The sequence below is a fragment of the Rhinopithecus roxellana genome, chromosome 1 (genome assembly GCF_007565055.1).
Source record: "Rhinopithecus roxellana isolate Shanxi Qingling chromosome 1, ASM756505v1, whole genome shotgun sequence".
NCBI classification, from domain to species: domain Eukaryota; kingdom Metazoa; phylum Chordata; class Mammalia; order Primates; family Cercopithecidae; genus Rhinopithecus; species Rhinopithecus roxellana.
The window spans coordinates 48,662,021-48,806,199 of record NC_044549.1 but is presented as its reverse complement, the minus strand read 5'-3'; the positions used below and the strand labels follow the sequence as shown (position 1 = coordinate 48,806,199).

At 41.3% G+C, this 144,179-nt stretch overlaps 1 protein-coding gene across 1 annotated transcript; it reads right to left on the bottom strand.

The window, feature by feature from the left end:
• Positions 1–52,436: 52,436 nt before the first annotated feature.
• On the bottom strand, positions 52,437–140,889 carry KBTBD12 (kelch repeat and BTB domain containing 12). Its single transcript, XM_010356646.2, has 6 exons — positions 140,507–140,889; positions 132,355–133,536; positions 128,108–128,378; positions 125,857–126,007; positions 83,920–84,117; positions 52,437–54,881 (listed from the first exon to the last, which is right to left on the bottom strand). Exons 2-6 carry the CDS (start codon positions 133,422–133,424, stop codon positions 54,700–54,702), a joined length of 1,872 nt encoding a protein of 623 aa, XP_010354948.1. The 5' UTR covers positions 133,425–133,536; positions 140,507–140,889; the 3' UTR covers positions 52,437–54,699.
• Positions 140,890–144,179: the final 3,290 nt, after the last annotated feature.

The window sequence follows — 144,179 nt, the reverse complement described above, 5'->3', positions numbered from 1 at the left end:
GCTTCCCAGGGCTCATACCTTTTACTCTTGAAAAAACTATTTCAGAACCTATTTGCTTCATAGAGGCACAGTTGAATGTATGTATAGACTATTTTCTGAGAAATAATTTGAATACCATCAAATTCACCAAAAGTGCACAATTCAGTGGCGTTTAGTATATTCACACTTTTTTTTTTTTTTTTTTTTTTTGAGATGGAGTCTCGCTCGTCTCCCAGGCTGGAGTGCAGTGGCACGATCTTGGCTCACTGCAAGCTCCGCCTCCCGGGTTCACACCATTCTCCTGCCTCAGCCTCCCAAGTAGCTGGGACTACAGGCACCTGCCATCACGCCCGGCTAATTTTTTGTATCTTTATAGAGACGGAGTTTCACTGTGCTAGCCAGGATGGTCTCAATCTCCTGACCTTGTGATCCACCCGCCTCGGCCTCCCAAAGTGCTGGGATTACAGGCGTGAGCCACCGCTCCCGGCTATTCACACTTTTGTACAAACATCATCACTATCAAATTTCAAAATTTTTTGATCAACCCAAGGTAAACCCCATATCCATCAGCAGTCACTATCCATTCTTTCTCCTCCCATCCCAATTTTCTGGCAACCACTAATCTACATTCTCTCTATGCATTTTCATTTTCTGAACATCCCAGACAAATGGAATCATATAATATGTGGTCGTTTTTCACTTAGCATAATGTTTTCAAGGTTCATTCATGGTGTAGCATGTATCAGCATTTCACTGCTTTTTGTGGCTGCATAATATGCCATTGTATGCACTATAGAATGGCACATGGCACTTATCCTTTCAGCATTTGCTTCTACTTTTAAGGTATTATGAATAATGTCGGTATGAACGTGCACACACAAGTTTTTGTGTGAATTATTTGCTTTCAATTCTCTGATATGTGTAGGAGTGGAATTACTGGGTCATAAGGTAAATCTATGTTTGACTTTTTGAGGAACTGCCAACCGTGTTCGAAAGCAACCACACCATTTTACATTCCCACCAGCAATGTAAAAGGGTTCCAGTTTCTCCATATCCTCGACAATACTTGTCATTGTCTGTTTTTTTATTATAACCAGTTTAGTGGATGTGAAGTGGTAACTTACTGAGGTTTTGATTTGTATTTTACTAATGATGCAAAACTAATGATGTTAGACATATTTTTTATGTTTATTGGTCATTTGTATATTTTGTTTGGAGAATATTCAAATCCTTTGTTGATTTTTAAATTGAGCTATTTGTCTTTTTATGTTGAGTTGTAAGAATTCTTTATATATTCTGAATATAAAGTCCCTTAACAGATATATGATTTGTAAATATTTTCTCCCATTCTGAAGATTATCTTTTTACTTTCTTTTCTTTCTTTTTTTTTTTTTAACCATGCCCAGCTAATTTTTGTATTTTTAGTGGAGATGGGGTTTCACCATGTTGGCCAGGCTGGTCTTGAACTCTTGACCTCATGAGCCACCCGCCTTGGCCTCCCAAAGTGCTGGGATTACAGGCATGAGCCACCATGCCCAGCCGTCTTTTCACTTTCTTAAGGGTAACCTTGGAAGCACAAAAGCTTTTAATTTTGAAGAAATCCGATTTATTTTTTCTTTTGTTGCTTGTGCTTTAGGTGTCATATCTAGGCAATTATTGCCTAAGCCAAAGTTAAGATTTATACCTATGTTGTCCTCTAGAAGTTTTAAGTTTTAGCTCTTACATATAGATCTTTGATTCATTTTAATTTTTGTGTATGGTGTGAGGTGGGGGTCCATCTTCATTCTTTTACATATGAATGTCTAGCTGTCCCAGTGAGAATTGTTGAAAAAACTATTCTTTCCCTCATTGAATTGTCTTGGCACCCTTGTCTAAAATCAATTGACCATAAATGTATGGATTTATTTCTGGATTCTCACTTCTATTGACTTATACGTCTGTCTGTCTTTATGTCAGTACTACATAGTCTTGATTATTGTACCTATGCACCATGTTTTGAAATTCAAAAGTGTGAGTCTTCCAACTCTGTTCTGAGATTATTTTGGCTATTCTGGGTCCCTTGAATTCCATATGAATTTTAGGTTCAGGTTTTCAATTTCTGCAAAGAAGCCAGCTGGAATTTTTGTGGTAATTAATGAATATTGCCATTCTAACAATGTTAAGTATTCTAATCCATGAACATAGATGTCTTTCTATATTTATTTAGGTCTTCCTAATTTCTTTCAATTATGTTTTATAGTTTTCAGGGTCCAAAAGAAGTTTTATACTTCTTTTATTGCATTTATTCCTAAGTATTCTGTTTTCATGGTATTATAAATGGAATTGCTTTCTTAATTTAAATTTCAGATTGTTTATTGATGGTTTATAGAAATATAATTTATCTTTGTATATTAATCTTATATCCTGCAACCTGGCAGAACATGTTTATTAGCTCTAATTGCTTTTATGTAGATTCCTTAGAATTTTCTATGTATGAGATTATGTCTACAAATAGACAGTTCTGAGTGTTCCTTTCCAATCTGTGTGCCTCTTTGTTTTATTTGTTTTATTTCTTTTTTTTTTTTTGAGATGGAGTCTCGCTCTTGTCGCCCAGGCTGGAGTGCAGTGGCACGATCTTGGCTCACTGCAACCTCCACCTCCCAGGTTCAAGGGATTCTCCTGCCTCAGCCTTCTGAGTAGCTGGGACTACAGGCACGTGCCACCACGCCTGGCTAATTTTTGTATTTTTAATAGAGACAGGGTTTCGCTACATTGGCCAGGCTGGTCTTGAACTCCTAACCTCAGGTGATCGCCCACCTCAGCCTCCCAATCTTTCATTCTTTTTATTTATCTTTCTTGCCTAACTGTCCAGCTAGCACCACCAAGACAAACTTCCACAGACATGGTGAGAGTTAATATCCTTACGGGTTCCTTTTCTTACTGGGAAAGATTTTAGTCTTTTGCCATTAAGTATGATTTTAGCTGTAGGCTTTTCATAGATATCATTTTAAGGTTAAGGAATTCCTCTTCTAGTCCTAGGTTTTTGAGTATTTGTATCTTGAAGCGCTGTTGAATTTTGTCAACTTGTTTTTTCTGACTGTTTTGCAATGATAATGAGTTTTCTTGCTGAGGATCTTTGCATCTATATTCATTAGCAATATTGGCCTGTAGTGACTTTTTTTCTTTGGATATCAGTGTAACACTGACCTCATAAAGTGTTGAGAGTGTTTTCTTAACTTTTTTTTTTATGAAAAGTTTTTGAAGTACTGATATTAATTCTTTAAACACTTTACTGAATTCACCAATGAAGACTTTGGACCTAAATTTCCATTGGTGGGATTTTTTTTTATTACTAAATTAATCTCTTATAATACATGCCTTCGTTTTCCATTTTCTTGGGTTAGTTTTAGTAGTTTGTGTCTTTCTAGGAATTTTTCCATTTCATATAGGTTATGTAGTTTTTTGGTGTACAGTTGTTCATAGTATTAGTTTATAATATTTTTTATTTCTGTAAAGTTTGTAATTATGTCCCTGTTTCATTACTGGTTTTACCAGTTTGAGACTTTTTAGTTCTTAATCAATCTAACTAAAGATTTTCCAATCTTGTTAATCTTTTCAAAGAATAAAATTTTTGATTCTGTTGATTTTCTCTATTTTTCCATTTTTATTTTCACTCTAATATTTATTATCTCTTTCCTTCTGCTTGCCTTGAGTTTAGTTTGCTCTCACATTTCTAGTTTCTTAAGGTAGGTGAAGTTATTGACTTGAAATATTTCTTCATTTTTAATGTGGGCATTTATAGCTATAACTTTTTCTTTAAGCTCTGCTTTGATTGCACCTATACATTTTGGTATGTTGTGTTTTTGTTTTATTCATCTCAAGTTATTTTCTTATTTTCTTTTTTTTTTTTAGACAGAGTTTCACTCATGTTGTGCAGGCTGGAATGCAACAGTGCAATCTCGGCTCACTGCAACCTCCACCTCCTGAGTTCAAACGATTCTCCTGCCTCCGCCTCCCGAGTACCTGGGATGACAGGCTTATGCCACCACACCCGGCTAATTTTTGTATTTTTAGTAGAGACGAGGTTTCACCATGTTGACCAGGCTGCTCTCGAAGTCCTGACCCCAGGTGATCTGCCCACCTCGGCCTCCCAAAGTGCTGGGATTACAGGTGTGAGCCACCACGTCTGGCCCTCAAATTATTTTCGAATTTCCCCTGTGGATTCTCCTTTGACTCATTCATTTTTCTTCATTCATTTTTCTGTCTTTTTTTTCATAATGGGTACTATCAATTGGCTTATACTGAAGCCTGCCCTCCCTCCCTCCCTCCCTCCCTCCCTCCCTCCCTCCCTCCCTCCCTTCCTTCCTTCCTTCCTTCTTTCCTTCCTTCCTTCCTTCCTCTCTCTCTCTCTTTCTCTCTTTCTTTTTCTTCCTTTCTTTCTCTCTTTCACAGAGTTTCACTTTTGTTGCCCAGGCTGGAATGCAATGGTGTGATCTCGGCTCACTGCAACCTCCATCTCCCGAGTTCAAGCAATTCTCCTGCCTCAGCCTCCCAAGTAGCTGGGATTACAAGTGTGCACCACGATGCCTGGCTAATTTTGTATTTTTTTTTTAGTAGAGACAGGCTTTTACCATGTTGGTCAGGCTGGTCTTGAACTCCTGATCTCAGTGATCCACCCACCTCAGCCTCCCAAAGCGCTGGGTTACAGATATGAACCACTGCTCCTGGCCTGTTTTTCTTTCTTCTGACTGCTGAAAATATGCTGTTGAACCCCTTTAGTGATTTTTTCATTTCAGTTATTATAATTTTTTAACTCCAGAATTTCTAACAGAGTTTCTCTCTTGTTGCCCAGGCTGGAGTGCAATGGCATGATCTCAGCTCACTGCAACCTCTGCCTCCCAGGTTCAAGCGATTCTCCTGCCTCAGCCTCCCAAGTAGCTGGAATTACAGGTATGTGCCACCACACCCAGCTAATTTTGTATTTTTAGTAGAGATGGGGTTTCTCCATGTTGGTCAGGCTGGTCTCGAACTCTTGACCTCAGGTGGTTTGCCCACCTCGGCCTCCCAAAGTGCTGGGATTACAGGTGTGAGCCACTGCATCTGGCCTAATTCCAGAATTTCTGTTTTTAAAATATCTCTTTCTTGATATTCTTTATTTAATAAGATAGTGTTCTCATACTTTCCTTTAATACTTAGACATGTTTAACTTTAATGCTTTGTACATATTTAAAATTGATGATTTAAAAATCTTTTCCTAATAAATCCAGCACCTAGGTTTTCTCAGGAATAATTTCTGTTGATTCTGTTGATTTTTTCTCCTTGTGTATGGGCTGTACTTTTTTGGTTTTTATTTATTTTTTACATGTTTAATAACTTTTTGCTCAAAACTGGACATTAATAAAATAGTGTGTCAGCTTTGGAAATCAGATTTCCCCCCATCCCCAGGGTGTATTTTTGTTGCTGTTTGTTATTTGTTTGTTTGTTTAGTAACTTACCTGCACAAATTCTGTAAACTCTGTATTCTTTGTTCTGTGTGGCCACTGAAGTCTCTGTTTTAATAGCTTAATGTCAGCTAATGATTAGATAGATTTCCTGAAACACTTGAAACCAATAGGTCTCTTAATGTTTGCTGAGAGGCTCTGTGTATGTGTTCAACACTCAGCATGCAGTTGACAACTCTGCCTTAGCCTTCACTTCCTGCTGGTGTAGATCCTCCAGGTCAGCCTGATGTTAGAGTTTAGGGTGTGCTCAGGTTATCCCAACCATGTGCACAGCCATGGGCATAAATATGTGCTCTACCAGTACAAATGGCCTTCTAGATTCACAGGAATATTCTGGAGCTTTTCCAAGCCCCTGTGGATGCCCATTTCCCAGTTTAAAAAAAAAATCCTTTTGGGTAACCTATTAATGGTCCCAAACATTACTCACTGCCTCAGGCAGTTGTGAAATTAAACAATTCCCTCTCAATGTTTTTGAGAAATGTCCCCGGGAAAACGCTTTTTGTGCTGGGTGAGCTCTGAGTTTCAACTCACGTCAAATAAAGACAGCCTTGCAAGTGGGATCTTCCGGAGAACTTCCAGACAAGTCAGATAATAGGACTTCTGTTGGAATAGAGCATTGAAGAAACTCTGACCCTATTCTGCTTCCTCTAGCGACTTCCAGGCTGCTGGTATTCAAGGTAACTGCAGAACTAGGAAACAGGGAGAGGGAGAGGATAAAGCAGGACAAAGCTCACTGTTTTCATCATGGCTCAAATGTTTTTCCAGAATAAATGCTCCTAGATTGCTGCAAGCCTTTGCTTACTTTTCAGAGTTCTGAATATGTGATTTGGACCATTTTTGCTAGTCTTCATGTAGCTTTTTCTTTTCTTTTTTTTTTTTTTTTTGAGACGGAGTCTTGCCCTGTCACCCAGGCTGGAGTGTAGTGGAGCATCTCGGCTCACTGCAAGCTCCGCCTCCCGGGTTCACGCCATTCTCCTGCCTCAGCCTCCCGAGTAGCTGGGACTACAGGCACCTGCCACCACGCCTGGATAATTTGTTATATTTTTAGTAGAGACGGGGTTTCACCATGTTAGCCAGGGTGGTCTTGATCTCCTGACCTCATGATCTGCCTGCCACGGCTTCCCAAAGTGTTCATGTTGCTTTTATGGAGGAGAGAATTTTCACAGGTCCTTACTCTGCTAATTTCGCTGATGTCACTAAAGGTACAGTTTTAACTCTTGTGGGTATCTATCTTTTCAGGCAATGTCAGTTTAGTAATAGGGACAGGACGTTAGCCGAGGAAGACATTACTAGCAGTAAGAAGTGATAGCTGCCATGGGCTAATGCGGCGAATGCAGAAATAGCCTGGGCTGTTCCGTGCAGGGGTAAATGGTGGCTGTATATGAATTGCTCTTGAGTGTACTCATATTTAACCCAGGTTATATTTGTTTGCTAGGGCTGGGGTATTTTTGTACAGTTCTGGAGGCTCAAAATCTATGATCAAGGTGTCTGTGAGGCTGGTTTCCTCTGAGGCCTGTCTTTGGCTTGCAGATGACCCTCTTGCTACCTTTTCACATGGTCTTCCCTCTGTGCACATGTGCCCCTGGTGCCTCTCTGTGGTGTCGAAATTTCCCCTTCTTATAGGGACACTAGTCATATTAAATTAGGACCCACACTAATTGCCTCATTTTAACTTAATCACTCCTTTAAACCCTATCTCCAAAATACAATCACATTCTGAGGTACTAAGGGTTAAGGCTTCAACATATGAATATTATGGGGGCAAAATTCAGCCTGTAATACCAGTATACAATACTTACTCATATTGATGTCCAGGTTTCAGTTTGTTACAGCTTGAAGGGAATTGTAAGGTGTATTTTTTATGTATTTCATTCTCACTATACAAAAGTATATAATGATCATTGGGTGGACTCTGGGCTTCTAGAACAGCTAGTCTCAATAGTTTTTTCCTGCAGGGATGTCTGTTATGGGTGACAGTCATATGTACAAACAGTCCCTTGGGCCTCTGTACCAACTTCATTCCCTTTTCAGGAAACCACTTTAAAAGGACAAATGAGGGCTCAATCTGATTTCTACAAAAGAAAACCATTACTAAGAGCTTACTCACAGTGCACTTCACTATGATCTAGTCACATATATGATTTTATGTATTTTGCAACATACAGTTAAATACTATTGGTTGGCTGGGCATGGTGGCTCATGCCTGTAATCCCAGCACTTTGAGAGGCCGAGGTGGACAGACCACTTCAGCCCAAGAGTTCAAGACCAGCCTGGCCAACATGGCGAAACCCGTTTCTACTAAAAATACAAAAATTAGCTGGGCATGGTGGCATGTGCCTGTCATCCCAGCTACTTAGGAAGCTGGGGCACAAGAATCACTTGAACCCAGGAGGCGGAGGTTGCAGCGAGCTGAGATTGTACCATTGCACTCCAGCCTGGGCAATAGAGCGAGACTGTGTCTCAAAAAAAATAAAATACTGTTGGTTTAGAAATTATACATATTAGAAAATCTTGGCTGGGTGCAGTGGCTCACACCTCTAATCCCAGGACTTTGGGAGGCCAAGGCTGGTAGATTACCTGAGGTCAGGAGTTCGAGACCAGCCTGGCGAAACCTTGGCTCTACTAAAAATACAAAAATTATCCAGGCATGGTGGTGCATGCCTGTAGTCCCAGCTAGTCGGGAGGCTTGAACCTGGGAGGCAGAGGTTGTAGTGAGCTGAGATCGTGCCACTGCACTCCAGCCTTGGCGACAGAGCAAGACTCTGTATCAAACAAAAAAAAAAATAAAGAAAAAGAAAATCTTTATACTCTTATGTTGAGAGATAAAGGAAGGACTCAATGACTTGTACCACTAGAGCTGTTTTTAATGAACCATGGTGTCAACTTGTATCTGCCTTCCAGGAGTTCAGCTCAGGTGGGCAAAACCAGACAACCAACATGAACAGTGGAACAATCAGTGAATCAATGTAAGGGTTAAATAAGTTAGCAATTAAAAACTGTATCACTGGTCTAAAGATAGAAGATCAAGTAGAAACTCAGTGTAAGAGGAAAGATATATGGAAACTAATGACCTTCAAGGATTGGTTGAACAGCTGAACTGCAGGATGGATGGGAATGCTGTTGGATCCTTAGGACGTCTAGAACCAGAAACTCGGCCATTGCTGAGGTTCACTGCTTCTCATCGCTGCTTTATACACACAAACTGCATTCTCTCCCACTGTTTTGTCTTCCTTCATAAAGCAGGAAATGTAGGTGCTCATAACTTGTGAGTTTTAGTCTTACTCTAGAGTTTACAAATGCAAATGCCTCTAGGTGCCAGGAAAGTGACATAAATAAGTGAAGCAAGCTGAATGTGCCAGTTTTGAGTGGTGGGGACTCTGGCAAACTGGAAACCCCATGCCCTGTCTCCAGAGTCAGCCATGACTCACTGCCTGTCTATTGCCAGGTAGGAATGTGGGTTTAGACTTTCAGATTTTTCCAAAGAAACCTGGCATCTAGATTTTTATGTGAATATCCTGATTTCTAATGCTGGCAATGAATTCAAACTAAAAACAAACACTGTGTTGTCCAAACAAAACACATTTGTGGGTTACATTTGACCTCTTGATCATGTGTTAACTTTTGGAGTTAAATAACTCAATGTCTGAAAATTGACCACTGAGTTTGGCCACATCAAGCTTATTAATGACTTTGACAAAGCCATGATGGGGTGAAGCCTGAGTAGAGAGGGTTCAGTAGAGAACGGGATGAGGAAGCAGCTATGATCTATATGGACAGCTCTTTAAAGGATTTGGCGTAGAGAGGAGCAGAGAATTGGGGTAAGAGCTGGAGAGCATAGGAAGTTGCTAGAGGATCTTAAAAGATAGGACAAATGACAGCATGTCTGTCGATGCTGATGGAAATAATCCACTACAGGGTGAAAACTGGCACGATGAAAGAGGAGGATTATGCTAAGACATGAAGAATTCCATAGGCAGGAAGAAATGGGGACCGGTTTACAAATGGAGGGGTTGACCCTTGAAGGAGCCCTTGAAGCTCGTGTATTAGAACAGGACAGCAGAATATATGGGGTCAGATGCCTGTAGATTTAGTGGCAGCAAGATGAGGGAATTCTCTTCAGACTGCTCTAATTTCTTGTGAAAGAAGAGGCAAGATCACCATCAACTGAGGGTGAAGATGGAACGGGAAGGGACAGGAGAGGGTGTGATTCTGTCATCTTGGAGTAGGCCCACCTCTGGGGGGCTATCTTGGGGTGCTATGCCTTACTCCTCTTTTTTGAACATCGTTAAAATGTAATTTTGTATTTTTGCATTTAATGCTATCCCATAGGCCCTGAAAGATGCCTAAAAGGCAGCCTTCCCTCAGGTACCGTTGTGCTGAGGTTTGCCACCCGCATCTTCTTGAGACAGCCCCACTAAGACAATAAGAGCATGTCCTGATCCATAAATGTGCCCAGGTTCCCAAACGCCTCTGTCAGCCTGTGGTCTTGACTTTGAAGTAAAACCAGTCACCTGGTTGCTATTTCCCCAGCAACATTAACTGCTGGGGTGCAGAGTGAGGCAGGAGGAGAGTTAGACTTAGCCAGGGTTTGAGTTGTACCAGTCAGGTAGTGTAGAGGGAGGGGGACAAGTCATACTTTCCTACTTGTAGAGTAGTGTTTACTTTGCAGAGTACCTGTGAAGATTTGTAAATGCACACTTGGCTTCTGGCCTGGCACATAGGTATCCAGTCATTACTTGTTGAAGGACATGAATAATGTATGTAAAATATCTGGCCATTAGAAGAAGCTCGGAAGGGCTCACAGGATGTGTGAGAGACTGCTTCTGAGTCTTAATGGCCAGGCTTTGTGCTGAGGCTGTGGGCCATGGAGGAGCTCCCGTCTTGGCGCAGGAGAAAAAAATGTGGACACACCGCTACCGTGTAGTGTGATGATTCTAGGAATTAAGATATAGCAATGGTAATTAAATCTGAAAATAATAGTGTCTTAACAGAAATAAACCCATGCATAAATGGTCGGTTGACTTTGACAAAGTGCCAATTACACACAATGGGGAAGGACAAGGGTGCTGGCACAATTGGACATCCACATGTAGAAAAAGGAAGTTGGATCCTATCATACCACATATGAAAATCAACCCAAATGGAGTAAAGACTTAAATGTAAGACCTGAAACTATAAAACTACTGGAAGAAACATAGTAGAAATGCTTCATGATACTGGTCTAGGCAATGCTTTGTTTGGATTTGATCCCAGAAGCATAGGCAACAAAAGCAGAAATTGACAAATGGGATTATATGAAACTAATAAGCTTCTACACAGCAAAGGAGACAACAGAGTGAAAACACAGCCTATGGAATGGGAGAAAATATTTGCAAACCATGTATCTGATAAGGGTTAATATTCAAAATGTATAAGGAACTCAATAGCAAGAAAATAAATAACTCTATTAAAAATGAGCAAAGAAGGTGGCTAACACACCTGCAATCTCAGCACTTTGGGAGGCAGAGGTGGGAGGATAACCTGAGTCCAGCAGCTGGAGACAAGCCTAGGTAACATAGCGAGACTCTGTCTCGGCAAATAATAAAATGATTAGCCAGGCGTGGTGGCATGCACCTATAGTCCCAGCTACTCGGGAGGCTGAGGCTGGAGGGTTGCTTGAGGAGGTTGAGGCTGCAGTGAACCATAATTGTGCCACTCTCCTGCAGCTTGGGTGACAGAGAGAGACCCAGTCTGGAAAAAAAAAAAAAAAAAAGACACAGGACATGAATATACATTTCTCAAAAGAAGACATACAAATGGCCAACAGGTATATGAAAAAATGGTCAACATCACTAATCGTCAGGGAAACGCAAATAAAAACCACAATAGTATATTACTTCACATCTGTTCAAATGATTATTATCAAACAGACAACAAGAGAAAAGGGAACTCTTGTACATTGTTGGTGAGAATGTAAATTAGTATGACCATTACGAAGAACAATATGGCAGGCCAGGCACAGTGGCTCACGCCTATAATCTCAGCACTTTGGGAGGCCAAGGTGGGTGGATCACCTGAGGTCAGGAGTTCAAGACCAGCCTGGCCAATGTGGTGAAACCCTGTCTCTACTAAAAATACAAAAATTAGCCAGGCGTGGTGGTAGGTGCCTGTAATCCCAGCTACTCGGGAGCCTGAAGCAGGAGAATCGTTTGAACCCAGGAGGCAGGGTTGTAGTGAGCCGAGATCACACCATTGCACTCCAGCCTGGGCAACAAGAGTGAAACTCTGTCTTTAAAAAAGAAAAAAAAAGGGTCTACAGTTCTGTGGCATTAAGTGCATTCACATTGTTGTGCTGCCATCACCACCATCCATCTCCAGAACTGCAGCCTCCAACTCCTGGGCTCAAGCGATCCTCCCACCTCAGCCTCCTGAGTAGCTGGAACTACTGGCACAGGGCACTGAGTCTAGCTAATTTTATTTTTTACTTTTTGTAGAGACAGCGTCTCCCTATGTTGCCCAGGCTGGTCTCAAACTCCTGGCCTCAAGCAATCTTCCTGCCTTGGCCTCTCAAAGTCCTGGAATTGCAGGTGTGAGTGCCCAGCTGCTTGTTGTCTTACTATTGAGCTTTAAGAGTTCTTTATATATTCTGGTTACAGATTCTTTATCAGATATATATGTCATTATTTCTCTCAGTCTTGGACTTTTCTTCCATTTTCTAAACAGTGCCTTTTGAAGAGCGCAAGTTTTAACTTTTGATGTCCAATTTGTCCAATTTTTTTCTTATGTGAATTGTGCTTTTGGCATCATATCTAAGGAATCTTTGTTTAATGCAAGGTCTCAAAGACTTTTCTTCAATGTTATATTCTAGAACTTGTGTAATTTTAGCTTTCACATTTAGGTCTATGAAAAATCTTGAGTTAGTTTTGGATTATGCTATAAAGTCAGTGATTTTATATTTAATTTAGTTTAATTTTATGCAATTCATACATTTACAAGCCTTGAAAAGTCGATGTGTCCTAAAATGAAAAGCAGCAATCCTGTGCTCTAACTTTACTTCACACCCTCGCTGCTCATATGCAGTCATTATCAACTCACTTATATTTTTTCTTCTGGTATTTACCTCCAAGTAAACTACTGCTGATTGATTTCTAACTTTAGACATTATCTACTGATTTCCTACCTTTGAAGAGTAGCTTGGTTTTCTAACACCTTCCCACAGTCTCCCCAACCCTACCATGATCCCAATAGAGATAACTCACAAATCTCAGCTAATTCAGTGTTTAGTGCTTATGTTACTATGATTATGTACAGATTAGCCACAGTAAGGCAAAATAGCACATTATACTGACATTTCCTTCTTTAGACTTTTTTTTCTCCTATAGTTAATAATTCGCTTTTTAATTTGCTTGACTTTGTAAGCACCAGTCACTAAGTTATTCCCATGTTTTCTGACAAAACTCTACAGTACCTCCCAACATAGTGAAAACAATCAGGCTGTCTCTAAGTGTGTCTGTTCTTGTGTGTTTGATTTTTGGATCCTCTCTTGCTTCTTGGGTTCCTGTCTGGACTGGTGGCCTCTATGCCCACAGCCCACATGCTGTTCTGGTACTCTTTTCACCAGGGATGTTCTTTCTCCCTGTGTGTTGAATCTTGTTTCTTGGACATCATGTCTTCTTTTTTCTCGGTGGATTCCGTGTTTTGGTGGAGAACTTCCCCTATAGGACCCTAAAGCATGGTGCATGGGAGGGGAATTTTCTAAGATCTCGTTGACAGAATTGTCTTTATTTTACTTCCAACCTTGTGTGAGAGTTTGGTTGCATATAAAATCTAGGTTGGAAATCGTTCTTCTTCAGAATTTTAAGGTCATCACCCATCATCATACAGCTTTGCTCGTGCTGTTGAGATGTCTGAAGCCATTCTGATCACCAGTTCTATGCATGTGTGTCTTCTCTTTTCCTCTGTGGAATCTTCGTCTGTGAAGCTGTGGAGGGTGGTGTGCAGGCCTGGCTACCATGGTCTGGGAGTTGAGTGGGGAAAGAGTCTGGGAGTTTCTACTTTCACTCACACCCTCTCCCAAACACTGCCCTGTCTTCAGCTGGGCCTGAGTGCCCCGTACAGCGTCTCCTGGTTCATTTCTCCAGATGTAGGGTTGCCTACTGATAAAACACAGGACCCCTGGTTGAATTTGAATTTCAGATAAGTAACAAAGAAAGTTTTAGAATAAGTATGTCCCATTGCAACATTTGGGATATACTTTTACTAAACAAAAAATTGTTGTTTATCTGAAATTCAGATTTAGTTGGGCATCCTGTTTTGTTTTGTTTTTTCCCAAGACGGAGTCTTGCTCTGTTGCCCAGGCTGGAGGGCAGTGGTGCAATCTTGGCTCACTGCAAGCCCCACCTCCTGGTTCAAGCGATTCTTCTGCCTCAGCCGCCCAAGTAGCTGGGATTACAGGTGTGTGCCACCACGCCTGGCTAGTTGTTGTTTTTTTTTTTTTTTTTTTTTTAATTGAGACAGAGTCTGACTCTGTCACCCAGGCTGGAATATAGTGGCATGAGCTTGGCTCACTGCCAGCTCTGCCTCCTGGGTTCATGCCATTCTCCTGCCGCAGCCTCCCAAGTAGCTGGCACTACAGACTCCCGCCACCACACCTGGCTAATTTTTTGTATTTTTAGTAGAGACAGGGTTTCACCGTATTAGGCAGGATGGTCTCAATCTCCTGACCTTGTGATCTGCCCGCCTCGGCCTCCCAAAGTGCTGGGATTACAGGCATGAGCCACTGCGCCCTGCCGGGCATCCTGTTTTTTTCTTTTTTTTGGTGGTGGTGGTGGTTGTTTTTTTTTCTTTCTTTCTTTTTTTTAAACTGGCTAAATCTGGTAACCCTATCCAGATGGAAACCTCCCTTTTCCTGCGATAGAGGGACAGTCACCTAGCTGGGAGAGCTCGGGGAGGCATCTATGTTTAACTACCATAGTGACTTCGATTTCCAACCCAGATTTCTATACAGCAGCCAAACTCTCATGCAAGGCTGAAAGTAGAACAAAGGCATTTTGCTCAGACAAGATCTTACAGACCGACTCCTTCTGATTTTAACCTATCCCCCATACCCCTGCCTTCACAGGCATTTGACATCTTTAGTTCCTGAGCTTTCTCCTCCCTGAGCCCCACTTTTGCAAGCATCACCAAAGAGAGGAAAACTAAATCACTTCATGTTTGTCTGTTGTCCAAATTCTGAAGTTCTTGTGACATCTCACACCTGTTATTCTCTTTCCTTCTCTTTGGCTTTGTGGGTTTTTACCTTTTTGTTCTTAAATTATCATGTCAAGGGGTGTCTTGAAGGAGAAGAGAGAATTTTAGGGGCAAACTTTTGCTAAAAGGGTATCAAGAGGAAGAACATGACTAGATGCCCCAGATGGTAGTTCCAGTTACTACCCACCTCTCCAAGGATGCCTACTACCCTGCCTTCTGGAAAACTTTTTATAAGGACCAGATAGTAAATATTTCAGGTTTCCAGACCATGGGGTATGTGTTGTAGCTACTGAACTCTGCCATTTTAGTAGGAAAGCAGCCACAGATTATAGTAAATGAGTGGGTATGGATATGTTTCAATAAAACTCTATTTAGAAAGAAAGGCATGGGCAAGATTTGGTCTGCAGCAGGCCTTTATTGTTAACTTTCATCTATACCTGACCCTCTTCTCCATCTAGCTACGTGTTACAGAGACTAATTTCTAGGCAATGTGGTTGAGAAGTTAGGGACTCCCATCTTCCACCCAGATTCCATCCATAGAGCAGAGGTTCTACCTCAGGCATGGCACACTGAAAACACTGGGGTCTCTATCACCATTGCCCCAGCTTGTTCATAGGGTGGAGATTCTACACCAGGAGAGACAAGCAGAGAAGACCAGAGGCTTTGGCCCCTACACAGCATTGTGTCCTTAAAGTCAGATGTCACTCTGAGAGAGGTGGCTCACTGCTCCTGCCCTGCTTTTTGAGTGATGGCTCAGAGGATTTGCCCAGGGAGAGAGGCAGACCATAAGTTCAGAAAGCTTATAAATTCTCCCCAAAGGAACTAGCTTTATTTGCCACAAGATGTGGGGAAGTTCAAACCTAAGGGCACTCTCAAAAACAATACAGATTTTGATGGTAAACAATTAAGAGGAGACTGGTAGCTCTATGAGAGAAGTAAGATAAACCATAGACCAGCTAGTTTGCCAAAGAGAACCAGGGACAGAGACAGATAGGAAGATCTCTCCTGGGGTCAGAAGAAAACTCAAAGACTGGCCTCCAGAACGACTGCTGGAAAGTGATCCAGATTTAATTGAATTAGACTATGGAGCAATTTAGGCACCAGACCATTGTGGAAAACAACAGAGTGATCAGCTAGCGGTTAGTGGAGGCTAACATTTAGGTGCTAGGTGTGATGCCAACAGAGGCAGACAGCTCAACTGAGAGATCCGGAAAAGAAGACAGTTACAGAAAGACCTGCTGAATCTATTGTCATCCCAGGATGACTGTGGGCAAGCCAGAGGCTGCAATCTCTGCGAAGCAACATCAGAGGCTCCACACTGTGGGGAAAACAGACTTTACTAAAACAATCCAGCCAAGCCACTAAAGAAATAAGTAAACAACAAAACTCATGGGCAGGTGCAGTGGCTCACGTCTGGAATTCCCAGCATTTTGGGAGGCCAGGGTGGGAGGACTGCTTAAACCTAGGCGTTCAATACCAGAGTGGGCAACATAGTGAGACCCCCATCTCTATTTAAACAAAAAACAAACAAACAAACAAAGCCCCTGAAGAGAGGCTGGGAAATCTGTATGCAGAATTGGTGTATTATCTAAACTGTCCACTTTTCAAAAACAACTGTGAGAAATGGAAAGAAATAGGAAAGTATGACCTATACACAGGAAAAACAAAACAAAACAGACAATGGAAACTGCCTGTGAGAGGCGCCAGTGTCAGATTTTTTTTTTTTTTTTTTGAGTCAGAGTCTTGTTCTGTTGCCAGGCTGGAGTGCAATGGCGCGATCTCAGCTCACTGCAACCTCCACCTCCCGGGTTCACACCATTCTCCTGCCTCAGCCTCCCAAGTAGCTGGGACTACAGGTGCGTGCCACCACGCCCAGCTAATATATACATACATATATATATATATATATATTTTTTTTTTTTTTTTGGAGATAGAGTCTCTCTCTGTCACCCAGGCTGGAGTGCAGTGGCATGATCTTGGCTCACTGCAAGCTCCGCCTCCCGGGTTCACGCCATTCTCCTGCCTCAGCCTCCCGAGTAGCTGGGACTACAGGTGCCCGCTACCACGCTCAGCTAATTTTTTGTATTTTTAATAGAGGCGGGGTTTCACCATGCTAGCCAGGATGGTCTCGATCTCCTGACCTTGTGATCCGCCTGCCTCGGCCTCCCAAAGTGCTGGGATTACAGGCGTGAGCCACCACGCCTGGCTAATTTTTGTATTTTTAATAGAAACGGGTTTCACCATGTTGGTCAGGATGGCCTTGATCTTCTGACCTCGTGATCTGCCTGCCTCTGCCTCCCAAAGTGCTGGGATTACAGGCGTGAGCGCCTGGCACCAATGTCAGATTTAACACGCAAAGTTTTCAAAGCAGCCATTGTAAATATGGTCAAAGAACTAAAGGACACCATGCTTACAGAAGCAAAGGAAGGTATTATGATGTTGCATCAAACAGAGAATACAAATAAAGAGGTAGAAATGATAAAAATAACCAAGTGGAAATTCTGGAGTTGAAAAGTACTGGGAAAGGGGCCATGGGAGTGTTGCTGGGCAGAGTCAGCCCTCCACGATGATGGGCGAGGTATAGCAATGAGTGAGCTGGCCTTGCTCCCTGGGACTGTGCCCCTAGCCTGCCTTGATCTGACCTGCTTGTCAGTCTTTGGGGTGTGGCTGTCTCGGGTATCCAATGGGGACAATAATTCCTTACCTGCCTGAAGGCCAGGGCTGGGGTTGGATCCCCGCACTGGGTCCAAGTCTGCATTCCAAATGGCTGTTGGGCTTTCCTGCTCACGGGGTTACTCTTCATCCTTCCTAATTTGTTTGTTTGTTTGTTTTTGAGACATGGTCTCACTATGTTGCACAGGCTGGTCTCGAACTCCTGGGCCCAGGCGATCCTCCCACTTCAGGCTCCCAAAATGCTGGGATTATAGGCATGGGCCACTGTGCCTGGTCCCTTCCTAGTTTTAAATGAACCAAAGAGCAACCCTGGCAACATGACCTGTCTCCCTGAGAGCTCCTGATGTCATTAGAGTTCTTGGCTCTGGAGTTCTAACTCCCCTCGAGTCCCACATCCTGCAGGTGGCTGGCTCTCATCTGACCTGTAACTGCTGCCTGCAGAGCTGGACTGAGGCCGGCACCTGGCACAGGGTAGCCAGGCAAGTCGAAACACCAGACAGTGTGGCCTGGTTGGGAGTGGCTCTGATCAGACAGCCTGGGGTGGAGGACTGCAAACTCACCAGAAGCCAGCGAGGGCTGCTGCCAGGCCACCCCCTCACTTGGACTCCTAGGTTTTTAGGACAGAGGAGGGCTTGGCCTCGAGGCACATTTGTGTGTGAGCCCCACCCCAGTATACTTCCACTCCGGTGACCTGGGGCAGGCATCTGGTTTCTTGTCTCTAAGATGGGCGTGATCATAATAGCCTCAATGTCCTCGCAGGGCAGGGCAGGGCAGGCTGTGCCGGGCTATCCCAAGGGCGAAATGACCTCCTGGATAGGGAGTACGGGGCACAGTGCTTGGAGCTGGGCTAGTTGCGTTCACTGCCGTGATTACTAATGATATAGAGAAAATCCTCCAGCAGGCATTACAAAGGGATCCGGAATGAAGTCTTTTCTATAAGATGATACAGTCACGTGTCATATCCCCACTAAAAGAAAAACTTCAGCTGAGTTAAATTTAAAGGAGTTTAATTGAGCAATGAATGGCAAATCGGGCAGCCCCCAGAATCACAGCAGGCTCAGAGAGACTCCAGGGGTGCCTCGTGGTCAGAACAAATGTATACACAAAAAAGTAAAGTGACGTACAGAAATTGCAAGTGAGGTACAGAACAGCTGGATTGGTTATAGCTCGGTGTTTGCCTTATTTGAACACAGTTTGAACACCGAGTGGTATATGAGTGGTTAAAGTATGGCCACTGGGATTGGCTGGGACTCAGCGATTGTGACAGGCACATACTCCTAAGTTAGATTTTCAGTCTTGTCTACCTATTAAGTCAGATTGCAGTTCATCCACAAGGACTCAAATATAGAAGTATGGAGTCCTTCTCAGGCCATATTTAGTTCGCTTTAACAATTTCCCCACGTTGGTTCATTTTCTCAATTTTGCGAGATTGACCAAAATTTTAATTATTGATGTTACTATCACCATTATAAACGTACTTACTTCATTTTGAAACCCACTGGGAAACAATAGAACAGTGGGTGCTGGAAGGTGGGAAAAAAGACTGAGTAGTGGGTACCTCCTTATGCTGGAATGTCCTGTTTACAGGAGAAAAACAAAACCTGGTCTGTTCTAGGATCTATGTGTTTCCTTAAAGTCTTCATTTGATTATGTTACATTTTGCATGAGCAATGCCATTTTTGTTTGGTTTGGTCTGTTGTGGCCTACTGCATCATCTCAGTGTAAAACAATGGTCTCCCATAATTTCATTTTTAAAAATTCCCCCTTTTGGGCCAGGTTCTCACTTAGCTGAGAGTATGACCAAAACTTAGGGCCTTAGCACCACCCTCAATTATCATCATTTTGAGTTTCTGGTCTCAGCAGATCATTCATAGGTTACAGTGTCCTCTTGGTTGCACATTTCTTTCAGCTCTTGACGTTCCAGTTGAAAAGAGACCATTTGACATTCTAGAGATGGCTGCTTGCAAACATTTAAAACCTTTGAGAGAATGTAGCACACCAGGGAGACTATTATTATGACTACTGGGAAAATAATACCAAGAGTTCGGAGTATGTGCCTTATCAGGGTCCCCACAAACCAAACTACCTAAAATCAAATAGATCAAAGGATGAGTTAGAGTCTGCTCACTTAAGTAGGCAGTCTCTTCATTAATCCCCTACAACTGAATCTCTATAATACCAGATGTTTTTTCCATAGACCATAAGTGCCAGCAGCTGCACAGATACTTTTCTGTTTAGCCAATTCTATTACCTAGCATAATTTACTTTTTTTTTTTTTGAGACAGAGTCTGGCTCTGTCGCCCGGGCTGGAGTGCAGTGGCATGATCTCAGAGGCTCACTGCAACCTCCGCCTCCCGGGTTCAAGCAATTCTCCTGCCTCAGCCTCCCCAGTAGCTGGGACTACAGGTGCATGCCACCACACTCAGCTAATTTTTTGTATTTTTAGTAGAGACTGGGTTTTACCATGTTGGTCAGGCTGGTCTCGAACTCCTGACCTCATCATCCACCTGCCTTGGCCTTCCAAAGTGCTGGGATTACAAGCATGAGCCACCGCACCAGGCCCTCTAGTGTAACTTTCACAAGAGAATTTAAAGTCTGTGGTGTAACCATAGCCTTTACAGTAGAATCTGCTATAGAACCTATTATGAGGGATACATTTCTAATCATTACCTCTTTTATTCCAAACCATGGAAAAAGGACCTAACACATAATGGCCTTTTATCATAGAAGAGTGAAGGCCTCCTAGCAATGTTCTCTTTAACCCATGATGTGGGTTAAGAGGAGTGAATCAGTGTTCTGTTTCTGACTGATTATGAGGCAACGTATGTACCATTAAAATTTCTCATCTACGTTGGACCTTCATCTTTTACCTGTCAAAGTATAAGGTTATCCCTGTATAAGACTGGCTGTAAAATCCTTCACAAATAAGAGTATACCTAATAAGTGCGCACAACAGACCCCCTTTTCATTTCTATTGTTCATAAAGGCATAAACAAGAAAAAAATATTTAAAGATAAGAGTCTCATGATGCTAGAAGTCTTGATCCCTGATCTTAGGAAAAGCTGTTCACATCAAGGATGCCATCTTCTTCTGGGGAGAGACTTTCCTGGCTAGTTTTACCTTAAGGGTTCCGATGGGCATACAGTTCCGAGAGTATGGAGGCAGCCTTCTCAATTGTGAGATTATGAACCCAAAGTTCAGGGTTCCAAAGTTTTGTTGCAGTGTGGATGGCAAGGACCGTCTTTCTCTGATGTTCTCAGAAGATCCGGTCTTCAGGTTCTAGATTGTGAAGGGATTGATTGTCCTCAGTGAACATAAAAAGCTTTCTTTGTCTGGTGAAAATACACTGTAGCATAATAACTTAGTGTTATAACATCAGCCTTCTTGCATGGGAGAGCTTTTATACAACCAGAAAACATGCATTAAAAATAACAATGGATGGCTGGGCACAGTGGCTCATGCCTGTATCCCAGCACTTTGGGAAGCCTAGGCAGGTGGATCACCTGAGGTCAGGAGTTTGAGACTAGCCTGGCCAAGATGGTGAAACCTCGTCTCTACTAAAAATACAAAAATTAGCCAGGCATGGTGGCAGGAGCATGTAATCCCAGCTACTTGGGAGGCTGAGACAGGAGAATCGCTTGAACCGAGAGGCAGAGGTTGCAGTGAGCTGAGATTGTGCCACTGCACTTCAGCCTGGGTGACAGAGTGAGACTCCATCTCAAAACAAAAAAACAACAAAACAAAAACAAACAAAACAAAACAAAAAAACAATGGAATGAAATCCTTTCATAAACTTTTTAAATGGTCCATCATCAGATAACCAAATGTCCCTGAAGCTTTGATTGTTATCTCAGCAGTATGAGACCAAACATTGGTTATAAACTATCTTAGCAATTTATAAGTCACCACACCAATATATTCAACTTGGATCATTTTATCTTTTCCATGAGGAGTCATGGAATGCAGAACTTTTAATAACAAAAGCTTTAAGGACTCAGGAAGGACAAGGCAGCCATCCTGGTTATCCATGAGTCCATGCTTAATTAACGTTAGACTTATATCCTCTTGAATACCAGTTGTGTTTCCAAATTAGGTGCATAGCACTGATAACCAATGGGTTATCATAGGTAATTTGACTTAGACCATGGAGTTCTTTCAAATTGTCTGTCTAAACAATGTCAGTATTAGCTGATTTAGCATGAAAATCTGGCAAAGTATTTTCTTGGTATTTAATTAATTTTTGTTCTACTTGGGTTAGCAGTTTTATAACTCAGTCTTTTCATTAAAGTTCCAGGAATTCTTACCCAGTACAAATGATATGATTCTAAATTTATTAGAAACCTGTATGCAAGAGTGTTTTTTAGGGTTTCATGGACGTCCTAAAAGACACCACATTCTAGGATTCTGCAAGCTTGTGAAGTTTTCAGAAACTGCATCAGTATTAACATTAAGCAATTAACTGTGGAAGTGAATTTAAGTAGTTATAGTTTTTTTTTTTTTTTTTTGAGACAGAGTCTCACTCTGTTGCCTAGGCTGGAGTGCAGTGGCACGATCTTGGCTCACTGCAACCTCCGCCTCCCAGGTTCAAACAATTCTCCTGGCTCAGCCTCCTGAGTAGCTGAGATTACAGGTGCGTGACACCACCACCCACTAATTTTTGTATTTTTAGTAGAGACAGGGTTTCACCATGTTGCCCAGGCTGGTCTTGAACTCCTGACTTTAGGTGATCTGCCTGCCTCAGTCTCCCAAAATGCTGAGATTACAGGCATGAGTCACCCTGCCCAGCCAAATGGTTATAGTTAAAAACACAATTGACAAGGAAATTTGGATATTTCTGTGGCTTATAATAACTTAACATAACCATAATTATTATTGATAACATATACTAAAACATATTAGAATTTTAGAAATCCCATATAATTTTGGAACATATATTAATAACATTCACTAAAATATAAACTGAAGTAGATTAAAGATTTTTTTAAATTTTTGACAGTGTTTCCCATGTAATGAAACATGTTAAATAATCCTGTTTACCTCTGTTTTGGATGCTTCAGGGGCCCTCTATAGCCTCTTAAAGCTAGAGGTCAGAAAATACCATTTTGAAGCTGAAATTTGATTTTGGGAAGGCTATCAAATATGTTAAAGGTTTAAAACACTTGATATTATGAAATAGAATTCCAGGTTTCCGTAAGTCATTCATTTAGCCATAATGATGACTCAAATATTTTTTTAAAGGCAAAACCTTTAATCATTGATAGAGGGAAGACTTAGCTTTCCAAACAATCTGTCTCTTGTCTTTCCCTTCTTTTGTTCAGTAGTTTAAAGGCAAATGAAAAGCTTTCATTATCTGTTAATATTCATGAAAATCTTGTTCAAGAGAGAAAGCTAAACTTCACTCTTGCATTAGTGTACTATGAATGTTAACCCCATTTTTTAAATAAAACCTTATAGACAAATCTTTCCAATCGTAATCAGTTTGAGCATAAGATAAGATTATCATAAACCTTTTGTAACCCTTTACAAATTTTTGTTAAAGAGCAGATCAGGCAGGGCACTGTGGCTCACACCTATAATCCCAGCACTTTGGGAGGCTGAGGTGGGCAAATCACCTGAGGTTGGAAGTTCAAGACCAGGTTGATCAATATGGAGAAACCCCGTCACTACTAAAAATATAAAATTAGCTGGGTACGGTGGCACATGCCTGTAATCCCAGCTACTTGGGAGGCTAAGGCAGGACAATTGCTTGAACCCAGGAGGCAGAGGTTGCGGTGAGCCCAGATCTCAGCATTGCACTCCAGCCTGGGCAACAAGAGTAAAACTCCATCTCAAAAAAAAAAAAAAAAAAAAGCAGATCAGTGATTTAAGGAAACCCTGTTTATGCCTTTATTTTGATGTTCAATTTATGGAAAATACTCCTTTAAATTTAGTCAATATGTTGACTAAATTTTTTTTTAACAACATTAATTTTTACAAACCTTCCACAACTTGTTCAAACTTTTAGCTTATTCTTATCGAAAACAATCCTTTAGCTCTCTAAACTACGCAAAAATTTACATTCCCATGCCTTCTTAGAATCTTTTACCAAATACACATTTCATTCTCCTCACATACCTTGCATGTAAAACTGTTTCTTCAGGAGTCTCAATCACATGTTATAATGGTAACTCTTAGCAACTTTTACTTTTAGTGCATAAATTTCCTTTCACAAATCCTTTTTGGTGCATAAATTTCCTTTCACAAATCCTTTCACAATGTACACAAGCCATCTACAACATGTATGGACTTTCTGACTTGTCCTAAATGTCCCTCTGTTTAAACAACAAGTTATTTTACTGGTTGTCCCCAGGCCTTATTTGGAATTTTTTTTTTTTTTTTTTTTTTTTTTTTTTTTTTTTTTTTTTTTTGAGATAGTCTCATTCACTCTGTCACCCAGGCTAGAGTGCAGTGGTCTGATCTTGGCTCACTGCAACTTCTGTCTCCCAGATTCAAGTGATTTTTCTGCTTCAGTCTCCTGAGTAGCTGGGATTACAGGTACATGCCACCATACCCAGCTAATTTTTATATTTTTCATAAAGACGGGGTTTTGCCGTGTTGGCCAGGCTGGTCTTGAACTCCTGGCCTCAAGTGATCCACCTGCCTTGGCTTCCCAAAGTGCTGAGATTACAGGCATGAGCCATGCGCCTGGCCCTTCTTTAGAATCTAATGCTCCAAAGTAGCTGAATAACTTTCAAAAGCCTAAGAAGCAATTTATGACCTTAAAGCATTTAGCAAATCAAATATCTAACCTGCCTAATTTAGACCAAATGTCTTTATTTTGCCAATAATCTTTAAAGCTATTTTTATTTCCCCAAGATTACTAAAGTTATGTGAACTAAGACATTACAGTTTTTACTTTTCTGCCAAAATATTTAAGTGCTTATTTTTCTTAAAGCCAATTAATTAGAGCTCTTTTATATAAACATCACACACACAACACATATATAACTACACAGACAAAGTAGTTGTAAGATTTCTCATTTGCCAATTTTTAAGTTGTGTGTGTGTGTGTGTTTTGTCTTGAGACAGAGTCTTGCTCTGTCACCCAGCCTGGAGTGCAATGGCACAATCTTGGCTCACTGCAACCTCTGCCTCCTGGATTCAAGAGATTGTCCTGCCTCAGCCTCCTAAGTAGCTGGGATTACAGGCGTGTACCACCATGCCAGGCTCATTTTTTTGTATTTTTAGTAGAGACGGGGTTCCACCATGTTAGCCAGGCTGGTTTCAAACTCCTGACCTTGTGATCCACCTGCCTCAGCCTCCCAAAGTGCTGGGATTGCAAGCATAACCCCCCATGCCCAGCCAATTTTTAAGTTTTTTAAGTTGGATTACTGACTTTAGAGTGGAGTCCTAGGGTGGAAGAACAGGGTCAGGAAAGCCTGCAATTTCTAGGGCCTAATAAGCAGGCACAGTTGGAAGGGAAAAACAGATCCCATTTTTATACCAGATCCTGGATCCTAAAAAGAACAGAGCCTTAGATTTTGAGGGGGATCGATCCATTTCCAATTCCTGGGGTTCCATGAGGAAAACAGATTTTTTTCCAAAACGGGTCTCTGGAGCCTCCTGTTTTTCCCAAGGAGTCCCAGGCTGTTAAAGCTTTAATATCCGGTTTTAATTAAGCTGACTTTTAACTACAGTGCTCTTTTTAAAAAGTCCTTTTAAATCTTTTATTATGCAACCTTGCCTAGGCCAAATGCATAATATTTCTGTGCTCAGAGAAAGGAAAATTTAAGATCTTTCATGGAGGGGAAGAGAATCAACAAATGGCAAAGATTACACAGATATCAAACCAGAAAGTACTCATTTCCTAAGGGAATTAAACCCTGAACCTGGGCCTCCACTGCGAAAAGGGAAAGCACGGCCACATGGTATAAGGTCAGGCTCCCAAGGACGTGACTGACCGGTCTTCTGGGCCATCTTGAACAGTGGGTTTATGGGGTCCTAGACACATGCTTTATCCTAAGGTACTCCCTTTCATGACAGAACAATACAGAAAGACACATAAAGCACACCAGGTTCACTGCGGCTGAAGACCACCCTCAGAATTCTTTTTTGTATTAATCAAAACTTTAGAGAGGAGATAAACAGTGATTTTTTACCATTTATTTAACCAGTTTTCACAAAGAGAGAAAGGCCAGAGTCCGACTGGTAATAAATTCTTACCCTTTTGCTGGCATGCCAGTCCCCTGGGTTCCCTTTCCCTAAGTGACCCTAGTGATCTGCTTGCCACAGTATAGCCCTGGGGGCCAAGCCACATCATAAAGGAAAATCATCTTTTTTTTGTTTTATGGAACCACAAGCAAAAGCCTCTCAGTTTTGCAAGTTGCTGCTCAAGGGGTTGCATGGAGTAACCCAATTAACATTTTTCATTCTGGCCAGAGGAAAATATGAATCACAAAACATAGACATTAGCCACTCTGTTTAGCACCCAATATTGAACTGGCAAGGCTTGCCCTCACTTGGACCCTGTCATCTTTAATCCATTTTTAACCAAGAGGAACTTTACTGAGGGGAGACCTCTAACCCAATCCCATCCTTTACTCAAGTGAAATGTACCCCATTACTTATCTGAAGTCAGCCAGTTGGTGCTGCAGTGTTATTTCCTTTGGATCGGGATTCCTGTGCCTAATATATAAACTGGAAGGAACTCAGTTTTTCGGAAATTAAGAGTCCCGGCTGGGCATGGTGGCTCACGCCTGTAATCCCAGCACTTTGGGAGACGGAGGCGGGTGGATCACCTAAGGTCAGGAGTTCAATACCAGCCTGGCCAACATGGTCTCTACTAAAAATACAAAAATTAGCCGGGCATGGTGGTCAGCGCCTGTAATCCCAGCTACTTGGGTGACTGAGGCAGGATAATCACTTGAACCCAGGAGGTGGAGGTTCCAGTGAGCCAAGATGGTGCCGTTGCACTCTAGCGTGGGTGACAGAGTGAGACTGTCTCAAAAAAAAAAAAAAAAAATTGTAAAAAAGTACCCCTGTAAAGGGCACTCACCAGGGATGGAGGTTGTGGGACTAGAAGTTGCCCTGGTGAGTCGGTGAGTGAGTGGTAAGTGAACGTGAAGGCCTAAGGCAGTACTGTGCACTGTTGCAGACTTCATAAATATGTATACTTAGGCTACACAAATTTATAAAATATATTTTCTTTCTTCAATAACAAATTATGCTTAGCTTACTGTAACATTTTTACTTCAGAAACTTCAAATTTTTTAACTTTCAACTTTTTTTTTTTTTTTTTTTTTGAGGCGGAGTCTCGCTCTGTCACCCAGGCTAGAGTGTAGTGGCGCAATCTCGGCTCACTGCAACCTCTGCCTCCAGGGTTCAAGTAATTCTCCTGCCTCAGCCTCCTGACTAGGTGGGATTACAGGTGTGCACCACTACGCCCGGCTAAATTTTGTATTTTTAGTAGAGATGGGGTTTCACCATGTTGTCCAGGCTGGTCTTGAACTCCTGAACTTGTGATCTACCCGCCTCAGCCTCCCAAAGTGTTGGGATTACAGGCGTGAGCCAACGCGCCTGACCACTTTCAACTCTTTTGTAATAACACTTAACTTAAAACACAAACACATTGTACAATCGTACACAAGTATTTTTTCTTTATATTCTTATTTTATAAACCTTTTTCTACTAACTTTTTTTTGTTTACTTCTTAAACATTTTTGTCAAAAACTAAGACACAAACGCACTCATTAGCTGAGACCTACTACACAGGGTCAGGATCTGTGATGTCATTACCTTCCATGTCCAACTCCTGTCCCACTGGAAGGTCTTCAAGGACAGTAACGCCAATGGAGCCATCACCTCCTGTGATGACAATCCCTTCATCTGGAATCCCTTCTGAAGGACCTGCCTGAGGCTGTTTTATCGCTATTTTTTTTTTAATAAGTAGAAGGAGTATGCTCTAAAATAACGATTAAAAAGTAAAATATAGTAAATACATAAACCAGTAATGTTACTGGAAAGGGGTCATGATCCAGATGCCAAGTGAGGATTCTTGGATCTCGGGCAAGAAAGAATTCGAGGCGATTCTGTAGAGTAAGTGAAATCAAGTTTGTTGGAGAAGCAAAGACAAAGAATGGCCACTCCGTAGGCAGAGTAGCCCTAAGGGCTGCCAGTTGCCCATTTTTATGGTATTTCTTGATGATATGGTATACAAGGGATGGATTATTCTTGTCTCCCCCTTTAGACCATGTGGGATAACTTCCTGATGTTGCCATGGCATCTGTAATACTGTCATGGCGCTGGTGGGAGTGTAGCAGTGAGGACGAACAGAGGTCATTCTCATGGCCATCTTGCTTTTGGTGAGTTTTGGCCAACTTCTTTACTGCAACCGGTTTTATCAGCAAGGTTTGTATGACCTGTATCTTGTGCTGACCTCGTCATTTATCCTGTGACTTAGAATGTCTGGGAAGGCACCGCAGTAGGTCTCAGCCTTATTTTACCCAGTCCCTACTCAAGATGGAGTTGTGCTGGTTTAAATGCCTCTGACAATAACACGGTTGTTTATTAATAGGATCAAGTATTACATTGTGTACATGATCTCATGTGCTGGGCTTTCATCCTACTGGCAGTGCAGTGGGTTTGTGTACACCAGCATCGCCACACACAGAGAGGAATGCGTGTGCGATGATGTCATAGCTGATGTGACCTCACTAGGTGAGGGGGATTTTTGGGTCCTTTTTTTTTTTTTTTGAGACGGAGTCTCACTCTCTTGCCCAGGCTGGAGTGCAGTGGCACGATCTCGGTTCACTGTGACCTCCGTTTCCCGGGTTTAAGCGATTCTCCAGCCTCAGTCTCTGAGTAGCTGGGGCTATAGACGCACGCCACCACACCCAGCTAATTTTTGCATTTTCAGTAGAGACGGGGTTTTGCCATGTTGGCCAGGCTGATCTTGAACTCCTGACCTCAGGTGATTCACCCGCCTTGGCCTCCCAAAGTGCTGGGCTTACAGGAATGAGCCACCGCGTCCAATCCCATTATCATCTTATGGGACCACAGTCATAGATGCAGCTCGTTGCTGAGTAAACTGTGATGCAAGGCACATGTACGTGCTTAGTTCTGTTGCTACACAGAGTGTATAGGAAAAAACTGGTTTGTCCCTCCCATCCCCGATTCCAGCTTCAGTTCCACCAGTCCTAGGGGTGTGCACTGAACTGGCTTTTTAGGATACTCTCCCGCTCCTACCGCCGCCACAGACACATATTTTAAACACACACACATCTTTGGGGAAATGATTAAAAACAAAATCTGTCAACCCAGAAAACCTCTCCACAAAGGTAACAGGAAGTTAGTTTTGCTACAACTAGACTGCAGTGTGCATCACAGACAGTCGGCTAAGGAGATTGCAAAGAAAAAGAGCTTTCATAGCCTGGCAGATACCACCCACTCCATACATGCTAACTTACCAAACGTCTCCTGTCTTTTGACAAGAAGTTTACCTCCTGGAGCAAGCACCTGGGCCTCACACTCCTGAGGCTGGGGGAGATCCGGCACCACCTCCTGACTGTTTCCACGGCGGAGAGAAGGAGCCCGGGGATGCAAAATGGGTCAGAGGATCCCAGACTGAGGAGGACTCAGGGAGGTTTCCCACTCCTATGATTTCATCCCCAACCAATCAGCGATCTCCACACTTTGGCCCACTCCAAAACCCTTGAAAGCCCTCCCCCAATTCCTCAGCGAGATTGAGTGACAACCCCATCTCCAGGGTAGCTGGCCTCGGGTCATAAACTGTTTCTTTACTGCGATAATAATAATACAATAAAATAAGTTTACATACACCTGAAGGAGACAGAGATAGCATTTACAATTTCAGCTTTATTAAAGGAAGTACGAAGTGGGGAGGGGTGCCTTGTTCCCTTTCTTTGCAGCAGAAAAAATTCAAATGTTTTTCTCTATAGATTTGTATTTATCCTAACAACACACACACAAGCTCATATACACACATATGTACATATACCCCATTCACACACACACATATACACAATATATGCACACTCATGAACACACACACACGTATCCATGCCAGTTTGGGCCATAATCCCAAAAGACATAGTCCCAAATTCCATAATCCTGAATGCTGAAATCCTGAAAGATCAAAATCCCTGGAGTATAGAATCTTGAATATCAAAATTTCAAAAGATAAACATCCCCAAAACATAATTCTGGGAAAAATAGTTTTAGAATTCTCTAAAACACGTTTATTTACATTTTTAAAAGGGGGATTTATCTGAGCAATAAATACATGTGCCTGTTTACACCAAGAGCAGATCTTTCCCCTGATCTACTCAAACTCACACACTAGTCTTCCCTGGAAACGCCCTCACAGACACCCCAAAATAATGCTTACCAGGTTTCTCAAGTCTCCAGCAGAGCCAGGTATGTCGACTTGGCACCCAAACACATCTCCTTAAACCACACTGAATTTCCAAACAAAGATAACAAGGTAATAGTTCCACTCAACATGCAGCTAACATGATGCAGTCATCCTGCCTACAGCTGGAAATGCACTAATCCTTGTCCTAGAGTCTGATTGTCAGGATTTCAACATCTGGAGTTTTCATCTTTCAGGATTTCAACACTTGAGATCATGGCATCCAGGATTGTGTCATGGGAGGTGATGATTGTCACCAATACATACCCACAACTATACATACGCACGTATATACGCCTGCCACACACAATGCGCACCTGCCACACGCAATGTGCATCTGCCACACACAATGCGCACACACTCATCCATACAGCGCCCCCTCATACATTCACACATGGATGTGTGTGTTCAGGCCCTTGTCCACATCCCACCAGCAGAGCCAGGGTGTGAGCTGAGTTCTTCACATGCCTTTGGCACTGGGCATTGCACCATGGAGGCTGTCTCTCCTCAGTGGAGGGGAGGAGGATGGTAATGAGGCGCTTTATCTGTATTAATGCGGGGGACCCTCACGCAGCCCACAAGCACTAGCGCAGCCTCATTTTACAGATGGAGCAACAGGGCCCAAAGGAACTCAGCTAGCTTTGCTTTACTGTCTGTAGGCAGGCACGCATTCCACTGTGTGTGTGCACCAGGGCATATTTCACCAGTCCCACTCTCTGCTGTGCAAGATTCTGGCACTTACACCTGTAATCCCAGCACTTTGGGAGGCTAAGGTGGGCCGATCACTTGAGTTCAGGAGTTTGAGACCAGTCTGGTCAACATGGTGAAACCCTGTCTCTACTAAAAAATACAAAAAATTAGCCAGTGTGATGGTACACACCTGTAATCCCAGCTACTTAGAAGGCTGAAGCACAAGAACCACTTGAACCCAGGCGGCAGAGGCTGCAGTGAGCTGAGATCAAGCCACTGCACTCCAGTCTGGGTGAGGGTGACAGAGTGAACCCTGTCTCAAAACAAAAAATAAAACTAAAAAATAAAAAAAGAGAAAGATCCCGACACAGAAGGGATATCCTGAGGCCCCCAGTCCTCCTGGCCCTCTGAGCAGGCCGGAGCAAAGAGCACCAGGCCTGGAGGCAGGGTGGGTTTGCATCCGGTTCTGCTCCAGCTCCAGGCGTGGTCTTGCACAAGCCTTCTTTCTTGGGCCTATGGCATGTGAGGCTGGGCTCCAAGGGCTGCTGGCTCAGATGCCCCTGAACTGGACAGCCGTCAGCACCCAAACAGCGGGCCACCCAGCGTTGCCCTCAGTGGCTCAGGAGGCCAAGAAATGTTCCTGTCACAACTGAGGGAAGCCACTGGCCTTAGGAGCATGGAGGGCCTCTGCTTCCTGAGGATAGTTTGTTCTTGGCCCTCCCTTGTCCTGGTCCCTCTCTCCTTTTAGTTATTAATTCTGGCTCAGAGTTTATATTATCATAAACCAGTGTAAACACAAGGCACAGCTGCGCCATGTGGTAATCTGTGGTTACCTTCCCTCTCCTATGTAGCATTTTCTTTTCTCTGGTGTTAATAATCATATGATGATGATTATTTTTCCTTGCACGTCACCTCTGTGTTCCGAGAGACTCTGGATCTGTGCCTGGAATTCGGTAGATGCACAGCAAAGGTGTGTGGCAAAGAGGAGCGAGTGCTGGTGTCGGAGCCGAGCTGGGGCACGCAGGTGACTGGATGCTGCTCTCTGTGCATCTCCAAATGCATCTTCTCCACAACAGTCTGTGAGACACTCTCCTCATCCCTTTTTTGTTTTGCAGAGGAAGAAACTGAGGCACAGGGGGGACCAAGGTCACACAGTGAGTGCCTGGCAGAGCGGGTGGTACTGGGTGTGGTCCTGCCTCAGTCTCCCAAGTAGCTGGAACTACAAGCACGTGTCACCGTACTGGGCTAGTTTTTGTATTTTTGTAGAGACGAGGTTTCGCCCTTGCCCAGGCTGGTCGTGAACTCCTGGGCTCAAGTTATCTGCCCATCTTGGCTTCCCAAAGCACTGGGATTACAGGCGTGAGCCACCGCACCCAGCCTTGTTCCATTCTTTTTAACAGGTCTACAATAGTCTGTGAAATAGGGCAACGTGACTTGTTTAGCTAATTTGTTATTGATGCTCATTTAGGTTGGACAAATTCTTTCAAAGATAGCTCAGCCCAAACTCATTAGCAATTAGAGAAATGCAAGTCAAAATAACAAGGAGGTGTCATTTTACAGCCATCCTATGGACAAACATTAGAAAGGTGGGTAATGCAGAAAGTGGAAGGGTGTGGAGCCAGTGGGACCCATATGTCCTGAGGGCGAGTGTGGACAGCGCAGCCGTCCTACAGAGGGAGCTGGCAAGCCATGGCCAATTAAGTCTGAGCCAGCCACCACTGCCCTGGAGACGTACCCAGGAGAGAAACAAATTCACATCCTAGTCTTCCAGGAGGCACGTGTGAGCATGTCACTGCTGCATTGTTTAGCGGGGAATTGGGGACAATGTGAGTGTTGGTCCACAGGGGACTGAGCTCTTGAGATGTGGTTCATCTGAAATGAGATGTGCTGTGAGTGTAAAATACACACTGGATTTCAGGGACTTAGTATGAAAAAAAGAATGCATGATATCCCATCATAATTATATATTTTACGTATTTATTATATGCCTATATATTTATATTGGTTATGGGTTCAAATGATAATATTTTGGTTATATTGAGTCAGATAAAGTATATTATTTATAAGATATAAGTATGTAAATTAACTACAATTAATATAAATTAATTGCACTCATTTCGTTTTACTTTTAAAAATGTGGCTACTGCATACTTTAAAGTCGCAGACGTGGCTGGGATTCCGCTTTCCTGGACAGCACTGCCTGAGAACTCCGCCCCATAAGGAGTCCGGTGAGACTGATCATAGGATCCATGGGTGGAGCTTCGACAGGCAGGGAGCAGAGACCCAGCCAGAGGCTGGGCAGGTCTGGGCCCTCCTTCCCCAGGGAAACCGCTAGGAACAGCCTGAAATAGCTACTGGGCACTCTGGAAGGCACTCTGTATGGGCAGGGGATGGACCCTGCTATGGAGAAGAATACACCAGCGGGAGGGGGAGGACCTGCAGTGTTGAATCCTGAGCGCACCCATGGGGAATGGCCCCGAGAAGGGGGAAGGACTTGGAAGAGGTGCAGGAACTGGCGTTGGGATGTCTGGGGGAAGAAGGTTCTAGAGAAAGAACAGCTAAGCCATGCATGGCAGCGGAGGAGCAATGAGAGGAATCCAGAGAATGGGGTCAGGTTCGGCCAGAGTATTGAGGGCCTCACACACCTCCTTAGGGACCTCGGCCTCTGGGAGCCGGAGCCCTGGGACCTGCTGCACTGTCCAAGATTCCTTCTGGCTGCAGTGTGGGAAACCAGGGAAGGTGGGAGGCCCCTGCCATGGCCCAGGCAACAGACAAAGGTAGCCGGGGCCTGGCTTTGAATGGGCTTTGCGGATGCTCCACCTGGCACCCCCTTCAAGGAAGGTTTGTTGCCCTGCTGTTGGCAGGCTTCCCCTGGAGGCCAGGGCTGGTCCTGGCTCAGGACCCATCCAGAGCTCCCTGAGGGGCCACAACCCTGTTCATTCTTCCTCAGCCCCTCCCACCTCCTCCCCAGCCCTTCTGCCAGCTCCCTGCCCACCCAGCTCCATCCCAAAGAGGGCTTCCTAACCCCCTCTTCCAAGTGCCCAGGGGGCGGATGGTGGCAGAAAAGGAGGTGGAGTGCCTGGGAAGGAGGGTCAGGATGATGCCGAGACTTAGTCCTGAGCTGCCATCAGCTGAGCTGCCTGGGGGCCTCTCCTCCCGCCTGCCTCCCAGCTGGTGATGAGGTGCCCTCAGCTCCTTCTTCCACTTGTATTTATCACAGAGGCTTGATGGCCCCAAGGCTGGCATCATGTGTACAGCAAGGGCTGGGGACTGTGTCTGCCTGAGAGGAGGGCCAGGCGTAGCTGGGTTTCTCAGCAGGTGTGTAACACTCTTCAGCAGGCTGGGTTCTGTTTTGTTGTGTTAAAGGGTAAAGCCCGATGCAAAAGGCCCCAGTTCCTCTGGTCTCAGCATTTGGCCCTTGCAGCAGGCAGCAATTTGGGTGGGCTGCTTCTTGGAGGGTCGCCAGGAGGTGTCCCTCCCCTCAGTGCGCCTGGGAATCACAGTGACAGCGTCGGTCCTCTGCCCTTCAACCCCAACCCCCATTGCCAGAGGGCAGAAAGCCCAGGCTGTGCCCAGGTGTTTTCTTTTTTTCTTTTTTCTGGCATTTGTGATCCTTGTTTTCTGACCCAGTAACAGGGGATGACTCATTCCTTTCTGGGTTTGCTTAGTGTACAGAAATGCAAACAAATGGGGCGTCCTACCCCTTTTTCTGTGTCCTGCCTCCCTGGGAAGGAGCCTGCACTTCCTTCCTCTCCCTTGCTTCATCTTCCAAGGGTTGCAAACTGATGCCCCGTGGGCCAAATGTGGCAAGAGGGCTGTGTAGTATTAAATTTGTAAGAATTCATTGTTAACACTTAAAAATTGGAATGTTTGGCCAGGCGGGGTGGCTCATGCCTGTTATCCCAGCACTTTGGGAGGCTGAGGCAGGCAGATCACTTGAGATTAAGAGTTCGAGATCAGCCTGACCAACATGGTGAAACCCTGTCTCTATTAAAAATACAGAAATTAGCCAGGCATGGTGGTGGGCGCCTGTGATCCCAGCTACTCAGGAGGTTGAAGCAGGACAATCACTTGAACTCAGGAGGCGGAGGTTGCAGTGAGTGGAGATCGCACCACTGCACTCCAACCTGGGGGACAGAGTGAGACTCTGTCTAAAACAATAATAATAATAATAAATGGGAATGTTTGCCTTGGGCAATCCCATCTTGGGGTCAGAAACCTGGAAATGGGATCTCCTGGGAAAGACCCAGGCATGGTTTCCAAGGAACATATGGGCGTGGCATAGCATGGTGGGTCAGGACTCCGATCCCGGAGTTTGAATCCCGGCTACAGCAATGACTAGCTGTGCATCTTGGGCAAGCGATGTGATCTCTCTGTGCCTCCATCTCCTCACTTGTGACTTGGAACTGTTGTTAGAATGGCCTCTTAGAGTTCTGAAGATCAGATGAAACAACGCCTGCCCCGAGTGTAGCGCAATTGCCGCTGCATGAACCTCACCCGCAGGCGTGCCAAGGCCGCTCTGAGCATGCAGCACTGCCTTTTCTGCTCGGCCCCTGTGGCACCTGCGTCTCTGATCCCAGGCCTAAGTGTCTCCTAGGCCTATCTCTGTCCATCCATCACCACTGCCTGGTTTCGAGGTGGCACTGACCCCAGGAGGGGGCTGGATAGAGGGCAGGCTGGCCCTCCGGCAGCAGCCATGTGTATTCAGTCCTGGCACTCGGGCTCTGGTCCAGCACCTGTTCTTGCCTGCTGTGGGTGCCTAACTGCCCTTTGCTTGAGAAATCCAGTATTTTAGGATTTAGGCTAAGAAAAGCATCAGAATTGGAGGCAAAGCTTTAAACGTAAAGAAGTTTGCTGTGGTGTTACTTGCAAGTGCAGGAAACCAGAAACCAGCGAAACAAGCACGAGGATGACCATGACGAGGGTGATGGTGGTGACGCCGGTAGCATGCCAGCATGCACCGTCAGCTCCCCTCTCCAGGAGCCAGCCCAGGTGCTCTGGTGTAGGACCTTTTGAGTCCTCACAACAACCCTAGGAGGCAGCTCTGTGTCACAGATGAGGAAGTCGAGGCACAGAGGGTGAGTTGCCTGCCTGAGAACCTCAATCCCCAACCACCCTGCCCCACACCTCTCTGAATGTGGCCGGATTCCAAGAACCCACATGGATCCACGAGGCGGTCTATGCAGCTGTAGAGAGTGCTTATGAGGAGGGGAAGGTGCCCAATGTGATGTGGAGGTTATATTTTATGCTCCTTTTATTCTACTGAAATTTTCAAATGTACATAGAAGTAGAGGGACTGTATAATGCTTGTACCCAGCATCTGGCCCCTAAAGTCATCATCCTCGGCCAGTACTGTTTTGCCCGCACCCACCCATGTTCAAGCATTCCAGTCCATGAACATGGTGTGTCTCTCTATTTAGGCCCTTAGAAATCACTCTCAGTAATACCTTGCAGTTTTCAGTGAATAGTTCTTACTCTGTTGTTAAATTTATGCCTTATAATTTTTTGTGTTTTTGATTCCACCTAAGGGCTACAAGTTTTAAGTTCCATTTACCAATGGGTCATTTCCAGTTTACAAAAATACATTTCTTTGTAGATAGATCTTATATTTTATGATCTTTCTAAATTTATTAACTGGTTTCACTAATTTCTGACCCTTTTCTAATATAAGCATTTATTTATTTTGAGACAGAATCTTGCTCTGTTGCCCACGCTGGAGTTCAGTGTCATGATCTCAGTTCACTGCAGCCTCTGCCTCCTGGTTTCAAGTGATTCTCCTGCCTTAGCCTCCTGAGTAGCTGGGATTGCAGGCACGTGCCACCACACCTGGCTAATTTTTGTATTTTTAGTAGAGATGGGGTTTTACCATGTTGGTCAGGCTGGTCTCGAACTCCTGAACTCTTTGGCCTCCCAAAGTGCTGGGATTACAGGCGTGAGCCACCGCACCTGGCCCCCAACAAAAATTGTTAACAGTTTTACCTTCCATAGCCGATTATGTTCCAAAGAGATTCAAAATGAGAAAAAGGTTTTCATATGAATGATGCATTTTCCATTTCCCAAACTCTTCATTCTCTCCTGTAGTTCCAGGCTTTTCATCTAGTATCATTCACCTTTGGTGTGAAGAACTCCCATCAACATTTCCAGTACTGCAGGTCTGCCACTGGCAAAATCTCTAGCTTTGGTTTGTTTGGAAAAGTCTCTATTTTGTCTTCTGTGGTTGCAGGATATAGATTGGTAGATCCCCTGCTTTTTCTTGCAGGTGCTGTTTCATTGTCTCCTGGCCTGCAGAGTTTTTGAGGACGTGGCCATTCTTGCTTGTGTTTTCCTTTACCCTGCATTCTCAGCCATTTCATTAGGATGTGCCTTTGCTAGTTGTCTCGGGCTGGCTTCCCTGGAGGCAGATGGAGGAGTGGAGTCTGGGGCACTAGGTGTTTCAAACTTGTGACAGGAGGAGGCAGAAGCAGGCTTGGCAGTGGAGTTCAACCTCAGTCAGGCCTGCCCACCTCTGCCCATCTGGTGGGGGCTCCAGAGCAAGGCCTTCCATCAGCGTGTTCTGTGCTGAGCTGAAATGGCCAGATCTTTACATTCCCTGCCTGCGCAGTCATCTGATGCAGGCTGCCTGGGAAGGTGTGGCCTTTGGCCAGTGGCTCTCTCTGCAGATGAGGGACGGGGAGGAGCTGGTGGCTGAGGGCGTTCTGCAGCCTGTGCTCCCCACAGCCTCTAGGCAAGTTCTTCCGGGGGGGATGCTGAGCGGCAAAGCTTCCTGCTTCTCAGGCAGGGGTCCTTGAGCTCCCTGGAACTCTGCATCTATGATTTTCATCAAATTTAGAAGATTGTCTTCTAATATGTTTCTTGTCTCCTTCCTGGTACCCTAATGATACATGTATTGTTTGATAGTATCTCACAGATAACATTTCCAGTTCTGTTCATTTTATTTCAGCATTTTTCTCCCAGTGCTTCAGTTCAGTTTCTGTTGCATTTTTTCCCCAGTGCTTCAGTTCAGTTTCTGTTGCATTGTTTTCAGGTTCATTGACCTTTCCTTTGTCAGTGTGTGATATGCTGTTAATCTCAGTCAGTACGTTTCTCGTTGTAGGTATTGTATGTTTCACCTCTAGAAATTCCATTAGGTTCTTGATTAAATTTTCCATATTTCTCCTCATTATGTTCATGTTTTTCTTTAAATTCTTGAGCATATTGAGCATATGTATAATAGCTTCTTATTTTATTATTATTATTATTATTATTATTTTGAGACGGAGTCTCGCTCTGTTGCCCAGGCTGGAGTGCAGTGGCACAATCTTGGCTCACTGCAAGCTCCTTCTCCCAGGTTCGTGCCATTCTCCTGCCTCAGCCTTCCACGGAGGTGGGACTACAGGTGCCCGCCAACACGCCTGGCTAATTTTTTGTATTTTTTTAGTAGAGACGGGGTTTCACTGTGTTAGCCAGGATGGTCTTGATCTCCTGACCTTGTGATCCACCTGCCTCGGCCTACCAAGGTGCTGGGATTACAGGCCTGAGCCACTGCACCCAGCTATTATTAGTTTTTGAGACAAGGTATTACTCTGTCACCCAGCTTGGAATGTAGTGGCATGATCATGGCTCACTGCAGCCTCAATCTCCTGGGCTCAAGCAATCCTCCCACCTCAGATCCCCAAGGAGCTGGGACTACAACCACATGCCACCACTCCTGGCTAAATTTTTTAATTTTTTTTTTTTTTTTTTTTGAGATGGAGTCTCGCTCTATCGCCAGGCTGGAGTGCAGTGGTGAGATCTCGGCTCACTGCAACCTCCACCTCCTGGGTTCAAGCAATTCTCCTGCCTCAGCCTCCTGAGTAGTTGGGATTACAGGCACACGCCACCATGCCCAGCTAATTTTTGTATTTTTAGTAGAGATGGGGTTTCACCGTGTTGGCCAGGATGGTCTCAATCTCTTGACCTCATGATCCACCTGCATCAGCCTTTTAAAGTGCTGGGATTACAGGTGTGAGCCACTGCATCTGGCCAAGTTTTAAATTTTTTTTGTAGAGATAGAGTCTTGCTCTGTTGCCCAGGCTGTTCTCAATTAGCCTCAAGTGATCCTCCTGTTTCAGCCCTCCAAAGTGCTGGGATTACAGGTCTGAGCCATTGCACTTGGCCAACAGCTGTTCTAAGTCCTTGTTTCCTAATTCCATCATTTGTGCATTCCTGAGTCTGTTTCTATGGACTGGTTTTTCTCCTGGTAGTGGCACACACTTTCCTACTCCTTTGGACGTCTGGTTATTTTTGAATGGCCATCGTGGTGAGTGCTACATGCCCTTGTTTTTCTTTACACATGGCTGGGCTTGATTCTGGCAGGCATTACATTTCTTGTGAATCAGGTTGGCCCTTTCAAGGCTCTTTTTTTGTCTCCAATACAATGGGTTGAGAGTGGCCTTTCCTCTCTGGCTTGTCTCCTAACCCTGCATGATCCATGGGAAGTTTTCAGCTTAAGTTCCTAGCAGTTCTTTGTCCAGCTTGGCAGAATTTGCCCTATGCACACACAGCTTAGCATTCAGCAACAGACCCAGGCGGACCCCTGTACAGAATGGGCAGCTCCATGTCTGCCCATTCTGTGTCTTCTGTTCTCTGTCCTGTCTTCACCTTCCCTGGTGCCAGTCCTTGCTGTGCTTGGGCTCCTAGCACCTGCATTGAGGCAGAGAGCTGGGGCAGCCATTGGACCATTCTGTTTGCTTCCCTTCTTTCAGGGATCACAGTCCAGAGACTGTGCCTGTTGTCCAATGTCTAAAAACAATTGTTTCAAATAATTTGTACAGTTTCTAGGTGTTTACAGCAGGAGGGCAAGTCTAGTACAGATATTCTCACATGGCTGGAGGTGGAAGCCCTTTAAATATATAAGTTTTTAAAATCATCCTAAGGAAAAATCCATGTTTTTCTATTTTATTAAGAGTTTTAAAAATTGAGAATGTATGCTGAATTTCTCAAAATCTCTTTTTGCTATCTATTGAAATGATCATGTTTTTTTCAATCTGTTAATATGATGTTTTACATCATTAAGATTTCCTAAAATTTGAATATTTTACTCCCAATTGTAAGGCATTTCATATACATTTATTTATTTATTTATTTATTTATTTGAGACAAAGTCTTGCTATGTCACTCAGGCTGGAGTGCAGTGGTGCAATCTCGGCTCACTGCAACCTCTGCCTCCCAGGTTCAAGTGATTCTCCTGTCTCAGCCTCTGGAATAGCTGGGATTACAGGTGCGCGCCACCACGCCTGGCTAATTTTTATATTTTTAGAAGAGATGGGGTTTTCCCTTGTTGGCCAGGCTGGTCTTAAACTCCTGACCTCAGGTGATCTGCCTCTCTTGGCCTCCCAAAATGCTGGGATTATAGGTGTGAACCCCTGTGCCCAGTCTACATTGCTGTATTTTTTTTTGTCTACACCATAATCCTTAAAGTGGAGTCATTTTAAGGATGAGATGGGATGTTGTTTTTCTTCATTTAGAGACAAGAAAGTGGCCCAGGAAGGGCCTGCAATGAGGTGGTGGCCGGGACACGCAGACAGGTGTCACGGGCAGCCCGCCTTTAGAGCTGCACTCTCCCTCCTGGGCCCCTAGGACAGCTTCCACAGCCAACCTTAGGAATCTGGGGTCCTAGAAGGCTCTGCCAGTTCCTGCCCCAGAAGGCTTCCGTTTGGGGACAGCCCTGACTCCTGGCAGATCAATCCCTCATTCACATGGGGTTGGGTGACCTTTTCTTTGGAGCTTGTTCAAGACCCAGAGAAGGAAGCCTTCTCAGTTCAGTGGTCACCTCCAGGCTGAAACAGGGTTCAAGGACCTCTTCAGTTAGGAAGGGAGATAATGAAAACCACATTTGCAGGTTTTCTAGCCACTTTTGGCTCAGTAATGCATGTTGAGAAGACATCCAGGTGACTGGGAAGACTGGGATTGTGAAGTCACGGCTGGTGCACTTGGGCAGACAACCTCGTCCTTCTAAACCCTGGTCTCTCCATTTGTAAAATGGGAATAATTACCCCAATCTTACGTGGGCAACTGTGATGGCGGCATGAGCCCACACATGTGGTAACTCCAGAATCCTGCTTAGATAAGAGGCATTTGCCATCTACAGAACAAGGACACCAGATCTTGATCTCTGCCCTCTGCCTGGGCCTCCTCTTCCCTTCCGGATCCCCAGTGGCTGATGAGCAGAAGCTGACATGCACCGATGTGTCGGTTGCCTCTGTTAAGAGTGCTGACTCAGTTGAGTGCAGACGTAGCAAGCCCATGGGGTCAACAGGGAGCCGATGCCTGTCTGGCTCACTGGTCATGGCAGCGCTCCTGGGTGCTGAGGGACAGAATAGTGCTCAGCTCTGCAGTTGTACAGGCAGTGGCTTGTCCTCAAGAGCTGCTGCCCCTGGCTTGCTTCAGGGACAACAGAGGACTCCACTGCAAATATGTAAGTGGCCAGGTCTTAGGCCTCACGGAGGGAGCAGCGGCTTTTCTGTGGTGGAAGCTATGGGTTCCCAGAATCATGAGTCTCATGAGTCTTGGCTGTGGGGGAAGAAGGAGGCCATCCTTCTGCCATGGAGACTGGGCTGTCTCAGACGGGAGGCTTCCCTGGAGCGGAGCTCCTAGCTGGCCTCCAGAATTGCTCAGGAAATGTATCAGCGAAAGACTTTTTACTGCAGTAAAATACACAAAACATAACATTTACCGTCTTAACCATTTAAAATACATAATTCAGTGGCATTAAATACATTCACATTGTTGTGCAGCCACACCACTGTCCAGTCACAGAAGTCTTTTCATCTTGCAAACCCCGTGTCCATTAAACAACAGCTCCCCATTCCTCCTCCCCAGCCCCTGATACCTACCATTTGCTTTCTATCTCTCTGAATTTGACTACTCTGTGTACTTCATACAAGTGGAATCATATAATATCTGTCCTTTTGTATCTGGCTTAAGTTTCATCCATGCTGTAGCATGTGTCAGAATTTCATTCCCTTTGAAGTCTGAATCATATTCCATTGCATGGACAGGCGCATTTTGTTGATCCGTTCATCCGTCGGTGGAGGCTTGGTGGCTTCTCCCTTTTGACTGCTGTAAATAGTGCAGCTATGAATACTGGTGTACAAATCTGTTTGAGTCTCTGCTTTCAATTCTTTTGGGAATACACCCAAAGTGGAATTGCTGGAACATATGGTAATACTAATTTAAGTTTTTGAGGAACCGCCAAACTAGTTTCCACAGTGGCCGCAGCATTTTACATTCCTACTGGCAGTGCACAAGGGTTCCAATTTCTCCACATCCTCACCAACACATATTTTTTAAAAATTTTATGTGCACATTAAAAGGCCAGACAGTTCAAATGGATATACACTGAGAAGTAAACCACCTTCCCACCCCTGTCTGTATCTATCAGTGTCTTGTTTCTTGTGTGTTATTCTAGAAGGTTCTGTGCATACAAAAGCTCATTTGCACGTATATCTCCTACCTTTTTACACAAATGGTAGTTTCCTGTACAGACACCTCCTCATCCTGTTTACCAGACTTAACAGCTTATTCTGGAGTGAGTTCCACAGCTCTACCCATCAGCCTTGTCTGTTTTAGTTCCTGCAGGGTATGCATGGCACAGCTATGGCATCATTTGTGGATGGGCACTAAGCTTGTTTCCAGACATTGCTGGCATGTTTTGGTGATGACTTTGTGTGCCCGTGGGAGTCTGTCTGTAGGATGCTTTTACAGAAACACCTGCTGGGCAAAGGGTATGGGTGTTTAAAATGTATCCTGTTGTCAAATTGTCCCCCAGAGGTTTTGGCAATTCGTACTGCACCCATGGCGTCTGAGAGGGCCTGTCTCTCACCCCCAGCCCAGCCTCTGCCATTTCAGCCCCTGCCCTTTCAGCTCCTCTATCTCAGGGCAGATAGCAGGGCCTAAATGATCAAGACCATGCCCATTTCCCCAGCTTGGGGGCAATCCTAAGCCCCCCTGGGACCCCTGTGCCAGCCCCATGCTGAGAAGAGGCAACAAATATTGTCAAATGAACTGGCAGTGACGTTTGAAGCTATGGAGGAAAATGGCTTCTGGGGGCCAGGTCAGCTGCAGGCTTTAAATACAAGGGAATGGAGGCTTCACATCTCAGCAGAACAAATCAGGCTTTCTGGGAACAGTCAACCCCGGGGCCCCAGGACAGATGGGGGTAACTCACACCCACTCCCCGACCAAAAGTGACAGTGAATTGGCCAGGTTATGCAGGCAGCAAAGCCAGGAGAGAAGCGGTTCAAGGCTTAGGGACCAGACTCCTGCTTTCAGAGTGAATGATGGCTCAGCCTGATCTGGCTATCTGTGCTGCAGGCAGCAAGCATCTGATCAATAGGTCACTTCATGGCTAATTAATTACATTCCTCTTTCTCTGACCTTTGGTCTTCCTAGCCATGTGGGGCCATCTGAACAAACATCAGGGGTTGATCAGGACACATACTGTGGGTTCAGCAGCCATCAGCATTGCAGAGATGGGCTCCTTGTTAGCTCCAGTGGTCTCACGCCGAAGTCCCTGTCCAGTCCCCTGATGCTGGTGAGGCTGGCGACCTCCCAAGAGAACATCTTTAAGGTCCTGTCTGGCCCAGAGAATCTGTTATGCTAAGGAACCAATGAGACCCCTTTATTTTAATACATTTTAAATGTCAAACACTTAGCATTTTATAAATCAGTACATGCGTGCAAAAATTCCAAAAAGCTGATAATTACACAGGTAGCCCCTGCCCCAGCCTCTGTCCAGGCCCGTTCCTCAGAGGCAGCTGAGTGAAATGTTCAACTGGGTTTGTTGTTGTTGTTGTTGTTTGGTTAACCATGTTTCTAGACAACAGGTTTATGTTGCTGTGTCTTGGTTTGTTGATCTCGGGTATTACAGGTTGGTTGGCTGAAGATTTCTTTCTTTACACCCCTCTCCTCCTCCACCCTCCCCAAAGAGTTAATTTTTTTTAAGAGTTATATGGTGCTTAGATATTATGGCTATGTAAATATTCATTGCAGACCCAAGTGGTGCACTTCCATTTGTTTACCCCCCCGTTTTTTTTTTTTTTTTTTTTTTTTGAGACAAGCTCTCACTCTGTCACCCAGGCTGGATTGCAGTGGTGCAATCATGGCTCACTGCAGCCTTGACTTCCTGGGCTCAAGCGATTCTCCCACCTTAGCCTCCCAAGTTGCTGGCACTATGGGTGTGCACCACCATGCTCAGCTGATTTTTGTATTTTTTGTAGAGACCTGGTTTCCCCACATTGCCCAGGCTGGTCTCAAATTCCTGAGCTCAAATGATCTGCCCACTTTGGCCTCCCAAACTGCCAGGATTACAGGTGTGAGCCACTGTGCCTGACCCTACCCCGTATTTTTTTTTATTATAGTCATAATTTGCCTCATGTTTTCACTGCAGAATTCTCTCTATTTACATGCTTAAATTCCTTTCCCATTTTCTTTCATTTCATCAATAACCCGTCTAGCCTGTAACTGTTTTTGTTTTTGCTTTTGTATTGAACTCCTTCTTGGAGTTCTTTCTCTTTCTCCCACCCGGAGTGGGTGCTCTCTGGCCCACAGTGAGTTGGTCAACCTGGGACTTCCCAAGACTGTCCTAGTAGGACCCACTGTTTCCTGGTCCATGTCTTCCTTTTCCTTGGTTTACTACCTTGTTCTGCTTGAGCACATCCTCAAGGAACCTCTTAAGAAGCACATGAATGGTAGACGTGGCAGTTTTGAAACATGGCTGCACATTTGTTGGTTCTGTCATTGAGAGGTGGGTCTGTGTCCTTCCTCTTGAGTCTGAAACTTGTGACTGCTTCAACTAATAAAGTACCGTGGAAGTAACATTAAGAGACTTCTGAGGGTGGGTCATGCAAGGCCATGCTGCTTCTGCCTTTCTTGCTGGAACACTTACTCTTGGACCTGTGTATCTGCCATATTGGAGGGCCACACAGGGACCCAGTTGAGCTCACCAGGTTAAAGAGCCATGGGGTGGCAGTTAAGCCCACCATGTTGGAAAGCCAGGGGGTTCCAGCTGAGCTCACCGTGGTGGAGAGACTTTGGAGTTCCAGTTAAGCTTGTAATATTGGAGAGGCCATGGGGTCCCAGTTGAAACACCATAATGGAGAGGCCATGGGGTCCCAGCTGAGCCTGCATTGTTGAAGAGGCCGTGGAGTCCCAGTTGACCCTGCCATGTTAGAGAGGCCATGGGGTCCCAGTTGAGCCAGCCATGCAGGAGAACCATAGAGTTCTAGTTGGACCTGCCATATTAGAGAGGTCATAGTGTCCCAGCTGGGTCCAGCCTTCTAGCTATCCTCCCAACTTACCAGGCCTGTGAGGGATGCTAGGCCTGAAAGCCACCGAGGACCACCGTCAATGCCATATAGAACAGATAAATCACCAGGATGAGCCATATCAGGGTTCCTGGGCTCACAAAATCATAAGATGTGATAAAAGGGTTGCTGCTAAGTTTGGGTGTAGTTTGTTACACAACAATAGACAACTGGAACAAAATGTTTTCTAATTTTTGCATGTCTAAAAATGACTTTGCTATGCTCTCTTTCTTGAATGGTAAGACTGGGAATAAGAATATAGTTGGAAAACGAATTTCCCACAGAATTTTAAAGGTTTTGCTCCTTTAATCTCCAGGATGTGTTAGCTTTTTTTTTTTTTTTTTTTTTTTTTTTTTTTTTTTTTTTTTTAATAGAGTCAGGATCTTGCTTTTTCACCCAGGTGCCGGAGTGCAGTGGTGTGATCACAGCTCACTGCAGCCTCAAACTCCTGGGCTCAGGGGATGTTCCTACCTTAGCCTCCCAGGTAGCTGGGACTACAGGCACATGTGCCACTGTTCCTGGCTAGTTTTGTTTTCCTTTTTAGAGTTGGAGTTTTTGTCATCTTGCCCAGGCTGGTCTTGAACTCCTGGGCTCAACCATTTCTCCTGCCTCTGCCTTCCAAAGTGCTGGGAGTGTTAGCTTTTGAGCACCTGAGGCCACTCCAGTTCTCACCACTTAATTTAATTTGTTAATTAAATTAACTTTATTTTGACAAGGTCTAGGTCTGTTGTTCAGGCTGGAGTGCAGTGGCACGATCATAGTGCACTATAGTCTCAAAGTCCTGGGCTTAGGTGATCCTCCTGCCTCAGCCTCCTGAGAAGCTGGGATTGCAGACATGTGACACCACAGCTGGTTAATTTTTAATTTTTTGGTTGAGATGGGGCCTCACTATATTGCCCAGTCTTGTCTGTCTCAAACTCCTGGCCTCAAGTGATCCTCCCACATTGGCCTCCCAAGGTGCTGGGATTACAGGCATGAGTCACTGCACCATGGTCCAGTTCTCATCCCTTTAAACGTTACCCACTCCACCCACCCAACACTATTAGGGTTTTCACTTCATCTGGAAGTTCTGAAATTTCCCATGAGGAGCCTCATGTGGGCTACCGCACCCTTGCTATGAGAGGTGAGTCCTGGGGAAAGCCTGCCTTTTCCTGGGCCTTTTCCTTTCTTTTGGTCTCTGTCCTCTTTTTAGACTCCCAAGTGCTGGCTGTTGGTCTCCTGGGTTGATTCTCTAGGTCTTTTCTGTCTCTGGTCTTGTATTTTCACTTTCTGGGCCATTTTCTTGCCCTTTATTTTCCTGTTCTTCCATTGAAACTTTTATTGTGGCTCTCATGTTAAAACATTTCTAGTAGTTATTTTTCTCTATTCTTTTTCATAATTCATTTTTGTTTGTTTTAGGGAGGAAATATCTTCTTGGAGGGTAAGACTTATCTGGGGCTGCAATATTATCTCCTGTGGAGCCCCCCATTTTTGTTTCTACTTTTTCAGACCTTTGAATTATGACGGCCACTATTGTGACCTGACATTTTGGGGCACTTACTATGCTAAGCACCGTTTTAAGATGTAACATGTATTATCTCATTTAATTATCATAATAACCCTATTAGGTAGTACCATCATTATTCCCTTTTCATAGATGGGAAAAGTGAGGAGCAGGGTGTCTAAGTTCCCCAAGGTCACATGAGGAAAGAGTGGAGCCAGGTTAGGAACCCAGGGGCCCAGGCTACATGATCTTAGTTAACATGTTCCTGCCAGAATCCCGAAGGGGTCAGGGGTCTGTTTTTACTATAGTCTGTAGGTAGAAGGGGCCGGGAGCTGTTTTTACTATAGTCTGTAGGTAGAAGGGGCATCTCTCACTCTCCTTCTAAAAATTATTTTTTTTAAAAAAAAATTGAGATAGTTGTAGATTCCCATGCAGTTATAAAAAATAATACCAGAGAGATCCTAGGTAGCCTTTACCCAATTTCCCAGGAAGGGCATCTCCTAATAAGCATATTTTTTTTTCCTTCCTGTTTTCTAATGGACCACTTTCAAAGTAGCTTGTTTCTGCCCCATAGGGCCTTATTGGAGGTCCTGTGAGACAGACAATAAGGCCCCGTGAGGCAGCCTCATGCTCCAACATCAGGAGTCTTTCTCAACAGGCCCTTTTGAATGTTAAGCCTCCATCTGCAGTGGGCCTCGTCCCAGGTGCAGTGAACACAGCTCAGCCCGTGACAGCACAGTCACAGAGCCTGAATGCCAGCTTCTCAGCCTGGAGTGTGGCCTTGGGGCACCCTCCACCCTGCTCCCCGCATCCTGCCTGTAACATCCCACTTTTTGCACCATCCTCAACATATCTTGGGATGTAAGAAACAACAAACCTACGCACAAGGGAATGTGATGTGTTGGCTCGAAACCTGGGAGGGCCAGAGGTGCAGCAGGCTTTGGGCCTGCTTTCATTCAGGGGCACAGTGATATCGTCAGTGGCCTGAGTTCTTCTTGCTCTGCTATTTTCCTTCCGTGTTGTGAGCTTCATCTGCGGCTGGAAGAGGGCCGCCGCCAGCCCCAGGCCTGCGTGCTTCCTCCAGCTCCTCCACGGAGCAGAGGATCTCCCAGAACCTCTCAGCATGCCCTTGCTGGTCACGGAGGTCCCAGGGCAGTGTGCTCTAAGGACCAGGCATCTGTGTGTGTGCTCCTCTTTCCCCCCTCGCTGGGTTCCCAACCTTGGTGTGTATGTGAACTCCTATAAACGCTGCATGTACACATCTGTGATGACCGCACTTCATGGGGATTTGGGGGTTGTGGTAGGCAAAATAATGTTTCCCCTAAAAGGTCCACAGAAGCCAGAACCTCCCAAGTGGGTGGCATCACACAGCAGGAGGACTGGGGCTGCCGATCAGAGAGCATCCTGGGCTGTCCAGACAGGCCCAGTGTAACCCCAGGGTCCTGAAAAGTGGAAGAGGGGTCAGAGAAGAAGGTGTGATGAAAAAGCAAAGCTGGGTGGCTCAGCTGCTGGCCTGGAAGGTGGAGGACAGGCCACAAGCCATGAAATGGCGGCAGATTCCAGTGGTTGAAAAAGGCTTCCAAGGAAGTGGATTCTTTTTAGAGTTTCCAGAGGGAACGCAGCCCTGTGGACACCTTGATTTTGACTCACGGAGACCTATTTTGGGCTTCTGAACTACGGAACTGCAAGAACATAAATTTGTTTTAAGCCACTAAATTTGTGGTCATGTATTCTGGTGGTGGCAGGAAGCGAACACAAGTGGGGACAGTGTGGCCTTCTGCCTGCTGTGTAACCTCTGCGTCTGCACATTCCCTCTCCTCCAGGAGGCGAGCAGGCTCAGGGCAGGGCCTTGTGTCTCATCTTTCACCTCCCTGCCCAGTGCGGTGCTGGTGCTAAAAAGGGCTCAGAAAATGCTGAGTGTGTGACCAGTGCCTTGAGGTCATCGCCATGACTGTCCTCCCCCAGACCATCCTCCATGGCGGGGTGGCCTCCTGCTTTGTTCTGGGAGTCCTGATCAGCACCAGCACATGCTCCGCAGAGCTGGAGAAGGGGGAAGGAGAGGCCTGCCCCTGGAGCTGGGCCTGCTGGTTCCCAGCCTTGGGGACACTTTGCTGCCTGCCATTCCGGGGTCACCCTCATCATGGCTCAGCCCTCAGACGCTTCTCCCTGAGGATGCTGGGTGCCCTGCAGGCCAGCGGCCGAAAGAGGGCGGACACGAGGCTGCAGGGAGACTGCGGGCTGGCTGTGGGTCTTCCCTCTGCCTCCACCCATGTCTGGCCATGGAGCTGGAGGCTTCGGTTGCGTTTCGGGCTGTGAGTTTCTCCGCTCCTTCACGGCTGGTAGAGGATCATGGGCTCCTGAGTGTCTCAGTGCTGCAGGGTGAGTGTGGCTTCCAAGTTCTCCTCTCCAGGCTGGCCGTCCACTCCCTCCCTGGGCTCCTGTCTGCAGTGGAGACCAGGCTTGGTGTGAGGCTAGCCTGCCTTCTCACTTGGCTACCACCTGCCACATCTCTCAATAAGCCCAAGTGCCTCCAAGTGGCTTGAAGCCACTCACAGCACAACGGGAGCCTCCCAGGGCTGTCTCTGGTGTTCCTGAGCACCCACAGAAAACCTAAGTACACTGTAAAGGTCACCTTCTAAACAGCTGCCAACCCCTAGCAAAAGAGGGGATGGTCAGATGCCCCTACGCCTGTGGCCCACCAAAGCAACAGCTATGGGAAACAACGGGAATTTGCAGCTCTGGGTGACTTGCTAACAAAATTCTGCTACACCCGTGATGGAATACTGTGCAGGTGTTAGAAACTGGCAGATGCACACGCTCCCATATGGAGCACTGTCTTTAAGAGATATTGTTGGTGAAAGAATAAGTTAGAACCATGTCTTGTGTGTGTGTGTGTGTGTGTGTGTGTGTGTGTATGCATGTGTAATTATCATAAAGGAATATGCATATATATTCCTTTATAGTACATATATTCCCTTAGTACAGTATTTTTCTTCCATCAAAAGAAAATTTGATGGAATACACCAGCAGTTGGCAAGCTTTCCCTGCAAATGGCCATAGACAATACAGAAAGCAGCCACGGATGATGCAGAAATGAATGAGCATGGCTGCGTTCCAATAAGACGTTTACCAAAATGAGTGTTGGGTGGGACTTGTAGTAAACAAACAAATATGTTGAAGATCTGAGAGAAAAAGCAATACTGGATAAATAGCTAAGAAGTGACTCAGGTTCATAAACCATCAGCTTTCAGTAGCCCTGAAGAAGCTACCCTACTGTAGTGAATGACAACCTTGTCACCTGACATCCCAGGGACCAGGGACTGTCTGAGTCCTCCTCGTTGGCAGGGGTAACAAATGCCATCCTAAGAGAAGGTGGCATTGTGGGGGAAGGTTGGAGTACTACTTAGGAAATCCTGGGCTACAGGTAACTCCAGGTGGCCTGAACAATAAGAAACATTTATTGTAACAATTAGCACCTGGCAAAAAGCCTCCTACCTGGTTGGTTTAGTGGCTCAGTTACATCACCAAGGCCCCGGATTCTGCAGGGCCCGTCCCCCTCTGTGGATCACCTGCAGCTGTCTCCAGCCACCTCTGTTACTACTGCAGGGCGGTGGCTGCAGATGCAGGGGGCAGGCTGACTTGCTAAGCAGCAAATAGCCCATCTCTTCCTCAACATCACTTTCAAAGGTGAGAGAAACTTTCCCCAGCCCCTCTGCAAACTTGCCTTTATGTCTCTTTGGCCGGGATTGTGCCACATGGCCATGTCTAACTAACTCCTAGTAACGGAATGGGATTGTTATGTTTATTGTTATGCCTGGGTTGTGCTGGGCATATAAGTTGGGTCAGGGTCTTGTGTCTGTAAATGAGGAAGAACAGGGACACACCCAACTGTCTGCTAGGTAGGCAAAGTGGGTGACAGGACTCTACACCCCAGGGCCTCCTTTCCTGTCTCTTGGTGCCCCAGGTGGGCCAAGGGTGAACAGCCGAAGCCACTGGGTAGTGGCTCTGTTTTAGGAACACTGATGGAGAGGCAGGTCCCCTTGTCAATAGGGTACTCCCTGAAAGATTTTCTGGTCTTTGATTTTGGCTGACTGGCCATTCTTTTCTGGACAAAATTCTGGCCTTTCCCTGCTCTCTGAATCTGACAGCAAACACAGACGTCCTCCATCCTGGGCTGCACCCAACCCACACTGTTGTTCTGATCTCACTGCTCAGGTTTGCCCAGCCTCCCCCAACCTTGGCCCCCAGTACACGTCTTGCCAGGCTGCCGGGCCTGCTCCACCCTGCTCAGTGGCTCTGGGCTGTGGATGATGTTCTTAGAAGACTTCCTTGCCTGAGACCGTGTTGCCGGGGTGTAAAGACCCAACTCTCGGTGTGGCCTCCAGGTCTTTTGTGAATGGTGTCTACCTTTTTGATTTTTTTTTTTAGACGGAGTTTTCATTCCTGTTGCTGGAGTGCAATGGTGGGGTCTCAGCTCACTGCAACCTCTGCCTCCTGGGTTCAAGTGATTCTTCTGCCTCAGCCTTCCAAGTAGCTGGGATTACAGGCGTGCACCACCACACCCGGCTAATTTTTGTATTTTTACTAGAGACGGGGTTTCATCATGTTGGCCAGGCTGGTCTCGAACTCCAGACCTCAGGCGATCCATCTGCCTCAGCCTCCCAAAGTGTTGGGATTACAGGCGTGAGCCACCGTGCCCAGCCTCTCCCCAGTTTCCTGGCTGCCCTCTTGTGCAGCACCCTGGGGATGTCCCTGCTGCCCCAGCCATCTCGCAGCCCTGCCCCAGGCCTGCTGCTGCTTGTACCCTGGCTGCCACTCCCCAACTCAAGGGACCCTTAGCATCTCCTGGAACGGCAATGTGAAAAACAAAATGAAAGTGATCTTTTATTAGTAAAAATGTATTCTGTAAGTTCAGATGTGAAGCATTTGCTCATTATGAAGTCAGGGAGAACAATGCCACCATGTTGAACACACTGGGGCAGGCTGTGGTTGACAGCTGCAGGCTTCTGCCAGCCTAGCATCCAAATTACTTCCTTATTGTGTTTCCTTGCTCAGTGTCAAACAATCCTGTCACAAAGATAAGAATGAGCAGATAGTAGAAGTTTTGTAAGAGCCCATCGTGCAGTACTGCAACAGCCTTCTATTAAAGTGAAAACAGGAGTGATAGGAATATATTTCAAAGTTGAATTTCTAACAGTATCTGGCTGCAGGTGGGGAGGGTCATGTTTTTAATTGCAAATACAGAAGTCAGACAAGAAGCACCAAGAACCTAAAACAGGCACTAACCCAGGCGAGCAATCTGTTGTATGGAATCAAAGAGAAATCAAGATCAGACATCTGAAACCTGTGAAGCAACAGTTTCAACCTCAGGGATTCCTCAGAAGAAGTTTGAGAAACCCTGCCCTTGCTGCCTGCCTCCCTTCAGTGCTAAGCCAGCTCCTGGTCACTGCCATCCTGGCTCCAGCAGAGGTCATGCCCCTTCTCAGTCCTCCCTCAGCCGTCTCTGGAAATCTCCACTGGGACACTGCCCAGACCTCGCATTCGACAGGAATGATGTTTACCCATGTATCTGGCCTCCCACAGGCGGATGATGGTCTCACCCAGTGTGACCCTCAAGTGTCTCTGCTGAGCTGCCGCAGGGCTCTGAATGTGTCCGTTGAGGATATTAGGGGCCTCAGATCCGAGTAAACCCTTGCCTGACTCTCAGCCACCAAGCAACAGGGTATGGGAAATTAAGAACCATCTCAGCCAGGCACAGGGGCTCACACCTGTAATCCCAGCACTTTGGGAGGTTGAGGTGGGCAGATCACGAGGTCAAGAGATCGAGACCTTCCTGGCCAACATGGTGAAACCCTGTCTCTACTAAAAATGCAAAAATTAGCTGGGTGTGGTGGTGGGTGCCCATAGTCCCAGCTACTTTGGAGGTTGAAGCAGGAGAATCACTTGAACCAGGCGGGTGGAAGTTGCAGTGGGCCGAGATCGTGCCACTGCACTCCAGCCTGGTGACAGAGAGAGACTCCATCAAAAAGAAAAGAAAAGAAAAGAAAAGAAAGAAAAGAAAAGAAAAGAAAGAGGGAGGGAGGGAAGGAAGGAGGGAAGGAAGGAAGGAAGGAAAGAAGGAAAGAAAGGAAGGAAGGAAGGAAGGAAGGAAGGAAGGAAGGAAGGAAGGAAGGAAGGAAGGAAGGAAGGAAGGAAGGAAGGAAGCATCTGAAGCCATATGCACATCTGCCCCTAAATCCCAAGGGACTGCACCAAAGCACTGAGTCTGTTTTGGGCACCTTGCTTTGGGAAGTGCTGACTGCAATGATAATGACAGTGATGATAATAATAGCAGCTAAAATATGCTTATTATTTCAATATTTCATAGACACTTTACTCAGCACTTAATCCTCACACCAATCCTATAAAGTATGTATTAATATTTTCCTTCAACTCTGCATATGAGGGAAACGAGGCTTTAGAAAGGTCATCTTGCCCGAGTTCACATGGTTAGCTAACTAGCAGAGCTGGGGCTGGAGCCCAGATCTTGAACATCTAGGAGATGTGCCATGACATGCCAACAAGGCCTCCTTGAGCCAGGGAGATGTGGCAGCTTTCTGGACTGTTCAAGCAGGTGGAGTAGGCCCAGTGACTCTGTGAAGAGGAATGCAGGGAAGTGGAGGCCCTGCGGAGGCCATCCTCAACCCTGGTCGCCAACAGCCATCACAGCAGCTAGGAGGAACATCTTTGTATCAAGAAAAAGAACGCACAGATCAATCATGACCATCCACTGGGGAAAGAGTAAGCTCACTTTAACTCAGATTCCTGGACATGCTCGGGGCCCAGGCCCTCTGGCTGAGAAACACTGCCCCATGCTGGCCATCCAAAATGTCACCCACATGCCAGGTACTGTGAGTGCACTTGGGGCACAAGTGCGAAGAGAAAGGCAGGGCCCCCACCCTCCCAGAGTCGAGCCTACTTGGGGCCAACCTACGCTGGGTCTCCTGGTCCCTCTCCTTGGTGGCAGAAATAGGTTTCCAACAGCCTCCAGTTTTGGCAAGACCTGCTTGTCCTGCCTGGTGGGCAGCTGGAACCTGGGGGCACAGGCTAGTGGTCATCACAGTCACACAGCTCAGCACCAAACAAAGCTGTCTCTACTTAGGGTTTGTCTCCCTCTGAATTTACTGACCACTCCTGCTTCCAAAAGAGCCTTGTGCAATGTGAAACTTTTTGGAGAAGTTGCTGAAGAACAGCTATGAAGATGCACTCATTGACTCCACTGTGCTTCCAGAATTAGAGATGGGAAGTAAGATAGACGGACTTCCCATGTGTCATTTAAATGTCGTTTCTAACATATATTTTGGGAGTGACTGTCTTCTGATTATGCTCAATTGTGGGCTGAAGTGGGTGGCTCCATCTTTATTGCAAAGGCTGGGCCACGGGGGTGGCAGCAGCTGGAGGAGATGCTACTTCCTCTGTCCTCAGCCAGAGCCTCCTCTGTCCCTGGCTTGGGTGGCTTGGGCCAGTCCTGTTCAGCCAAGACTACCCTACAGAAGGTCGTATGTGTCTGAGAGGTGGGCAAAGGCAGCCTGGGTAAGGCCACTCCAGGACACCCCCTGCCAGCCCCAGAGTGGACCAGGCTCCACCTGGAGTGGACAGAAAACCCCACATTCCTGTCCCGGAGAGAGTCAGCCCAGGGCAGGATTCTCTGGCCACTGTGGTCTGGCTTGAGTGTCTCGGCTGTTAGGGGCTGGTAGCACAGCTAGCCCTGGGCTGGGTGGCGTTGCTTCAGTAGAAGGGGATTCTGAAGGAGAATGGCCGGTGTTTATAAGACTGAAGCTGGAACAGAGCACAGAGAGAAGTCTCCCTTAACTCACTATTTTGAGACAATTAATTCCCTGGCTTACAGACCAGGTCCAACTCCTCATTCTTTCAGGCACTGGTCATCTAGCTACAACCTATTTTTCCAGCCTTGACTGCAAACCCTGTGCCCCAGGCAATCTGGCCCAGCCAGGGTGCTGCAGACAGGTACGAGCTTTCCATATCTGGGCCCTTGCTCGGCTGTTGCCATGAACTCATCATCAACTGCCCCCATGGGACCGCTTCCTCCTCATCCTTTTGGGGCTCCAGTCAAAGGTCTACTCCTTGGCAATGCTGTGTGTGAGTCCCCAGCAGAGTGAGACCTTCCATCTGTTGCCCTCCTGTGGCCCTGTGCCCCTCCTGTGGCCATCATCACCTCTTCCTTGTAGTGTCTCATTTACCCTATCAGACTGGGAAGTCCCTGAAGGGAGACTCCCCATGCCCCCCGCCCAGTGCCCAGCACACACTGCTTCTTCACACACAGGCCACTACGCATGCGATGCATATGACTGGCATGAAAGAGATGCTGTGGGCCCTCTCCGTTCTGAAAGCCTTGTTTGCAGCCACAGCGGGAGGTCCTCCAGCAAGGTCACCTCAGTGCTCATTGCCTTCTTCCACCAAATCTGAAGGCGGGGGGATGAGGTCTCGGGGATTCATCCTGGCCACCAGGCAGACATCATAACTGTCATGCATGAGGACGTTGATGGCTACAACATTCCACTGGTTTTCCCATGGGTCCAGTTCCAATATTTCTTTGGAGATAACCTCATGGCGATCTGAAAAACAGCAAAGTGGGAAGACAAAAATCTTATGTGGGTATTAAATTCAGAGGCCATCAGCACCATACTGAGTAACTTCCTCCAAAAGGCAATATCTTAGTCCACTTGCTGTTACTGTAACAGAATACCTAGGACTGGGTAGTTTATCAAGAAAAGATATTTATTTGGCTCACAATTCTGGTGGCAGGAAAGTTCAAGACTGGGGATCTGCATCTGGTGGGTGCCTTGGCTGTTTCAACTCATGGCAGAAAATGGAAGGGGAGTGGGTGTTTGCAAAGAGGTCACTGGGACAGGGAAGGAGTAAAAGAGAGAAACCAAGAAAGCTAGACTGTTTTTTTTTTTTTTTTTTTGAGACGGAGTCTTGCTCTGTCACCCAGGCTAGAGTGCACTGGCACAATCTTGTTCACTGCAACCTCTGCCTCCTGGGTTCAAGCAATTCTGCTGCCTCAGCCTCCTGGGTAGCTTGGATTACAGGCACGTGCCACCATGCCTGGCCAATTTTTGTATTTTTAGTAGAGACGGGGTTTCATGATGTTGATCAGGCTGGTCTCGAACTCCTGACCTTGTGATCTGCCTGCCTTGGCCTCCCAAAGTGCTGGGATTGCAGGCGTGAGCCACGTCGCCCGGCCGCCAGACTGTTTTTAACAGCCCCCTCTCCCAGGAACTAATCCATTCTTATGAGAGCCCAAGTTCACCCCCAAGGGAGGGTATTAATCTATTAATGAGGGATCCATGACCAGACACCTCCCACCGCCACACCGGGGACCAAATTTCAACATGAGTTTCAGAGAGAACAAACTCAAATCACAGCAGGACTTAAGTACCAAAATTTAATTAACAAGTGAATAAAGATACTTTAAATGGAAGACAGTGTTCCTGACTTCTAAGAAATGAAGAAAGGCCACGTTCACAATTCAGTCAAAAAGTATTCAAGAAGTTCTAATAGGGCATGCCATTGTCTCCAGATGAAAAAGTGTTCCAATGCCATACACATGATTTAGCAATGATGCGAACAAGGGTTGAAACTGCCCTATTTCCACCCCCATAGAGGAAGGCGCGGCTGGAGTCATGTGGCCCTGGGCTAGCGCTGCCCTCTGAGCTTGTGCTTGAGATAGGGACGCTGTCAGCTGGGGTCCTGTGGAAACACAGCACACTCCACCTGGGCAACATGAACAGTTCAGTCAAGGGACCTTTAGAACACTGTGAGCAGGGCTTAGGAAGGCCCATGGGGGATGGCACGGTACCCAGGACTAATCACAGCAAGGGGCTGTCACTGTCCCTAGACCTGGAAGGTGAGGGAGGGAGGGAGCACTGGAGCTGCAACAGGGGACCTGTCTGGGGAGCAGCACCTGGCTTGGGCAGAGAAAGACGGACATAGCCATCCTCAGCAGGGAGGGCAAATACCCTGCATTTTTTTCTCTTTTTTGGGCAAGTCAGGTGCAGGCAAGGGAGAGACTCAGGAAAGCAAGGTTTCTTATCCTCACAGATCCCAGAGGCAGGAGGCAGAAGACAGGAGTGAGGGGAAGGTGAGAGTCCAGGCAGGGGAGAGTGGACACCTTAGGACTGGCTGGTTTGAATAATTTCAGTGGGTGTGGGACAGGAGTGGTCTCTAGTTGCCTGGTGCCTGGCCCTGGGATGACTAAGGCAGAGGCACACTGTCTCCCGGGGTGTCGGGGCCAGACAGAGGAGGTGTGGCTCTGGGCTGGCTCGTGTGCACAGCAAACACGTGCTCTAGGCAGAGCCGTTTCTTGTCCTTAAGGACTGTCAGGGAATCATTCCCCAACCAGAAAGGCCTCTTAAGATGTCAAAGCATCACAATCTACATAAAATTGTAAATATTTACAATATACCCTGACTCTCCTTTCTTTTCACCTGATAATTTCCTGCTCTTTCCTCCTGCTAACTGAACCAACCAGAAGCCAGAGAGGAAAGGAACCATTAATGCTGTCTATAAAGGCCATCCTGGAAGGACACAGCGAGAGGTGGGGAAGGGTAGCGGGTGAGTGTGGAGGGACAAATGGAAGATTTCCAGCTTGGATGCCTATTTAACAATTTTATGATAACTAAAGAACATCATGTGTGGAAAGTGCCCAGCCTAGTTTCAGCATGTGGAAGTCAGTTTTTGAAAATGGTCCGCGTGTGCTCGTAAAGGATGTATATCCTGTAGCTATTGGCTGTGGTGTTCCACGTGTTCATTAGGCCCTGTTATTCAACCCTTCCACATATTTGCAGGCACCTGCCACCACTCCCAGCTCATTTTTGTATTTTTATTGCAGACGGGGTTTCACCATGTTGGCCAGGATGGTCTCAATCTCCTGACCTTGTGAACCACCTGCCTCAGCCTCCCAAAGTACTGGGATGACAAGTGTGAGCCACTGTGCCTGGCCGAAAAGACAATCTTTCTCACACCTGGGTATGTATCACAAGTATGCTGGAGAAAAAGTGGGCACTTTTGAGGAAACCTGGCAGGACACTGGATTACAGAATTTGTTTCCTCCAAAACCTAATGAAATAAATCCCCAATCCCCAAATATACTTGAACCCACTAACCAATCTCAGCAACATCCAAAGTGGGATAAATGGTTTTTAGAAGTAATTCTATTTCTATCAGAATCTGTTATGTTAATAATAATGACTATTTATTGGATAGTATTAGGTGCTTTAAATGTATGATCTCATTTAGTCTTTTGAACAATCATCTGCGAAGGATTTATTATTTTCTCCATTTTGTAGAAAAGGTAACAGGTCCAGAAAAGCTAGTTAACTTGCCTCAGGATTGACAACTGATACATGGCAGAACCAGGCTCTGAAGCAGCACATGGAACAAGCTGTCTTAGATAGTCTAGAATCTGGGATGTATATCAGACAATAGTAAGGGATTATGTGCATAGGTGTGAATTTCGCACAGTAGGTATATTAAAATATCCATCCAGTTAGAGATGGATATTAGTGTATGTCTTGATAAAATGACCTGATTATTAGATTTGTTTTAAAGTACTCCAGTAAAGAAAAGTAAAAAGAAGAAAAAAAAAGTACGTTTGGAAATAAGAACAGCAAAATTGTTGAAATTGGTGTGGTCAGATTGACTTAATTGTATTATTCTTTCTAATTTGGTATATAATGTGAAATTTCTAAAAATGAAAACCAACCAAAAATCTAAAACAGAATTTGTATGATTTTGATTGGATTTTCATTAAATTTATAAATCAGATTGGGAAAGGTAACATCTTAACAGTTTTCGAATCATGCAGCATGATATATTTCTCAATTTTGGGAGTGGGAGAAATGTTTTATGTCTTTCAATGTAATTTATTTAAAATAACCCATTGGCTGACTCAGAGTACTGCATTCCTCCTGGCCACAGAGGGGTGGTTTATGGATGGAATTATAATCCAATCAAAGACAACTACACTTGGCCGGGCACGGTGGTTCACGCCTCTAATCCCAGCACTTTGGGAGGCCAAGGTGGGCGGATCACATGAGGTCAGGAGTTCGAGACCAGCCTGGCCAACATGGTGAAACCCCGTCTCTACTAAAAATACAAAAATTAGCTGGGCGTGAGGGCACCAAACTGTAGTCCCAGCTACTTGGGAGGCTGAGGCAGGAGAATTACTTGAACCCAGGAGGTAGAGGTTGCAATGAGCTGAGATTGTACCACTGCATTCCAGCCTGTGCGACAGAGCGAGACTCCATCTCAAAATAAATAAATAAATAAATAAAATAAAGTAACCCAATGATTACACTAGCAGTGCCCAAACTAGGGAATTCTGTTAGACCTCTTACCTCAAACCAAAAATTTTGAAATGTGCTAGAGACAGATTAATTTGAACCAAGCTTGTTTTATCTTCTCTTGTTCTATCTTCTTGAAATGGATACTTAGTTCCTTTTTTTCATATTTCAATGTCTTCTAACATGTGCACTTAAGGCTATACATTTCTTCCGAGTACCTCTTTTTAGATTTCTGGTGTAGTTCAAATTCCTCCATAGTTTGCAATCTCAGGCCTAAGTTCTGCTTTAACCCAAGACTTATTTAGGAAAATGTTCTAACCCCTCCAGCTGAGTGTATGTGTTAGTACACGCATGTGCACTTGACTACCCTTTCACTGAATGCTTCTAATTTAATTGCATTATGGACAGCACATATTGCTTCTATAATTTCTATTTTGGGAAATATATTGAGATTTTCCTTTGTCCTAATTTTTTGTTGTTGTTGTTCAAGACGGAGTTTGGCTCTTGTTGCCCAGGCTGGAGTACAATGGTTCGACCTCTGCCTCCCAGGTTCAAGCAATTCTCCTGCCTCAACCTCCCTAGTAGTTGGGATTACAGGCATGTGCCACCACACCTGGCTAATTTTGTATTTTTAGTAGAGACGGGGTTTCTCCATGTTGGTCAGGCTGGTCTCGAACTCCTGACCTCAGGTGATTTGCCCGCCTCAGCCACCCAAAGTGCTGGGACTACAGGCGTGAGCCCCCATGCCTGGCCTCTTTGCTGTAATTTATGGTTAGTCAATGTATGTGTTCTATAAGTGTTTAAAAGGAAGGTATAGATTTTATTTGCTTGGCATATGTTTCTATATTTCTATGACATTTAAGTTGCTAATTATGCTGTTTAAATCCTTGATACCAGTGCTGTCCAAGAGAACTCACTGTGATGAGGGAAATGTTCTGTAATCTGTGCTGTCCAAAAGAGTAACCACTGCCCGTATGTGGTGTGGAGTAATTTGAAATGTGGCTAGTGAGACTGAGGAAGTGATTTTTCCATTTTATTTAATTTGAATTAGCTTAAGTTGAAATTCAGATAGTTGTAAGTGGCTGCTGACCATTGTGCTGTGCTGGGCAGCTCAGTTCTGGATCTCTTTTTGCTTTAGCTTTAAAAAATCAATTAGATCCATGGATTTCTGAAAAAGTCCATGCAAATTTTGTGGATTTATCCATTTATGTGACTGTTTCCAATAGTTTCTGCTTTATATGTTTCAAAGTTGTGTTGTTAAATGCACAAGGGGTCATGCCTGTTATTTCGGAGTTCTTGGTAGCAACAACAGAAACCAATGTTGGCCGGCTTTAGCAGAATGGGGATTTATTGGAAAGAATGCAGTTCTCCAGACTGAGGAGAGGCCCAATCTGGCCAGAGAGCCACCACTGTTCCTTCACACTGCCTGCTGCAGCTGGTGGGCACAACTGCTGGACACACTGCTGACTCCTCTGGGTCCTGGAGTGAGAAGCTGCTTGGCACAACACTGGTACTGTCTGTCAGAGGGTAGCTGGGGAAGGCCCCGCTTCTGGCCTTCCAGTGGGAGCAGGGCACTGCATCCACTCTGAAGGGAGAGGGCTTGGACAATGGATGGCTCAAACAATGACAGGTGTCTGGTACAATTGTGACATCTTCTCAATTATCTTCCCACCCAGGTGAAGTAGGCTTTCCCATCTCATTCACTGCACATGTCTTAGAGTGCATCTTTTATCATTGCCATGGCTGGGTTTTGCTTTGTTTTGTTTTAGTTGGATGAAGGCTTTCAGTGTCCTTATTCAAATGAACGCAGGCTGGACTTTTTTTAAAATTTCAGAATAGATGTATTTTCTGCATTAATTTGTTCTTTTCATTGTTTATTAGGGAGGGTTTTTTTTTTTAAACCATGTATACATATCACATCTTTCTTAGAAATCTCTTTATTTGCAGGGATGAAAATCATCGCATTAATGCAAAGTAAAGAAGCTCATCAGAGAGTTTTCTGAACTGTGAATGAGAGTGTGCTAGTTGGCAGATCTCTCCTATGGCCCCAGAGATGAACTCTCAGGAAGAACACACATGTCACCGTTTCACCAAGAATAGCCTGAAGACTTTGTGCATCTTCTTGGGGTCATTCTTGGTGCTCTCCTAAGTTTTCACCCCAGCAGAGTTCCTGAAGCGCTGCTTTAGGAGAGGAGGCCAACTTTAGGAGAGCATACCAACTTTATCCCTGTCTTGCTTAACTTATTTTTCTGTGTTTATTTTCCCTTCATCTTGTTTCCTGATTGACTTTCATTTCTGTCTGGCTGCGTTTGATGCTATGTGTGTTGTATTTGACCTTATTGTGTTGATGATGTGATGGTCCATGATAAGCCATCTTGAATCTCATTCTGTCTTGCCTGAGTGGGTGCATGAATAAATCACTTTAGGAGAAAGCGATTGGTATTTGTAACCACCTATTTATGTGAGTTTGGGTTCTTGAGGTATCATCCACTAACAAGGAATAAGAAACAGGAGGATGAACCCGTGTTAGCGCCACTCAATTCAGTTAACTTTCCAGAAACAGGCACACTTCAAGCACTCATTAAGGCAGTCAGGAAACTCTCCTGCACCTTGCCACTCCAATAGTAAGCAACTTAAAACACTGTTTTACAGGAAAACAGGCACAGATACATTATGGAATAAATAAGAAATTGACATGTTTTCTTGAGGTAAATAATAAGGCATCATAGAAATTCCCTGTGTATGGTAGGCTGCCGTGGGCCGCACCTCGTGCTTTTTAGGGAGTGCTCTCTGTTGCTGGAGGTACTTCAGTGGGGAAGTTTGAGAAACAACCCTTTAGTTTAAATTTCATCCTTGAACTCAGACTATCAGAAAACTGAAGCCATCGGGTGCTTTTTCATCCCATGTAGATTTCCTCTGACTTGCTCTTTGGTGAAATACTAACTTGCTATTTTGTTTATTTTAGGAATATTATTGAGGACATTTCCCACTACCCTATGTGAGGCTATGGGGAGAAGTTTCTCTCATGTTTAAAAGATGTGTGTCCTCTAACAAGGGATTTGTTCTTCCCTGGAGGATACTGCAAATCTGTAACAGAACATTCTTTTCCTTTTTGCTCTGGACTCTCGTGAGATCAGAGATAAACTGGTGTTCTGTATATGGCCACTGCATAAGAGCTTTGGGGCATACTTGCATACCAACTTTACCTCTGTCTTGCTTAACTTTTTTTTCTGTCTTTATTTTCCCTTCATCATTTCTGTCTGGCTGCGTTTGATGCTATGTGTGTTGTATTTGATCTTATTGTGTTGATGATGTGATGGCCCATGATAAGCCATCTTGAATCTCATTCTGTCTTGTGTGAGTGGGTGCATGAATAAATAATAAACCATACAGTGAGTAACTGACCCCAGGCTAACTTGGCTAGCCCAGCTGGTTGGCTTGTCTTTGAGTAAGGGGTGGTACCTACCCTCCCTAGTGCTAAAGGAGCTCCCTGTCAGTGAAAGAGGCAATTTAACAGCCCCTGACTCAAACAAAAAAGGGAGCATCATTACTGTCACAAATGGGCATGACCAGCAGATGGCCCTGGCCAGTGGAGGAGGCTGATCATCCACCAAGTGGGCAAGAAAGAAACAAATGAATGTCTGTATGTATGTAGTTGCTTACCTGCAAAAGAAATGGAACAGAGGAGCACAGTTCTTTATTGTTCTCTAGCGTATACAAGCATAATTATAAAAGGCTGCATAGCAACGTTCTCTGTGTATGAATTTAATTAATCACAGATTTTATATTTCCATCAAATTAAAAAAATGGATATGTAAAGTCACTTTTTATTAAGGGATAATTGGTATTCCATGTAATAGATTATAAATGAACTCTATTCTGGGTTTATTTATAAGAATATAGAGTGTTTTATGCATCAAGTCACATGTAAGAGTTAAAACAGGAAATGGTTCTTAGACATTTTCAGAAAATGCATTAAGCTTTCTTTAAGCACAAGTGGAAGGCCTATGCGATGAAATTATCTGACAAAGGGTTAGGCCCTCGACCAGCAAGTTTGGAAGAGTGCGGTAGTCTACCAGTGTGGTTCAAAAGCTCAGCCTACACATACGTATGTAGACACAAATTCTGGAATTGCCATTCTGAGTACCTAGGAGGGTATGTCCACTCAGCTTTTTATTATTTTAAAAATTCACATACAGTAAAACTAACTTCTTGGGGAGTCTAGAGTTGCCAGAGTTTAACACGTGTATATTTCTGTAGCCACTATCATAATCAGTTTCATTCCTCCAAGAAACTCTATTCTCTGTCCCTGTAGTTTTGCCTTTTCTAGAAAGCCATATAAACAGAATACCATATGTAAACTTTTGAGCCTGGCTTCTTTGACTCAGCAGTGTCTCTGATATTCATCCACATGGTGGATGTTTTATTTGTATGTCCCTTTTTACTGCTGAGTAGTATTCCATTGTATGGTTGTACCACAGTTTTTTATCCATTTATCTGTTTAAGGACATTTGGATTGTTTTCAATATTGGCAATTATAAGTAGAGCTATCGTAAATATTCATGTATCAGTTTTCATGTTAATATAAGTTTTTTTCTTGGGTAAATACTAATACCATGTGCTGGGTCATGTGGTAAATATATTTTAACTTCATAAGAAATTGGAAACTTTTTCAGGGTGGCTGTACCATTTTGCATTCCCACTGGTAATAACTGAGAGTTTTTGTTGCTCCATGCTCTCATCAGCTCTTCATGTTGTATTAAAAACAGCCATTTGAATAGTTGTGTAGTGATATCTCATTGGATTTTAATTTGCATTTCTCTAATGACTAATGTTGTTGAACATCTTATTTCACATCTATATATCTTCTTCAGTGAACTGTCTGCTCAAATCTTTTGCCCATTTATTCATTCCTGTGTTTGTTTCCTTACTGCTGAGTTTTGAGAATTCTTTCTATGTTCTGGATAGAAGTTTGTTGGATGTGTGGTTTGCAAATAGTTTTTCAGAGTCTGCAGTTATTCTTTTCATTCTCAACTGTCTTTTGCACAGCAAAAATTTTTTATTTTGATGAAGTTCCATCTATCCATTTTCCTTTATGGATCATGCTTTCAGTGTCACATGTTAGAACAATTTGCCTAATCTAAGGTCATGAAGATTTTCTTCTGTGTTATCTTCTAGAACTTTTAAAGTTTTATGTTATATTTAGACCCATTATGAGTTAGTTTTTGTGAGGTATAGTCTATGGTTCTTTTTTTGCATGTGGAGGTCCAAATGTTTCAACATCATCTGTTCTTCATAGGTGAGTTTTGGTACTTCATGGCTTTGAGGAATTTGTCCATTTTATCTAAGCTGTGAAATTTATCTATAGAATTGTTTGTAGGATTCCCCTTATTAGCCTGCTGATGTCTGTGAGGTCTGTAATAATACTCTTTCTTTCATTCCTGATTATTGGCAATTTGTGTCTTTTCTACTTTTGTCATTTTCAGTTTGGCTAGAGGTTTATTGTGTTTTTTGTTTTTTTTTAGAAAAAACAGTTTTTGGCTCATTTACGTTCTCAATTGTTCCTTTGTTTTTAATTTCTGCTGTTATCTTTATTATTTCCTTTCTTCACTTGCTTTGGATCTTTGTTTCTCTTTTTTATCTAGTTTTTTATGGTAGAAGCTCAGATTGTTGACCTGAGACCTTTATTCTATTTTTGATTTTGCTTAGTTCAAAATATTTTCTAATTTCCCTTGAAGCTTCCTCTTTGGCACATGCATTATTGGAAATGTGTTGTTTAATTTCTGAGTATCTTCCTGTTATCATTCTGTATTTGATTTCAAGTTTAATGCCATTATGGTCAGGGGGCATTTTTTTTTGTGGTTTTAATTCTTTTAATAATTTAAGATATGGTTTATAACTAAGATATGGTCTCTCTTGATGACTGTTCTGTGTGCTGTTGAAAAGAATATGTATTCTGCTGTTGTTGGATGAAGTATTCTGTGAATGTCAATAAGATCCAGTTGGTTGGTGGTGGTGTTCAGTTCTTCTATGTCCTTGTTGGTTTTCTGAACTACTTATTCTATTGTTTAATGAAAGAAGAACATTGAAGTCTCCAACTATATATATGAGTTTGTTCATTTCTTCTCCTTTCCATTCTATCAGTTTTAGTTTCATGTATATTGAGGCTTTTGGTTAGGTGCAGATACATTTAGCATGGCTATATCTTCTAAGCAAATTAATCATTTTATCACCACGGAATGTTCCTTCTTACCCCTGGTAACTTACTTTGCCTCATATTAATACAGCCACTCCATTGTTCTTTTGATTAGTTTATGCATGGTATGTCTTTTCCCCTACTTCTACTTTTAACTTACTTATGGCATTCTATTTAAATTTGATTTCTTATAGACAGTATATAGTTGGGTCTGGTTTCTTTATCCATTGTAACAATCTTTATCTTTTAATTAATTTGTTTAGACTCCAGATGCAAGTGAATGGGTGTAGGTGTTTTCCAATAAAAGTTTATTTATAAAAATATTTATTTTTAATAATATTTTATATATTTTCATATATATTATGTATGTATATGTTATATATATTTATATATTATATATAATATATTTATATATTTTATGTTATGTATTTGTATATTATATCTTTTATATATAATATATATTTATATATTTTATTTATAAGAATTCACCTGTGAGCTATTGTTTGCCAATCCTTGGGTTAGACCATTATATTTAATAAATATTAATAAATTTGGACTTAGGTCTACTATTTGATTATTCAAAAAATTTTTCCCAGCTGGACACGGTAGTTCATGCCTGTAATCCCTGCACTTTGGGAGGCCAAGGCGGGTGGATCACGAGGTCAGAAGTTCGAGACCAGACTGGCCAACATGGTGAAACCCTGTCTCTACTAAAAATACAAAAATTAACCAGGGGTGGTGGCACGGTAATCCCAGCTACTTGGGAAGTTGAGACAGGAGAATTGCTTGAACCCGGGAGGCGGAGGTTGCAGTGAGCTGAGATTGCACCACTGCACTCCAGCTTGGATGACAGAGCAAGACTCCGTCTCAAAAAAAAAAAAAAATTTTTTTTTCCCTTTGTTTTCTCTTTCCTGCCTTCTTTTTGGATTATTTGAGTATTTTAAATATTCCATTTTAATTTGAGTTTTTGACTATACTTCCTTGTATAGTAATTGTTCAAAGCATAATATACATACTTAACTTTTAACAGACTACTTTGGTATAACGTTTTATCACTTCAAGTGGAACGTGTGACTCTTTCCACCATGTAAGTCCCTTACCCTCCCCCTCTACGTTGTCATTGTTGTCACAAACATGGTCCAAGGAAATGACCCTTGCTGTGTAACATAAACGTGCTAGAAAATGTGAATATTTTTGCTATCAACAGTTACATGTATTCTAGAGAACTGAAGACAAGAAAAATAGTCCATTATATTTACCCAGGTATTTGTCTTTTCCGTTTCTTTCCCTTGACTCCTGAGGTTCCAGGTTTCTCTATGGTATCATTTGCTTTCCATCTGAAGAATTTCTTTAGCTTTCTCTTTATGAGTAGTTCTGCTGAGAATAAATTATCTTAGTTTTTCTTCACCTAGGAATATCTTATCTTAATTTTGCCCTCATTCTGAAGGATATTTTTGCTGGATATAGAATCTAGACAGTTCTTTTAATTAATGCTTTAAAAATTCTGTTCCACAGCCTTCGGGCCTGCATGGTTTGAGAAATTCAGTCATTCTAATAATTGTTCCCTCATTGTTACCTTTTGTTTTTCTCTGGCTTCTTTCAAAAATTGTTTTCTTTATCTTTGGTTGATTATAATGTATTTGTATGTGGGTTTTTCCAAGTTTATTCTGTTTTTAGTTTTGTGGGCTTTTTAAATCTATAAATGTATGTCTTTCGTCAAATTTGGCAAGTTTCAGCCATTATTTCTTCAAATTTTTTTATGCACCCACATCCTTTCTCCTCTCCTTCTGGGATATGATGACATTAATATTAGACTTTTTGATATTGTCGCTGAGGTATGTTCACTTTTTAAATTTTTTTCTCTTTGTTATTTAGATTGGGTAATTTTCATTTGTCTGTCTTCAAATGCGCTTGCTCTTCCCTGCCATCTCCATTATGCTATTGAGTCCATTCAGCCATTTAAAAATCTCAGTTATTTTCTTTTTCAGTTCTAAAATTTCCATTTGGTTTTTTCTTTTTTAAAAACATAACTTCTATTTCCTGCTGAGACTGATTTTTCTGTTGAAACTGAGACTTTATATACCTTTTTTTTTTTTTTTTGAGATGGAGTCTTGCTCTGTCGCCCAAGCTGGAGTGCAATGGCGTGATCTCGGCTCACTGCGATCTCCACCTCCCGGGTTCAAGCGATTATCCTGCCTCAGCCTCCTGAGTAGCTGGGACTATAGGTGTGCACCACTATGCCTGGCTAATTTTTGTATTTTTAGTAGAGACGGGGTTTCACCATGTTGGCCAGGGTAGTCTCGAACTCCTGACCTCAGGTGATCTGCCTGTCTCGGCCTCCCAAAGTGCTGGGATTAGAGGCATAAGCCACCGCGCCTGGCCTATATCCCTTTCAAAAGTGGTCACTCTTAAACCTTGGAGCACTAAGTCTTAGAGACTGCTTTAAAGTCTCTGCCTAGTTATTTCAAAATCTGTGCCATCTTGGAGTTGGTATCTGTTGATTGTCTTCTCTCTTGTATGATCTGATATTTTTTTGGTTCCTGGTAAGTCAAGTAATTTTGGATTATATGCTAGGGCATTTTAATATTATACCATATGATTCTAGGTCTTGTTTAAATCCTACGGAAAATGTTGATTTTTTTGTTTATTTGTATTAGCAGAAAATCAAAAACTGACCCAGTTAGGTAGGCCACAAGTTCCTGGCTACCTTCTGTGGGCTGTGTTTCCAATGTCAGCTCAGTTTTCAAAGGCTTTGGTAGACAGTTTAGGGCCAAATCATGTGTGTGTGGCCCAGGAGCTCACATCCAACTTTATGAGATCACTTTCTTGAGCTCCCTCCTGTCTGCAATCTTCCTCACATTTTCCTGATTCCAGGAACATCCTTATGCCCCTTCCTGGCCTTTGAGCTAAAGAGCTGGAGCTTTGGATTCTTTGCTCTGCTGCACACTTTCCATGAATATGCATACCTCCAAGGTGACGTGGCCAGTGGACCAAGATGGAAAAGCAATGGGGACTCTACTCAGACTCTTGGGACCAAAGTTTCCCTGGTCAGGGAAAAGGGGCCAGCCCAGCCCCTGCTGCTGCTACCACCTAGGAATGCCTGGGGGCTTGGGAAGGGAGTGGGGTAAAGAATGCAAAAAAGAAAAAAGAAAAAAAGCTCCCCCACTCTGTCTGACCCATAGGAGCCCTCTTTCTTCCTCCTTGGAACAGAAAAGGAGGGGTTTTCTTAGAGTTTCTCTCCATACTTGGTCTGAAGTTTCAGGCTTCAGGTTGTCTTTGAGTTCAGGCCAGGAGATATCAAGGGAAAAAAAATGAGACAATGATTGTTGATTTGGTGGTATTTCAAGTTCTGACTTCCTTCCCCAATCTGCCCACTAACATTTACTTTTCAGAGTTCTCAGATTGCTGTTCGATGCATCTGGCCAGGAGGTTTAGTTGCCTTTACTGGGACAGACAGGGTGGAGTGTGCTGACTAGAACCCAGTATTCCAGTCTGTTGTTAAAATCAGGGAATGGCTTTAGTTTTTGACTCAAAGAGATGTTGGGAAGTTGTCTCAGCAAAAGGTAAAGAACAGAAGTTGTAATGGAACAGAATAGAGAACTCAGAAATAATGCTGCACACCTACAACCATCTGGTCTTCAACAAGGTTAACAAAAAGAAGCAATGGGGAGAGGACTCTCTATTCAATAAATTGTGCTGGGATAGCTGGCTAGCCATATGCAGAATATTGAAACTGGACCTCTTCCTTACAGCGTATACAAAAATCAACTCAAGATGGATTAAAGACTTAAATGTATAGCCTAAAACGATAAAAACTCTGGATGATAACCTAGGAAATACCATTCTGAACATAGACTCCAGCAAAAATTTCATGACAAAGATGCCAAAAGCAATTGCAACTAAAATAAAAATTGACAAATGGGACATAATTAAACTAAAGAGCTTCTGCACAGCAGAAGAAACTATCAACAGAGTTAACAAACAACCTACAGAATGGGAGAAAATATTTGCAAAGTAGGCATCAACAAAGGTCTAATATCCAGAATCTATAAGGAACTTAAGCAAATTAACAAGCAAATTAACAAGCAAAAACCAAAACAACCCCATTAAAAAGTGGGCAAAGGACACAAACAGACACTTTTCAAAAGAAGACATATGCACCGCCAACAAGCATATTAAAAATGCTTAATATCACTAATCATTAGAGAAAGACAAGTTAAAACCACAATGAGATACCATCCACCATCTCACACCAGTCATAATGGCTATTATTAAAAAGTGAAAAATAACAGATGCTGGCAAGGTTGCAGAGAAAAAGGAATGCTTATACACTGCCGGTGGGAATATAAACTAGTTCAGCCATTGTGGAAAGCAGTTTGGCACTTTCTCAAAGAACTTAGAACTATCATTCGACCCAGCAATCCCATTATTGGGGATATACCCAAAGGAACATAAATCGTTCTACCATAAAGACACATGCACGTATGTTCTCACTACAGAACTATTCACAGTAGCAAAGACCTGGAATCAACCTAAATGTTATCAATGGTAGACCAGATAAAGAAACTGTGGTAGACACCATGGAATACTATGCTGTCATAAGAAGGAACAACATCATGTCATTTGCAGCGACATGGTTGGAGCTGGAGGTCATTATCCTAAGTGAACTAACACAGGAACAGAGAACCAAATACTGCATATTCTCACTTATGAGTGGGAGCTAAATATTGAGTACACATGGACACAAAGAAGGGAACAACAGACACTGAGGTCTACTTAAGAGTGGAGTGTGGGAGGAGGGTGAGGAGGATGAGGATCAAGAAACTGGATGATGAAATAATCTGTACACCAAACTCCTGTGACACACAATTTACCTAGATAACGAATCTGCACATGTACCCCTGAAACTAAAAGTTAAAAAATTAAATTAATTAAAAGTGTAACAAACTAACACACACAAAAAGAACAGAGGTCCTGTGGTACATACACACAATGGAACAGCATACACCCATAAAAATGAATAAGGACAGCCTCTACTACTTAACATGGAAAAGATTTCTGGGAGACAACTTAAGTGCAGAAAGTAAACTGCATAGTTTTACGGGATCTCTTCCACATTTTCTACTATTTGCAAAGGAAAAACAGTAACTATACACTGATGAAATTAGATCATATATTGACTAGGTAATTAAAATGAACTTTGCCAGCAAGGAGCAGAAAGACACAGTCTGCCTCCAGATGTGATGTCCTGAGATGGACATGTATCAGTTAAGTAATATTCCAGCCAGGAATGTATAAACTGAATTTCATCACCAGAAACATCGGATAGACCTCAAGAGAGGAAGATTTTATTCTAAAAGGGGGAAATTGTGCTAATTAAACATGTTAATGTTGTAAAAAGCAAAAAAAAAAAAAAAAAAAAAAAAAAAAAAAAAAAAAAAAGATGTGTTAAAATGTGCCAGGTTTAAGAAAACTGAGAAGACATGTCAACAAGCACAATACTTAGACTGGCATGGAGAGAAAAGGTGCTATAAAAAGAACATTACTAGGTCAACTGAAAAAGTCAGAAGACTAAGAGTAGAATAAAGAAAAATATGGAATCAATGTTAAAATTCCTAAAATTGTTAGCTATCTGTGTTTATGTAAGAAAATATTCAGATTCTATACACTGGGTAATTAGGTGTAAATTGCATGATGTATGCAACTTACTCGCATATGGTCAGAACAAAATTATGTATCTGTCTATATGTATGGGTATTTTATGATTGAGCAAATGTTAAACAATGCAAATGAGGAAAAACTTTAGCAATAGGTGAATCTGGGTATTCATTATACCATCTTCTTTTTTGTAACTTTTCTGTAAGTTTAAAATTATTTCAAATAAAAAGTTTAAACAAGAAAAGAGTTCATCAAGATTCTGTTCTCTCATGGTCGCTGTAATGTCAATGTTGCAAATAGCAGTAACCACTGCCAGGCTTAAAGTCCAATGCTGCCTAAAGTCCAAAGCCAAGAGCAGACCTCTTTAGCCTTTTCTAGCTTGTTAGAGTTTAGAGAGAAAATTCTATCTCGTGCTAACAAATCACTGTCAATTTTTCAAATTTGCAAAAACTCATAAAACATAGAAAACTTTAGGGATCTACAGATCTGAATGTCAGCTTAGCACAGAGCACACAGACTGAGTTCCTATTCTTGGATGCATTCTAGGAAAAGGAGAACCAATGACTACATGGTAAGAAGAAGCTGGTGCAAGGTGATACAGTGACAGCCTGCTATCACTGCAAGCTGAAGTTGTCTTTGCTGACCCATACAGTGCTCCTGATGTCATGTGTATCTTCTTGGTTAAAAGCAATAAGCCTTCTTTGTTTAAAGGTGGGTGGTTAGGATGCCATAGAAGAGACTGTCAGAAGTATCAGCTGACATACCAGATGTCAGCCGTATCTCCTCTGTGATCCCTGTTCCAGAACAGGCTGACTTACATCCATCTGCTACTCTTTGCCTGAGGATTTTCTCTTAGCTCCAGGGGATCAGACAGGAAGTTAGTCTGAGGATGAACACCTCCAGATCCTTCACTCTTTGGGTGAGACAACTGCGAGGTGTGTTCTACACTGCCTCCCAGAGTTTCTCAGTGGGATTGACCCCCAGTGGCCCACAGTAGGTAACCTGTCAGGTCACTCTGCTCTCCTGGTGCCCCTCCTTTCCCATCTTACTCTTCTCCCCTCTTAGTAACCTCCTGGCAGCACCTCCCCATCAAAAAAACTATTTGCACTCAGAGCCTTGTTTCAAGGTAGGCTTTGGGGGAACACAAACTAAGACATGATTATTTTTATACTTGGAAACTTAATTGGAAAATAAAGCCAAGTGGTCTGGAGGGGAAAGAACTAGGTCAGATGTATGGAACAGGGAACTTGTCCCTTAGCAATCAGGTCGTGAATGAATGTAGTGAGGCTCCAGGATTTGGGGATGGGATCTTAGCTTCTCACTCTTAAGGGACAGGAAGTTCCTGTCAGTTGAAGGACATTCCCTTCCTGATGGCCCATACAAAAATCTGTCCACAGTCTGCTGCTGTGGCATCAAAGAGAGCAGTGCTGTCAGGCTGGAGGGACGGTGGGGGATGAAACTGATGACTATGGAGTCCTCTTTCTGTATCATGGAAGCCCCTGGGAAGGACACATCAGCAGAGAAAGGAAAGCATGAGGCAGACTTAGGAGGGGAAAGCAGCAGAAGCAGAGAGTCAGATGCCTCCCACAAGGGCTTCAAAACCCATCATTTTTCTTTCTTCACTTTGGCGACTAGGAAGCTGGGCCAAATTCTGGAAATGTTTCTTAGCTTAGGTTTGCTAATATAATTGCTCTCTGCACTTACTGCTAAGCATGTTTTTAATTTTATTCTGTCTATGCCTGTTCTGTAAGTTGTCTCCATTCCTTGTGGAAATAGAGGTTTTTTAAAATATATATATGATATAGACAGTGTATGTATGTATGGGTATGTGGTATATATTGTAGGACGGATATGAAGTTGAAAATGAAAATAGTAACTCTCCTCCAGGATATCATAAGTTCAATACAATTTCTCCAGGATGGGGCTGGGGGACACAGGGATGCCAAAGGTAAAACAAAGTACTTCCATCATACCATCTTTTTCTCTGTAGTCGTTGGTACTAGGATAAAACAGACTTGTAGTAAAGTGGCCACCATAGCTAGTGTCTACCAAAGCCTTGTTCCTTTAGCAGTTTTTTATTTTGAGAAATTTCAAACACACAGAAAAGGTGAAAGAATAGTACAATGAATACCGGTGTATTCTGCATCTAGAGTCAATAATAGCTAGCATTTTGCCTTATTAGCTGTACATCCCCACCCCATACACACACATGCTTTTTTTTTTTTTTCTGAAACCTTGAAAAATCAATTACAGACACTCCTAAATACTCAGCATACTTCTTCTAAGGATGAGGAAATTCTTTTACATAATCACAAACCATTATCATACCTAAGAAAAAAAATAACATTAATTCTATAAAATTGAATAAAATCTTGTTCATATTCTAATTTCCCCAGTTGTCCCCAGAATAACTAAATAGCTGTTATTTTCAAACTGTCATCCAACCACCCTTCACACATTATATTTTGTTATTAGGTCTCTCTGGCCTCATTTCATTTAGGAAGGCCCCCATCTTGAGGTTCCCCCCCCCCCCCATGACGTTAATTTTTTTGAATCAGGGTCAGTTTTCTCATACAATGTCCCACATGCTGAATTCACCTATCTCCTCATAGGGTCGTTTACTTTGTTCTTCCTCTATTTCCTATCAACTGGAGGTAAAATATAGAGGTTTGATTAGACACAAGTTAAGTATTTTGGTGGTGGTGGGGACATGAGAAGACTCTATACTGAATGACATAGGAAGCAAATAGTACAAAATTGTATCATTATTAATGATGATTATTTAGTTACAGCGGTGGCCATCCAGTTTCTCCATTGTAAAAGTACATATTTTTTCGTGTTGTCTGTGATTTATCAGGTAATATGTCTTCAGTGCCATGTGACTATCCTGTTCTTTATAACCTTTCAACTGATGCTTTTAGCATCTGCTGCTGATTTCTGACTGAACCACCTATTATACAAATTAGGATCTTGGCTATCCTTCTGTCATGACTTCTACATTTATTACCTGGCTTTTGATTCAATGTGTTTCAGTCAATTATAGTCAATTATGATTTTCGATGTTTGAATTATTTTAAATCTGGCCACTGACTGCCCTTTGAGGCTGACTTCTCTGTCTTTTCATGACTCCCTTAAGTCTTTGACAATGTACCTGCTTTCTGGTATAACAGGATATCTGAACCTACCTTGCAATTTCTGTGCTCCAAACCTAGAATCAGCTATTTCTTGAAGAAGCACAACTACATCCTAAGCAGCTAGCTGAGTCCATCATCCCACCAATACAGCAGCTTCCTTTTTTTGCCCTCAATTAGCTCTGTTAGGGCTGGAAGCAAACATGTTTGTAAGTGTATCTTTGGGGTTTAGCATGGGCTTACTACCTAGAAAAGCATTTAATAAAAGTTTGTTGAATGAAAACCCAACAGACATCAGCCAGTGCAGTGGCTCTTAACCCTGACTGCATGTTAGAATAACCTGAAGACTTAAAAAATAATATTGATGCCCAGCCTCCATAACCAAATATTCTGATTTGATTTGTCTGGTATGGAGAGACAGTTTAGCTTACTTCTAAAAATACAGACTTTGGGGCCAGACTATCTAACTTTGAATCCCAAATTCAACATTTACCCTCTGTTTGACTTCTTTATTTGGCTTCAATTTCTGCACCTTTAAAATAAGGGAAATAATAGCTGCAGGCTGTTGAGAGAATCAAATAAATTAACACGTGCAAAGTGCTTAGAATTTTCCCTAGCACAAGGTAACCAGGTAAGTGTCAGCTGTCAAGTTTAATCTGCATTGGTTAGTAAAAGAATTCATTTTTGAAGTACTTCCCAGTGTGCATTTTCTCTTTCTGATAATTCACATTTGTCCTAGAGAGGCTTTTCACCATTAAGACTGTGCCACAATGCTAAACTAGAGGAGGCAGAGGGGTGATTTCAGGGAAGTTCTTGCTGGACAGATAGGGGAGGTAGAGAGCCTTTCCAGTCCTGGGTGAAGGAAGGAAGACTTGGAGGGGCTGATACCAAGGTGAAAACGTTGCTTGGGTCCCCTAGAAGTTAGCCAAACAAGATGATGAAAATGGCTCAGATGGGTTGAAGGCAGAAGGGACTTAGCCTGGACTCTGGGAAGAAATCCCCCTGCCCAGAGCGGGTCCCACTGGCAGCCAGTGTAGAGTTGAAGTGGAGAAACAGGAGACCTCCCTGCTCCCTCAGCCTGCTCTCTGAGCTCCCCTGCCATCCTGGAGGAAGGGAAGACAGCCGCAGGTGGCAAACAAGTGTGTGTGCCGATGGGCTGCCATAGCAGGGAATGCGGGGACCCTGCACCAGAGTTCAGAGAAACAGACAGAAACCAGAGCCTGACAGGAAGATGCAGTGGAGTCTCAAAGGGCCAACAGCTGGAACAAGAGCCAAAGTGGGGGCTTTGTCAGCAGGGACAAGGCTGAGCCCTCTAGGAGCAACTCCTCTTTGTGAGATATACAAGAATCCTGAGGGTACACTTGAGCTAGAAAACATGAGAGTGGCTCTTCAGTATTCAGTTCATTGTGGTTATCACCAAGATGCCCTCTGTCCAAGCCCACGGGGTCCCTTAAAAGGCAGGATTTCTGTGTGCCAACCACAGGAATCTTTTGCAGGTACCTAAGGCCACAGTGCTGTTATCCCTTGGATGTTCTTATAGCAGGGAATAGTTTCCTGCCACTAGGTGTCATCTGCCACCACTGTCTTCTCTGTCTCAGGAAGCCTAACTCTGTCTCCGGAATGGGCCATTTCTGCCTCTTTCACTCAAGGAACCTGCCTCCAAGCACCCTCCCCATGGGCAGTTCAGCTTAATTCTCCTCATTAGTGTCAAACACCAAGCGGATTACTGTGAGGGATATAAGAGAAAGAGTTCGACTTTCTCACTTTAACAACAGGTTTATTGAGGTATAGTTCATATATTATAAAATTCACCCCTTGAAAATGTATAATAAAATGGTTTTTAGTATATTCACAGAGCTGTGCAACCATCACCACTATCTAATTTCAGTCCATTTTCATCACTTCCAAAATAAATCCTCTGCACATTAGCAGTCTCTACCCATTCACCCTTTCTCCAGTTTCTGGCAATCACAAATCTACTTTCTGTCTCTATCCATCTGCCTTTTCTGGACATTTCATATCAATTGAATCATGTGATATGTGGTCTTTTGTGATTGCCTTTCAGTTAGCATAATGCTTTCAAGGTTCATCTATGTTGTAGCATCTATTAGTATTTCATTCGTTTTTATTGCCAAATGGTATTCCACTGTTTGAACAGACGGTATTTTGCTTATCCATTCATCTGTGGATGGACACTTGGGTTGTTTCCACTTTTTGGCTGAGACAAATGCTGCTGCTATGAACATTCATGTACAAGGGTGGGCATATATTTTCAATTCTCTTGACTGTATACCTAGGAGTGGGATTGCTGCATCGTATGGCAACTCTGTGGTAACCTCTTGAGGAACTGCCAGACTTTTCCAGAGCAGCTGCACCATTTTATATTACCACCAGCAACGTATGGTGGTTTTGATTTCTCCAAACCTTATCAACACTTGTTATTATTTATCTTTTTTTCATCATAGTCATCCTTGAGGGTATGAAGTATATCTCATCATAGTTTAGATTTGCATTTTCTTCATGGCTAATGATGTTGAGCACTAGGTCATCTGTTTATATTCACTGGACAAATGTCTATTCAGGTCCTTTTCCCATTAAAAATGTTATCTTTTTATTATTGAGTTATAAGATTTCTTAATGTATTTTAGATACAAGTCTCTTACCAGATATGATTTGCAATCATTTTCTCTCATCCTGTGGATTGTCTTCTCATGTTCTTGTTGTTGCTCTTTGAAGCACAAACATTTTAATTTTTGATGTACAATTTATCTACTTTTTTTTGGTATGTGTGCTTTTGATATTTCTAAGAAACCATCACCTAATTCAAGACTTCAAGATTTATGCCTACATTTTCTTCTAAGAGTTTTAGGTTGTATGTTTAGGTTTTTAATCTACTTTGGGTTCCTTTTTTTACATGGTGTGAGGTAGGATTCCAACTTCATTATTTTGCATGTGAATATCCAATTATTCCTGCACCATTTGTTGAAAAAAGGATCCTTTCCTCACTGACTTGTCTTGGCAGCCTTGTTGAAAATCAGTTGACCGAAATGGAGGGATTATTTCTGAACTCTCAAGTCTATTCTACTGATCAATATGTTTTGTCTGTCATTATGCCAGTACCACACCATCTTGACTACTACAGCTTTGAAGTAAGCTTCGGAATTAGGAAGTGTGGGTCTTTCATCTTTGTTCTTTCACAAGATCGTTTTGGCTTTTCTGGGTCTCTTACATTTCCATATAGATTTTAGGATCATCCTATCAATTTTTGTATGTAATATCCATTTACATAGAATTTTAATTCCTTTTAATGATGTCTTGCAGTTTTCAGTGTACAAATCCTATACTTTTTTGTTAAATTGACTCCTAAGTATTTTATTCTTTTTGATGATATTGTAAATAGAATTGTTTTCTTAATTTCATTTTTTAATTGTTCATTAAAAGTGTATAGAAACACAACTTTTTGGCATACGATCTTATGTCCTGCACTCTTGTTGAACCTGTCTATTAGCTCTAGTAGCTTTTTAAAATAATTCCTTAAGATTTTCTAAAAATAATTATGTCTTATGCAATTAGTTATTACTTTCCAATATGGATGCTTTATATTTCTTTTTCTTTCCTAATTTTACTGATTAGAACCTCCAGTATACTGCTGAATAGAAGTGGCAAGAGTAGGCATTCATGTCTTGTTCCTGATTTTAGGGGCAACCCTTTCAGTCTTTTACCATTAAGTATGATGTTAGCTGTAGATTTTTCATAAATACCCTTTATCAGGCTGAGGAAGTTACTTTCTATTTCTAGTTTGTTAAGTATCTATATCATGAAAGGGTACATCTATTTTTTTTCTTTGCATCTATTGAGATAATAATCCTGTTTTTTCCCTTTATTCTACTAATATGGTGTATTACATTGATTCATTTCCTTTTTTTTCCTTCAACTTTTATTTTAAGTTCCGAGGTATATGTGCAGGATGTGCAAGTTTGTTACATAGGTAAATGTGTGCCATGGTGGTTTGCTGCACAGATCAACCCATCACCCAGGTATTAAGCCCAGCATCCATTAGCTATTCTTCCTGATGCTCTCCCTCCTCCCACACATTGATTCATTTTCTTTTCTTTTTTTTTTTTTTTTTGAGACGGGGTCTCGCTCTGTCACCCAGGCTGGAGTGCAGTGGCCGGATCTCAGCTCACCGCAAGCTCCGCCTCCCGGGTTCACGCCATTCTCCTGCCTCAGCCTCCCAGGTAGCTGGGACTACAGGCGCCGCCACCTCGCCGGGCTAGTTTTTTGTAGTTTTTAGTAGAGACGGGGTTTCACCGTGTTAGCCAGGATGGTCTCGATCTCCTGACCTCGCGATCCGCCCGTCTCGGCCTCCCAAAGTGCTGGGATTACAGGCTTGAGCCACCGCGCCCGGCCTGATTCATTTTCAAATGGTAAACCAACTTTTCATTTCTGGGATAAATCCTTCTTGGTCATGGTGTATAACTCTTTTTGCATGTTGCTGGATTCAGTTTGCTAGTATTCTGTTGTAGATTTTTGCATCTATATTCATAAAGGCTACTAACCTATAGTTTTCTTGCAGTCTTTGCCTAGTTTGGTATCAGAATTCCACTGGTTTCAAAGAATGTTTGGAATTGTTCCCTCTTGTATATTTTGTAAGAATTTGTGAAGGATTGGTGTTATGAGTTCTGACCTTTTTGAAACACAATACTGGCTCCCTCATTCTGTGTTGGAGGTGAAGAACAAAGCCTCCTGGTGAGTCCCAGGACTCTGTCAAGAACTGCAAAGAGTCTGGGTTTTATAAGTAAGCTTGCTACAGTTTCATGGATGCTAATAGAAGACATCTGATTTCTGGGTCAGAGATGAAAGACAGTGTTACAGCGATAGTGGCAACTAGTATATCAGCATTTTTATGCCAGTTGTTATGCCAGTTTTTTGACCTATTCTCACAGGACAATATGCAGAGTGCCAGCTGACACCTGTACAATCAATGGGTTGCATTACTGGAAAGAAATGGTGAGCTTAGGGAACCTGAATTTTTCATAATGACCAGTGAGCATGCCTGCTCTTTGCTATGGAGATACTATATCTTCTAAGGCTATATGCTATCAAAGATGGTTGAAGAAATAGTCCAGAACAAAAGCAGTCAGTACCTCTGCTCATAAGACATGCATAAACACTTGAGACCCATGGAAAATTATCTCCCAAAAGACTCACTTGTTCATATTTTTCTTAATACTCTTGTTATTCTTCTATTACGTGCACTATATTTACATATCTTAAATTTAGGTTTTGTTTTATTAGTTACACATTTGCATGATTTAAAGATCCACTTTACAAGTCTTATTCCTTAAAAACAGTTGTTCCCTGACCTGCTCCCCATTCACTGCTTCTCTTTCCACTCCGGCTGATTCTGCTGACACTGACCATGGTCTCTATAAATAACACTTTTTATATTACTTCCGCCTCTTGCTTTGTCATATGAAGGCATTAACTCTTGACTTCCACTGTGAAGAATGTGGACTTGACTTCCTCTTACATTCCTACCCTATCTTCCTATGGTCTGTTTCCACATTTTCCAGTACAGTTAAGGCATAGTTTTGGTCAGCTCAGTATCAAGTATTTTTATTATGATATTGTTATAAATGCTATTCACAAATGGACTGTGTGGCATACTTTTCCTTTTCTGCACAACTTACTGTTTTGTCTCATTTTGTTTTTGCTAGTTTTCATTGCTCTTCTCCAAATGTTGGAATCTTGAAGGCATCTCTCACAGAGCCCTTTGACCAGCTCCATTCTATTCTGGCCACTCTTTCGGCCTGCTGTGCAGCTTCTTGAATCTCCCCTCAATGTCTTCCACTGATTTCCTTTTCTCTCTATTATGTTTAATTCTGTTTTTGGGTTACACATCTATCTTTCTTGGTTTATAAGTTCATTTTTGGTGAAGCATGTCCTGATAAAAGGGCACGCAGGAGAAAAAATTTTGGAGGCACTGTGTGTCTGAAAATGGACCCTCACACTTAATAGTTCAGCAGGCATAGAATCGTAGGTGGAAAGTAATTTTCTCCATTGAAATGTAGACAGCATTTGCCTCATTTTCTTCTAGCTCCCAATGTCGTCATTCAGAAGTCTGATTCTTGGCACTTGGTGTAAAACTATTGTTTTTTTCACTTTAGGAACTTTTACGACCTTTTATTTTTTCCCCAATGTTCTGTAATGTCACAATGATGTGCCTTAGTTTGGGTCCATTTTCATCCTTTGCCCTTGGCATTTGTATATCCTTTCAATCTGATGACTTCAGTTTGGGGAAAATTTTTTAATTTACTTCATGGATAATTTATTTCCCTCTGTTTTCTCTGTTTAGCCATTGACCAACTCCTGTTAGACCTCTTGGCCTCAATTTCTCTTTCTCTAATTTTCCATACAATTGCTTTTTGTTCTGCTTTGTGAGAAGTTTCCTCTACTACACTTTCCAAATTTTCCATTGTAGATTTAATTTCTGCTATATTTTCTAATCTCCAAGAAATGTTTTAAATATCCTTTTCCTGTTCTATTGATGCAATCTCTCTGAGGACAACTCTCCTGGCATAGCCTCTGTTTCCTCTAGTTTGCTTTCTATCTTTCATCTACGCACTTCCTCAAATGTTTGGTGATCCTTAGTTGTTTGTTCATCTTTTAAGAGTGGAATGCCATAAAAGACTTTTTCTGTGAGATTCTCTACAGGGTAATCTGGTTTTGCCTTAGTTGGGGGCTGGTCAGACCCCCAAAGAAGAACTTCCCAATCTCTTGCCAAGAGGATATGGCTGTGCATATTATAGGAGCCAGAGAAGGAAGGAGGTTGAGGACCTCAATATTCAATATACAACCTTCCACTCTATCTCTTTTTAAATTACTGGATGCCTGACCTTAACTCCTGTCCTCAACCTTAGCCATTGTTAGAGTGAAAGGTCTTTGTCTCACTGTCAAGAGTAGGGCGGGAAATTAGGGGTCTTCCTGCCTTTCAGCTAATATTCTTGTTTTCAGTACCATTTTCATTTCAATGTCCAGAGTTACCTTTTGTTGCCAACTTCTGAGAATATCTGGGGTTCCAGGTTAAAAATCAGGGGTTTTGTTTGTTTTTTGTTTTTTTCTGTTGCCAGTTACGATTACAGTTTCTCAGGTCTACTTAGTTACTACTCATACATCTACTTTTTAGCTTACAATTTGTTGTTGCTATTTTCCTGTCTCTTCTCTTTGTGTTTATTCCACTTACTGTCATTTTAGTGGGGCTTGAAGATAAAATAGAGGTGTTCAACCTACCTTTTAACCAAAAACAAATTACTATGTTTATTACATGTTTATCCATCTATCTTTCCCACCAAATGTTGGAAATCTTGTTCTATTTTGTATAAAATCCCAGTGATAAATTCATTCAGCGAATCCCAATCTACCATCTTAGAAACAAATAACTAAAATGGACTTTGAGAGCTCATATAGTAAGTCCCTTTGACTGAAAGCATTACCAGTCCATTAATTAATAGTACCAAGAAGAGAGGTTAGCTCATAGTATGAGTTTTTTGACATGTTTGAAAAACTGGAGGATATCAATTCTCTAATTCAATATTATACAAAGAAAGATAAAGAAGCAAGACAAAACAGAATGTCTTCTAGATCCTTAGACGTGAATAACTGCCCATCCCTCTGGAGGCTAACCCTCAGATTCTCTATCCTTCTTTTCTTGTCAAGAGAAAGCCAAAGGTCAGAAGATGGGAGGTGCTCATGTAAGCAAGCTGGAGGACAGCACTGCCACATGAGTGGGCACAGCACCAGGGCTCTCCCTCCTGGCTCCTCAGCTCCCTTCTTACATGCAGGGCTTGAGCAAGGGGCCCCTATTAGGATTCCTTGCTGGGCCAGGTTTCTTACTACTATGATAGATTACAATCTTTACCCAAGCATGGCATGTAATGTTTAATATAAAAGAGATTAAAACAATTTTTTAAAAACCTCTTTGAAAAATGTTTTGAAGAACAAATAGAGAAAGAAAAAGTTTTTATTATGGCAACTTTCAGTGTATTCCTGCCACCTCTTGCCATTAAAAACAATATTTGCTGGAATAGATGAAAACAAATTTCAGACATTATATCATTTTCATCCACAAATTATTTTTTCTTTTTCTTTCCTTCTCTCTCTCTCTCTTTTTTTTTTTTTTTTGATGGAGTTTCGTTCTGTTGCCAGGCTGGAGTGTAGTGGCACGATCTTGGCTCACTGCAACTTCTGACTCCCTGGTTCACGCATTTCTCCTGCCTCAGTCTCCTGAGTAGCTGGGATTACAGGCATGCACCACCACACCCAGCTAATTTTCGTATTTTTTTTTTTTTTTTATAGAGATGGGGTTTCACCATGCTGGCCAGGATGGTCTCGATCTCCTCAACTCGTGATCCTCCTCACCTCGTGATCCGCCTGCCTTAGCTTCCCAAAGTGCTGGGATTATAGGCGTGAGCCACTGTGCTCGGCCTTCACCCACAAATTCTTCGAAACAATCTCTATTATTCAGACTTTTTCTTTATCTTTTATATAAAACTACAATGCAACTATTATTCCCAACAAAACTAACAATTCCACAATGTCATCTAATACCCTGGTCCTGGTCCACATTCAAATTTCCCAGATTATCTGTTTGAATCGAACCACTGCATTTGGTTCCTCTATCTCCTGAGTCAGTTTTAATTTGTAATAACCGACTTATTCTTTTTTTAAATTTTTCTGGAGTCTTGCTTTGTCGCCCAGGCTGGAGTGCAGTGGCGCAATCTCCGCTCACTACAAGCTCCACATCCTGGGTTTATGCCGTTCTCCATTCTCCTGCCTCAGCCTCCCAAGTAGCTGGGACTACAGGAGCCCGCCAGCACACCTGGCTAATTTTTTGGTATTTTTAGTAGAGACGGGGTTTCACTGTGTTAGCCAGGATGGTCTCAGTCTCCTGACCTCGTGATCCACCCGCCTTGGCCTCCCTAAGTGCCGGGATTACAGGCGTGAGCCACCGTGCCCAGCAACCGTCTTATTCTTTAACATATCATGTGCTTAAAGAGTGAAGGCAGGCTTGCAAAAGGCTCTGCTTTGCTGCAGTATCAGCTTTACTTTAACCTGGCATTCTTCCAAAATCCTAAGTGCTCTTGAGGCACATGTTTCATAGGTATGTGCTGGCCTTGTGCTTCTGTTAGTGAGAATGTAATTCAACAGTTAGTCATTTTTAATGTAACTGCATTCTGCCTTATTTACTTATGCCACTAATCAAACTTTGGAGGCATGTGCCTACTAGATTTATGCATAGTTTGGAATCTCATTGTTACATTAAAAAATTATGAATCCATACTGTAGAAGGCAGTGATAGTACAATTAGATATATGGAAAACAGGTTTAGTAATAAATTCGTGCATTAGGTATTATTTTAGAAATGCTTTCAAGCCATTTATTTCAAGTGGTAGTCATGGGGTAGGAATAAGAGAGTTTTCTGAGTCTTGATCAGATAAAACCCAACACTTCTGGTCAGTACTCCACTTTCATCTACTCTTCCCATTTTAAAATCTCTCTTTAGTCTCACCATAGGCATTAGGCTACCTCTCCCATTTCTCTTCTCTTCACATTCAGCTATTATATAGTGAGTGTCTGCTATGTACTAGATGCTGTACAAACTGGATTCCCTTTTAATTCTCCCACTCAAGTACTAACCAGGCCCGACCCTGCTTAGTTTCCAAGATCAGGTGAGATCGGGTGTGTTCAGGATGGTATAGCTGTAAACTAGATTCCATGTAATTCATTTTTTTTTTTTTTTTTTTTTTTTTTTTTTTTTGTGAGACAGAGTCTTGCTCTGCCGCCCAGGCTGGAGTGCAGTGGCCGGATCTCAGCTCACTGCAAGCTCCGCCTCCCGGGTTCACGCCATTCTCCTGCCTCAGCCTCCGGAGTAGCTGGGACTACAGGCGCCCGCTACCTCGCCTGGCTAGTTTTTTGTATTCTTTTTAGTAGAGACGAGGTTTCACCATGTTAGCCAGGATGGTCTCGATCTCCTGACCTCGTGATCCGCCCGTCTTGGCCTCCCAAAGTGCTGGGATTACAGGCTTGAGCCACCGCGCCCGGCTCCATTTAATTCTTACGACAGCCTATGGATGTGCCAGCTTCACTTTGTCCATGTGAAACCCAGGCCCAGAGATTTTGCACAGGGTCCCTGACTCTAAAAGCCATGCTTTTGCAGTGCTCACGTTGCTCTCAGGAATATTAGTGATGATTGGATCAGTTAAAGAAGATCAAATCAATACCAAACGAGGTAACAGAATGTTTAAAACTGGACCAATACCTGCTCCATGGAATCCCCCGCAGACATAGAGTTTCCCATCCACTGCCCCTGCATTGGTGGAATTGGTGCGGAGTGAGAGGAGGGGACTTGGCATGGGAGGGCCCTCTCGCCAAAAGTCCCCATCTGGGTTGTAGATCTCCACCACGTCAAGGCATTTTCGAACTTGGCCCTTGTCTCGACCTACACAGCCAATGCCCCCTGCAGAGAATGATGTGGAGAAATGAGAGGATCAGGAACTGAAACTCAATTGTAGACAGCACCGCCCCCTGCAATGGTTTGTATCAAAGGTTTATGGGACTGTAACTTTACTCTTTCATGCCAGGTGCTACCTTGAAGACAACTTCTAAGCAATAGTGATGTCTACTATGTACTCCATAGCCACATTTAATGTCATTTTTATTCATAGTGTTCCCCTTGTTTGTGATCATGCATGAGACTGAGTCCACCACTGGATTATATTCTATAATATCCAATGCTGGTTCACATCATGAGCATCCCCTTTATAATAAGAATTTCAGGGTTGACTGTAAAGGTAATCTGACTTTGACATCTGCCTTGCTGTTGATGGTTAGCAATGCTTTTGCTGATGGGGCTAGCTCAGAACGTGTTCTTCCCATCACTTATCATTGCAAGCTGGTTTCTCCCTCTCTTCTTAAGTTGCATGATCTTTCCCAACTAGGGAAGGACTATTCTTTGTAAATTTCAGGAAAGGCCCTAAACCCAAATGCCCCATACATCTTCCAGTTTTGGATGATATAGTTCATTCATCAGATAATTATTAAGTGCCTATGATATGTAAGGCCATGTGCTAAGTTGTAATAAGGAGTTCTGAAAGATGCATAAAGCATGTTTCTTGCTCTTAAGAAATTAATGGGATGGAAAGGGCCATGTTTGCAAATAAACAAAATAGAAGACATCAAGACAGGTATCTTAAAAGAGATAAAAATGAGATTTAGAAGTCCAGGGACTGTAACAAGGAATATAAATAACACTTAGAGAATCATGACTGTAAGTACAACTCTCCATTGGAAAAGTAATTGCATACAAATTTCCTATCCACTGTTACAAGCAGCACATTTCTATGCACTGTTTTTGTTTTCCCTTCCAAAGTCCACAGTGAAAGTTCATCAAGGTCAGGGCCATATTTCCTGATCTGAAGGATGGCTCCAGAGACTGAGGTAAACTCTCCGGAAGGAGGGACATGCCTTATTTGCAGACACGCCTCTCATCAATGACCTCATTCTATCCAGACTCACAGCCTGGTCTGTGTGACTAATCAAAAAGCCTGTAAAGCACTGGCCTCAGGTAAACCAGCTCTCCTTCACATAGAGAGAGTCCTGGAAGACTCACTGCGCAAACTGCATATGTGGAGTGGTGACTGATACTGGAGTATGTTGTTGACAGCGATCTCAAAACCAAAATTAAGAGCTCTGCTTTGATCTCATGGCTTTTACTATATGTATCACTTACTGAGAAATTAATCTCATGTGTCTCCTGGCCCATCTTATCTCAGTGTCACTTTACACCCTTTGCCCATCACTGCATCAGTCAGGTGTTATTTTCACCATCACCTGCTTTCCTATCTTGCTCACTGGCCTGTAGTTTTCCATATTGCATCCCCAGTACCTAGCCCAGTGCCTGACATGTTGTGCGTATGGAATGAAGAATGAGAAGCTTAATTTTGCATGTGCTTTCCCTGCCTGTCCAAGTGAGTGTGCTATTGGGAGCAAAGGCCACTATTCTGCATCTTTTATATTACAGGGCCTGCCACACAGTACTCAATGAATCCAAGAAGATTGATGGGAACAGCTTATTTTCACCATGGTTGGGACTTATGCCAGGCATACAAGCTGATGGAAGAGCACTTTGAAGGAAAGGTCTTTTTTTCTCTTTGCTGATGTAAACTGGCCTGTTTCCTGTCTCAGTTTGAATCCAGGGACTGAGGCTATAAACTAACTCAGGAGGCTCTTAGTGGCCTTCTCTCTTATCCGACTGGATAAATAATTTAGCCCATTACAGTGCCAAGTCCGAGCTGCAGCGTTTCCAAGGAGGGGATACACTGGCCTCGGTTAACAGCACAGCTCTGCTGTTCCTGGGCCCTCTTTCAATGTGGCACTGTGGTAGCGAGAGCTTTCTCAGCCTAACAAAAAGTGGAGTTTCCTATTTGTAGGGCAAGAAGGACTTAAAGAAGAGGATTTATCCATAGGAGTTGAACCGAGCAACCACCCATAAAGTAAGAATAAAATGATCTAGTTGTCTGTTTTTGTGAGATCCAGGAGAAATGTTACTAGGCTGGTTTGTATTACAACTCCTCCAGAAGACCAGCAAGTGGAAGCAAAGAGGTCAAATGCAAGTCACTGGAGTTGAGTTAGGGCACACGGAGCAACCAGCATCCTGAGTCTAGCTCACAAGTTTCACATAAAAGCCCATTAGAGGACTTCCGAAACATGATGCATATACAGAATGGGTATTATTCTCTTGACTTTTGCAATAATTAGTATGTTGTCACTTTTGTTGCTCTGTTACCAAATGTATTTAATTATAATGTTCAGCCCTTACTCTACAAAACTAGCCGTTTCTATTTGGTGGGTAGGCAGTTCACACGCTCCACTCAAGGGGTGACATGAGCTTACAGGGTGCTCTGTCTTTGTTTCTGACCATTAATGCCTGAACACATTCTCTGTCTCGCGTGGATGTAATTCCACCATCAAGTGCGCTCTATCAGTAACAGACTTAATGAGCTTAAGCTGAAGGTGAATCCTGATTAGGTAGATAATCAAATGAAAGCATGATCTTTATTAATAAGTTAGCACCAGCACTACAAGAGAAATCTTTTGATGAGAGGTGTCCTGGGGTAGGATCAGCACATCAGTAGAATTTCAATGAGATACTTCCATATCTTTAATTTATACGAACCTCTGAGCATGACTTTTCTTTATTCAAAAACAGACAAACGAATAGAAATTATCTTTGCAAGTCATATCCAAATGGACCTAAATGCAAAATATATACCCTGGTTTTTATTTATTTATATTTTTTGGTGTATGTGTAGTGGAAAGGGGGAAATTATAGAAGAGGACAATGCCTCCCTCTCTTCTTCATCATTTCTGTAAAGACTCCCTCCTTCTTGTGGGTGTGGCTATTTTAGATTCTTTCTCTTCTGGGGGAGTGCAGGAGTGAACCTCTCCTCCCACACAAAGCCTGGCAGGGAGCTGGCTGAGGCAGAGGGGAGTGGTACTCGCTGCCCAAGGTGCCCTGGAATGCAGCGGTGCTGGCTCCCAATGCCCTCTGCCTGCAGGGTCACCTCAAGGTGGCAGGCGTATTCTATTTTCCTCTGGGTTTGATCCAGAACAGGAAGGGGGTTTTGTAATCCTTCGGATAAACTCCCAAAGTTACCTGTCGTGCTAAACCAGACTTAGGGGAAAAATATACATATATTTATATTTACTATTGTCAGCACCCATATGCCCTGGAAAAAGTATGTGGACCTTGGAAACACACAGACCCTGGTCCCTATCTGTGTCACGATTTGCTAGCTAGACAAAGTTGGTCAATTTAATTTATCTCAGCCTTTTCTCATCAGTAAATTAAGGATAATGACAGCAATTCCATAACCTGTTGCAAAGATTAACTTATTAGGCAACCATGTAAAGGCGGAGAAGGGTAAGGAAGAACTCACATTTGTTGTATACCTATTCACAAGTATTGCCACAGGAATTTTCTTTTAATATCTATTCTCACGCACGGTGTGTAAACAAAATGGTTAGCATGCAGGAAGCACCCAAATGTTAATTCTCATCTTCTTTCATGTTCTAGGATGTCGCATGAGTAACCGATGTTTATTAAAGTTGCTGAAATCCTACCTTTGATTACTCTCAATTTAATTATTTGCTATGTCTATAATTGATAGTTTACTGACTGTATGGTCAAATTGACCTTAATAGTTTCTTTTGGGGTTGGATAGAGAGATTCAGAAGGTCAAAGGGCTGAGGAACGGGCAGAGCCTTCCTCTCAGCCTTCAGGCGGAGGGAAAAGCTCCCTGACATGACTTAGAGTAACTCATTTGGTCATAAACGTTTGAGAGAGGTAGGAGCTGTCAGTGGACATAACAATAGAAAAGGATTTTGCAATCCATAGGTTTCTAGGAGTTAAACTGGCCCATATATCTGAGTGGATGGGCTAATTTCTGACTCACATGTCAAACATGATCTATTCACTGCTAATATAATGCTTGTGATGATTTGTTTCATTCTCACACAAGTTGTCAGCTCTCTGATTTTTTTCCAACCTCGTATCAGAATTCTAGCTTTGGTGCTAAAACCCTAGAAAACATGAACCTAGCTTCTTGCCACATTCTAAAGTCTGACACAGGAGACTCTTGTGTATTTTCAGAATGAAGCACTTCAGTACAAGGCTGACAGCTGCTTACCTGCCTTCTACCGGATTCCGGTTGATACTGTGCAGTGCTCGTCAACAGGGTGCCTGGGCTCACAGAACAGGGCTGCTGGGCCCCCCTGTACTGTGTCCATTCTCCATTCTCTCTGTCTGCTGGCCTTCATGGCCCTTGACCAGCTTGTTCTTGTCAGGCCAGGAAAACACAATCATCTGTCTGCTTTTTGTCTGCTACCCCACACAAATGACTATGAAAATCAAATAAAAGAGCTTCAAGGGGAAAACCAAGTTCCATTTGTTACAGCTTGATTTTGCTTCATTTTGGAGGGAAAAATCAAGTGTTGGAATTGTCTGATAACTTCCAAGTGGACATATAGATGGTTTAATAGAACGTTCTGGAGCTGGGCCCTGAGTGTCAAATAAGCTGCAATTATACAATGTTGTCCCACCTGATGCTGAGTGATCCCTGGGCTTTTGTGTCAACACAGCACTGTGTCTTTGTGGATTTTCAGTTGGTCTGGGCCTTTCAAACCCTGGGCCCATCTTTTCCCTGTCTCTTCTCCATCCCATCACCAGTCTGTCCTGCAGGGGTCCCAGCGGGTCTAAAGCCTGGGCCTGTAAGGGGAAAGCACAGAGGGGAGAACCCGGACATGGTGGGTGGGAGTGAGCTTAGGGCATGGCCTATAGATGCCACAACAGGCTAGAGGTGCCAGTTGCAGATGAATGTCACCACAGCCCTCCTCTCAGCAGTCACCGACTCTGCCGACTGTACCTCATCAGTGCGTCCCATACCCATCCCCTCCCCTACAGACACCAAGTCTTGGTGACCCAGCTGCTCCTAACTCCTCACATGTCTGGTCTGCCCTTTTCCCTCCTGCACCGCCCCTGCACCTGAGGCTCCAGAACACTCAACCATTCCCCAAATAAGGGAGGCTGTTTTTCTCTAGGCCTAGGCTTGGGCTGATCTCTCTGCCTTGAATGGCCTCTTCTCCTCCTCAACTTGGCAAACCCCTACTCCTCTTTCAAGGTTCAGCTCCACCTTCAGCCTCTCACAAAGCCTATTATATCTCTACACAGAATTGGCCATTCCCTCTGTCCTGAACAGAAATCAAGGTTTCCATGAAAATACATTGCTCTGACTTATCTCCCTATATGCCTCCTTGTTAGATGAGACTGTAAGTCCCTTGAGCATAGATGTCTAATCTGCTTTTCAGAACGTGGCAAGTCCTAAATCCAAAGAGCTAAAAGTTGGCCGATTATAAAAGTCATCTTCCTAAGAATATAGGAATCTAATCTCAGATACAGAGAAAAATCACTGCTGTCTGTTATTGGGCTGATCTTTTCCCCCAGATTTGCCTGCCTAATACTAATACTTCCATGAAATGGTCCTGCAAAGAGCTATTAGTCAAACCTATTCCGCAGCTTAGAAGTGAAAGAGACACAAAATGTAAGTCCTTGAAGGCAAGGTCTACATCTTTATATTCCCTGAGGTGCCAAGCATAATATCTTCTAAAGGATGCTTGACAGTATTTGTGAAATAAATATTAAAGACAGAAAGATCGTAATAAGTCTTTGGCATATTTATCTTGTGTCTAAGTGAAATGTTTTACAGAAAAGGATAGTTTGTGCTCATTTCCATATTTAACCAAGAAATGGCAGAGGAAGGGAGTGATAAAAATATTGATCACATGTATGAATTAGGATAAAGGAAGAAAGATAGTACATTTTACTCCAAATGACGGTTTTTTGGTAATCGATACTTTCCTCTTTAAAGCACAAAAATTTTCCATTTCGACTCTTTATACTGTTTTAAAATAGGTATTACGTTCTTCTCTGCCTTAGTGAACTGAGGACACCAAATATAGTGGAATATTTTCTTAAGGACTCAGGAGTAACAAAATGATCTGCTGTGTATAATATGCCATGGATATAGATGGTTCTACACATTTAAGCTGCACAAAGACATGCCTAAGATTTGCTTTCTTAAACAAATCCTTGTTATTGGCATGGTTTTTTTTCTTTAACAGTTTACTTCTTTTTCATAAAAGCAAAGCACAGATTGTGTAGTTGTACAACTCTTTGCCTGTGTAACATTAAGCTTTCCTGCAGACACACACTGGTAGATCAGAACCTGAGACAGCATTCTCCTAGGGTAGTTCTCATCCACCCGCAGTAACACGAGCACTGTCCTGTGGGGCTTTCACACTGTAGAAGCTTCTAAACATTCTAATTTCAGAACCAAACACATTTTAAACTTGTAGTTAATTTAAGCAATCTAAAAGTATAGTTTGGATACCCACTCACGTTTGTACTAGGTGTCATAGAATAACAAGTTTGAGGATTTTTTTTTTTTTTTTTTTTTTTGTCCATAAGACACTCAGAGTTTGCTGGGAAATAAAGGACAAATATGAAAACATATATAATACAGGATTATAATTACACATGGATGGAATAAAGTGTAATTTCTAACTCACTGTCCCAATAATACATAGAATGCTAACTCTCTGTGAACTTGTGGGATATCAATGATAAAAATTACTATAGCTAAGTTGCAATTTGGGAGCCACAGGTAAACTTTTGTCTTTTAGAGTACTTATTTCTGAGTTACTCATTGAGGGATGCCAGATAATAAAGGTTTAAAACCCCTCAGGTGCTTAACTGGAAATATATTTTATAGATACTTATAGCAAAAACATAATGAACCATTCACTCCAGCTCAGAGCTACTGAATCTCTAAATCCAAGTCTTTTTTCAGAACAAGGAGGCATGAGGAATATCCTGTCTGACTTCTTTGGCCATGGTAAAGCATTCCTTTCCTTGTTCATCATGAATGTATGAAATGTGTATCTAAGCCCAGAACACTCTTGCAATTAGAGCAGAACATAACTGACAGCCTATTTTGGCTTATCAGTACCAGGACACTTCGACCAAGTAACTTTATCCAACTTCCTAGAATATTCAAGTACACAATGATGCTGTCTAGAGGAAGAGATATTGCCTTATTCAGCTGTATCTCTTCTAAAAGCCAGCCCAGGGCCTGGCTTGTGTAACACATGCTTAGCAAATATTTTGAGCATATAATACATCCATTAATATGATATTACCTTTCCACTTTCCTCCGAACATCTGCGTTTTTCAAAGTGCAATCCTGTGATTTTTTTCACACCAGAATTGCCTTTGTATTTCCTACAATTCAGATTCCTAGGTTTCATTTTAGACTTACTGCCTCTGAATTTGCCAATAGTGAGGGCCAGGGATCTGCCATTTTGGTAGGCAACCTAGGTAACTTGAGACTTAACACTTTTTAAAAATTGCTTAGAATTTTATCAAAAGAAAAGGGTAAAATCTTACCACAATGAAGCTTGATCCTCTCATTTCATAAACTAATTCACCATTAGAATGATCTTTGAAATGCATTTACTGTAATAATTTGAACCTTTTATGTAACTTTTCCCTTCATTACTCTTTAATGGCATTCAAGCTGAGAATCAGACTTGGACAGTGCTGTTATGTTTTCAGTAAACCAATGAGGCACAAAATGGTTTCCTGGAGAAAACATTGATAGTTTGGGACATTAGCTATGTGGGAAAACTCCATTAGCTGTCTCCCTAGAGAGGGAAATAAAAAGTCCCCATTTCAAAACATTCTCCATAAGACCTGTAAAACTCTGATAATTTCTGTGGCATTTCATATGATAGAAGAATAGGACAGGTTACAGAGATGTGAAAATGCAATTCAGTAAACAAATACTTACTGAGCATCTATAACATAAAGCCAGGTCCTGGGCTGGCTTTCAGAGGAGACACAGAGATGAGTAAAACAATGTCTCGTCCCTTAGACAGTCTGAGTACAGAGTGACAAGGGCAGCGACTGGCAAAGCAGCATGCTGTTCATTCTGACCAAAGGATTACATAAACCACTACAAGGAGATGGCACTTTTGCCAGATTTTGAGGATGTTGAGTTAGGTCCTACATGCAAAGGGAACAGGGTAAACAAAGGCACAGGAGGAAAGCATGTTCAGGAAGTGACCCCGAGTCCCTGTGGCTGGCGGTAGGCTTTGTGGAGTGGAGGAGTAGCAGGAGGAGCTGGGGCTGCGGGGGCAGGCTGGGGTCACGTGTGAAAGGTCTACTGCCTCCATAAATAGATTCTGGCCTCACTTTCTATATTTGATTTTGCCTGACCCATCAAGCTGAAGCAACTTTTGAATGCAATTTGACATTTTAAGAACACTTGATGGAAATCCAAAGCATATTCATGAATATACATTTTCATTTCAGAAGGGAGCATAATTTATTCAAAAGCATAACTAATAGTATGAGATCTAAAATGCTTGCCAGTTTATCTTACATGCAAACTTCTTTTCAAAGAGAGAGCCCCTGGTACCATATTTAGATCAGTATTTTATAACAGAAGCATTCACCAAGGACTCATAACGAGATTTCAATGAGGGTGAACCCAGAATGTTCTACCTTCCCCAAAATTTTACTAATAGGAGTCTGTATTTGATTCATTTTCTACTTTATTATTCATAAAATGGATATAAAACCTTGAAAACAATGCATTAATATTTTCTATAGCAATATGATATATTAACCTAAATTTTCAGGACTACCTTTTTAGGAAATTAGGATGTACTTTGGATTAAAGAAGCTTAACTAGCTCTTATAATAAGCTTTCATTGTACAAATGGCAAAATATTTTTCTTTAGAACTAAGGCACGTTAAAGTGCATAGCCTTAAACAGCACCCTTCCCTTTGGTCTCCTCCTGCATGGCAGTGGTTCTGTCATTAAACAACAGACCACTCCTTTCTGCACTTCCTAACAAAAATAGTTACGTTCCTGAGAAGGGCCTCAGGAAAAAAAAAAAAAAAAAAAGTCAAAAGGAAAGCTGGCTGGTTTTAAATACCTATGTTTCCACTTAGGGTATCATTGACTCATAAGGCTTATATAGACTAAATAATTTTAGACTTTCTAGGAAGTTATCCAACAGAAAAGCCAATTACAGTATGGCAGAGCTGACAAAATGCACATGTAACCACATGAGCCGTGGAGTCGCTTGAGCAATCTGGCCATATCTATTCCTTTATTTTTAAGTTAAGAAGGCAATTTATAGATTTCCAGGAAAAACTACCCAGTATATGACTAATATGCCCCTTGGCTAGTTCGCCATAATTCCAGAAGCTGTTTTCATCTAAATCCAAATTATTCATGGTATCTGTGACAACACACTTTTTAAAGACAAACATTTACACAAGAAAAATTCAGCACAGGTTTTAGCTGAAGCCCATATTCTAAAATCTTTACAACACAAAGCAAACCTCCAGGGTCAGTGCTAGCCACAATGCCCAGTAGTATAATGTTTTCATCTTTAATTCCCATTAGAAGAATACATTCTGGACAATATTTTCAAAGAGTTCCTTACATGAAAATGTGTACCTGGCTCCATACAGAAAAGCAGGCTGTGTGAATGTACAGTAAGTATGTTATCAGCACATATTTACAATGGGAGGAAATGAAGAAAGTAGAAAGACTCAGTCCTTTGACTCCCAGTGCATGAGGCCAGAACGACCTCATCTCAGTATGCCTTCTCATTTAGGCCTGGCAGGGCACTAACAACAAGATGACGGGCTGAGCATTATTAGGACACTAAAGCATAGTGGACTCCTTGCCACTTATTATAAGCAATAATGATTGTTATAACTACAATCTATTGAGCATTTTTCGTATGCCAAGCACAGTGTTCAGCATTTGACATAATACTCTCTTAAGCTTCACAACAACTGCATGAGTTAATAATGTATTATTATCCTCCTTATTTTATGAATAAAGAAAACAGATACAGCAAAATTCAGCAGCTTGCTCGAAATCACATGGTGCTATTAAGTTGCAGAGATAAGATTTGTCTGCAGAAGGACCTTTCCTTTCTATGACTTATTTCAGTTAGAGAAGATACCTGGGAAACCTTTGTACACATGAGATTTACTCAGAAAATTTATAAAACACGTAATCAGGTAAAGGCAAGGGCCATTAACCAAATGATTCCGATTATCCCTCTTGCCTAAGTCTTTCCCTGTGATGGTTAGATGCTGCTGCCTGTTACAGTAACTCCTCATTTAACAGGAAGTCAGACAATTGCCAGTGCCCAGAACACAAGTGAAAACCCTGAGCAATGTAAAACAAGTGTTTGAGTATTGGTGCTGTGATAAGAGACCTTGAATTTTATTCTGAAAAAACTGGAGACATTGTTAATGACGCAAGGTCTAATGGCCTAACTGTATGTATAATCTACACATATATATGATTGCCTGCATATATAGTCTTGTATGTAAAATCTATTTATATGTATGATTGATGTATAAGCTTGTATGTACAATCTGGTAACATAAGAGGGAGAGAGCAACAAGAAAAGAAATTGTAACCAACAGCAGTGGGAAGGAGAGGAAAAATCCCATGAAACCCTGTAATTTGTGGCCTTCTAGTTTAGGGAGCAAATACAGTAGTACTACATTACTCAATGGCCAATGGACATCACTCACATACAGAGAAGCACAATTTTTGATGCTCTTAATGATTGAGATATTTTAAAAATTTATTTTAACTTTAAAATTGGACAGATTTGGGTTTGAACCCTGGTTTTATCACAGTATTTGTGTAATAAAAATAAAGAATTTACCTTTGTAGGATATTGTGAGAATTGAGACAATACATGAAATCACCTAGAATGTAGTTCTTCAAAAAAATATGATTTTCCTTCAAAGAACTCTTTCAGAAGGCAAAGAAGAGTGTGATAACTTGGGATACGTTTTTCCTTGTTAAAAATGTAATCATATTTAGCTACTTAAAGGGGCTGGCATGAATTGTTGGGAAAATGTAACTATATAGAATCTTTCATTTTCCAACAAAGCCAGGAAGACAGTGTTTGTACTACTCAGACCTCAAACTGTCAAGGTAGCTTATCTACTTAAGAATATGTCAGACCTTGGAAAATCTAGATCATGCCTTTAGATTGCCCTCCAATCCCTTCTTGCAATACCTTTGTTATACTTTGTTGCACAGTCTGATATGTTTATCCAGAGTCTTAAATCCACAGAGCCACTGTCCTAAGAAATGTTTCAACAAATAATTTAAAGACAAAATTAACAATGGTGGTGAATACGGGGACAATCCCTGATGGTCTGTCTTGCTGCTTGGGCTGATTGAAGATGAGAAAGGGAGGGGTGTGGGATACAGAAAAGTCCCATGCTCCTGGGAAAAGACTAATTGTTCCTGAGCCATGACAAGTCAACATCAGAAGTGGTTTTCAACCTGATTAATCAATCAAAGACAGCTTGCTTCAGTGACCATGACTCTGGAATCAACCAGTCAGAGACAGACTCACACTCTGGAAGGCAGTCAATCAGAGGCTGACTCACTCCACTGAGTCCTCTTCTAAGGCTGACCTGACCCCCTCCTGCCTCAGTAATGAACAAACATAATCCACACTTCTGAGGAACAGCAATCTACTCTTGCCTTTGTAACCAACACTAAACCAGACTCAACTCCTGCCCACAATCCTATATAGTATCATCAGTTTGCTTTGTTCAATGACAGTATCTCTCACCAAGTAACCATTCCTACACTAAGTAATCAATAAATTCAGCTTTCGTGGTTTCATATACTGAGTGTGGTCTTATCTCTTAACAATAATTGACATTTAATCAAAAAATAGACTAAATTAAGATTCATTCATGAATACTGGAGAATGAAGACATTAAAACATTAAAGTAACTCAACCTAATCTTTCTCTACCATACTTCCATATATATTGTTCCTGGTGTAAAGTACAAGCAACTTTCTCATTTTTCTTTCTTTTTTCTTTTCTTTTCTTTCTTTCTTTCTTTCTTTCTTTTTTTTTTTTTTTTTTTTTTTTTTTGAGACAGAGTTTCACTCTTGTTGCCCAGGCTGGAGTGCATGGGGTGATCTCGGCTCACTGCAACCTCTGCCTCCCAGGTTCAAGTGATTCTCCTGCCTCAGCCTCCTGAGTAGCTGGGACTATAAGCACCTGCCACCACGCCTGGCTTTTTGTATTTTTAGTAGACACAGGGTTTCGCCATGTTGGCCAGGCTGGTCTCGAATTCCTGACCTCAGGTAATCCACCCACCTCAGCCTTCCAAAGTGCTGGGATTACAGGAGTAAGCCACCGTGCCCATCCTCATTTTTCTTTATTTGACTAATTCCTCCCTGTGGAGTGAGTTAGCTGATCCTCCGTTACATGCACTTTAACTATATGCACAGTTGATCTGTCTTGCCCTAGTCTCTGAGTTCCTTCTGGGCAAACAGCGTGTCTTTCATCTCTGGGTCCTTAGCACCCAGCCTAATGTTTGACGTATTCTTTGCTGCAACAAGTATTAGTTGAGTCAAATCACGGTATGATAAAAAAAAATCCAGTATCTCTTCAAAGGACATTATACGTCTATTTGACGTCAAAGCTACTCAATTGAATTTTACCTGTTATTACAAAGGCTTACTTTCCACTGAATTATTTCTCCCTTCAATTCTGAGAGGCCAAACGTTGCTTGTTTTCACGGATCTAGTTCCTAAGAACTACTTTTGTCCATAAATCTCTGGATGTTTGTTCCTCTCCATTAGCCTAGGGCCCTTCTACCTCCTTCTTCCCACTTCCCTCCCTGTGATAATTCTGAATTTCTTTTTTTTTTTTTTGAGACGGAGTCTCGCTCTGTAGCCCAGGCTGGAGTGCAGTGGCCGGATCTCAGCTCACTGCAAGCTCCGCCTCCCGGGTTCCCGCCATTCTCCTGCCTCAGCCTCCCGAGTAGCTGGGACTACAGGCGCCCGCCATCTCGCCCGGCTAGATTTTTGTATTTTTTAATAGAGATGGGGTTTCACCGTGTAGACCAGGATGGTCTCGATCTCCTGACCTCATGATCCACCCGTCTCGGCCTCCCAAAATGCTGGGATTACAGGCTTGAGCCACCGCGCCCGGCCAATTCTGAATTTCTATACTATATCTTCTTTCCCCTGCGTGTGTGTTCTCTTCCTCCCTTTACATCTTTTGTAGCTCAATGGCATGTTTTGTAATTTTAATTTTTAGGTACATTGCAAATATTACTATGTCGAGTTCAATTACTCAAGAGCAAAATTCACAAACTGAAAAAGTAATGGAAGTCACATTACATTCTTATTCAAACCCAGTGGGTCAAACTATAAAGCCAACTCTTAAATTCTCATATTCTAAGAGGGAACAAAGAAAATGTAGACAAGAATGTACCCTTCATCTAAGCAATAATTTAGTGATTACCCTATAAACTATTTATAAATGCTGTTAAGTCAGAGGTCAAAATCAGCTAATTTGATTTCCAGCTCCTTCCCCTTTGATTTCCAACTCCTTCCCCTTCTCTGGCTCACCACCTGGCTTACACAGCCGCAAAACGGGGACTAAATATAGGAGTAGAGAAGAGCAGCAGCCTCATCTCCTTCAGTCTCCAGAGACCAGGAATTTCAAGACCCAGCTACTTTAGCTTCAAAATTTCATCCATTCTGTTTCGCAACTTGGATTTTGTGAAAGGGCCTTACAGAGTCTGTTAATTCAGGATACCAGAGATGGAGTTCTTGCCCATCTGTCCACTCAGGAGCTATATTTAGGGCAAATACCTGGGGCAGTGAGTGAACTCTAGGACAATCATAGTCCCCACACTTAATAACTCTGAATAGGCAATCCCTTTTACTCTCTTGAATCTGTGTATAGGTAGAATTGAGGTGTCTGGTCCTTTTAATAAGCACTAATTTGTCATTACTTTACTGTTGAAATCCTTCAATGGCTCACCATCATTTAGAGATAAATTATGAATTCCAAAGCATGGCATTTGAAGTGCTCTGTGGGCTGGCTCTTGTCTAGCTCTCCAGGTTCACCTCCTGCTACTGCTTCATTGTGCAGCTGGTGTTCCTGACACTCAAAACTACCGTCAGGTAACATGACATGCAATTGGTATGTTAACGACCAAGAATTCTCTCCTTGTGCTATTCTGTTGGGCAAACCCCAGCTTCTTGAAGTAAGCCCAGGGTCAATCTCTCTGTGACATTTTTTCCGAATCCCTAGATTTGTATAGGCCTCTGTAAGTAGCAATCATCACATGGAATTATTTCTGTTTGGTGTGTCTTCCCTGCCAGCTTTCTTGAGGTTAACCTGTGCAGCAACTGTATCCATTATATCCATATAATAATGCTTGTGGGCAGGGAAGGGAAAATTTACCCCTACTAGTGTTCTGTCAGAAATATTTATTGAGCACTTTTTATATGCCAGACAGGTATTAAGCTAGAGTGGTTGAGTGTAGGAAAATTTCTAGTCAGTTTTGCAGCTGATAAGTTAGTTCCCTCTTTCCTCCCCTTTCACTGTCTTTGCTTATTTTGTGATGATTTTGCTATTAAATCCTAATTTGAGTACAAACTATTTCATAAGATAATCTTAGGTGAATGGATCTAACAACGTGACTGAATGTCCACCTGCTTGCTGGGAGGAAGAAGACACTTTTTAGATGGGCTCAGGAGCCTAGCCCAGAGCTAGAGGCTTAACTAGTACACCAGGGATTCTCACTGCCGCCATGAGGGCCATCTGTACTTTGAAAACCCCCTTTGCAAAATGAGCATTTACAGAGGAGATGCTGATCTTGACTAGAGTTTGTCTGTGCTTTATCCCACTCTTCCAGTTACGGAAAAACTTCACAGAATGATGTGCTTACATAATGTGAACCAGTTTCCCTAAGCCACCTCATGGGGGAAGGTCTAGTTTATGATCTTTGGCAAGAGATAAGGAAAATACTGTAATTCTGAAGTCCAAATCCTGAAAGCAAGAGTACCAGAGAGTATGGAGCCACCATCAACCAATATATAACTCATCAGGGCTACTGGCTCCACCCTCAGCTGCCTCAAGGTAAAGACAGAACTAGGTGCTCCCCAAGGCCTCTGCTAACTGCTTAGGATGGTACTGAAGTGGCCTCAGTGGAACAGCAGGACAAAAGTCCATGATCTTGAGGTCAGGAAGGAATGCACGGTAAAGGTTTTGTTGTCAGATAACCGACTTTGATTACTGCTATGCTACTTAGTAACCATCAGTTTGAATAAGGTACTTAACCTCGTTGAGGTCCCATTCTTTTCCTTTTTCCCTTTATAAAATTATAAAACAAATATACAAAAAGAAATGTGTCTAAAACTTAACAAGTATGATAACCATTCTTCCACTTCTTTATAAGATGGCATGGCAGGTCAGTGATCGTAATGCAATGATCATTACCATCATGGATGTATGGAAAAGTCGTATGTTGAAAGGCATCAGAGAGGTGCGGAAACAGTAAGGACTAGATGAGCTAACATTCCAGAGAGGGAAGAGCCTCTTCTAGGCTGCTTTCTGCCCTTGAGGGATTTGCTGATTCTGGACCAAGGCTAAGAACTGGATTTGACACAGACAGAGGAACGCTGGTGAAGGAAAGTGAGACCAGGGAAGTTTTTGGCAGTTGTGTGGGGCTGTTGTGACAGATTGGTGGCTAGAGGATCTGCACAGAAGAACCTCAAGCACGTGGCCAACTTTCTCCTCAAAAGCACTGATTACTGGGGCAATCTGGATTCTGGACCAAATGCTTTTAATGGTCAGAGAGAAATCTCTTGCAGCTGCATGGTATATAGGTGATCAAGTCTGGCTTAAGTGAGTGGCTTGCCACAAACACGCATGTGGTCTCCATCTCTACATATTTGTCAGGTTTTGAAGTTGTTCAGGGAGGCTAAAAAGCTAAGCTAAACAACTCTGAAGGAAAGAACAGAATCCCCACAGTCTTCCAGGATAGAGGAGACAAATCCTTCCAGCTCACCATCCAAAATCAGGAGTGGTGGGGAAGAGTGGCCCATGCCCAAGGAACAGGGCCGAATCACAGAAGACTGAGCCTTATTAAGGCTGCAACTTACTCTGGCCCAGTCCAGGCCCTGATTGGACTGAGGGAATCAGTCCCTTGCTCTGACTTAGCAAGGAAAGGCAGAATCCTCTCAGGGAGGAGATCATCAGGAGCCTCTGGTTCTTTTCCATAGTTCAGTATACAAGAAAAAAATCACCAGACATGGGCATAGGCAGCGAAATATGGCTGATCAAAGACAAAAATGTAACAGAAGCTGACTTGTGAACTATCCAAATATTGAAATAACTGATTAAGAATAAGATAAAGAAAATAGAAAAAAACATAGACAAAATGGATGAGAAAAGTAGAGAAATTCACAAAATAAGTGGAATCTATGAAAGAGAATAAGGTGGACATTCTAGAATTAAAAAATACAGTATCTGAAAAGAAGAAGAAAATGGCTGGGTTAACAGCAGTCTGAATACAATGGAAGACAGGGTAAGTGAACCTGAAAATACTTCAATAAAAAATATTCAAACTGATGTATGGGAAGATAAAAGTATAGAAGAATTCAAGTAAGACCCCAAGAGACACAGAGCACATAAATAAAGGTCTAGTGTACAGGAAATGAGCATCTCACAAGGAAAGAAGAGAGAACAAAATAGAAACAATATTTAAAAAGACAAAACCTGAGAATTTCCCCAAAACTGATGAAAACATCAGTCTATAAATTCCAAAAGCACAGTGAACCCCAAGTAGAATAAAAACAAAGAACCCACACTTAGGCAGATCATAGTCAAATTGCTGAAAACAACAGTGAAAAGAAAAATCTTATATGAAGTCAGAGAAACATTACCTTCAAAGGAACCACAATGAGACTGACATTTGCTTTTTAAATAAAAACTATGAAAGCCAGATGAAATAGACTGACATATTAAAGTGTTGACATATATTGCCAATATAGAATTCTATAACCAGCAAAAAATATACCTCGAAAATGAAGACATTTACAATCAAAAGCCAAGAGAATTAATTACCAGAAGACTTGCACTACCATAAGTATTAAAGAAAAAAATCAAAGCTAGAGACACTTTATTGAAACGTTGGAAGCCTGTAACTTTAGGAAGGAATGAAGAATGCTGAAAATGGCAATTTTGTGAATAAACATAACAGGTTGTTTAAAGAACCACAACCACAATATAAGGTTATATAAAATATATGACAACAAAAGTACAATGGGTGGAAGGAATGAAATTAAACTGTTGTCAGGTTCTTACACTGTTTGAGAAGAGGTAAAAGTAAATTAACTTAAAGTAGACTGTAATAAGTCAAGACTTCAAATTGAAATCTCTGGGGCAACTAATGCAAAATAATATAAATGGGCCAGGTGTCGTGACTCACGCCTATAATTCCAACACTGTGGGAGGCTGAGACAGGCAGGTCACTTGAGGCCAGGAGCTCGAGACCAGCCTGGCCAACATGGTGAAACCCTATCTCTACTAAAAATACAAAAATTATCCGGGCATGGTGGCACATGCCTGTTGTCTTAGCTACTCGGGAGACTGAGGCAGGAAAATCGCTTGAACCTGGGAAGCAGAGGTTGCAGTGAGCCAAGGTCACACCACTGCACTCCAGCCTGGGTGACAGAGCAAGACTCTGTGTCCAAAAAAAAAAAGTAAAAATAAAAAGACCAGTTTAGACTCAACAAAAACATAACCCAAATGAAAACTAGGGTAAGGACTTAAACAGACCTTTCTCAAAATAAATACAAATAACCAACAAGCATATGAAAAGATTCTCATCATCACTAGCCATTATGGAAATGCAAATCAAAACCACAGAGATATCACCATTAAGATAGCTACTATTAAAAAACACACACACACAGAAAACAACAAGTATTAGACTAGCCTGGGCAACATGGCGAAACTCCATCTCTACAAAAAAACAAACAAGAACAAAGAAACAAACAAAACAAATACCAAAATTAGCTGGGTGGGTTGGCATGAGTCTGTGGTGCCAGCTACTTAGGAGACTGAGGTGGCAAGAGCACCTGAGCCTGCCTGGGAAACAGAGCAAGACCCTCTCTCAAAAAATAAAATAAAATAAATAACAAAAAATAAAATAAAATAGAATAAAATGTAGAGAAGACCATTTCCCCAACACAGTAAAAGCCAAGTGGTGAGTTCTCTCTCTGGGCAGACTGGATTAGTTCTCATGAGAATAAATTAGTTTGTGCAAGAGTCTGTTGTTATAAAGCCAGGATGCCCCTGGGTTCTGTCACACAGGTCAGCTTCCTCTTTGACCTTCTTTGCCATGTTATGGTACAGCAAGAAAACTCTTGCCAGAAGCCAAGGTCATGTCCTTGAACTTCCTGGTCTGCAGAATCATGAGCTAAATAAACCGCTTTTCCTCGTACATTACCCAGTCTCTGGTATTCTGTTACAGCAACACAAGATGGACTAAGAGATATATGCACTCTCATCTTTGTTGCAGCATTCACAATAGTCAAGATACAGAAACAATCTAAATGTCCATTAATGGATGACTGAATAAAGAAATGGAATATTATTCAGCCTTAAAAAATGAGAGCATGCCATTTGTAACAACATGGATAAACTACACATTACACTAAGTGAAATAAGCCAGACACAGAAAAATATTGCATGAGCTCAGCTATATGTGGAATATATGTAGAATTAATAAGCCTAGAGATCCATAGTACAGCATGATGTGATGACTACGGTTAATACTGTACCATATTCTGAAAATTTGCTAAGAGTAGATATCAGGTACTCCCACATACACATAAAAGGTAACTATGTGAGGAGACGGATGTGTTAATTAGCTTGATTATAGTGATCTTTTCACTATGTATATCAAAATATGTTGTATCCCTTAAATATATACATTTTTAAACAGTAAATGATTGACCTTTTTTATCTGCTGACTACACTAAGCCCCTTTGTTAGTTCTAGAAATTTAAAAAATAGGCCCTTTGAGGTTTTCTACATAGATGATCATGTCATTTGGAAATAGGGACAGGTTCATTTCTTTCCTTCTGCACAACTTTATCTTTCTTTATTGTACTAAGACTTCCACTATGATGTTGAATAATAGTTATAAGTGTATTCTTGCCTTTTTCATGAACTTAGGGGAAAAGCATATAAATTTGCCATTAAGAATGATATTGGCCAGGCATGATGGCCTGTAATCCCAGTACTTTGGGAGGTTGAGGTGGTTGGATCACTTCAGATCAGGAGTTCAAGACCAGCCTGGCCAACATGGTGAAACCCCATCTCTACTAAGAATACAAAAATGAGCTGGATGTGATGGCAGGTGACTGTAACCCCAGCTACTTGGGAGGCTGAGGAGGAGAATTTCTTGAATCTGAAGTATTCCATCTGGGAGATGGAGGTTGCAGTGAACTGAGATCACACCACTACACTCTAGCCCGGGCAACAGAGTGAGACTCCATCTCAAAAAATAAAAATAATCAAAAATTAAATGGTGTTACCTGTAGATTTTTCATAGGTGTCCTTTATCAGATTGAGAGGTTGAGGAAATTCTCTTCTCAGTTTGCTGAGAATTTTTCATCATGAACAAATGTTATACTCTTTCAAATGATTTTTAGGCATCAATTGATATGATTATGTGGCTTTTCTTCTGCAGACTATAATATGGTAGATCATATTGATTGATTTCTGAATATTGAACCAATCTTGCATTCTCAGGAAAAAACCCATTTGGCACAGTGTGTTCTTTACATATATTGCTGTGTTGAACTTGCTAATATTTTGTTGAGGATTTGTGTGTTTGTGTTTATGAGAGATATTGATCTGTAGTTTTCTTTTTCTGTACTGTCTTGTCTGGTTTGGTATCAGGTAATGCTGGCCTATAAAATGAAGTGGGAAGTGTTTCCTCTTCTATGTTCTAAAAGAGGTAGCAGAATTGCTGTTATTTTTAAATGCTTGGTTAAATTCACCAGTGAAACCATTTGGACCTAGGTATTTATTTTTTGAAATGTTTCAAACTAAGAATTCAATGTATTTAATCATTTTGGGGTTATCTCTTTTATCTTGGGTGGCTTTTAGTAGTTTGTGGTTTTCAAAGAATTGATCCATTTCATCTAAGTTGTCAAATGTATTTCTGTAGAGTTGTTTGTAGCACTGCCCTATTATCCTTTTAATAATTACAGAGACTGTAGTAATATCTCCTTTTTCATTTCTAATATTGGTAATCTGTACCTTGTTCCTCTTTTTATTGGTTAGTCTTGCTAGGGTTTACCAACCCTACTGGCTTTTTCAAAGAAACAGCTTGGTTTCATTGATTTTCCTTACTTTTTCAGCCTCTAATTGCCCTGTTTCCTGCTCCTATCTTTATTTACTTTCTTCACTTGATCTGTGTCATTCTTTTTCTAGTTTTTAAAGGCAGGGACTTAGACTATAGATGTGAGAACTTTCTTCTTATCTAATACAAACACTTAATGCTATAAATTCCTTCTAAACACTGCTTTAGCAGCACTCTTCGAACTTTGGTATGTTGTGTTTCCATTTTCATTCAGCTTAACGTATTTTTGAATTTCTCTTGAGATTTCCTCTTTGATCCATGGATTATTTAGAAATGTGTTGCTCAGTTTTCAAGTGTTTGAAGACTATTCAGTTATCCTTATGTTCCACTGTGGTCAGAGGATATGCTTTGTATGATTTTACTTCCTTAAATTTTGTTAAGGTTTGTTTTATGACTCAGGATATGATCTATCTTAGTGAACATTCCATGTGCTCTTTCTGGGTGGAGTGGGCAATAAATGTCAGTTAGATCCAGTTGGTTGATGGTGTTATTGAGCTCTTTCTATATACAGGTACTTGTTGTTTTTCTATCTACTGGTTCTATTTATTACTGAGAGAGGAGTGTTGAAATCTTCAATTATAATTGTGGAGTTGTCTATTTCTCCTTTCAGATTTCACTGCATGTAATTTGAGGTTCTGTTGTTAGGTACATACACATTTAGTATTGTTATGTTTTCTTAGTGAATCAATGATTTTATCATTATGTAATGTCCTTCTGTATCTCTGGTAGCTTTCTTTCTGCTGAAGTCTACTTGATTTGATCTTCACAAAGCCACTCCAGCTTTCTTTTGATCAGTGTTTGCATGGCATACATTTTCCAGCCTTTTAGTCTTAAACTACCTATATCATTATAGTTGAAGTGTGTTTCATGTACACAGAATATTTTTAGGTCGTTTTATTTGTAAGCCATTCTGACCATTTCTGTCTTCTAATTGATATCATTAGAACATCTGCATTTAAGGTAATTATTTTGTGGCTAGATTTAGATCTACTGATTTATTGCTTGTTTTGTTTGTTCTCTCTGTGGTATTTTTTTCACCTTGTCTGATCTCTTTTAAATTATTTAAACATTTTTCAGTCTTCCATCTCAATGCATTTATTGTGATTTTTACTATATCTCCTTGAGTAGTGTTTCTTTTGGGATTACAAAATATGTACTTATTTCATAGTCTACTTAGTATCAGTGTTTTATCACAGTAACTGGGATGTTGGAATCTTCACCTTATAGTTCCACTTACCCTCCCTCTTGCATGCTATGTAAACATATGTCTCATAGATTACACCTAAATACATTGAAAAACCCTCCCTGAGATCTCCCTGGTACTTTTAGTTCCCAAATGTTCCCTTTTTTGGTTCTCTGGCTAGAAACTTGAGGTTCTAGTTACCCCTCTCTGCCACACATTTCTGTATTTGAACTCTTGTTGGGCTCAAGTGACGGAACAAGGGAGAAAGGAAAAGGGGAAAGCAATGTGGGTTGACCACACCCTCTTGGAACTGCAGCTTGACTAAATGGAGAGGAAGTTTCTTCTCCCTTTGAGTTTTGGCTCTTGCTGGTCATCATTGCCATGGGATTGTCTAGGTATTGAGATGTAAGAGTACAGAGAGAAAAAAGTGAGGGGATATCTACATTCTGATAATTATAACCTCTCTTTTCAGTAACTCATACCGAAGCTAGACAGATTTTCTTGGAGCTCTCTCTATGAATAATGCCCACTTCTGGGTTTCTAGCTGCATTGACTTCAGACTAGGGGCTATCAGAGGAGAAAACATAGTAAGTCATATGGCGGTGGTACTTAAAATTCTGGTGTTCTTTCTTGATGCACCTACTTCTGTTTACAGAGTCTTCAAATACCTTTTCCATGCATTCTGTCCATGTTTTATAGTTGTATTCAGTGGGAGAGAACGTGAAGTGTGCTTACTCCATTTTACGTGGAGCCAGAAACTCTATTAATTGATTTTGCTTTAAAGTATATTTTGGCTAATATTAACAAGCAGCTATAACAGCTTTTTTTTAGTTAGAATTTACCCAAAATGTATTTTTCAATCAAGTCATATTTAAACAGAATACGGTTGGTTTTCTTTCCAACAGACTGATAATCTTTGTCTTTTAACTGAAGCATTTAGTGCATTTTCATTTAATATAATTGTTGATATATTTCATCTAATATCCAGCTTTTTATTTCATATTAGCAGTTGTCTTGTTTATTCTATTTCTTCTTTCTTATTTATTGCATTCTTTTGCACTGATTTTTAATTCTATTTTTCCCATTTGTTAGTTTAAAATTTGTATACTCTGTATTCTCTTAGTGGTAAGCCTAGAAATTTAACATGCATACTTAATGTCTGCATCAAATGTTGCAAATTTAATCCCTTCCTTGGTCCTCCTCCTGGATAATAAGGGGATCTTAGGACACTTTCACTCCACTCACCTCTGTCCCAACTTGTTGTTATAATTTTGATTTCATTTATTTTACTACTATTTTATCACTGTTTAAAAACTATTAATTATTATTTTATAAGTCAATTTAATATTTATAACTGATATTAAAAGTCTATCATAAATATTTAAGTGTGAAATGTTTCCATTTACCCATATGTTTACCACATTATTAGCTCTTCATTTCATCTTGCATTTTAGACCTTCAATCTGGGATCACAATTTTTGCTTAAAAACATACTTTAAAATTCCTTTATGGTGGTCTGCTTTCAGTTTTACCTGCTTATGGTGGTCTGCTGGTGGTGTGCTTTCAGTTTTACCTCATCTGAAAATGTCTTTGTTTCATCTGTGTTCTTGAAAGACCATCTCATTAGGTATAGAATTCTACTTTAGCATTTATTTTCTGCTAGCACATTAAACATGTAATTTGACTGTCTTTTGGATTCCATTATTCTGTTGATAAGTCAGATGTCAATCTGTCACTTCTTAAAAGTAATCGGTCTGTTTTCTTAATCTGCTTTTAAGATATTCTCTTTCATTGGTGTTTTTCAGTTTCATGATAACTACAAATGTATGTATACATTTCTTGTTTGTTGTGCTTGGCATTCATTATTTTTGTTTGTTTGTGTGCATTAGTGCCTTTCACTGGTTTTAGAAAATCCTCACCCATTTTTCTTCAAATATTGCCTTTGTCCTGTTTTCTTTTTCCTCTCCTTATAGAACTTTGTTAAACATTATTAATCCTCTCACCCTATTACCCATCTATCTTAACTTTTCTTCTATTTAAAAAAAATCTTTGTGATATACTCTGGGCAAATTCTTCAGAACTCTCTTCTATTCACTAATTTTCAGAACTCTCTTCTATTCACTAATTTTCTCTTTATATTTGTGTGTTCTGCTCTCAAATATACCCATTGGGTTTTAATATTGTTATATATTTTTACATTCCTTGAGTTATAAAGTCACTTCTTACCCAAACTTTTTTATCATTCTCTATCATTTTCTATTTCCTGATGATATTGTAAATTTTATCTTTTATTTCTTTAAACAGAGTAAGCACACTATTTGTCTGATACTTCCAGTATGTGAGGTCTCTACTGGTTTTTTGTTGTTGTTGCTTGTTTTTTCTACTGGCCATTATTTCCATCGGTTCTTGCTGAAGGTGTCTTGCTTCATTAACTGTGGAATGCTTGTTTTCCTTGGAAAATTATTTGTGGGGGATTTCTGAGGTCTAGGATAAAGATACATTTCTTGAGAGAATGTGAATTTGTTTTTCCCAGGTACCTGAGCACACTATCAGTCTGAGGCATCTTAAACTGAATATCAGTCTGAGGCATCTTAAACTAAATATCAGTCTGAGGCATCTTAAACTAAATATCAGTCTGAGGCATCTTAAACTGAATATCAGTCTGAGGCATCTTAAACTGAATATCAGTCTGAGGCATCTTAAACTAAATATCAGTCTGAGGCATCTTAAACTGAATATCAGTCTGAGGCATCTTAAACTAAATATCAGTCTGAGGCATCTTAAACTGAATATCAGTCTGAGGCATCTTAAACTAAATATCAGTCTGAGGCATCTTAAACTAAATATCAGTCTGAGGCATCTTAAACTAAATATCAGTCTGAGGCATCTTAAACTGAATATCAGTCTGAGGCATCTTAAACTAAATATCAGTCTGAGGCATCTTAAACTGAATATCAGTCTGAGGCATCTTAAACTGAATATCAGTCTGAGGCATCTTAAACTAAATATCAGTCTGAGGCATCTTAAACTAAATATCAGTCTGAGGCATCTTAAACTAAATATCAGTCTGAGGCATCTTAAACTGAATATCAGTCTGAGGCATCTTAAACTAATTCAGTCTGAGGCATCTTAAACTGAATATCAGTCTGAGGCATCTTAACTAATATCAGTCTGAGGCATCTTAAACTGAATATCAGTCTGAGGCATCTTAAACTAAATATCAGTCTGAGGCATCTTAACATCAGTCTGGAGGCATCTTAACTAAATATCAGTCTGAGGCATCTTAAACTGAATATCAGTCTGAGGCATCTTAAACTGAAATATCAGTCTGAGGCATCTTAAACTGAATATCAGTCTGAGGCATCTTAAACTGAATATCAGTCTGAGGCATCTTAAACTGAATATCAGTCTGAGGCATCTTAACTGAATATCAGTCTGAGGCATCTTAAACTGAATATCAGTCTGAGGCATCTTAACTGAATATCACTCTGAGGCATCTTAAACTGAATATCAGTCTGAGGCATCTTAACTGAATATCAGTCTGAGGCATCTTAACTAAATATCAGTCTGAGGCATCTTACACTGAATATCAGTCTGAGGCATCTTAAACTAAATATCAGTCTGAGGCATCTTAAACTGAAATATCAGAGTCTGAGGCATCTTAAACTAAATATCAGTCTGAGGCAATCTTAAACTAAATATCAGTCTGAGGCAATCTTAAACGGAAATATCAGTACTGAGGCATCTTAACCTGAATATCAGTCTGAGTCATCTTAAACTGAAATATCAGTCTGAGGCATCTTAAACTGAATATCAGTCTGAGGCATCTTAAACTGAATATCAGTCTGAGGCATCTTAAACTGAATATCAGTCTGAGGCATCTTAAACTGAATATCAGTCTGAGGCATCTTAAACTGAATATCAGTCTGAGGCATCTTAAACTGAATATCAGTCTGAGGCATCTTAAACTGAATATCAGTCTGAGGCATCTTAAACTGAATATCAGTCTGAGGCATCTTAAACTGAATATCAGTCTGAGGCATCTTAAACTGAATATCAGTCTGAGGCATCTTAAACTAATATCAGTCTGAGGCATCTTAAACTGAATATCAGTCTGAGGCATCTTAAACTGAATATCAGTCTGAGGCATCTTAAACTGAATATCAGTCTGAGGCATCTTAAACTGAATATCAGTCTGAGGCATCTTAAACTGAATATCAGTCTGAGGCATCTTAAACTGAATATCAGTCTGAGGCATCTTAAACTGAATATCAGTCTGAGGCATCTTAAACTGAATATCAGTCTGAGCATCTTAAACTGAATATCAGTCTGAGGCATCTTAAACTGAATATCAGTCTGAGGCATCTCTTAAACTGACTATCAGTCTTCTGAGCATCTTAAAACCTAAAATTCAGTCTGAGGCATCTTAAACTTGAAATCAGTCGGGGCATCTTACCACTGAATATCAGTCTGAGGCATTTAAAAAACTAATATCAGTCTGAGGCATCCTTAAACTGAATATTCAGTTGAGGGCATCTAAACTAAATATCAGTCTGAGGCATCTTAAACTGACTATCAGTCTGAGGATATTAACTGAACTATCGTCTGAGGCATCTTACACGATATCAGTCTGAGGCATCTTAAACTGAATATCAGTCTGAGGCATCTCTTAAACTGAATATCAGTCTGAGCATCTTAAATGAATATCAGTCTGAGGCATCTTAAACTAAATATCCGTCTGAGGCATCTTAAACTGACTCTCAGTCTGATGGATTTCTTCAACTGCATACTCACTGAGGGCCTCGAAAAACTGATATCAGTCCTGAGGAATCTTAAACTAATATAGTCGGGAGGCATCTTAACTGAATTCAGTCTAAGGCCTCTTAACATGAATATCAGTCTGAGGCATCTTAAACTAAAATCAGTCTGAGGCATCTTAAACTGGACTATTCCGTTCTGAGGCATCTTAAAACTAAATTATCAGTCTTGAGGCATCTTAAACTGATATCAGTCTGAGGCATCTTAAACTGAATATCAGTCTGAGGCCTCTTAAACTAAAATATCAGTTTAATGCATCTTAAACTGAATATCAGTCTGAGGCATCTTAAACTGAATATCAGTCTGAGGCATCTTAAACTGAATATCAGTCTGAGGCATCTTAAACTGAATATCAGTCTGAGGCATCTTAAACTGAATATCAGTCTGAGGCATCTTAAACTGAATATCAGTCTGAGGCATCTTAAACTGAATATCAGTCTGAGGCATCTTAAACTGAATATCAGTCTGAGGCATCTTAAACTGAATATCAGTCTGAGGCATCTTAAACTGAATATCAGTCTGAGGCATCTTAAACTGAATATCAGTCTGAGGCATCTTAAACTAATATCAGTCTGAGGCATCTTAAACTGAATATCAGTCTGAGGCATCTTAAACTGAATATCAGTCTGAGGCATCTTAAACTGAATATCAGTCTGAGGCATCTTAAACTGAATATCAGTCTGAGGCATCTTAAACTGAATATCAGTCTGAGGCATCTTAAACTGAATATCAGTCTGAGGCATCTTAAACTGAATATCAGTCTGAGGCATCTTAAACTGAATATCAGTCTGAGGCATCTTAAACTGAATATCAGTCTGAGGCATCTTAAACTGAATATCAGTCTGAGGCATCTTAAACTGAATATCAGTCTGAGGCATCTTAAACTGAATATCAGTCTGAGGCATCTTAAACTGAATATCAGTCTGAGGCATCTTAAACTGAATATCAGTCTGAGGCATCTTAAACTAATATCAGTCTGAGGCATCTTAAACTGAATATCAGTCTGAGGCATCTTAAACTGAATATCAGTCTGAGGCATCTTAAACTGAATATCAGTCTGAGGCATCTTAAACTGAATATCAGTCTGAGGCATCTTAAACTGAATATCAGTCTGAGGCATCTTAAACTGAATATCAGTCTGAGGCATCTTAAACTGAATATCAGTCTGAGGCATCTTAAACTGAATATCAGTCTGAGGCATCTTAAACTGAATATCAGTCTGAGGCATCTTAAACTGAATATCAGTCTGAGGCATCTTAAACTAATATCAGTCTGAGGCATCTTAAACTGAATATCAGTCTGAGGCATCTTAAACTGAATATCAGTCTGAGGCATCTTAAACTGAATATCAGTCTGAGGCATCTTAAACTGAATATCAGTCTGAGGCATCTTAAACTGAATATCAGTCTGAGGCATCTTAAACTGAATATCAGTCTGAGGCATCTTAAACTGAATATCAGTCTGAGGCATCTTAAACTGAATATCAGTCTGAGGCATCTTAAACTGAATATCAGTCTGAGGCATCTTAAACTGAATATCAGTCTGAGGCATCTTAAACTGAATATCAGTCTGAGGCATCTTAAACTGAAATATCAGTCTGAGGCATCTTAAACTGAATATCAGTCTGAGGCATCTTAACTAATATCAGTCTGAGGCATCTTAAACTGAATATCAGTCTGAGGCATCTTAAACTGAATATCAGTCTGAGGCATCTTAAACTGAATATCAGTCTGAGGCATCTTAAACTGAATATCAGTCTGAGGCATCTTAAACTGAATATCAGTCTGAGGCATCTTAAACTGAATATCAGTCTGAGGCATCTTAAACTGAATATCAGTCTGAGGCATCTTAAACTGAATATCAGTCTGAGGCATCTTAAACTGAATATCAGTCTGAGGCATCTTAAACTGAATATCAGTCTGAGGCATCTTAAACTGAATATCAGTCTGAGGCATCTTAAACTGAATATCAGTCTGAGGCATCTTAAACTGAATATCAGTCTGAGGCATCTTAAACTGAATATCAGTCTGAGGCATCTTAAACTGAATATCAGTCTGAGGCATCTTAAACTGAATATCAGTCTGAGGCATCTTAAACTGAATATCAGTCTGAGGCATCTTAAACTGAATATCAGTCTGAGGCATCTTAAACTGAATATCAGTCTGAGGCATCTTAAACTGAATATCAGTCTGAGGCATCTTAAACTGAATATCAGTCTGAGGCATCTTAAACTGAATATCAGTCTGAGGCATCTTAAACTGAATATCAGTCTGAGGCATCTTAAACTGAATATCAGTCTGAGGCATCTTAAACTGAATATCAGTCTGAGGCATCTTAAACTGAATATCAGTCTGAGGCATCTTAAACTGAATATCAGTCTGAGGCATCTTAAACTGAATATCAGTCTGAGGCATCTTAAACTGAATATCAGTCTGAGGCATCTTAAACTGAATATCAGTCTGAGGCATCTTAAACTGAATATCAGTCTGAGGCATCTTAAACTGAATATCAGTCTGAGGCATCTTAAACTGAATATCAGTCTGAGGCATCTTAAACTGAATATCAGTCTGAGGCATCTTAAACTGAATATCAGTCTGAGGCATCTTAAACTGAATATCAGTCTGAGGCATCTTAAACTGAATATCAGTCTGAGGCATCTTAAACTGAATATCAGTCTGAGGCATCTTAAACTGAATATCAGTCTGAGGCATCTTAAACTGAATATCAGTCTGAGGCATCTTAAACTGAATATCAGTCTGAGGCATCTTAAACTGAATATCAGTCTGAGGCATCTTAAACTGAATATCAGTCTGAGGCATCTTAAACTGAATATCAGTCTGAGGCATCTTAAACTGAATATCAGTCTGAGGCATCTTAAACTAATATCAGTCTGAGGCATCTTAAACTGAATATCAGTCTGAGGCATCTTAAACTGAATATCAGTCTGAGGCATCTTAACTGAATATCAGTCTGAGGCATCTTAAACTGAATATCAGTCTGAGGCATCTTAAACTGAATATCAGTCTGAGGCATCTTAAACTGAATATCAGTCTGAGGCATCTTAAACTGAATATCAGTCTGAGGCATCTTAAACTGAATATCAGTCTGAGGCATCTTAAACTGAATATCAGTCTGAGGCATCTTAAACTGAATATCAGTCTGAGGCATCTTAAACTGAATATCAGTCTGAGGCATCTTAAACTGAATATCAGTCTGAGGCATCTTAAACTGAATATCAGTCTGAGGCATCTTAAACTGAATATCAGTCTGAGGCATCTTAAACTGAATATCAGTCTGAGGCATCTTAAACTGAATATCAGTCTGAGGCATCTTAAACTGAATATCAGTCTGAGGCATCTTAAACTGAATATCAGTCTGAGGCATCTTAAACTGAATATCAGTCTGAGGCATCTTAAACTGAATATCAGTCTGAGGCATCTTAAACTGAATATCAGTCTGAGGCATCTTAAACTGAATATCAGTCTGAGGCATCTTAAACTGAATATCAGTCTGAGGCATCTTAAACTGAATATCAGTCTGAGGCATCTTAAACTGAATATCAGTCTGAGGCATCTTAAACTGAATATCAGTCTGAGGCATCTTAAACTGAATATCAGTCTGAGGCATCTTAAACTGAATATCAGTCTGAGGCATCTTAAACTGAATATCAGTCTGAGGCATCTTAAACTGAATATCAGTCTGAGGCATCTTAACTGAATATCAGTCTGAGGCATCTTAAACTGAATATCAGTCTGAGGCATCTTAAACTGAATATCAGTCTGAGGCATCTTAAACTGAATATCAGTCTGAGGCATCTTAAACTGAATATCAGTCTGAGGCATCTTAAACTGAATATCAGTCTGAGGCATCTTAAACTGAATATCAGTCTGAGGCATCTTAAACTGAATATCAGTCTGAGGCATCTTAAACTGAATATCAGTCTGAGGCATCTTAAACTGAATATCAGTCTGAGGCATCTTAAACTGAATATCAGTCTGAGGCATCTTAAACTGAATATCAGTCTGAGGCATCTTAAACTGAATATCAGTCTGAGGCATCTTAAACTGAATATCAGTCTGAGGCATCTTAAACTGAATATCAGTCTGAGGCATCTTAAACTGAATATCAGTCTGAGGCATCTTAAACTGAATATCAGTCTGAGGCATCTTAAACTGAATATCAGTCTGAGGCATCTTAAACTGAATATCAGTCTGAGGCATCTTAAACTGAATATCAGTCTGAGGCATCTTAAACTGAATATCAGTCTGAGGCATCTTAAACTGAATATCAGTCTGAGGCATCTTAAACTGAATATCAGTCTGAGGCATCTTAAACTGAATATCAGTCTGAGGCATCTTAAACTGAATATCAGTCTGAGGCATCTTAAACTGAATATCAGTCTGAGGCATCTTAAACTGAATATCAGTCTGAGGCATCTTAAACTGAATATCAGTCTGAGGCATCTTAAACTGAATATCAGTCTGAGGCATCTTAAACTGAATATCAGTCTGAGGCATCTTAAACTGAATATCAGTCTGAGGCATCTTAAACTGAATATCAGTCTGAGGCATCTTAAACTGAATATCAGTCTGAGGCATCTTAAACTGAATATCAGTCTGAGGCATCTTAAACTGAATATCAGTCTGAGGCATCTTAAACTGAATATCAGTCTGAGGCATCTTAAACTGAATATCAGTCTGAGGCATCTTAAACTGAATATCAGTCTGAGGCATCTTAAACTGAATATCAGTCTGAGGCATCTTAAACTGAATATCAGTCTGAGGCATCTTAAACTGAATATCAGTCTGAGGCATCTTAAACTGAATATCAGTCTGAGGCATCTTAAACTGAATATCAGTCTGAGGCATCTTAAACTGAATATCAGTCTGAGGCATCTTAAACTGAATATCAGTCTGAGGCATCTTAAACTGAATATCAGTCTGAGGCATCTTAAACTGAATATCAGTCTGAGGCATCTTAAACTGAATATCAGTCTGAGGCATCTTAAACTGAATATCAGTCTGAGGCATCTTAAACTGAATATCAGTCTGAGGCATCTTAAACTGAATATCAGTCTGAGGCATCTTAAACTGAATATCAGTCTGAGGCATCTTAAACTGAATATCAGTCTGAGGCATCTTAAACTGAATATCAGTCTGAGGCATCTTAAACTGAATATCAGTCTGAGGCATCTTAAACTGAATATCAGTCTGAGGCATCTTAAACTGAATATCAGTCTGAGGCATCTAAACTGAATATCAGTCTGAGGCATCTTAAACTGAATATCAGTCTGAGGCATCTTAAACTGAATATCAGTCTGAGGCATCTTAAACTGAATATCAGTCTGAGGCATCTTAAACTGAATATCAGTCTGAGGCATCTTAAACTGAATATCAGTCTGAGGCATCTTAAACTGAATATCAGTCTGAGGCATCTTAAACTGAATATCAGTCTGAGGCATCTTAAACTGAATATCAGTCTGAGGCATCTTAAACTGAATATCAGTCTGAGGCATCTTAAACTGAATATCAGTCTGAGGCATCTTAAACTGAATATCAGTCTGAGGCATCTTAAACTGAATATCAGTCTGAGGCATCTTAAACTGAATATCAGTCTGAGGCATCTTAACTGAATATCAGTCTGAGGCATCTTAAACTGAATATCAGTCTGAGGCATCTTAAACTGAATATCAGTCTGAGGCATCTTAAACTGAATATCAGTCTGAGGCATCTTAAACTGAATATCAGTCTGAGGCATCTTAAACTGAATATCAGTCTGAGGCATCTTAAACTGAATATCAGTCTGAGGCATCTTAAACTGAATATCAGTCTGAGGCATCTTAAACTGAATATCAGTCTGAGGCATCTTAAACTGAATATCAGTCTGAGGCATCTTAAACTGAATATCAGTCTGAGGCATCTTAAACTGAATATCAGTCTGAGGCATCTTAAACTGAATATCAGTCTGAGGCATCTTAAACTGAATATCAGTCTGAGGCATCTTAAACTGAATATCAGTCTGAGGCATCTTAAACTGAATATCAGTCTGAGGCATCTTAAACTGAATATCAGTCTGAGGCATCTTAAACTGAATATCAGTCTGAGGCATCTTAAACTGAATATCAGTCTGAGGCATCTTAAACTGAATATCAGTCTGAGGCATCTTAAACTGAATATCAGTCTGAGGCATCTTAAACTGAATATCAGTCTGAGGCATCTTAAACTGAATATCAGTCTGAGGCATCTTAAACTGAATATCAGTCTGAGGCATCTTAAACTGAATATCAGTCTGAGGCATCTTAAACTGAATATCAGTCTGAGGCATCTTAAACTGAATATCAGTCTGAGGCATCTTAAACTGAATATCAGTCTGAGGCATCTTAAACTGAATATCAGTCTGAGGCATCTTAAACTGAATATCAGTCTGAGGCATCTTAAACTGAATATCAGTCTGAGGCATCTTAAACTGAATATCAGTCTGAGGCATCTTAAACTGAATATCAGTCTGAGGCATCTTAAACTGAATATCAGTCTGAGGCATCTTAAACTGAATATCAGTCTGAGGCATCTTAAACTGAATATCAGTCTGAGGCATCTTAAACTGAATATCAGTCTGAGGCATCTTAAACTGAATATCAGTCTGAGGCATCTTAACTGAATATCAGTCTGAGGCATCTTAAACTGAATATCAGTCTGAGGCATCTTAAACTGAATATCAGTCTGAGGCATCTTAAACTGAATATCAGTCTGAGGCATCTTAAACTGAATATCAGTCTGAGGCATCTTAAACTGAATATCAGTCTGAGGCATCTTAACTGAATATCAGTCTGAGGCATCTTAAACTGAATATCAGTCTGAGGCATCTTAAACTGAATATCAGTCTGAGGCATCTTAAACTGAATATCAGTCTGAGGCATCTTAAACTGAATATCAGTCTGAGGCATCTTAAACTGAATATCAGTCTGAGGCATCTTAAACTGAATATCAGTCTGAGGCATCTTAAACTGAATATCAGTCTGAGGCATCTTAAACTGAATATCAGTCTGAGGCATCTTAAACTGAATATCAGTCTGAGGCATCTTAAACTGAATATCAGTCTGAGGCATCTTAATCTGAATATCAGTCTGAGGCATCTTAAACTGAATATCAGTCTGAGGCATCTTAAACTGAATATCAGTCTGAGGCATCTTAAACTGAATATCAGTCTGAGGCATCTTAAACTGAATATCAGTCTGAGGCATCTTAAACTGAATATCAGTCTGAGGCATCTTAACTGAATATCAGTCTGAGGCATCTTAAACTGAATATCAGTCTGAGGCATCTTAAACTGAATATCAGTCTGAGGCATCTTAAACTGAATATCAGTCTGAGGCATCTTAACTGAATATCAGTCTGAGGCATCTTAAACTGAATATCAGTCTGAGGCATCTTAAACTGAATATCAGTCTGAGGCATCTTAAACTGAATATCAGTCTGAGGCATCTTAAACTGAATATCAGTCTGGCATAATGAATATCAGTTGAGGCATCTTAAACTGAATATCAGTCTGAGGCATCTTAAACTGAATATCAGTCTGAGGCATCTTAAACTGAATATCAGTCTGAGGCATCTTAAACTGAATATCAGTCTGAGGCATCTTAAACTGAATATCAGTCTGAGGCATCTTAAACTGAATATCAGTCTGAGGCATCTTAAACTGAATATCAGTCTGAGGCATCTTAAACTGAATATCAGTCTGAGGCATCTTAAACTGAATATCAGTCTGAGGCATCTTAAACTGAATATCAGTCTGAGGCATCTTAAACTGAATATCAGTCTGAGGCATCTTAAACTGAATATCAGTCTGAGGCATCTTAAACTGAATATCAGTCTGAGGCATCTTAAACTGAATATCAGTCTGAGGCATCTTAAACTGAATATCAGTCTGAGGCATCTTAAACTGAATATCAGTCTGAGGCATCTTAAACTGAATATCAGTCTGAGGCATCTTAAACTGAATATCAGTCTGAGGCATCTTAAACTGAATATCAGTCTGAGGCATCTTAAACTGAATATCAGTCTGAGGCATCTTAAACTGAATATCAGTCTGAGGCATCTTAAACTGAATATCAGTCTGAGGCATCTTAAACTGAATATCAGTCTGAGGCATCTTAAACTGAATATCAGTCTGAGGCATCTTAAACTGAATATCAGTCTGAGGCATCTTAAACTGAATATCAGTCTGAGGCATCTTAAACTGAATATCAGTCTGAGGCATCTTAAACTGAATATCAGTCTGAGGCATCTTAAACTGAATATCAGTCTGAGGCATCTTAAACTGAATATCAGTCTGAGGCATCTTAACTAATATCAGTCTGAGGCATCTTAAACTGAATATCAGTCTGAGGCATCTTAAACTGAATATCAGTCTGAGGCATCTTAAACTGAATATCAGTCTGAGGCATCTTAAACTGAATATCAGTCTGAGGCATCTTAAACTGAATATCAGTCTGAGGCATCTTAAACTGAATATCAGTCTGAGGCATCTTAAACTGAATATCAGTCTGAGGCATCTTAAACTGAATATCAGTCTGAGGCATCTTAAACTGAATATCAGTCTGAGGCATCTTAAACTGAATTCATGATTCAAGCTTTGTCTTTTCTTTTTTCCCACTTGGGTATGCGAATTTGGGTTGAAATTCCATCAAGAGCTTATTTATGATTATTACTTCTCAAGGGTGTATGAGCCTTTCATCAGTAAGTTTCTCAGTGCCAAGATGTTTCTTTGAAGTCCTCTGAGATGAGAGATGTAAGGCAGGTTTACTTCTAGAATATGGTTACACAGAGGCTATAGCTCTTTGAAGTACCAGCTTTATGTGCATAGTAACTCTAATTAGATTTCCCACCTCGAGTAATTTTGGTAAGCTACAAGCCTGGGAAACAAGCTTACAATTTTCCAAGCTTGATAAGTGATTGGGTGCCCTGCACATTTACTTATTGAGACAACTTAGACACCACATTATACACCCATTGTGTGTACAATTTAGTGATTTTTAGTATATTTACAAAGCTATGCAGCCGTTAGCACAAGCCAGTTAAGGTAAGTAAAGTTGGTTGATAGTGCTGTTTAAATCTTCTGAAACCTTGCTAATACTCTGTCTAATCCTATCAATTCTTGATAACAAATCTCTATTGATGATTGTTTGATTATTTCTCATCTCATTTTTTTTTTTTTTTTCTGGACTGCTGGGCGGAGTCTTGCTGTGTTGCTCAGGCTGGAGTGCAGTGGCATGATCTCAGCTCACTGCAACTTCTGCCTCCCGGGTTCAAGTGATTCTCCTGCCTCAGCCTCCCAAGTGGCTGGGACTATAGGCATATGCCACCATACCCGGCTAATTTTTGCATTTTTCATAGAGACAGGGTTTCACCACGTTGGCCAGGCTGGTCTTGAACTTCTGATATCAAGTGATCCGCCTACGTCAGCCTCCCAAAGTGCTGAGATTACAGGCATGAGCCACTGTGCACAGCTTCATCACTTCATCTCAGGTTTTGCTTCATGTATTTTAGGTCTCTCTTTTTGGGTATGACACATTTATAATTGATATATTTTCCTGATATTATTGACAATTTTATTATCATGAAATTTTTCTGTTTGTCTGTAGTAAAAGTTCTACTCTATTTTGTCTGATGATATAGTCACTGCACCTCTCTTAATATTACTTTTTGCATTTTATGTCTTTCTCTATTGTAAAATGATAGTAAATATTTGTGTATTTGAATGCAAAACGTGTCTTTTATAAAGAGCATATATTTGGTCTTAATTTCTTATTCAATATGAAAATCTCTGCCTTTTGATTAGGGTGTTTGATCTATTCCCATTTCATGTAATTTTTGATAACGACTGGCTATACATCTGCCATTTTGCTATTTATTTTCTACTTCTTGAAACTCTTTTTCTCTGTTCCTCCTTTGCTGCCTTCTCTTGTATTTAACGTATTTTTAAGTGTACCATTTTCTTTTGCAGCTTTCTTTGAGCAGAGGGCTCACTATATGGCCCAGGCTGGTCTTGAACTCTTGGGCTCAAGTGATCCTCCCACCTCAGCCTTCCAAGTAGCTGGGATTACAGGTGCATGCCACTGTGCCTGGCTTCTTTAGTTGACTTTTAAACTACTTTTTAAAATTTCAGTGGTTGCTCTAGAAATTCTAATGTGTGTTTTACTTTATCATCCTCTATTTTAGGTTAATACTGAGTTGGTTTCATTACAAACAGCAACTTTGTTCCAAAGTAACCCCATTTTCTCCTCCTCTACTCTCTGATATTGTCATATATATTACAACTGCATATGTGAAAAACCTAACTATATAGTATCACAATTGCTGCTTTACAGATGGTCCCCAACTTATGATGGTTTGACTTAAGATTTTTCAACTTCATGATGGGCTTATCAGGGCATAAAATACATTTTTTACTTTTTATATTTTTAACCTATGATGGGTTTATTGGAACGTAATGCCTCTGTAAGTTGAGGAGCATCTGTATTCTTTTATATCTTTTAAAGAAACTAAGAGAAGAAAAAAGAAAAACATGTATTATGCAGCCCTTTATATTTCTTTATATATTTACCATTTCTTGTGCTATTCATTTCTTCCTTTGGACACAGGTTACTGTCTAGCATCACCTCCTTTCAGTCTGAAGGATTTTAGTGTTCCTTTAGTATTTCTTGTAAGTCTGCTAGCCACATATTGTCTCCATCTTTATTCATCTGGGGATGTCTGTTTCACCTTAAGTTTTGAAGCACAGTTTCGCTGGATACAGAATTCTTGATTGATCATTTTTTTCTTGTAACACTTTGAATATAATATTCCACTGCCTACTTGCCTCTGAGTTTCTGGTAAGTCTCATCTGTTACGTATACTCTTGTTTCCTTCTACATGATATGGCATTTTTATCTTGCTGCTTTTAAGAATTTTCTGTCTTTAGTAGTTCTTCTATTACGTATTTACGTGAGGACCTCTAGGAATTTATCCTACATGAGGTCTGATAAACTTCTTGGATCTGTAGATTAATGTTTTCCCATCAAATTTCAGAAATTTTTGACTATTACTTCTCTCTCTCATTTCCTTTTGGGATTCCCATGAAACATCTGTTCATAGGTTTGATATTATTCCACCTGACTCTGAGCCCTGCTAATTTTTCTCCAATTTTTTCTCTCTTCTTCAGATTATATAATCTCTATAGATTTCAAGTTCATTGATTCTTTTTTCTAACATCTCAAATGTGCTACTGAGCCCCTTCAGTGCACTTTTATTTGGTTTATTGTACTTTACAAGTTTAAAATTTTCATTGGTTCTTTTACATAATTTCTATTCTTTATCAATATCATAGTGGACTCATTGTCATATTTTCCTTTAATTCTTTAAAATTGGTTTCCATTAATTCTTTGAACATATATTTGATAGTCACTTTGAAGACTTTGCCTCCTAAATCCAACATCCAGGCTCACTCAGGGACAACTTTTATTGAATACTTCTGCACCACCCCCACCCCCAAATGGGTTATGCTTTTCTGTTTCTTTTCCTTTGCATGTGTTGTAATTTTTCGTTGGTACTAGACATTATGGATAATATATTGTAGCAACTTTTTATCCTGATTTTCTTTTTTTTTCTTTGAGGGTTTCTTTCTTTTCTGTTTTTTTGACTGCCTTTTGTAGTTGTTTTTAAGTAATTTACCTAAACTGAATATGCCTCTTCTACTGTTTGCTGTGGTTTCCCCTCTGTTTTCAGAGGGGAAATCTTACACATTTTTGTATTTTAGCCTATGAGTTACCCTTATTTCTGCATAGCTTAGTCTCTGTCAACGACTGGTGGTTGTAGTCAAACACCAGTAAGGCTTCCACTCTCTCCTGGTGGATCTGCATGGGAGTACCTTAAAAGTTCAGATAGTTTCCAAGTCTGCTATGACTTTCACTTTCTGCCTGGTCCTCTGGGATCTGCTCTGTACATGTGCTCAACCTACCAGTCAGCTAGGAATGTGTGGAGAGCTTGGACTCTCTATGGGGCTGCATGTTTATGCAGCTTTCTTGGCCTCCAGGGGATGAGTTTATCAAGTCTCTCTGTGACTTTCTGATTTCCAGGATCTTCCTGTTAAATTTCTGGCCAGTTCTTTTGTCTGCTGTTGTACCAACCAGGACTAAGACCTCAGCCTAGGAGAACTCTAGGCTTTTCCTATTTTCCACTGTGAGTGTGGGTTTTCCACCCTCTACTCACAAATATGTCAGCTCCCTTTGGCAAAAAAAAAGCTGCTGGTTTTTGTAGCCAGCCCCACTCTAGCAATATTATCATGTTGAATGAGCTGGGATAAGGAATAGAGCCTCACGAGAGAATGCTACAGACTGCCTGAAGTCTTACTTCAAGCTCAGTATTGTTTTTAAACAAAGAAACTATTCTCAATTTGTTACTTATGATTGATTTCTAGAGATCTAAAATGGTTGTTTTTGACAAATATGCCTGGTTTTATTTTATTTTATTTTATTTTTAAGTATAGAATGTTGACTTTTTCAGTTTTTCATAGTTGGAAATCTGCTTTCATTTGGCTTTTGGTCTGCTAAATTCTTACTGGCACGTCAGCTCTTAAAAGGTTTCTAAAGATATGCTTTACAACGTTTTTAGGTTATTTTCAGTCGGAGGATGAGTCTAGATACCTAGCCAGCTATACAGATCAGTTAATAATTTATCTGCTTTTATGACTATTAAGTGAAACTTTAAGCAAAGAATTTAGCAAAGTGTCCATAACAAAGGGGCTCAATAAACAGAAGTTACAATATCTGAACACTTATATTGTAGGAATTATACATATATTATCTTAGTATCTCAAAAGAGGTAGGCATTCCCATTTTAATATTAGCAACAACATAAAAATATTTACCAGACCAAGAATATATAGGTGGTACATCAGGATTTCAATCCAAACACACTCAACTCCAAAGCTAGTGCCTTCCCTACTTTACCATGCTGCCTTCCTAGTGAAGGAGGTTTCAGTGGCTGCTTTTTGGAAGATACCCTGTAGACTATCTAGGACATAGTAAGAAATTAAATCCATTATAGGGATTAGAAAGAGGGCTCATTGTTATATTAATTGACAGTGACCCAAAACACAGTGGGGGTATATATAGATTCCTAAAAGCAGACAGGGCTTTTGCTAAGATAATATGAGTCACTGAAACTAATAAGGTTTTAGGATTCTATATGGTAATTGCCCAAATTCCAATTATATATACAGTGAACAATTAAATATGAACTAAGACTACTACAAAAATACCTAAACAACTGAACTACATTCCATTTCAAAGTTTATAAATATATTTGGGAATTAAGTAGCAAATGTTGAGGAAGTTGACTCTTTTGGGCTGAATCTTACAGGGTGGTAAAGCTTATTGGGGTGGTCATGAATCTGTTCTCCAGTTCTGAATATTCAGAAACTACAGCATAAGCTACTGTAAAAACCTTCCTAATTAGTCTCTCCACTTCCAGTTTCTTTTTGTCTTTGCTGTGTTCTTTATATGCTTATCTCACCAGTTTTTCTAAAACATTTTAATCATGTTGCTTCTGTATGGTTTCTTACCATTCACTAGTATTTCCTGAATTCTTCATCCAAAGGCCTCTATAATCTGCTTCTCAGTTTACTACTCAGCTCTTTCTCTCACAACTCCCTGTCCCTGGTGGACTCATTTACGCTCTTTTTATCCTGTACTCTCACCACTTTCATCCTCACCTCCAAACCACTGCTTATTTCATTCTCCTTATTTGTTCTTTTTTGCCCCCTCTCATTGCACCCTTTCCTGGAGTGTACTCTTTTCTAGATTTCATCCACCCAAATCTTACATGTTCTTTTAAATCTACCTCCTTTCATTCATTCAATGGACAGTGTCCATGCCATGAAGTGTAAGTTCCCACAAGTGCCTTTCCCATGTAGTTTATCAAACAATATACTATCATTTAAATTCCACATCTAGCATAGTTGTGGCTCCACATTAGGGGGAACTCTCATTCTGGTCCAATTGATATATCACTTTTATCCCACTTTTGGCTGCCCCCAACTTTAATATGTTTAGTAGAAAGGCCCTTCATCCCCTTGAGTGATACACCTATCCTAGGTGATCTATCATAGGTTAGGGATTGTCTCTTCTGGGCCTGTGACATAGTATATAGTTATAACAAAGAAATACACATCAAGAGAAAAAAACTTAATTATAAGTGAATCTCATAACTGAGGTAGTCATAAATTATGTTGCATAATGTTCTTGTTCTTAAAATCATAAAATAACTGCTAATTCTTGAGTGCATTAATTATTTTGCTTCATGCTGTGCAAACAGCTAAGAGATAATGGCCTCCCTCTAGTAAAAAAAAATCATCATCATAATACTTTCTATTTAAATGCTTAGTTTGCTTCCATCCCCTATTTCATATTTCTTCCTTGCCATGTCTTTGCTATCCATCATCTTTTCCGTGTTTTTCCCATTGGCCATCAATGCAGATTGGATGAAATAAAGAATTGGCATAGGTATCATTTCATCAGTCCAGTCAACCTCCCTGCCTCAGTGTTTCTTTCCCATACTTATGGAAGGTGAGGGAAGGTGACGGAGGATAATGTTAGGTAGATGGAATGTCCTTAAAAGAGCTAGGGACTTAACATAACAGGAAAAATCAAGGAGTGGAGAAGGATAGGGGATACATATGGGATGTTGTGGAATTGTTTTTATTGTACCCACCTTAGTGGAACTGAAGTCTTTTACCAATTCTTGCTAGTTATAGTTAGTACAAGACCATACATATAAGAAGTACAAGACACACATAAGAAAAAAGTGCTTTCAAATGAAAATTGCTTGATAACACCTGTCTAGAAATTTGGTGGATTAGGCAAAATGAGGATTGGCACAATCTGTGGCACAGTCTTACCTATGGTGGCTTTCTCTTCTAATGGCACAGATCCATCACAGTTGGTGCAAAGCCCACATTTCATTGACTAAAAGTGGCCAAAGGCTTATTCCTATTTCAAAGTATATTATTTGGTAGTATATATAAGGATATATCATTACTGTTTTTACATTCCAAGGCACTTATAAATGCCATAAAAATAGTTTTGCTCTCAATGTCAATGGACTTCCTTTAATCTTATTTGACTGTGCTCTAGAAAACAAGAAATAAAAGACAAAGTTCAGCTAGTTGTATATAAATTTGAACTGGGATACAAGTGCAAAGGAGAACATATCATTTTTGCTGAGGCAAACTGCTGAGGAAAATAAAAGTAGTTATACTGTTAGCAATCTGCTTCTTCTTACCCAAAACATAAATCTCACTGTTGACTACAGCTGTACTGAATCGGTATTTAGAGTACTTCATGGATGCCCGCACACTCCATTGATCTTGGCTGGGGTCATACTGCAACAGTTTGTTGCTTAATCGATCAGGTTCTTCATCAGGAAGATCCATCTGTATGAAATATGACAGCCAATATAATAACATACCATTTAGCGATCTTTGTGAGTACATGAATGCAATTAATCAAAGCAGACAGCCAAAGAGATAAATAGAGGTTAACTGCAGTGACTCATACTCATAAACCCACCAAACCCCATGACGGGGGTTATAAGTGTACTGTCAATATCAGAGGAATTTATATTCTGAAATAATGGGCCAAAGGTGTTTGGTTAGAGCAAACAATCTGTGATCTTAGCAGTGAGACATTTATTACAGCTTTTTTTTTAAAGAAGCAACTGCAAAGCCTTAAAAAAAAAAAAACAAGCTCTCTTGAATGGTATTTAAAGTGTAATTCTATTTTACCAAACTTTATAGTTGTTGGTTTTGATATTTGTGAGAAACTAATTTTAATAATTTAGAAGACATTTTCTTTATATTTTTCTAATCCATATGAAACAAAGTTGCCAAAACATTTTAGTGTCTTCGTAATTATTTTTACACCATAATTATGGCCTATATAGGAATGGTGTGAATTCAATTTTCAAGACTTACGGACTAATCTAAATTATTTGCAGTTATTTTAACATACTTATTTTATATATTTTTAATGACTAGAGAAGGTACAAATTAAACAATTTTACTCTTACACAGAAGTGGCTTTTCCTATTCATAAATGTTAGGTGAAATGATGTCTTTTGTATACATGTATGTGGAACTTTATATGACTTCAAGCTAAGGATTCATGAGTGTCATTTTCTTGGGTGATACAAGTGTTCAACAAAGAAATAACTGGCATACTTATGAAAGCTTATGCAATGAATTTTAGTTAACTACTTTAAATATACCAAGAGTTATGCTCACCATGACACATGCACAACCCTGTGTGATCTTGCAATTGTTATACAGGTACTCAATTGGGTAGCAAAGCCTTTCCTCTATGAGGTAAACATTCACATTATCTGTTCAGAAACTTTATAAATTAACAATTGTTGACTTTATGGTTTTAATTTTCCTTCTAATTTAAGTATTTAATCTCTATTTTAGTGAAAGAAATGCAAAGAAAAGCTTCTAAGTTGTTTTTGGAGCTTATGCATGCAAAATTAACTATGTAAATGGATAATTTTGAAAAAGTTTAATTACAAATAATCTGTCAGGTTTCTCCTGCTAGCTGTGATGAAATCTGTACTACTTTCTGACATACAGCAGAAAAAATTAAATGTGTTAAATGTGAGGTTTAAGTTTTTAAAACAGGTATGATATACTATAAATAAATGGCAAATTCCAAGCTTCTGAAATGAATGCAAATAGCATCAGTTTTATCCTGAAGCAAATTTGGAGAAACAAAAAATAATACAGGCAAAAATAAATTTACTGTATGCCATGAGGATGACCAACGAGCTAGTGAGATTAATTTTTATTAGAAAGTCCGGTTGGTCGGGGCATGAGGCAGCTGAAGTGATCCTAAGAAGAGTGCGCCAAGGCACCAGGAGAGGACATCCAGCGGGGAGGGAGAAGGCCACTATGGCCACACACCCCTGACTTTTCATTGTAGTTTGCCATCACTTCACTGGACTTCAATAGAAACAGCATTCTGGGTTCTCTGCCTGCTGATGCCCAATAAAAATATCAAGTGTTACAATCACAATATGCTTTCATAGAAATGATTGTGCCATCACAGATCGGTGTTCTGGTGTCTCACTTAGGGTAAGAATTTTAAATATGGAAAAGGCCTATGAATTACTTGCCTCAGGTCACAAAGCTATTAGACACACAGAACTGGATGAGGATCCAGCTTCTCTTCCCCCTAGTTAGATGCTCCCTACAGATAATCCCTCAGCACAAATATTTTTCATGATTAGCAAGAATGGGAGGATTATGAAGAGCACAGCGTGAATACTGAATCAAGTCACGTCTATGAAAACACACTTTAAAAATCCATTCTCCTAAATTGCTTTAACACTTTAAAACCTTGAGTTATATTCTATAAAACAGAAAGCACTTTACCAAAATGTAAGTCACACTCTTTTAGTATTCAACAACTACAACAATTTTTAACATAGCAGCCAGACTTGGTATTGCCATGCCAATTACGTATACAGGAAATTTCTTAACCTGAGGGGTCCAGCCTCCAATCACATAAAGTTTATTATTCACTGTCACTACAGCATGACATGCCAATTGCAGTGGAAGGGGAGACACCCTTTTCCAATTGTCCCGTTCTACAGAGTACTTATCCACACAGTTTGTAATAAGATACTGGTTTTTAATTTTCATCTGTCCTCCTATAACATAAAGGTCATTATGAATACTGCCCAGAGCATAGAGTTCTCGAAATTCAGCTGTGCATAACTTTTCCCAAAACTGGTTTCCTCTATCATGATACCTGCAAAAGAGAGAAACAGTATCCAGGATTAGAGGAAACATGAAAGCAATTTACCCAAGAAATACACTTATTTATTATCTGACCAAAAATAATGAGATATGGTTCTTCCAATTGGAGGACAAAAAACATTAATATAAGAAAGTGATACAGGTTTGCTTTTATTTTTAAAGGAATGATGAACAAAATATAATGTGCTTTAAAATAATTAACCACATATACCTAAAGAGTTTTAGGAAAAATATAGAGAAAAAGTATAGACTATCCAGGAGTAGCCTTCATTTTATAATTCTGGGAAAGAAAATCAAGAATGAATAGTAAGTTTTTCGGCAAATCATTTCTAATTTTACCATAAAAGTAAGCAGAAATACAAGAATGCCTTATTCTGTGGACAAGAAATATCACTTTAACATGAACATTAAAGAAATCACAGTTTTAGGGCAGATAATCTAAAAACATCTCAATTCATACATTTCTCTCAGGATGATTTAGAATATGTAGAATTTTAAGAACTGTTGTAGTTCCAGCTGGCTTACAATTGGGTTAAGAGCACTGTATAAAAACCTACCTGTAGATGTCTACTGGGCATTTAACATCTATTTTAATCTACTAGATGTGGCAATTTCAGTAATTTCTTCCAGAGTATCACTCTAAGAAGAGTCTTAAGAGCTATGGACAATAGTATATATGGTCTTTCAATGCCTTCCGGAATCCAACACATTAACTGATTATGTGTGTGATGGGGCATTGTATGGTCACTGGGTAGATGAGTTTGTAGCTATCCTTTGTGTTGCATCATGATAATGGTAAGTCTTTATCTCCAATCATGATTGAAGATACACAGTCTGAGAAGGACAAAAGTACTTCATGGGGACAGAGGGATAAAAATATGTGAAAGTAAATGTCCCAGAAAATCTAGAAAGTATGTCTGGAATTCAAAATTAAACAAACACACACACACACACAAAACAGGAAAGCATGGAAATTAAGAAAAAAGTTGAGCTGTTTGGAAACGAATTAGGAACTTACGTGTGTTTTATACAGAGTACAATTTTTAAGTATAGACTACTTATTTTGCATTTAACACCTGCCAGTTAATTCTATGATAGAAATTTTTCCCAGTTGTCTAGGCCAACTCTTAACGTTCTTTCCCAAAGAGACATCTTTACTTGAGGCTTGACAGGGAAGTTAGAAGGCATGCTCCTTTCTAAGAGGGTATGTCTGGCTTGTCACAGCTGAATGCAGAAATTTATCAAACCTTATGATGGCTGTCTTCTAGGTAATTCTAGGCAGAGAATCAAAGACTCTAGAATCACAGGCGATATTTTCATCACTATTTTTAATTGTTTGAATTTTAGAATAGAAAGGAGGAATAGGTATCTGTAACATATGTGGGGGCTGCCAAAGTAAAGCCAACTGAATGAATATATAAATGAACTTTAAAAAATGGGTTTGGGTTTTCTGAGACATAGTTTAAGAAAATAGGCTAGAAATGAAGTACATCCTGTAAAGGTTAGGAAGTAGATGTTTGCTGGGTGACTTCCTAATCTGATTTTTGTTTTCACATTTAGAACTGAAAACAGGGAGAGAAAATGCCCAGATAAAACTCTAAAATTTACTATTAAGTGGATATGACATAAAAAAGAAAACAATAGCGACAAAGGCCTTCATTGCTAATAGAGATTGATAGTTTAAAGACAAATGGAGATAAGTGAAGGAGATGGAAAGGTACATCTTTTTTACAAAGAAATAATCTTCCAGAGTACTAGTTTACTTCCTCTTTTAAGTCAAGGAGAAATATATCTGCATGGAAATCTATGAGTAGAGGCAAGCTGAAGAACATCTGGATGAAGATAAGAAGAATAAGATACACAAATAATATAACAGGGATGTAGCACAGGATGATAAATTTCTTATGCATATCACAAAACTGGCACTACAGTGACCTCCAGTAATGCTAGGAGATTTTAACTAAACAGAACATCAGCTGGAAGTCTCATTTAAGCCTAAAGCAACGCTTCTGACAATTTCATTATTGGAGGAAATGATGGGAGTAACTAATAACTTTTACTCTAACTCTGACCAAGGTGGAGGAAACAGTTGGTGATGAGAACCTCGTTGAGTTCAAGATAAATAGGAAGGAAAACATGGGGTATAGTTAGACATTTGCTGTTAGAAAGGGAAATGGGCTTTCTTTCTTTCTTTCTTTTTTTTTTTTTTTTGAGACGGAGTCTCACTCTGTCGTCCGGGCTGGAGTGCAGTGGCCGGATCTCAGCTCACTGCAAGCTCTGCCTCCCGAGTTCACGCCATTCTCCCGCCTCAGCCTCCCGAGTAGCTGGGACTACAGGCGCCCACCACCACGCCCGGCTAGTTTTTTTTTGTATTTTTTAGTAGAGACGGGGTTTCACCGTGTTAGCCAGGATGGTCTCGATCTCCCGACCTCGTGATCCGCCCGTCTCGGCCGCCCAAAGTGCTGGGATTACAGGCTCCAGCCACCGCGCCCGGCCGGAAATGGGCTTTCAACAAGTTAAAAGGAAAGATGTATGAAGACCAAAACTGAAAGACACCTTGACAGGGTTGGAAGTTTATTAAAAATAAGATGTGATGGCAGAATTGTAGACTGTCTTGAGGAGGAAGAAAAAAACGATGTAAAGAATCTGAAGTACGGGGTCAAGAGGTTCTAAGGTGGAAAAAGGGCACCCAACCAAGAGCAAGTGTAAAACAGGTGGCATGGACCCGTGAGAACCACGTAGGGAAGCCAAGGCTTCCTCTTCCTGTGGGGATCTGCTCTCCTGGCTCGGTATCAGGGCTCTCCTGGCCCTGATAATTCTGAAGAAGGCTGCTCCTGTGGCTCAGGGACATGCTTGGTCACCATGGGCACGGGTCTAGGTCACTCAGCCAGGGCTCTGCATTCTCTCTCCTACTAGGCGAGACTAGACATGTCTTCAAAGCATGAATGTGGAAAAGGGACAGGTCCATGGCTTGAGACAGATAATGTAATGCTAGGAGATGACAGAAAAATACTAGACCTCTTCATTCCCTCTTTTGTTCCATCTTCACTGCTAAGAATTACTTTCTGACTGAAAAGTCTGAACAAACCCTGGTAAAAGAGAACTGAGAGGAGAAAAATATTGGGGGAAAGTTTTACTATCTAGAATGTATTCCATGTGCATATTTCTAGCTTTCTCACTTAGATTTAATTGCTAAATACTCATTTAATACTGGCTGAATAAACAGTAAATAAATGTATGTGTTCTCATAAGCAAAACCTAGATGATATGCTACTTCTTAGCAGGCATTCTTTCCCCTTACTACAATTCTAGGATTAAAGCATTCTTTGACTACAAACATTTTACAATGTTGGAGATTTAAGCAAAATCCACAAATTAAGGATGCAGAATGAAAGCTGACAGATTATTAGTAATTTATGGTTAAGGAAAAAATTACTAATTACTCTAAACTATGAACTAAAAAATACATTCAAAGGAGTCTGTGTTAATAAACTTTCCTTCTTGTTATATTAAGATCTTTAAAAGCAAAGCAGTATATTAAATCCTATTATGGATAAATAAAGCTAAGAGTGAAAACTAAAATGGGATCATAACAAACACATTTAACTTATGCAGATTCAACTATATGTTAACAATTAAAGGAACAGAAAAAATAATTTTAAAGTATTGATGATTTAATTATGAAAGTTATATGTGCTACATTTATATTTTTATATAATATATGTGATACATTTATAAATTTTTATATATACTATATTTATATTTAGAGTCATAGATTATATATGTATAAATATATACACACACACAGACACACAAAAGCATGTTCTGTATACTATTCCTTATGGGAGATGTATATGGTAATTTTGACTACAAATAATTTAAGATGTGATGACTTTTTGCAGTTCTTTCTTCTACTGCTGCTAGTATCAAAACAACATAATTAAGCAAATTTGCTGCTAGACACACACCTATAAATTTCAACATTCTTGTTCTTTTGTCTAGAGAGTTTAGAGGCACTTGCTTCTCCAGCCACAATTATAGTATTATTTTCCATGACAACACCAGTACACACAGTTCCTAAACCCTCTCCATACTTGGGAGATGAGATGAAATAGGTTTTCCGTGATACAGGATCATAACAAAAACTGGCATCCCCATAGCTCCTATGTCTTGATCTGATTCCTGAAGAATTATTGCCAATGCAAAGCAGAAGACTGGTAGTCTCCATGCCATAGCGCAGATTTAGAGAGTGCTGTTGGGGTGTCTTGATGGCTTTGAATGCATTTTGAATTATGTCAATGCAATCTGCATCACACAGAAGCATTGTGTTCCTTCTTAGGGCTTGTCTTAAAAAAGAAGGATTTACAAGCTCCAATCTGACTTGCTTCAAAAGCTCAACAAGATGCTCTGCACGCAATTCTTTGTTATGATTTACCCATCTCAGAACTAAGTCCAGAATGCTCTCTTCTCTGGATATGTTAAGATCATCTGATTTAATAAGTGTCAAAAATTGGTGCACTTCGATTTCTAGTATTTCTTCATGTAAGCTGACCTCGGCAAAGTGCTGATATAAATATTTCTTCGATTGATCAGATAAATCTTCAGCTCCAATCTGCTTTGCAAAATAATAGATACCTAAACAGTTGGAGGCATCCATGTGGTCCATCATATATTTTTGACACACACTGAAGACTTCTTCCATCTGCATAAAATAGGCAGCCATAGCTACAGTCTGTACATTGGCATTATTGATCTCCAAAGCTGCATTGTACATGTAATTTAATAACACCGACACACTTTCTGCTGTGATGTCATAAAGTACGACTTCCCTTTGATTGCATTCAAGTAGTCCACAGGTGAACATAGCTTTGAAATAAGGGCTAAATGCAGCCAGGACCAGTCTGTGGCAAGGAAATTTCTCTCCTTCTGCTATGAGTACCACGTCAATCATTTCTGCTAATTCTTTCATGTTCTTAATTTTGTTCAGTAAATTCAAGCTATGTTGGTATTTTTCTTTTCCCTCAGTCTTGCACTCCATGATCTACTCTCCAAAGTTTCCAACTAAGTCTTCTTTAAGTGTAGCTTGATTCCCGAGGGGCTATTTGCATGTCTGATTACTCAAGAAGCTACAGAGATGTCAGGAAACATTTCTAAGGGAAAGAAAAAAGGCAGTTTTCTTCTAAGAAAAAAATTCTCTATAATTTAGATATGCAGCATTAGTTCTAAAAAGTATAAACAAATATTATTCACTCTAAGCAGAGCAGTTTAAGACAACTACTTTTGTATCTAAAAATATTAATTTTGATTATGTAAACAGTAACAAATTAACTGCTGTCACAAATTCTCCTAATCGGTGGCAGAGATTTTTCTAGGACTGCAAAGACTTCCCTCCCAACATTTATGGAAAGAGAAGCGATAAACTGGGCACATTTTGCAATTCCATTTCCAGTTACCAAATGCAGTTGACCTGCAGGCAGAGGATATAGGAGCATCAGTTAATATTCTCTCCGAGGAGATGCAAAAATCACCCCAAAGGTTATATGCATCCCCTCCAAAAAACACACCCAACTGTTTTAATGGTCAGTCCACAAATTCATGACTGGGGCCTTGTACAATATACCCCAGAAGAGGAAAAATGGAAAAAAAAGTCCACTAAAATTCTGCTCAAACTTTGATGTGGGGCATGTAATTCAAAGCAGTAGATAACACAGAGATCATATCTACTGGGCTTTGGAAGGCACTACCAAATGTCAGCTGATCTGAAAATCACAATATTTAAAACACACAACTAAATCACCCTCAACTGCCTAAAATCATATAATTTCTCTGTCCTCCCTCCTTGCTCAGCTTTTATTATTTCCCCAGTTCATAGTGGCAGAGACTGAATCTCTCTTCACCTTAACAAGCACTGGTCTGTTTTTTAAAGCTAGCTGTCTCATCTTCACCTTCCCTGGATACATGGAAACGGGATGTTTCAAGGAAGTTAATTTAAATTAGCTTTTGTTTTAAAGAAGGACATTCCTAGAGTCAGAAAACTTAATGTTAGAAGAGGATCTCAAGTCTCTACCACCTTTTCCAGTTTCTAACTTGGCTGTAAGTTGCAAGCAGCAAGAATAACATTGATGGGAAAAGTCAAAAGTTAATACATTTCTAGATTACGAGTAAGATAATATCCTTTTGGGGTGACTATTCTCCACTTCTCTGCTTAAACCCAGCAGAAGAGTTTTGAGAAGTGAAATGTCCTGTTTTAAAAAGAACATCTGGATATCCCCAGATTCCCAAACATAAATCAACTTCTTAAATAAATATTTTGCTTGGATGCAGTTTCTCTGTCTCAAAAACATTGGCTTTGACAACAATCACAAAAAAAATTTATTTTAAAATGTAAATAACTGGCCTATATATATTTGTTGTATCCCTTCCTTCCAACTGTGTTTTATACAACTCCTGAAAGCTACTCTAATTGTTAGGGGTTTATAGACTAAATGAATTTACTGATGGAAATCCAGAAAAATACCTGGGCAGTGATATTAGCCACCGCACCTCAAAAAACATTCTCAGCACTGTTTCTTGTACATATAAGGTACACAGAAGACACTGGCATGGCACATGGGGGCTTTAAAGTGAGAGAGCCCTGGTTTGGATCCCAGTTTAGCCTCAACCTTGGCTTCTTCATCTTAAAATGGGAATAATGTACATAAATAAAGTAGCTAAGTTAGTCTTTGGCATCCAAATGATCAATAAATGGACATTATTATTAGTTTCCAGTGATATAGCATAGTAAACTCAAAGGTTAGGAACACAGATTCTGGCTTGGGTGGCCGAGGCCTGAGTATGAATCCTTACTCCATTATCTAGCAATATGAACACGTTCCTTTGCCTCTTTATGTTCTAGTTTTCTCTCCTGAAGTTCATTTTGAGAATTTCATAAGAATATTCGGGAGAATTAAGTAAGGCCATGCATGTATAATATACAATTTTCTTGGTAAAATTTGCTTGGTAAAACTTAGTAAAGTTTTACCAAGTTTTCTTGGTAAGACTTGCTTGGGTACAGACACAGCTCCTAAGTGAAGAGAGCTGACAGTAACTTTCCCTTGTAATGAGGGCAGAGTACATTCTCCTTTCATCAGCAAAACAAAACTGTATAAATGTTCTCGGTGATATAAATGGGAAGTTACTCACTGCTTCAATTTACAGAAGACTGAACTGGTGCATTCATAATAATAGTATCCATAATAATAGAGAAAATGGAGTAGAAAAGATGCATATAAATCACAAGAATAAACTCTAATTACTTTCCAAGTCCAAAAAGCAGTTATACTCCTGTCCACTATATTTCGTTTTGAGAAGTGGACCACTGTAAATGTTAGTGTGGTACAAAAATGTCAATTTCTTTAAGCCACGAATGTTTGACAGTGTTTAATTTTATAATCTTTACATTATCTTTACTATATTATTTTTACTGCTTAAGTTGCTACTTTCTCTAAATAATGGTTGATATATGACTATGCCTTCTTTTCTAGGAAACTCTCCATGTTCTGCTGAAGTTTCACTAGTTTAAATTCACAGCAGCACTGTTTGAAATAGCAAAAATTTGGAAATAACTTAAACATTCATTAATAGGAGATCAGATTGTAGTATATTCACTCGAGAATACAGTACAGCAAAAAAAAAAAAAAAAGAATGAACTAGATCTACATGTGTCAATGTGGCTGTATCTCACAAACATAATAATGTGTGAAAAGGACTGTAGAATATACATGCCACTTACCACTGATGTGTTTCTAATATGCAAAACAATATTAAATATTCTAGTAGAGTGAATATTGATGATCGATTCTGACAAAGTAAGTATGAATATTTGGTGAATCTGGCATAGGTCCTATAGGAGTTTTTTCTACCATTCTTGGAACTTTTCTGTAAGTTTGGAATTATAAATTCTTTAAGGATCTGTACAACTGTAGTGGAATATAAAAACATGAAGGGTAATTATAAACCCCAATTGCAAGACAGTGTTTCCCTTCAGGAGTTGCAGAAAAAGAAGATGCAAGCAGGGAAGGATGACAAGGAGTTTCAACTGTATAAATGTTTAATTTATGCAGCTGTTTGGTGGGTATCCAAGACATACTTTATTATTATTAAAGCGTCTTTGTATATCTTAAATATTGTATAAGTTAAAAAAATTTTAAAACTGCATTAGAGTCACTTACAGCTTTTGAAAAACCTAAATGTTGTAAACCATGTAAACCATGTGTGCATTATCAGATTTACATATATATATATATATGAATGAGAGATAATAGATACATCATGAATTTTCTTTTTAATGTAGGTAGCCCAATTTATGAGTGATTGGAAAAAACAAAAAATTATGACCTCCTTATTCAGTCTGAATGAGGACTGCTTTGGAAACTGTGGTTATAGCCCTCCCTCCGCCTCAATATCCCTGGCATCAGCCTGCAAGAGAGAGAAGGGCAAATACAATTCCTAATCCTCCTTCAGTGGGAAAAGAAGTTGCTGCATTCCTAAACTGGCATGTATTTTTTTCCCATAAAAATGTTCCCATAAAAATGTTCAGTATACACTTTGGGAGGCTGAGGTGAGTGGATCACGAGGTCAGGAGTTCGAGACCAGCCTGACCAACATGGTGAAACCCCGTCTCTACTAAGAATACAAAAACTAGCTGGGCATAGGGCGTGCGCCTGTAGTCCCAGCTACTCAGGAGGCTGAGGCAGGAGAATCGCTTGAACCTGGGAGGCGGAGGTTGCAGTGAGCCGAGATCGTGCCACTGCACTCCAGCCTGGGCAAGAGAGCAAGACTCTGTCTCGAAAAAAAAAGTTCAGTATGGTGAGTAGCTTATAATCATGATAGAGTTGATCAACATGAAACCCTTGATTTTTATGGAGGAAAAACTGAAGACAAGAGAAATTATTTGGACAGGGCTAAATTCCACAGTCTGTTTAAAAAACTTCCAACAGACTTTGGTTGGCAAACCAAGGAACATCGACATTATGCTATCAGAAAATGATGTCCCAGTTTCAATGTTTAAAACAAAACCATTTTTAAGGGTGGGACCCTTTTGTACATTGGCCACCACCATGTATAAAGTTATTACCCCACATTAAAAAAAATCCCAGGCTGATTTTCACCAACACTACCCCTCATTCAGGCATTCTGGCACCTCCCAACCTTTCCTGCCTCATCTCCTGACTTTCCTTCCTTATATTTTTCAATCTTTGAGTAGTACCAAACTACTACAGTTCTAACGCATATGGGCCTTTAACATGCTGTTCTGTCTTTACACATGTAAACCTGTGTCAGAAATATCTCCCCCATCCACCTGAAAAAAATATAACCGGGTCTTCAAAATTCAGCTCAGATATCACTTCCTCACTGACGCATCCCTTTGCTTTCTTGCCTGTGTTGTGTACACTGTGGTTGCTGCACTGCTATTGCCATTCACTTTTGCAGATGCTTGCCTCTCCTGTCTATGATGAGCACACTGTGGGTAAAGGACTTGTCTGCATCACTTCTGTATTCTTTAAAATGGTTACTTATTTATTTTAGAGACAGGGTCTTGCTCTGTTGTCCAGGCTGGGACCTCAGCCTCCCCTGTAGCTGCACCACTACATGCACCACCACACTTAATTTTTTTTTTTGTAGAGACAGGGTCTTACTGTGTTGCCCAGGTTCATCTCAAACTCCTGGCCTCAAGCAATCCTCCTGACCTGGCCTCCCAAAGTGCTAGGATTATATGCTTGAGCCACCATACCTGGTCACTTCTGTGTTCTTGTCTGTGATGACACCTGGCACACAGGAGTTGCTCAATATGGTTTGTTCAATTAAACTAATGCTTTGTTTAGTGCTAAATTACAAGTTAATGATAACCTGTTTTTTCTAGGTTTTATCCATGTTAATAAAACATTATATTCAAGATTTTTTTCTACATATAAAATGTATTGTGATACTATAAAATATTTATTTGGTGTTTGACCTTTTCCTGACATACAACTCCTAAAATCCTTGGAATCTCCAAAGTGATAAATACCTTTCTGTACACTAAGGAGTTGACTGAGGACTGGCAGCCTCTAGAGCTTCAGGATAGGAGCTGGTCACCAGAAAGAATAAGGCAGGATTAGAGCACTGGGACTTTCAGTTCCATCACCTGACCTCCAGGGAGAGGGGCAGAAAGTTAAGTTGATCACCAATCAAGCATGCCTATGTAATGAAGCCTTGATAAAAACTCCAAAAGGACAGGGTTTGGAGAGCTTCCAGGATAGCTGAACATGTGGTGGGTTCCTGAAGAGTGGTGGCCCTGGCTGTACCCCTTCCCCCATATCTCATCCTATATATCTCTTCATCTGTATCCATGTTAATATCCTTTATAGTAAACTGGAAAACTTAAGCGTTCTTCTGAATTCTGTGAGCTGCCCTAGCAAATTAAACCCAAAGAAGGAACCCCAACTTGAGGTGGGTCAGTCAGAAGCTCTGGATGCTGGGACTAGTGACTGAAGACAGTGGTAGCCCTGTGGGACTGAGCCCTTAACCTGTGGGATCTGACGCTGTCTCCAGGTAGATGGTGTCAGAATGGCACTGAGAGGACACCCAGCTGGTGTCTGCTGCAGAACTAAGTGATTGCTTGCTGTTGGGGAGAAATCCTCACATACCTCTTGGTTAGCAGAGGTCACAGACATTTTCTGTGTTGATTGTTGTGTGACAGCAGCGGAAAAACAGTTGTGTTTTTTCCTACTCATCAATGCTTAATGCTTCAAGTTGCTATCCTCTTGTCTCAGTCAAATCAATCATTCAGAATCGTGAAGTGAAGTGACTCCCTTGCTTATAGCTTGCACTGTGACACCCAATTATCACTTGCACCCTCAAAATTAATTCCCAGTCATCATCTGCTTTCTGGGATTTGGCCCCATTCTTAAGGAACAACTGAAGCCATGTATTGGCTTCACTTATGCCTGAGATTACAAATTGGCTGCTCAGCTTTTTTTGTTTTTGAGTTTTGTTTTGTTTTTGGTAAATTAGTTGTCAACATGCTAAGCTGAAATATTCCAGCATCTACTGAAAAAAATGAAAGCTATGGCAACACTGAGTACTTAATTCCCAAGCGGCAACAATGTGCAGGACCTGAGTACCCAGCTGCCACCTCTCAGTTGGCACATCTACTGGGCCCCATTATCCCCTTTGAGACCTGAGTGACGGTCATTATTTGTAATTCTTACGCTGTTGCTTTTCTCTTTCCTGTCCATTTACATTATCCTACAGCCATTTAAGTTTGTGACTCCCAGTTTATACGATTACGTCTCCACACCCTATTTTGTTTCAGCAACACCATCTTGCTCAAATCCTACACTTGGAGAGGCTGGTAGGAAATGGCTCAGAACACACGCACCACCCTAAATGTACTCTGTGTTTCTCACTAGCATGGAAAAAGACCTGATTCGTTTCATAACAATCCATCCTACACACCGGGCATCCAGTAACAGCCAGGCACATGGATGATAAAGACAAATAAGACTACTTTTCTTTTCTTTGCTGAGTTCACACTGTTTTGCATTTTCACAGTGTTTTTATACTTTTCAAAGTGCTTTAATCTGCATTATAGCTCATTAGTTCCTTTTAAGAATCATTTGGGGGAAAACGTAGGGCAATTATTCTCCTGGCTTTAAAGTTAAGAGAGTTGCTCAGGGATACATTCAGCATTTATTAAACTTAAACGAACCCTTCTAAGTGCCCGGCACTATCCTAGGTTCCGGGAAGACAAACAGGAACAGAGAAGTGCCCCTACCTTTGTTGTGCTTACAGTCTAGTGAGGGAAGGCACAATAACACATTGGTCAGGTAATTCAGAGGATGATAATACTATGAAGACTACGAGCCTGAACAGCCCGACGGGGAAGGGCGGAGACCCCTGGCCGGGCGGAGATGGCCTGCAGGGGAAGCTCCTGCTGAGCCCGACCTGACGCCAGGCGCCAGCCCACAACGAAAGTCACTTAGAGAAGAGGCTGCAAGTGCCGGTGGCCCCAAGCCGGAGCCCTGGTTCAGCCTCGCCCGGAGCTGAGGCAGGACTTGTGACTGGGGCCGCGTTCCCTGGGACGTTACCCCTACTTACGAAGGTGCTGCCTGGTTCGGGGCGCGTCCCCACTCGCTCCACAGGGGCCCCGCGATGGGCCACGACCTGGCCTGGACGCTACCGGGTGGCAGGGCGGCCAGCGGGCCTGACTGACGCCACTGCCCAATATGGGACTGTGCCGGCTGAACGATATAAATAGAGGTCCCGCGCCCTGCGGAGGAGGAGGGAGGGGGCTGGCAGCGCCTCCGAGGCGACAGGTGCTGCCCTCGGCTTGGAGGTGGCCCGAGACCACGCCGCCGCTGCCCGGCCAGCCACTGTGCGCCTCCGCACCTATTCCCGCGCTGGTTCTAGACGGCTACTACAGCCCCGGTGTCGGCTTTATGCATGCACAGGGTCTCCCCGCGCGCGTCCCAGACCCTACTGAGCAGCCCCCTGCGGAACGCTGTGCGCCTGCGCAGGGTGTTCCCGCGCTGGCCCGCGTGCCAGAGCTACTGAAGGCCTGCGGGGAGGGCACGGGGACAAGTGTTTAAAGAGGGTTTGGACATCGAGCTTTGAAAAATGCTAGTGTTCCCGTTAGTCTTTTAAACTTGCAAAATGACCAAAAGACCCCATGTGTAGTCTCACTGTGACCCGGGGGTAGGGTTGCCAGGTAAAATACAGGGGCCCAGTTAAAGGTAAATTTCAGATGTACAACCAGTAATTTTTAGTGTTAAGTATGTCCCAAATATCGCATGGTCAATTCACGTTTAACTTGGTGTTCCGGTTGGGTTTCATTTTGGTCTTGTATTTTTATTTGCTACATCCTGAGCCATCGGCTTGTGATTTTTTGCCCTACACCTCTCTGAGTGGGAGGTTTCCAGGACTCCTGAGAAAAGACTGGTTAGCCAGGAGCGGTGCACGTATGGGAAGACTTCCTTAGGCAAGTGTCACAAAATATGGCAGCTGTATTAGCTCAGTTAGCTTAAACCAAAGCAAAATAAAATTGTTTTCAGTGGTGTCAACATAACTTTATTATCTTACTATTATTTTAGCTCTATAGGTCAGAAGTCCAAAATATGTCTCACTGGGTTGAAATCAAGGTGTCAGCAGGGCTGTATTTGTTTCTGGGGCTTCCTGGAGCGAATCTGTCCCTCCCCTTTTGCAGCTTCTGGAAATGTCTTCATTCTTTAGCTCCTGGCTCCTTTCTCCAGCTTCAAAGTCAGAAAATAGGGCTGAGTCTTTCTCACATGCATTGTGTCTGGAGTTGGTTCCTTTCAGTGGGTTCCTGGTCTCGGTCTTGCTGACTTCAAGAATGAAGCCATGGACCTTCACAGTGTTAAAGCTCTTAAAGGTGGCACAGACCCAAACAGTGAGCAGCAACAAGATTTATTGTGAAGAGCAAAAGAACAAAGTTTCCACAGCCTGGAAAGGGACCCAAGCGGGTTCCCTCTGCTGGCTGGGTGACCAGCTTTTATTCCCTTATTTGTCCCGGCCCATGTCCTGCTGATTGTTCCATTTTACAGAGTGCTGATTGGTCCATTTTACAAACCTCTAGCTAGCCACAGAGAGCTGCTTGGTGTGTTTTTACAGAGTGCTGATTGGCGCATTTTACAAACCTCTAGCTAGCCACAGAGCACTGATTGGTGCATTTGCAATCCTAGCTACAGAGCGCTGATTGGTGCATTTTACAATCCTCTTGTAAAACAGAAAAGTTCTCTAAGTCCCCACCCTACCCAGAAGTCCAGCTGGCTTCACCTCTCAGCATCCCTTTAACGCTAACTCTTCTGCCCACCTCTTCCTTTTTTTTTTTTTTTTTTTTTTTTTGTGGTAAAATACACATAACATAACATTTACCATTTTAATCATTTTTAAGCATAGTCAGTGGCATTATGTTAATAATGTTGTACAACCATAACCAGTACCCATTTCCAGAATTTTTTCATCATCTCAAAAGAAACTTGGTACTCCTTAAACAATAACTTATTTCTCCCTCCCCTCTAGCACCCGGTAACCTCTAATCTACTTTTTGCCTCTATGAATTTGCCTATTCTAGGTGCCTTATATGAGCAGAATCATACAGAATTAGTTACTTTTGGGGGGAGGGGGGCAGGGACGGAGTCTCGCTCTGTCGCCCAGGCTGGTGTTCAGTGGTGTGATCTCAGCTCATTGCAACCTCTGCCTCCCCCGTTCAAGCGATTCTCCTACGTCAGCCTCCCTAGTAGCTGGGATTACAGCTGTGCTCCACCACGCCCAGCTCATTTTTGTATTTTTAGTAGAGACGAGGTTTCACCATGTTGCTCAGGCTGGTCTCAAACTCCTGACCTCAGGTGATCCACTCGCCTCAGCCTCCCAAAGTGCTGGGATTACAGGAGTAACCCACCGCGCCTGGCCAGAATTTCTCCTTTTGTAATTGGCTTATTTAACTGAGTGTAATGTCCTTTCTTTTCTAAAGGATGAATAATATTTCTCTGTATATATGTGTGCGTTTATATGCCACATTGAAAACAAAACAGATTTTATATTGGTAAGTAAAGTCCCTTTAAACATTTTAGAAGGTATTCATGTCAATGAAGAATGCTTGCATGCATTTGTATTTACACTTACTGTTTTTTTGTTTTTATTTTTTTTCCTTTTTTAGTGAAGGGGTCTCATTTTGTCACCTAGGCTTGAGTGCAGTAGTACAATCATAGCTCACTGCAGCCTCAAACTCCTGGGCTCAAGTGAACCTTCCACTTCAGCCTCCCCAATAGCTGGGATTACAGGTGCGTGTCGCCATGCCTGGCTAATTTTTAATTTTTTTTTTTTAGAGAGATAGGATCTCGCTATGTTGCCCAGGATGGTCTCAAACTCCTGGGGTCAAGCCATCCTCCCGCCTCAGCCTGTCAAGCACACACATACATACTTACAGTTATATGAGGAAATTCCTGTGTCCTTTCCCCACAAACATCCCTTGATCCAGTTAGTCCTGGTTAGATCCTTCTGCAACTATTTCCTTTCCTGCTTCTGGTTTTGTTTACGAGATGTTTGTGTGAACCTAATGAATCTTTCTCAGCTTGATTTGAAGGCCCCGTTCAGTTTCCTATCGGGCTACTTTATTTTACCTTTTTCATTTGTTTCAGGAGGAAGTGGAATATGCTATGAAGAGTCAGGGCTTGGGGTCTGGAGGCTAATTTAGATGCTGGGCCGTATCACTAAGTGACTATAATTGATTCTCAAAACATCCATTTGCCAAATGATTGATGAAGTATTAATATTTACCAAATCTACTGATTTATCAATAACTTGATTTAAGGAATATGCACTGGAATATATCATATATGAATATGTACTTCTTTACCCAGCAGTAACTTACTATTCTTTTTCTATTTACTGCTCCTTCCTACTGGGTGTCTCTCTCTTGCTCTCTCTCTTTCGCTCTCACTCTTGCTCTCTGTCTCTCTCTTCTTGAGGCGTTTTCCCTCCTCTTTCTATTCAAAGCTTCATTTTCAGTCTTTGCTTTCTTACAGTGTTGAGTTGTTTCTCTGTATTCCTGTGTGCAGATTTTGTTATTTTTATATAATTCATTCCTTTATTCTGGTCCTTTGTAGCTGGTCTACCTATGTCTGGCTCCCTTTTATTGTGACTAGACCCCGGGCAGCTTTTTCTTAACACAGAAACCATTTTCGTTCCACACACCCACTCCCACCCCATATCATTCCTACCTTCTGAAGGAGGAATACACATGTCTGAAATA

Coding starts and splice junctions, on each gene's coding strand:
- KBTBD12 (XM_010356646.2), bottom strand. CDS start 133,424: ATGGAGTGCAAGACTGAGGGAAAAGAAAAATACCAACATAGCTTGAAT. Junction 128,379..132,354: donor AAGAATGTTGAAATTTATAG/GTGTGTGTCTAG, acceptor TCTCTTTTGCAG/GTATCATGATAGAGGAAACC. Junction 84,118..125,856: donor CAGTGAGATTTATGTTTTGG/GTAAGAAGAAGC, acceptor CATTCTCTGCAG/GGGGCATTGGCTGTGTAGGT.